The 121,896-nt window shown below is 38.8% G+C and overlaps 2 protein-coding genes across 5 annotated transcripts; one reads left to right on the top strand and one right to left on the bottom strand.

The window, feature by feature from the left end:
* Positions 1-285: 285 nt before the first annotated feature.
* Positions 286-22,875, top strand: NSG1 (neuronal vesicle trafficking associated 1). Of its 2 annotated transcripts, XM_054064565.1 has the most exons (5): positions 295-491; positions 1,265-1,415; positions 4,963-5,079; positions 16,561-16,671; positions 22,003-22,875. In XM_054064565.1, exons 2-5 carry the CDS (start codon positions 1,287-1,289, stop codon positions 22,201-22,203), a joined length of 558 nt encoding a protein of 185 aa, XP_053920540.1. In that variant the 5' UTR covers positions 295-491; positions 1,265-1,286; the 3' UTR covers positions 22,204-22,875. The 2 variants fall into 2 exon arrangements, with proteins under 2 accessions (XP_053920541.1, XP_053920540.1); XM_054064566.1 differs by lacking the exon at positions 16,561-16,671 and having other exon boundaries at positions 286-491.
* A 479-nt stretch (positions 22,876-23,354) lies between these two features.
* On the bottom strand, positions 23,355-89,628 carry STX18 (syntaxin 18). Of its 3 annotated transcripts, none has more exons than XM_054064567.1 (11): positions 89,274-89,624; positions 56,774-56,841; positions 46,288-46,403; positions 45,129-45,206; positions 44,959-45,025; positions 41,263-41,378; positions 37,082-37,170; positions 29,274-29,332; positions 28,394-28,463; positions 27,733-27,813; positions 23,355-25,163 (listed from the first exon to the last, which is right to left on the bottom strand). In XM_054064567.1, exons 1-11 carry the CDS (start codon positions 89,433-89,435, stop codon positions 25,068-25,070), a joined length of 1,002 nt encoding a protein of 333 aa, XP_053920542.1. In that variant the 5' UTR covers positions 89,436-89,624; the 3' UTR covers positions 23,355-25,067. The 3 variants fall into 3 exon arrangements, with proteins under 3 accessions (XP_053920542.1, XP_053920544.1, XP_053920543.1); XM_054064569.1 differs by lacking the exon at positions 89,274-89,624 and adding an exon at positions 79,859-79,946; XM_054064568.1 differs by lacking the exon at positions 45,129-45,206 and having other exon boundaries at positions 89,274-89,628.
* Between the last annotated feature and the right edge of the window lie 32,268 nt (positions 89,629-121,896).

Raw genomic sequence — 121,896 nt, 5'->3', positions numbered from 1 at the left:
GTTGGACTCGATGATCTCAGCGATCTTTTCCAACCTAGTGATACCACGATTCCATGTCCTCTCTCCCTCGGGCTGCAGAGCCCTGCAATACGCATTTCCCTCCAAGCGCCGCGAGCACCGGCTCCAGTATTTGCATTCTCCCCGTTTTGCACACAGGACACCCGCTCTCCCCCGTCCTGGGGCCCTCTCGCCTTTTCCCCGCAGGAACCAAGAGACGCGCTAAGGACGAACCCACCCTCTTCCCCCCCGACCCGCACCGGGCGCGGCGGCTCCGCCCCCCGCTCCTCCCGCCGCCGCTGGGGGGAGCCACCGCCTCCTCGCCGCGGGCCCCTTTGTGCTGCCGCCTCACAGCTGCCCTCAGCCCGGCGGCGGCTGCGTCACGGCCCCGGCCGCCCAGAGGGGACCCCCGCCGGCCTCGCCTCCCCCCTCCGCCATCGCCGCGGAGGAACGACGCCTCGCCGCCCCCCGAGGAAGGGCCGGGAGCCGCGGCGGTGAGTGATGCCTCCGCCCCGCCACTCGCCCTCCCTGCGGAACGGCAGGCGGGGGTCGCGGGGGGCACGGCAGCGCGGTGAGGGGGGGGCGAGGGGAGCCAGACAGGATGCGCGGGGCGCGGCGGGCACAGCATTGAGGCGGGGGGGCGAGGGGAGCGCCGGGGGGGAGGGTGGGCACAGCCCTGAGGCGGCGGGAGGGGGGCACGCGGCGGGCACAGCCCCGTGGTGGGAAGGGGCGGGGGGCGAGGGGAGCGCCTTTGGGGGGGCTGCGGCCTGAGGGGGACGCGCGGCTGTCACGGCACCTCGGCGGGGAGAGGGGCGCGGCGGGAGGGGCACAACGCGGTGGGCACAGCCCCGCTGGGAGATTGGGGGGGGGGGATTGGGGGGGGGCGCGGCGGGAGGGGGGCACGCAGCGGGCACAGCCCTTCTCAGGGGTTGGAGGGCGGCGGGAGCCGGGCGGGGGGTTCAGAGCATCCCGCTGCCGCCCCGGGAAACCCTCGCTCGGTTCAGGCTGACGCGGGGGGGTTTGGGGTGCTCTGGGTTGTTTGGGTTTTTTTTTTGGTCTTTTGGGGTTTTGTTTTTCTTTGTCTTTGACAATAGCGTGCTGGCTCCCGTTCTTGCTTCCCAAAATGTAACGGAGTCGCAGCACCCAGCACGGAATTTTGGTGGTTTTATATTTTTTTGCCCTAAGATATTTCGAGTTCCCCCGAGGGAAAGATCTGGTGCATCCTGAGTTTCTGACATTTTGCGTTTCTGTGCGTGTGTGCCTGCAGAAAGTCCCTCGATCCTGGAAGAATGGTGAAACTGGGGAATAATTTCAGCGAGAAGAGCACAAAGCAACCCCTTTTGGAGGATGGTTTTGACACCATCCCCCTGATCACACCCCTGGATGTCAATCAGCTCCAGTTCCCACCTCCTGATAAGGTAACAGTAGGCTTTGGTTTCCACCCTGGAGAATCACACCCAAATCCCAGGCAAACAACAAAAGAATAGGTTGCATGCGACAAGCGGCGTAGAAATGTCAGGAAATACGGAGTGTTTTAAGGCATACTGGTTCCCTCTGGTGAAGAAAATATCAGTTAAGCTAATGAAAATCCAGTAGTAGTGATTTGCATTGAAAAGGAGTGGGAAATGTTAGCCGTAAGCATGTATAGATTTCAGTGCAGCTGTATGAAATGTATAAATGTACAAATGGAAGCTTCTTGGTGCTGTATTACTGTAGCCCTTCCTATTCTGTATCTTTCAGTTTTGTGTCTGAAAGGTACTGTGTATTGTTTGAACAGTGTGGATTTTCTCTGTCCAGAAAAAAACCTCCTGATGGGGGGATAAAGCACTGCTTTATGTCTGCGCAAGATGTACGTGGGCAGACTCGCCACAAAGAGAAAGAACTTCCATGTTCCTTTTGTGCTTCGGTAGGAAATGAATGCTAGCCTCAGAAAAGCTGCAAAAACGAGGTGGGAATAGGCCACTGAGTCTTCTGCTTGGCAACTTACTTGGTTCAAACCCCTCCAAATAGGTGATGCAGATGTTCTGTAGCTGAAAGGGAGCAGTCCAACATGGTTGGAAGGGAAATGTGCATCCTGGATTCTTCATTACATGGCTTAGTTACTAAGGATTTAATTTTAAATATTTAAGAAGGTGGTGTGATAGCCTGTAGATATGTTTATTCTCCTCATCATAAAGAATTCAATTCAGTGTTTCTACAGGTAAGGCATGCAGTAGTGGGATACTTTTTCAGATATTTCAGTGTTCTGTCTTTCAGTGTCCTATGTTAGTAGGATACTTACGTGCGTGTTTCTCAAATATGCATCTGGTAAAAAAGCATTGTGGTCTTTGAAAAATGAAAAAAATTTAACTGGGAAATGGTCAGTAATATCTTCATGATGATTTTTGGCATTGTTTCCTCCACAAGCTTGATTCCACTTCTGGATAAACTGATATGCATTTGTCACACTAAAGAAAAAAAATAATGACATAATCTTTTCTTGGGGTAAAGACTTTTAGCTTGTCCAGTTTGCCTTGGTGGAGTGTTGCTTGTAGGCAATACAAATAAATTTGACCTCCATTTTAATTGCTATCAACATCATTTTCTGTTGTGTGTGGTGACCATTTGGCAGGCATAAATGCAATAAGCTGTAACAGCTGTTAGAAAGCCTGAGGGTCCATTTTCTGCCCTCTGTTACATGGGTGTAAATCTTGTAACTGAGGACAAAAATTGCACCCTAAGGCTTTAATACGAGTTAAGTCTTAAGAGTGCCTGGTAGGTGTGCCAACTGGTGACTGGATATAACTGATTACCGATAACCAGCATCCAAAGGAACCTGTTGTGTTACTGCACTGCTAAGCAGAAATTTGAACTGGTAACCTGCATGGTAATAGGTTTAATCTGAGTGTAGCTTTCGTAGTGATTGCAGTAGGTTCTGTACCAGTCTGTCTGCTCCTGCTGCAATGGGGTGGAATTCCTCCCACCTTTACATTTGCCTTGAACGAAAGCAAATGTAGAGCTAGGCTGGAAGCTTAACTAAAGAAATATTTGATTGGCTCTTCTACTCTTTTCACTCTCTATTTGTATGTTGGCATTCTTTTACTTCCCTTTTGCAAACATAAAGGAGAAAAATAAAAACATGTTTATTGGTCCCACTGGTTTCCTTCTGTAACTGTCAGTGTGTCTCTTACTGGTTGTTGCAGCCTCAGTAACAGTAATATGGAATCATAGAATTGTTAAGCTTGGAAAAAACCTCCAAGATCATCAAGTTCAACCATCAGTAGTAGAGCAACTGATGTGAAAAAAACCCAAGCAAACCAGTATTAAGTGAAGATTGGCACAAAAATCAAATTCTGAAGTATGAAGACACTCATGTATAATGAATATGAATAGCTACTCCATATAGCTATGCTTATTATTTCCGTACAAGGCTCCAATATGGCAGTGAAGCATAACTGCTTGAACAGTAGTGACTACAACACTAAGAATTTGATGGTTTTGACAGCTTTTAAATTAAAGGGATGAACTGATCTGAATTCATATTTAGGTATGTTAAACAAAAGAAGACGTTACATAACGAAGCAGATAGAACTGTATGTTCAGTGTCAGCTGAATGTAATTGGAATTCCCAGAGATCATGCAACATAAAGGGGGAGGAAGGGAAGTAAAATGTTAAAAAGCATTCAAAAAATCTTCAGACAGTTTACTTTCATGATGCTGTTGTAAAGTTAAATGCTTATTTTTTGTCTTCTTATTAATTATATCTGAAAATAGATAAAGTAGTTTCTAAACCTATGTCCTGCACATGCATTTATAATGCTGTAAAAGTGTCTTAATAAGTTTTGTGGTCTTGAGTGTAGGTATATAGTTACACATTCTACATACCATTTCAGGGAATTGAGGAGAGGGGAACCTAAAGCTTTAATTTCAGTGCCTGGTTACCTGTAAGTGTCCCAGTCTTAATTTCAGAATAATGTAGTTGCTATTGATACCATAGGCTGCTCTAAAGGTAGAATCTGATTCTAAAAATCTAGAAGAGTCTAGATATTTATTCTTTGGAACAACAGAGGAGATTGAGCGAATCTTAGTAGTGCTGCCAGTCCGATAAGCTGCACCCTGTCTTGAGAGCGATACTTTGAAACAGATTGGTAGAAGACAAAAATGAGGCAAATAGGTTAGGTATGTGAAAGTTCTGTGCAATTACAATGCCTAGGAGAGCAATAGAGCTACAACTGACGTAATGAATATTTTGGGAATAGAGGTAAGGTGCTAAATTATGTAGCTCGGGGCAGTAGCTCATAGCAACAAATAAGCTGAAGTTCAAGAGCCTTGGGTTTCAGGAAATCTGATTAACACAAAGGTTTGTGTGTATCTTGCTCCTTGCAGCTGATAATTTAAAAGCTAGACGTTAAAAATAATAGTGTGAAGAACTGTAGTCTAGCACATAGTGAATAGTCACTAGATGGGTCGTTTAATTTCTTTTAAACTCAAAATTCTGCCATCAAACAACATAGCTACTGGTAGCATCATTATCTGCTAGATTTCTATGGGTGCTCTTCAGTAATCTTATCCTGTTGGTGTCCAGTTTGATATCCCGTTACTGGGGTCTCCTGAAGCAAATGGAGGTGGCTATTTTCAAAATATACAAGGTGGGAAGCTTCATGACTTGGGTTTGAACTGAGTAGATGCTTGCCTGTTCAGCAGCACAGTACCACAGCTGAAAAAATTGAATGTTTGTGGAGCTGTTGCATGACAAACCTTCCTGTCAGTCCATCAAAACCACTTTGAGAGATACTTTTGTTGATGATTGCTATGACAAGAAAAATAACAACTTAAGCTTCCAAAGAAGAATTACACAAAGTGAGAGGCGAAAAAAAATACTATGCTAGATGCGCTTGTCAGCAGGTAAAAGAAGGGTTAACAAATAAATAAGATTCCTGTGGCTGGTTTTAGGTGACAGCTTATTGATTTTTATTTTTTTTAAAGGTTGTGGTCAAAACAAAAACGGAATATGAACCTGATCGCAAGAAAGGGAAGTTCCGTACTCCTAAAATAGCTGAATTCACAATCAGCGTCACTGAAGGGGTTTCAGAAAGATTTAAGGTAAGCAGTGCTATCCGAAGATGTTAATGACTCGGTTGTGCTCACAGAAGTGCTTAAAATCAATTGCTGATTGTAGCCAAAGCTGTCTGTAGCTAACAGAGCGGATATTGTGGGTATAGCTGCTCATGAGAAAAATAAATGCAATTTTATAATAGTCTGGTGTTTAGCAGTTAGAAGCAAAAGCAAATCTTGCAGCATTATTGCTTGTAATCCCACTGTGGCAGGTGAATTCAGATGGTGTTTTTGTCAGCCTGTGGGTTCCATAATGTGGCTGACCAGGGTGTATGTGGTCTGCACACAGGTAGCTCTCCCAGTGTGGATAAGCCTCCTTTAGTGTTGAAGGACAAGAACCGCAAGAATTTTTGTTTTCTTTTTGGCTTATTATTTTTCACTGTGGCCAAACCATTCTCTTAAAAGCACTGTCACAGTCTGTTAACGCATTTTTTTATAGTTAAATGTATGGCTTGGCAGCTCAGGGATGTACATCAAAGCTCTTTGCAGTCAGTTTTCCTGGTCCAGTTGTATCTTACAGCTTGGTGACAACTGTTACTGACAAATGGCAGTTCAGCAAGAATCTGACTTAGATTTACTCTTTAGTATCCATACCCCTGTTACTCCATTCAGTAGTCACAGAGGGAAGCTGAGATTTTAGCTGGTGCAAGGTTGCATTACCTTTCCCCCTTCTCACTGGAGGATAGGTTTCCTCGCCCTGTGTAGGTAAAAGAAAGCAGGAAGGTTCACAGTTAAGCTTGTGCTTTTCTACCTATTCTCTTAACAAAGGAGGACTACAGCTTTTCAGTGCTGTTAATTTGGCATCTTAGCCAAGGATTTTTAAATAGTAGGTGACCACACTGTTCAGTGCACAAGTACAAATACCTTTGGAAAGCCTGATGTTTAGTATGTGGGGAAAATACAGAGTTTCACTAAAGATGTCAGTTCTCTTTATACTGCATGCTTCTGACCTCTGCTTGCATGACAGGAGTTTTAGAGCACACCCAAAGATTCTTGTTCTGTAATTTGAAGAATAAGCCACAGGAGCTGTGCCTGACCAGTGGTTCTGAAAGCTGCCCAGGCCCAGGCCTACCCTCAGAAACATACATACAGCTTTCCTGGAATTGGGGCATGCTAAAGTGAAGGCTAAGGGAGGGGTTAGATGCTTTAGGCTACATTTGCAAAGGAACTTTGCAGAGTGTTGCCAGGACAAATGTTTAAAGTGCAAGTCACCTGGTGGAGTCTTCAGCCATACAGTGAAGCGTGTGGGTTCCCCATAAGTTGTGGGGAACTACCTAATAAGAGATGTTAGGGGGCGTAGCAGGTATTTAATAAGGAGGTAAGAAACCTAGTTCCAGTTTTTCAGTTCCCTGATTTGGAGCAAGGACATCCCATCCCTGAGGGGAGATGCTACATCGTGACTATTATTAATCTCTTTCTCCTCCTGGCTCTATAGTACCAGTCCTTGAGAGTAATTCCCTTTCTCTGAGGTGAGGGTTGTGCATGCCATACTGTTAGGTAATACAGAGCTGGACAGCTCAGAACAAGGAGGACTTATGTCTTTTGTGCATGTCCTGGTTACACTAAGGTGATCTGAAAAATCTGCTACATTGTGGAAGAGAAAGGGGAGAAAGTGTTTAGTTTGAATACCCTCTAGGAGTTTGGTTCCAAGCAACTGAGAAGAACCTGTGCCTAAGGAATTTTGTACTTACCCACTAGCTGTAGGGACTAGGGGATTTATTCACTCCAGCATTAAATTGTAGACAAGGAAGGGTTTTGAATATGTTAGTTACATCTAAATGTTTTGTGCATCTCCTTGTAGATCTGAGTTCTTTCTGTCTTTGGTGGGAGAGCTGAGCAAATGAAACCTTGCTGAACCACAAATAACTAGCTTGTCCTGCTCTTGGGTGGTCTCCACTAATTTTTATAGCTGAACAAGTAGAAGAATGAGCATTTCTGCACTGCATTTTTGTATACTTTTGATTGTCATACTTAAATAAAGTGTCTTTGAGATGTTACTTTATGATGATCGCTCTGGGATTAATCTCATACTACAGGGTTGCTAGGTTTTGCTGCTAGGTAACTACTGCATCAGAGAGAGGTTTGAGTACATTTTGGTGTCTGTTGGGAATTGCAGGGTGATTCATGCTATGGCTGTAAGTCTAGGCCTCTAAAGAAGAGTGTGGGGGTTGATCAATTAGGAAAATTGTGGTTCAGTTAATTGAAAACAATAGTTTGATGCAGAACATTCAGATCCTAAAAATGTCCCTTAATCTCTATATAACAGGTTTAGAATTGAATTATGCTGCTTGCAACATTTTAAAGAGATCTGACTGGTTCTCCAGCAGGGATGATTGTCATAGTCACCACTCCCAGTAGTAAATATTACATGAATAATTGATGGAATTTCATAAATATGTAGAATGAAAGTACTGATTGTGTGAGATTTTCTCCTGGGTCTTTGTTAATTGTGAACCATCATGTTAACTGCTGCTGTTGATTCTGAGAGAGCAAAAGGATATTTGTTAGAAAATTAAATGTTTGCTATAATTATGAAATGCATTATTTAACTGGTTGGATATTGACTTTGGCTTGTGTTCACAAGAAAAGCTTCAGATGCCATTTTAATGACTTTAGCATTGTACATCACTGGTGCATAAGCTTGCCACAAGACACAGCCCAAATGTTGTGCTAAAAATAAGAAAAATCAGTCAGTCATATTTACAAATAATTCACATGTGTATTCTGAGATGTACTCCTTAAATAAGGAAGGAGCAGATTGCACTTTTGGGATTCAGCAGTGCAGATCATCTAAAGCTGTTCTTCTCGAGAAATTATACATCATAACAAATGAAGCAACTCCATCATGTGCATATGTCATGTAGATCATTTGGTGCTTTAGCAGCAGGGTGAATAACAAATGATAAAACTTATTTTCTGCATTCTGTCCACATTACCACAGTTATTACAACAGAGCTGAGGATGTTTACAAAGAAAACTGCAAGTGTAATTTTACTCTATGAAGCCACATTCTGAATTCAAATCAGAATCTGTCAGAAGAAGGTGAAGACTTCCCGATTCTGAGAGCCCTGTTGTTTTTATTTAGTTTTATGGCACTAACCCAAGGATTATATGATTTTTCACTGTAGATTATTTTTCATTGAGAAATAGAAGTCATGCTTTTTTTCTTTGAACTGTGTAGGCTAATGCTGGGAGTTGGTCCTTCACATCTGGGAAGCAACTTTGAATGAGGCAGATTTTTCTCTCCTGTAAACTCTCTGCTGTACAGAATAAAACGTGGCTGGAAATGCCTTTTTCAAAGGAGTCTTACGAAGCAGAATGTAGAAGGAAGCTGTTGCAGGAGAAAATGGATGGTGCCAGTTACCCGAAGCCAAACAGCCTCCTCCATTGACAGAGCAGCATTCTTACAAACTCCAGTTGGATTTTGTAGTGGGATGTCTGTTCTGGCACCCATTGAATTGGGCTACAATTGACATTTATGTACAGACAGACCGATTTTTAAAAAATGGAAACCTGAGCAGAGAACATTGACAAGTATTTTGAAAGCAGAACACTTACGTTTCCCAATAAATTTCAAGCCCTTAAATAAACCCAAGCTGTGGCACATCTTAAGCCATTTGGTTCTTTCCAAAGGCAATTCAGTTCTTCAGACTTTATCCTTGACAATCTCTACGTACGTCTACCTGCAGAGCCAAAGCCTCAAGCTTATTTCTGTGATAAGACCATATGGAGCAAGCCATGTACTATCAAATAGCAAGCAGCTGCTGAAATATGTGAGTGAGGTTATGGAAGAGGAATTGAGACTTCCTTTCAGAGTCAGTTCTCACAGTTTTGCCTGGTCATTTTAAAACTGAAAAAATATATGTAACGTATTTAAATATTGCTTTTTTTGATCCCCTTAAGGGGGCACAAGGAATCACACACAAGGAAAATATTTCTCTGTTGATTTCTGTGTGGTTGCTCTGTGTGTTGAGTAGCTCTTTTCCCTCACTTCAGAAGTCTGCTACGTGCATGAGATGTCAGGTGATTGCTATACAGGATGTTGTGTCCTTAAGTATATTCTGTGTCTGTCACTTAGTGCTGGAAGAGTGACAGGTACTTACTACCCTAAGTGGTTCTTTTTTCTTCAGTAGACCTATTCACAGGATTAAAGTTGCTCACAAATATAAGCATTTGGCAGGCTTTGAATTTTTCCTTTGTTGCTTCAAGCAAGAAAAATAGAACAGTTATAAATAAAGGGGATTCTCTCAATGTGACTGCTATGTAAAAATTGGTATAAGTAAAGGCACTGCATGGCAACTGTCATATTTCCACTTTTTAAAATCTTTGATAATTCCCTGATATGGTATTGACAATCCTCCTGCTAAATTTTTGGATAAAAGGATTTTTATTCAGTCAGAGCTGGAAGATTTAAGTGAAGTGGATGCATAACAGCAGCAACCCTGCTCTGAGTCAGGTGTCCTCTGCCGTTGTGTCCATCTCTTGGAGGAGAACCAGAGACACTGGTGACACAGAAGGTGTTTTGAGTCTCTCCAGATGTAACAGTTACATAGCCTTTCCTCTTCTGTAGTAATCTCCAGCTTTTTTCTCTGGCCTCAGTAATATCTTCTGCGCTTGTATGGGAAGGTAACAGGGTTCTTATTTCTGAGCCACAGGGTTTCTTGAGCTGCTTCCTTGGATCTTTGTAGTTAAGAAGCTAATACATGGTGCCATGTGACAGAGAATGAGAACACTGTCACAAACAGCTGTGTTAAGCCACAGTGCTAGACCCACAAGGCCACTGCCTCGTTAACCTGTTTTTGTCTAACAGTATCTCCCTCAGGTTTCACTAATCAACTCCCTTGCAGTCTGGTTCTGGTGTCTTGCACTGTCGCTGTTAATAAGATCAGGGTCTGTAGCTTCTTCTTAGTTATTGTCCTTCGTGAATCTATCTGCCTTCCAGTCATCTCCAGATAAGCATTCCTGCCAGTTCTATCTTCCTCTTTGTCATCTCTGTTGAAGAGAACAGTCTTTTGATTGTCCTGCTTTTTCTGTACAGTCTGCCACAAGACTGCCAACCTCTTTGAGCACAAAGATTTGATGGGAATGTTCTGATGAAGAAGTTGAGTTTATAGAGATATAGATACCGGTCATATAGGTAGACATAAGTTAGAAATTCTCGTCTGAATTGTGGCACCTTGTTTTCTTTTGAGTCACCAGTCATTTTGTGTGTGTATGTATATTCCTGGATATGGGAAATTGTACCACGGTGTTTTGTGTAATTTGGATTGCTCTATAAATGAGTACGAGTGAAATGTTGCATGTATAGATGTGAGTGTTCCTTTTTTTTCTTTCGTTCTGCCATTTACTTCAGATTGAAACATTTCTTATTCCTTATAAGTGCATTGTTTCAGATGCATCTTTCATCTAAACTTCTAAGGACAGGCCCAGGTAGTAGCAAACAAAAATAATTTTGGAAAAGCAGGAATGGTAGGGGAAGTGGAGAGCTGATTTCAGTGTTCTCTCAACAGGTAGAGGGCATTGTGCAGCAGGAGATGCAGGATTTTAATGGAGAGAGGTGAAATGGAGGTCACGGCCATTTGCAGGGAAGTCAAGAGCGATACTTTACAAATTTTAGTGTGGGGAGTGCAGCCAGGCACAATCTATTGTAATCACAGCCTGCCTGCCTAAAATTCTCTTGTAGTTTAAATTGAATAAAAATAATCTTAATTTCGGGTCCTAAATAGTTGTAGAGAGTTACTGTTTTTCATGACAGAGGGCTTTGCATTTGACTGGTGGGCTAAGCATAACTTGATTCTAAATCACCTTGGATGAAAGGTGCTTCACTCTTTTCATTTGGTGCTAGGGTGTCTGATCCTGGCACTTTACAAACAAATCAGAAATGAAAGTTGTGTTCCCAAGAGGCTACAATTGAAATAGGTAATACATAGATATAGAGCAGAGATGTCAGCAAGTGGCAGCAATTGAGCAGTGACAATTACTGCATGTCTTGCTGGTTCTACTTTAATTCCACTTCTCGTCATAACAGGAGTGTTTCTAGGTGGGTTTGTACGCTAAAAGGTGTATGATGTAAAGAAGGCCATGAAGAAAGGGGGTGCAAACCAGCACAGTATGAGTGGATTAATGAAAGAATTTTAGGCAAGAGGAGAAGGCATGATGAGAAGGCTGGAGGTGAAGACAGAGGGAAAACAGATGGCACTCAGGCTTTGGTGGGACATTGGGATACAGGCAGAATGGAAGGAGATAGAGCTAAGAGAAGCAAACAGAGCAGACTTGTGCATGCCTTGAAACATGGCTTGTAATTTGTCCAGAAGTGGACAGGAGCCCAGAAAGGGTCTGAAGAGAAGCAGGCAAAATTTAGACTAGACATTAGGAAGAATTTCTTCACCATGACAGTGGTGAGACACTGGAACAGGTTGCCAAGGGAAGTTGTGGCTGCCCCATCCTTGGAGGCGTTCAAAGCCAGGTTGGATGGGGCCTTGGACAGCCTGATCCAGTGGGATGTCCCTGCCCATGGCAGGGGAGTTGGAACTAGATGGTCTTTAAGGTCCCTTCCAACCCTAACTATTCTGTGACTCTGTGATTCTATGAAATTGGTGCAATTTATGAATTTTGCTGTAATATTCTGGCTTGATTAAAAAGGGGTCACAATAAGTATTAGTCAAGTGAGGAGGGAAGAGACTGCAGAAGCTGGGCAGAGAAAATACAACTTGCAGTGTTTTGCAGCTGTAACGAAGTAGGATGGACTGTTTGGGAAGATGTAGCAGCTCTTGATGGTTGAGGCCTTATCATGAGCTGTTCACGTGTTAGTATAGTTGTCTCAGCTGTTGAGTTTCATTTGTCTGGCTAAATGCTTACAGTCTGAAGACAGATTTTTTTTTTTTCTTTTGGTACACTTAGTTCATTCATTAGTCATCTCTCATTTCCATTACTGTAATGGCTTCTGGCTAGACGTTATCCTTCTTCTGCTCTTCACTTACAATCTATTAAAAAATCTGCCACATACATAATATCTTGTCATCTTTTCCGTTCACATAGTTTTACTGCCAGATCCCCTTAAAACCAACTTTAAAGGACAATCTTAAGATGAAAACAAAACCACACTTTTGAGTTCCTAGTTAAAAGAAACAGCTGTTTGTGCTATCTTGTGGTTATTTTGTAGAAAGTAGTTTAAAAGCTGATCAGTCATGTGGTGTGACAGGCACCTTGGAGTTCTGCAGGAGGTACATGGCAGTGAATAATCATAGTAATTCAAAAGACTCTGTTTCCCACTATGTTGTGTCCTGCACTCATCCAGCTGACTACCACAAGGAGCAGAGATTCAAGATTTCCTTCTAGAAGAGGAGGGAGTGATGCTCCTGTGTTTGTCAGCATCCTCTCCTATCTGGAGCAGAGGATGAGGTCAAATTGCTACTAGTGCTTTGGTAGGAAGAAGAGAATAACTTCCCTTTGCTTTATAGTGAGCGCAAAGTTGCTGTGGAAATAAAAAAAAAAAAAAAAACAAACAATAAAATGACAGCTTTGGTACCATTTGTGGTCTAAAGAGCAGCTTGTTGCCTTCCTTTCTATGCTTTTATTTCTGAAAGGCATCTCAGAGAAGAAGGCTCATTCAGAAGGTGGGGCAGGGAGGTGGGGTTGTGCTGCATTATTGGCGAGGGAGAGAAGATGCCTGTGAACCTGGGGATCTGACAATACTGAACCATCCATGGTAGGTTATTATGAGAAGGAAGGAGAATGACTATTAGAAGGAAAACAAGGATTTTCAGCTTATAAGGGAGAAGTGGGTTGGATTAACAGGTGGTTGTGATCACTTTGGAATCCATTGATGGATTGATTTATTTCCATCTGTGCTGTTTGCACCTCCAGCTGCCCTTTAATTAAATAGAAGTTACTTGCATCCTGAAGGATGGTAAGAGAAGGGAGTATCTCTTCTAATAAGAATACAAGCTTACTTGAGGGATTTGCAAATGGAGTGTGATTGCAAATTCTTGGAGATACCGAGAGTAAAAGTTTACATGTTAATACCAAAATTGATAACATTAGGAAATGCAGTAGGTGAGAAATGCAGGAGTCCCGAGGGCTCTTCCTTGTGGTTTACTGTATGGCAGTGGAGAACCATGCCGGATGTGAGTTGTATGAGCAGTGAGAATTCACAGCTCCATGTAGGTGGGTGAAACAGGTAAATGCTCTTCATCTCTGCAAATCAGCCCTGTGGCTCTGCAACTTGCCAGGCTCCAGCAGTCTGATCAACACTGGGCTTTTGACCTCTTTCAAAAAACAAAATTACTTTCCAGTACAGTTTCAGAGCATTAGAGAGAGGAATTCTGCAGTGATTGTGGAAATACAAGTATTGTTCTGTTGTCTAATATTTGGTCTCAACTACAGATTAGCTTGTTAGCTTTACAGTACGTTCCTGAAGCTTCCTCGGTAAGTTAAATTGGGAACTAATGCTATAATTCTACTATTCTTTGCTAGTAGGATGGCTAGGGAATATGGTTAAAATGCTTTGAGATTTGAGAATATTTTCCAAAGCATTTTAAACTGTTTACTCCTGTCTGGGGGGAAACAAATGTGAGCGCAATTGATCCATACTGTAGCAATTGTTCATCCATACTGTAGCAATTGTTCTGCATCATGTCCATGTCCTGTGTCACAAGCCTGTGCTTCTAGAGAGAGCAGCCTTTCTTAAAGGCTGTGTGGAATACATCTTGTAGGGCATGGGACACCTCAGCAATAATCCCACCTGAGTTTTATATTTTTTATGCCTGCTCTCTAGTCACTCTTTTCCGTTTCTTCTTTAAGGGAAAGAGCAGTGACTGTGAAAGCAAAAGGAACCATGTAACGTACACATGGAGTCAGTAGGGTGCGAATGACCCAAAAGGTGCAGCTTGGACTGGGCTGTGTGTGTCATCAAGCTGCTGGGCTGAGTGAGGAATGCTCCCTCCTTTCCGGTTCCTTCCTGTGCTGCTCAGCAGCAGCTGGAGCTCAGCGGGGGAAGGTGGTCTTGGGCCCATGGCCCCACAGGTGGACAGGTCTGCAGACCTGCTTTGAGGCCCCTTGGCCTGGTGGGGCAGGTGGACCCTGGGCATCTCCACACAGGCACAGGGTGACAGCAGCAGTACGTGGGACTTGGAGATACTGGCAAAAGAGGTGGGATGAGCCCGAAGTGGGAACTGTGGACCTAGGGGAGAAAGGTCAGGTTTTCTAGAGTCTGGAGTACAAGGAGAATTTTGGGGGAGAATATAGAGAATAAGGCATGTTATAGTTGTAGGGAGGGAGAAACACTGGAAGATGGGATGCAAGGCTTGGGGCAAGCCAGGGGTTGAAGGGCTTTGTATATGTGTGTGGGTGAGATAGCTGAGGAAATACAGGGAGGGCCCCAAACAACTGTAGAGGAAAAAAGGAAGAGGCCTGATGAAAAACATATGAGAAGGGCTGAGCTGGGCCACGGAGAATGACCAGAAAGGGAAATATATCTTATCTCTTGGATTCATGCAGGACTTATGGAGACATGGGACGTGAGCAGAAAATACAAGGCTAAGCAAGACAGAGTGATCTATCCGTGTTAACCTTTCCTTTTGTATGCAAATGAATAATAAACTTGGGGGAAGACTAATTGGATTTGAATATTGGTGCCAGTGTGATGTTTTTGGCAGAGGATTAAGAATATGATTTTATTTTTTTTTGTAATCCAGTGACTTGTGAGAAACTGAAGATGTTGCTATTAACCAGAAAAGTCCTTTGCTCCATGTCTTATTTCGATTGGCATTATTACATTAATATCTACATTTCTTCTGCTAAATTACTTTCTGATTCTCAGTTCTCCTCGCCTCTCCTCTGGCCCTCCTTTTTTTTTTTTTTTGCTTATAAAATCCTTGCCTTCAGCAGCACATAATGCTCTCCAACGTTGTTTCAGCCAGGAAACCTAGCACTCGCTGTTGACTGCCCATGATGAAGTTCGCTGCCCCAGCATGAGAAATTCCTGAAAGTCTCTTTTGGGCCTTCAGTTGTACCGTCCCAGTGCCACAAGCGGTTTGCAGTGTTGCAAATCCTGCTAGTGTGTGTGGCTCTCATTAAGGGAACATGCGATGTTCTTTTACCAGGAAACAAAACTATAATTTTTTTTGTTGTTTTCTCAAATACCAGATTATTCTTGTTTGCATAACTGACCGTGATGTGCCCAAGTTCTCTTTTTAGGAGGTGTATATAGCTGGCTTACTCATCTTTGTTTAGTATTTAGATCATATTATGTTTTGTTTTAATTAATCACATAATCTGGTTTGTTTCTGTTTATTAATGTTTCTTATGCTGTAGCATAGGCTGGCTTCTTTCTAACTTGCCAAAAAAAAAATGCTCAACCGCTCTTGCTGTGTAATCTCATCAAGCTACTCATTTGTCTATCAGTAGAAGCTTTGGAATAATAAAAACACATACTGGGACACTCTTGCAGGTAATGAATGCCACTTCCTTGGCTCACACCTCCCACAAAAATTAGTCTGATAGGGAGCTTTGCAGTGTAACTGCTAGGCCAAAGTCCTGTGCTTTCTTTCATCCATGGGTGAGGGAATTCTAGAGGTAGTTCTTTCTCCCGTCTCACCTACAAGGCTGTTGGTCTTCAGCTGCTTGGAAAGGGGTAGCTCGATACTGACAGTGACTGCAGATTCAATTTAAGGTGTATCTTGGATTTTCTTCCACCCCAAATTCAGGACCAGAGAGGTACTTAAGGACATGGTGAAAAGTCAGTGCTGTGTAATGCTGTCTGAAATGGCTACTGTGGTAAGGTGTGAACAGAACTCCTCAAGGCTGGTCTTGTGTGAACATGGTGTATTCCCTTATGGATATGGCAGTGAACTACTCCTGCACAGTCTCTCTGTGATGAGGAAGTAATTGCAACTTAGAAATCAGGAGCGTTGAGTAACCAAGCCTGCAAACTACTGGCCTAGCTATCCATACATTCATAGCAGGTACAACAAACTCTCATCTGAACAAGAGAGCGCAGACATTACTTTTTCCTTGCCCTGCTACAGTCCTTTGTGTTACTTGGTGACACCTGTGCTGATTTAACTGTCACCAGGCTCCATTCTTGGACAGGCAAGGGAAAATAAACATGCTGACTGGCTGACACGAACTAGACTTACATCATCCAAATACTGAAAAAGCAGCAGACCCAGTACCTCTGTGTGTCCTTCTGGCCTCGTGTTTGCACTCGACAGAAGTGCAACCAAAAAAGCCTTGCAATAGAGGGGCAGTGGGCCACTGACCGGATCATCCGCTTTTTTCTCTGAGGAGAAGGAGGTAGAATTATGTGCTGATGCCCTGTTCTCCCCAATAATTAAGAAACTGTTTTTATCTTTTGTTTGATTTTACTGTAAAGTGCAGTCACAGCTCGCTTCTGCTGCCTGCAGTAACAAACAGCAGTATAATAAGCAGTGCATTACTAACATAAGCATGTTTTATTTTTCTTTACAGGTAACTGTGCTGGTCCTTTTTGCCCTTGCATTCTTAACATGTGTTGTATTTCTGGTAGTCTACAAGGTTTACAAGTATGATCATACCTGTCCAGAAGGATTTGTTTTCAAGGTAAATTGCGTACACATTCTAGAAAAAAAGGAAAGTATGTAATATTCTCTGTTTTCAGCATAACCCTGATTAAGTCATGCTGTATTGCATAGAAATTTGTGTTTATTTTCATAGATTAGTGTCTTTCCTGCTGTTTCTTTCTGCTTAATTGAGGTTGTACTGTTGCACAGTTTTCATAATGTTTTTTTTTTAATGCTTTAAACATTGAAAATACAGCAAAGGTCTCAACACCAGTGTCCTTCAAAGCTACATCTGCACTTGTCTGGACAAAGACCTCTGTTATTCAAAGACCTTTGTTATTGGGTTATAAGGTTTAATGTCACATATTCCTCCAAATACATGTTTCTTAGTAAAGTAGAGAATGATAAAACCTGGAGGGAAAAAAAATTACTCTGGAATATGTGTCAGAGAAACAGCAGAGTGATGTTCTCATTAAGAGTTCCAGGAGTTACCTCAGGGTTATTTTTGTAGAAAGAACTCCTTGTTCGAGAACACTGACCTCCGAGCCCTGCTGCCACAGGCCAAAAGTGATGCAAAAAGAAAAAGGTAAAACACATTTACTGGGGAAAAAAGTACCAAAGGGAAGGCCGAGGCACACTTCCTTTGTGCGACATGGTGGTGCTGGCTCTTCAGCTGTGACCTGGGCTGAAAGTCAGAAAGGGAACATTGCTTTCTCAGTTGTAAATGTAGCAGTGTGGAACTTGGCTACAATTAGGTAAGAAAAGTAGCAGTGATGAAGGCATTATTCCTTCTAATTCTTTAAGAATATTTAGTCACATAACGATTCAAATGGGTACCTGGTATGATCTTTGGAAGGATTTAAGAAGGAATGGCTGCCTTAGCACTCTTTGGCAATCCTGTTCAGGATTTTTGATACTGTCACTTCAGGCACATAAATATCTTAAAAGAATCTAGTCCAGAGTCACAATCAGTGATGCTCTGACGCATCAACTTGGCTCCAAATATTCAGTTTTAGGTTACTCCTTTCCCTTGGCTCAAGGGTAAAAGATACTGTGATTAGAATATTTGGCTGTGACTCCAGAGATCCAGCTTTTGGTTCTGCTGTTGGTTTTTCTGTTGTCTCAGACAAGCACTGAAACCCTGCTGTGATTATGTTTCACGGGATGATAGCCTTTTTTTTTTTTTCTAAGCTTTCTTTTGGCTTTGAGCAATTTGGAGCATGGATTGCATGTTCCTGCCAAGCCTGTCTTGATGTGATCCTGACTTGACAGGAATGGCCAGTTATGTGCTCTTGTCATAAGTCTAGTAACAGTCTGCAGCTTCTGCTTCCTTTCATACCATGTTGTCCCTTCCTTTGAGTTCCAGCCTTCTGGCTTCTTTCGTCTTTTCTTCCTAGTGTCACAAACATTTAAGGGGAGAACAGTTTCTTAGCTACACTTCAGCTGCACTGTGAACAAAATTCAGTTGAGTTTCTCTCCTTAGAGCCCTGTGTTTGAAGCAAAGGTTGGGCAGAATGTCCCAGAGCTCATGATTTATTTCTAAGGTGCAGTGCATACACAGGGCTGCTTTACGCTCCCAGTGTTGGGTTTTATGGAGGCTGTTTCCTAGCTGCCTGACAATGTAATGCTAGGAGACACAGCATCTTTGGACATCTAACTCTTAAAGAGTTTTACAGGACAAACAGGTTGGGACATGACAGAAAGCCTGAAACTACCAGTGTTGATGTGAATTTCTATTTATTGCCTTTGTATCTTTTTGGGGAGAGTCCATAATATTCTATGGCATAGCTTGGCACAGATGTCCTTAGAGAGATGAAGTGTCACCTTGTGACCAATATCCTCATGACCAATATCTCTGCGGCCTCGCTTTGTGCTTTAGGTGGACTCAGCAACGTTCTCTGGCTGGGATGTCTCCAGGCTTTGGATGCTGATGTGATTTTCTGGTTAAGGGCAAAGGTGTCTCTTACCTCAGGAAGCCTGGTACTGTGGGAATCTCTGCATGAAGGCTGAGCTACCGCAGCTGTGATTGACTCAGCCTTCTCTGCTTAGGTGCTCTTGTATCTGGACCAGTTCCAAAGGTTTCAGTGTTTTCAGCCTTTCTGCTGCCCTGTGCATCCAGGGCTTGAAGGTGTGCTTAAAAAAGCACTTACTTTTCTTTGTATCACAGTCTTAAACCACTTGAGCCTCATTTTTGTGCTTGCTCAAGCTTTTTGACATGGCCCTAATCCTGCTGTTGTGCACATCACTCCTCTGAAGTGCTCCTTACTGTCTGTGGTTGAGACTCGCCAGTTTTCCTCAAAGACCTGAGTGCACTTACATGCTGGAGGAATTTCTCCAGGGCTTCAGTATGCTCCATACTGCATCTCTTGCCCTTCAGCTTTCCTTGCCAAGGCACCATCATTGTGTCAGTCTCATGGACAGTACGACAAAGTAATTTCAGTGTATTGAAGACAATGCCATCATCTGTTAAGTTTGGGATTACTGACCCAGTGAAGTTCGTGTGTCAGAAGATACCATTTATGACTGAATACCACTGAGGTCTTTATGTAAAAGGAACAAAAGAAGTAATCTTGTTACAGAGAGAGATAGATACAGATATAGATAGGCAACCAGGATTCTCTCTGGCATCAAATGTCATAACCCATAACTAATTTCTGAAAGAGAAGGGCTGTGAAGGAAACAAGAGACAGGCAAGTCACTCTGGAGCACCCCAGCTTCTCCCCATGGCCTTCCTTATTACTTATCTCACCTGGGAACCACAGAAACCAATAAAAAGGATGGAGAAATGTTCCGATTAACCTGAAGGTCTCAAGCAAGCAGCAGAATGAGAGTTGTCACTCATTTCCATCACTCTCAAGAGCTGCCTGGCCTGACTTATTAGGAGCTAAGGAAAGGGGGCAGTCCTTGGGCGGTACACAAGGAGCAATGAGTAAAAGGGAAGGCTTTTCTCATCTTCTAGAAGCATGAAATCCCAGGAGCAAAATCCAGTCAAGATGGGAACTGTTCTCTGTTTCTTTAGGCTCTTCTGTCAGATGTTGTGTATGTTTGTGACTACAAAAAAAAAACCATTACTGAGTCATTTTGCTTGTTACAAAGCAAATCACTTCTAAAAGCAACAAAAGATTCTGTGTCGTCTGTTTTTGAGACTGGCAGTAATCTTGGCTTGTCTTCACCACTAATAGTTACATTTGCTTGAATTTTCTTGGCAGATTTCATTAGATCAATGGATTTTATTCCTTCCCCTATTTTAAATATTTAGAACTGTGACTGCATCCCCTGACTGGGTGAAGTAATCACTACAAAGATATCTGTGTCTATGTACTTCTTACTCATTTTGGTCACATCAGAAGTAGTGTCAGTTATCCCAGATAAAGCATGGATGATGCTCCAGAAGCTGGCATGGTTGATGGAGGTGAATGTGCATATCAAATAGCTCTATTGCAGAGTTGTCCTGGATTTCTTTTTTTCAAATCTAGGTTCCAGTCTTGCAGCTGGCCTGTACGATAGTTGTGACCACAGGGAAACCTCTGTTGACTTAAACAGTGCTGAATAGGCAGAAGTAGCTGCTTAGCTGGAGATAAATCCTGAACGCTTTGTAGTGCTACTTCAAAGCAAGCTGTGAGGGAAGGTCTACCCTGGCTGCCACTTTAACAAAAGATGACAAATAAACTCAACCTGGATGGATGTAGTAACTTTGAGCACTGTTTCTGAGTCTGACACACATCGGGGCTTCTGACACAGTAGCTGTTGGAGCCGATGAGGTGTTAATGCTGTGGGAGGACTGTGAGTCTTATAACAGTGTCTTCTTTCAGCACTCAAAGCTGCCACAAGGCTGCATTCATCGGGAGCAGGAAGGTTGTAAGGCTACCTGTATTCCTGTTTTTTTTGGCAAGCTTTTTTCCTTTATGCCTTTTGATGTATTTTCACTCAGTATTTTTAGGATGCGAAATTTATATTAAGCCAAGACACTGCTGGATCATTCCCTCAATCATGTTGTGCTTTGTGATTTAAACCATTTGAAACTGTTACTGGTGCTTATTTTTGCCGCTTCTGGGTTGTTTTTTTCATTTCGACCAGAGCTAACACAAAAGTAAGCATGAACACATTTGAGATAGCATCTGGTCCTAAAACTCATGGCATTTTTGCCTGTGTTTTTGTGCTCAGGAATTTCCAACATTGTTTCGATAGCCAGGCTCTGTGAGAACAGTAGCAGTTCAGAGTTGGGTGTAGGTATTATAAATTTTTAGCTTCTGGTGCTAAAAGCAGCCGGAGCTGTCAGCCTATATCTTTTTAGAACAGTGAAGAGTAGAAATGTTTAAACTTATTTTTTGCTTAAGCTGCAGCTGCTTGTAGCTATTATTTTAGAGGATCCATTCAGTTGCCCAGATGATGCCCCAACACTTTGAGGTATCAGGCAAGACTGCCTGGACTGGCAGATACGGCAGAGGGCCTGCAGGGAGACCCGTTACCCTCTGGAGGGGTCACAGGATGTGTCCAAGTCATGTTTTCCTTCAGTGCAACTGGCTTGGCTGCTTTGCAGGCTTTTACTGCATCATCACTGGGATGATTGCTAGATGATACCTGCTGACTAATGTACTGCATATTCACTTCTGTTTCTAAGATGACAGCAAGGTTTGGATTGTACTTATTATTTAACTCAAAAAATCAGGTATTTCACTTTCAAAAATCTCTGAGCATCTATCTAGCAGCTTCTGTGTCGTGCTCTTAGAATTCTGGGAAGTTAACGAATGTAGCCCCACAGCTAAAGATAGCTTTTTAAAAGCCTGCTGTTGGCTACATCTGACAGTCAAGAGTGAAGTATTTTGTATGTGTGAACACACTTGCACATAAGCTTGGCCACCCACAGTGTCTTCCCTGTATGTCGTCTTATTTACTGGGATATAAAACTGTTCATATCTTTGCAGCAATAGATCTTTATTCATTTCTGTCCCTCAGACTGAAAACAACATATTAAAGTGCCTGAAGCCACTCTAATGGTAGGATACAGGAATCTATAAATGTAGACCAAACAGAATGAGGTGGGAAGGAAAAAGCAGCAAAACAGGGCTGGAACTAGAGATTGAGAACTGTTAATAACAATTTTAGGCAAGCATTTTTCTTTTATGTTAATTATTTTGGTATATAAGCCCAGATTGGTCTTCTTGGCAAATGTACAAGTAGTTTAAGGATTGCAGGGAAGAACGTTTTGAACACAGCAGGACAACACTGTAGTTAATTGCTCTGTGTTGCATCTTGATTCACAGAAAGCAAATGTTGGTTTAGACTAAAAGGAAAACAAAAGAAATCTAACCTACTTCAGTGCGTATGGGACTGTACCTGTAGTCTAAGTGATGGATTTTTTTCTTTTCAGAATAATCAATGCATTCCAGCTGGGTTGGAAAACTACTACTCTGAGCAAGACTCCAGTGCTCGAGGGAAATTTTACACAGTCATAAACCACTACAACCTGGCCAAACAAACCATCACACGCTCGGTGTCGCCGTGGATGACAGTACTGTCAGAAGAGAAACTGTCTGAGCAGGAGACTGAAGCCGCTGAGAAATCAGCTTAGTACGATAAGCTAATTATTAACACTATGTCATTTGAGGGTAACTAAGGGACTTTAAGGAACTTTTCATTAAATATAATTCTGGATAATTTAGAGGTTACTCATGTTTATGGTGCAATTGCTTCTGTTTGCTGATACTGCTTTGCAAACTAAAAAACAAAAAACCAAAACAAAAAAACTTGCTGCAGAGCATTCATGAGCATAAACCAAGGTGCATATCAGCATCACTTTAGAGCTCTGACACCATTTGCAATGTTAAAAGAAATGCAATGTTAGGTATGTTCTTGCAGTTTATTGGATACTGACAGATTTCTTTGCTGGATTTTCAGGGCTTGGACCTTAGATAAATCGTGTTCTGTTGTCTGAACTGATGCTTTTATTTATTAATATTTTTATTCCTTGTTATTTTGCAAACCGAAACATCTCAGCCATAACCAGAGTGATCTCTTATTTAGCTGAAAGCTATATTTAATATTTAGTTTTGTCTCGAGAAAGAATGATAGCATTGATGTCAAGGGCATAATGTAATGACTTGTATGGAAAAAGGAACTGTCAGTAGCATTTTTCTTACATTTTCTTTCCTGTTGTTTATTTGTAAGTGATAATGAAGTTCTCTGCAACAAGGCATGCTCAATGTTTTATTATTGCTGTCAACAGGATTTAACTGCATTTCCACTGTGGCTTTAGCATCTTGCTAAGGATGTGCACTGAAACACAAACTAGATAGACATTATGGAAAAACACAAGACAGTTTTAGCAATGGATGTTGAGGATAGTGTAAAAAATACACAGTTCAGGATGTTCTAGTGAGAAATGACATCTTTTGATCATACTTAAGAGGCAGAAAGCCTATTCACCGTAGATGTAGTCCACTATGTAATTTGTTGGGTATGACAGAGGGAGTAATATATTTCAATTTTCACTTTATTACATTAATATTTCCCCTTTTTATCAATAGGGAGGAACTTTCAGTTTATGTATGGTTTTCAGTTTGATACTTTTCAAAACATAGAGCATCATGGGTGAAACAGTAGCATAGTAGGTAACACAAGTGGTTGTTCAAAAGCTACCTGTGAAAAGGAGTGAAGAGCAGAACTCTTCATGTATGGCTTGGGAGAGAAAAGATGTAGGAGAACGCAGTGGTGTGGATGCACGGTAAAGTTCCATTGTAATTACAGGCTTATCTACTTTTTGTGTGAAACCATGTTTTCATTTTTATTATAAATCTTAAATATGTATTACAAAAAAGGGCAACTTATTAATTTAACAGTTAGACAAAAGTGTGTGAAGCATCGGGGCCAGAAAGTCACCCTTGCTGTTCATGTAACTTGACTGGGACAAGCTGTAGTGGACATGTCAAAAGTTCCATTTTTGTTTTTGGTAAAGACTATACAAAAATAAAGGGAAAGCATCAGTCTGAGACCTTTCTCCAGATCCAGATCCTTTCTCCAGTTGTAGCAGAACAAACATGGTCAGCTCTACTTTTTTTTCCTGCAGTAGAATTGCTTTATTATGACCAGAGTAAAAATAATTCTCCAGGCTTGATAGAAATATGCATTAACACAGTAGTATCTGTATAAGGCTTTTTAAGTCATTAGGACATGTGGAATGCATAAAAAGCAATAAATTATGTGCCAAATTTTTCTTTGCATTTAAAACTGTCAAGCTTATGTTAAGATACTCAAAATGTACCATGTTTGTATTTTCTAACAGGCACGTGTTTTATTGGATGCAATGAATTCATGGGTAACTTTTGACATTTTCACTTAGTGCAAAGTAAAGAACAAGGACAATGCTGCTTGTTGCAGACAATGTATAGAAATAGACATTTCAGAAGAGGGAGGGCAAAACACATTCCGTATCAACATATTTACAGAGGACATTCAGGTTTTATAAGATGGAAAGACTTATTCCCCAAGACTGTCCCACATAGAAATGATTCATGATACATCTCCTCCCCTTAAATCTAGGACAATAAAAGCTTTAATGCGCAAGTAAATACTGATGAGAAACAACTTCTTTCTCATAACAATAAACATTAGAAAATATTAAGGTTTACTGTCTAGGTAAAACAGTTTGCTTGTCAAAAATGGTCAAAACCATTTTTTCATCTAATTTAATAGGAGTGAGCTTGTGGATTCCGATCAACAGCTGGGGTTGAGATTTTTTTTAGTTAAAAATTGCTCCCAGTTTTAGAACTTTGAGGAGTTTGGCTTTACTCTTGCCTATCCTTTGGCTTTGTTCCAACATCCCAGAATATCTGTTTCATTGCACAATCTGTTTGTGTTGTATTCTTCCATTTCACCTAGAAGTAAAGCTCTTCAGCTGACGCTTTATCATTATTATTATTATTAAGTCAACCTGATCCGACTCTAGTTTCAAAGGATTAGAAGTAGAGGTCATACATGTGCAAAATGATCACCCTGTACTGAAGTGGTATGATTAAATAAAAGCCTGAGACAGTGTAGCTGATTTTTTGCACAGTAACAGTTTCTCTTGATCCGGTCTGCAGGCTGGGAGCTGGACCTGGACTATCACAGATGTGTGGATGACTACGATAAAACCGTTATCGTTTTCTTTTTTACTGCTGGCTATGCTCTGGCTTGTAGCTTTCTTACCAGGTCTTCAAAGGTTTTTATGTTCTTTGCAGGATTAAGTGTCCGTTTATGTTCAATAAAAGGATTTCAAGTGAGGGCTGTAAGCTCCCTCTGCAGTACCGGATATATACACATGCTTATTTATTGGAAAATATTTCCATTATGGCAGCATGAAGAAAAACGCATAAAACGTACAGGTTTGCCATAGACCCCACTCCACTGAAGAAAAGTAAAAATTTTACAAACAAAGCATGTAGACAATTTTTTTAATTAATTATCATACCAGTCCAGGAAAAGCAAAGAAAATGAACACATCACAAGGAAGAACAGGATCCATACTCTAAATCCAGCATTGTTTTTGATGGCCTGTGAGGAAAAGGTTATCTCCATTACCATCACCAGTAAACACACAGTACAGTTCCAACAGGTAACAACAACCCACGGTGACTCTAAGTGGCTTCACCCCACCCCCAGCAGGATAAAGAACAAAACTTGCCATTAATTTCAGGTGAATAAAAGTCAGGCTGTGCCTCCAATTTACCACACTTAAGCTTCTCTTAAAATCTTAAAATTTGACACTTCCAAAAAAACCCCAAGGTCCCATGGCATGGAAATAAATACATTCAAAATATTAAGAATCACAACAAAACGTACATGCTTAAAGGTTAGTTTTAAGTTCCAACAGTGAAATTCTGTGATTGGAAAGAACCAGACCTTTATCATTCTAATAAACATAATCTGACTGAAAGAAGAAAAAACAACCCCAAAGCTGACAATGATTTCTGGTGGTTGATTTAGCACCGTTGGACTGTTAGTTGAGTGTCAGTCCAGAGCAAGCACAGTTGTTCCTGGATTCTACTTCACAAAATACAGCTGGGGGCCCATTTTTATTTTTCAGATTTACACATGGAATAGATTTTTTTTATGTGAACAAGCATTAATGTAAGTGACGAAGTTTTGCATTGATAATCTTTACTGTTTCTCAATGTGGTTTAGGAAACTCTGTTCTATCTACAAATGTGAAAAATGAAGCAAAAATAACGTCAGACCATGCTCATGCCATGTTGTTGAATACTGATTTTTGATTGTGAACAGAGGGACAATCGGCTGACACCTTGCTACCCTCCAAGTGTCCTGTCTAAAGTGCTTGAAAATAATGATGTAAAGGCAGAGTAACTGTGTGTTAAGTATTAGTAAATCTATTGATTCAAGTTGTTAAAAAAAAAAAATTGTCCTTCTCACCAATTGTCACCCCACCGTGCCTACTGAAGAGAATACTCCAGATATTCTGCTTGTAGTAACATGGAAATAAGTTCCAAATCAGAAAGGTTAAACCTCTAAGTTATGCTTGCTACTGCATAGAACCATAGAAATGTTTGGTTGGAAAAGACCTTTGAGATCATCAAGTCCAACCATACCTGTCCACTACTAGACCGTATCCCTGAGCACCTTGTCTACCCGTCATTTAAATATTTCCAGAGACAGTGACTCAACCACCTCCCTGGGCAGCCTCTGCCAGTGCCTGATAATCTTTCAGTGAAGAAATTTTTCCAGATACTAATTCTGAACTTTCCCTGGGGCATTTCCTCTTGTCCTATCACTTGTAACCTGGGAGAGACCAACACCCACCTCGCTACAACCTCCTTTCAGGTAGCTGTAAGACAAGTCATAAGGCCTCCTCCCTCAGCCTCCTCTTCTCCAGGCTAAGCAATCCCACCTCTCTCAGCGGCTCCTCATAAGACTTGTTCTCCAGCCCCTTCACCAGCTTCGTTGCTCTTCTCTGGACACACTCCAGAGCCTCAACAGCCTCCTTATAGTGAGGGGCCCAAAACTGAAAACAGTGTTTGAGGTGCAGCCTCACCAGTGCAGTGTACAGGGGCACAAGCACCTTCCTGGTCCCACTGGCCACACTGTTTCTGATACAAGCCATGATGCTCTTGGCCACCTGGGCACACACTGGCTCATATTCAGTGGCTGTCAACCAACACCCCCAGGTCTTTCTCTGCCAGGCAGCTTTCCAGCCGCTCTTCCCCAAGCCTGTAGCGCTGCAAGACATTGTTGTGTACGTGCACAACCCAGCACTTAGCCCTGTTAAACCTCGTACTGCTCGTCACAAGCCCTTGATCCAGCCTATTCAGATCCCTCTGTAGAGCCTCCCTACCCTCAAGCAGATCTTGCGCTCAGCTGAAGTGCCATCTGCAAACTTACTGAGGGTACATTCAATCCCTTCATCCAGATCACTGGTAAAGATATTGAACAGAACTGGACCCAAGACTGAGCCCTGGGCAATGCCACTGGCAACCGGCCTCCAGTGCCCTTTTCAGGAGAGCAGAGCAGTAGATAACTGATCCTTGAGTTACAGTCTGTGTGTTTTCAGGAGTGAGGAAAAAAGAACTGAGCCATTTACTCAGCAGCCTAATTTAGGAACTCTGTTTTTATCAAAATCCCAGTTCCTGAGAGAAAACATCATTTCATTCTAATTAGTAAGACAATGGGATAGATTTGTTTACTAGGAGCATGAGAGATGTGTTCAGCATGGTAAAGAGGCTCTTCTGCTAATGCTCAGCTTTTAACTCCAGTTTCAACAATTTTAGCACAGTCTTTTACTCTTAGTCTGCAATTTCTCCCCTCCTGCTTCCTTTCTTTTTTTAAAAAGGCTTCTCAGGTGCTTAAGTGCACGCCAAGTGACAGCCGTGGTTAAGAAACAGTTCAGACCAGGTAGATTTCTGCAGACCTGCGCAGCTACTCCAGTCCTTGTTAGCGCAATGAGCAGTGCAAACTACCAAGACCCTCGGTTAACTTGTACAATTTTTCCTAACTCATGCCCTGCGCCCCAGCAGACGCTGCGCCTGCTGCAGGTGAGGCAGTATGGGCTGTTCAGAGCAACGCTTGGGCAAAAATGAAAGTTCAGAAAAACACAACTTAGAGACATTACCTCTCTTATGTCCTCGTTGCCTTCTTTGATATTCTCTGTTGCACCCACAACTAATTGATGGATATTGTCAATCTCAGTTTCCTGTTAAAAAAAAAAAAAAACAAAAAAAACCAAAGTGATGAATTTTAGGAAAAAAACTAATGTTGAAGGATTTGAGAAACAAGCACAACTCAAATATAAAATAAGTCTGGTTTTATTAACATCTCAGTTTCAATGATGCAAAGGTATAGAGGCAATTAAGTTGTAATTTCCTTGCCTGTGATTTTATGAGCCTGAATGGAGACGACCAAGATAACAGGAAACCTCTCATTTATCTAGAATCAAGTCTAACCTAACTTTGGCAGCTCTTTTGGAAGTGGTACCACAAATTTATTAGCATATTTTCAGCAAATTAACAGGACACTAATTCCAGGGCAGAGGGATCACACTAACACATACATTGCATTGTCCATTTTCAGTACATACCGATAAATAACAACAGTAAATATCTTGATTTTGCAATTGAAAAAGAAACAAAAATCTCTTCCATTGCATTTGCATCAAAGATTTAATAATTAATTTGCATTAATCTTATGTGTACATCTTGCACGCAACAAGATAAGAATACCCCCAAGGAAACCTTTAAGCTGTATTTACTGTTGTGACATTAAATTATACTGACCTGTTGCAAGACTTTTTCAGTGAATATCTCTTGTAACCTGGAGATTTCCACCACTTTTCCTTCAATTTGTCTTGGCAAAGAACAAAAATACTCCATTAGAAACTAGTGCAAACGTATCTTACTCCTGCAGATTTAGATTCTCCAAGCTGGTAAGCGCACACTTCTGAAGGCACAGCTGTTGTGTCAGCTGTCTCTCAGGCAGCAACAGCCTGCAGTTCGGGCTCTGACAACGTGTGGCTGGAAGATGAGCAGCCCACAGTGAAGCTCTGGGAGAGGAAGCCCCCAGAATTTCTCAGCAGCCTTCACTGTGACTCCATTCTCATGAAGAAACCACGGTGGACCCTATGTAGTTAATATTGACATATCCTTTTTATATGCTACAATGAAGTGTGGCATTCACCTTGCCAGTACTAATAATCCAAGAGTAAAGTTCTAGCTTAAGTTAAGGTGCAGGCTTTCCGCACCATAAGTACAGAGCAAATGGCACTGCTGCTCTGCCGCAAAGATTGGGCTGTGCGTGGGGGTCAGGGATCGCACCCCCCCTACTGCTCTCTGTATGTGCAGCGGACAAGGCAATATGAATGGAAAACTTAATCTTTTAAAGCTTACCTATGCGAGATAGAATGTAAACCTTCCAAATTTAAGCAGTGCTATTTTGGACAGTTTGTGTGTCACTCAGGACAATTCTTGACACCGTGGGACAGCACAACGTGTAAGTCATACAGTTCATTTCCTGAGTGCTCCTATTTCATCCTCCCTTCTTTCACCCCACTACAATTCACCCAGCCAGGTGTCCTGCACCAAATTCACTGTGTGTGGGTGTTGTCTGCCTTACAGGACCAGCACATGCAACAATCCGTCAAATAACAGAAAATTGTACCTGACTTCATCAAAGAGATTATTCATTTCTCCAACAAGTCTCTGGTTCTCCTGTTCAAACTGGAAGGTAAAAAGGAAATCACACATGAGTTCACGTGCTTGGACCCAGGGAACTTTCTTGAACGCTCACCCCTGATCAACCAACTTCCACCCTTCCTTGCAGTCTGTTTACAATATGTCTCACCTAAAAAGATCTCCAAGAATTAATAATAGTGGCCTAAATGAACAATATCGATCTGCTGAGTTGTAACCAGTCACTGTAACACTCGTCATGCTCCTCCCATTAATGAAACAAAACCCAAAATAACTTGAAGATTTTGCTTAATGTATTTTGCAGTAAGGAAGAATACAGTGGATGAAATCTGACCTTTTTTAATTTAGAAATTTGAGACGGGAAAGTTTTCATGGTTGTAAAAGCCTGTAATTCTCTTCATGACATCACTGCACTGTCATTCATATATGGCCCATGGTATAATATTACGAGCTTTTAGATTTTGCTACAACATGCAATATTTTCACATCTAGTACTTCATACTTCACAAATGTATTGGCTTTAGTTATTCCAGACCCCTTCCATTTAAAACTCATGAGTAATCAATGAAACATTTAAATATACTCTTAGCACTACATTTTTCAATGTCAAAGATGACTTTCTACAAGAAAATAAGCTCCGACTTTTCAGATGTACTTGACTGTCACATCATTTGGGATTCACTTCAGAACAAGTGATCGTGCAGCAAGTGTGATGACACGATTTGCTGAAACAGAGTCTGCACAACCTAAGTACAACTGAGAAAGGTGTCCCCTGTCATGGTGGAGCTTGTTGGAAACTGCATCATAAGGACTGTGCTTTAGAGAGAACCCTTTGGGCACACTGAGCTGGGATTTTCAAGGTGCCTGAGAGAGTTTGATCCTGCAGTCTGGCAGCCAGTCATAGCTGGCTAAAAGCCCAAGGGTCCTGGCAACCTGCCGCTCCCTGCCCCACAGCCGCTGGGCAGCACTGTGGCCGACCAAACCAAAAGGCTTCAACCATCTGCAACAGCAGAGCACCTTGTACTGCAAGTCACAACTCCCATTGTGGGGGAGGCAGAGGAAGCTTATTCACGGTATTCTGTCAATTAACTCTACATAGCCAAAGCGCTTGGTAACAGCTGGGCCTTTGTTGTATGGACAGAATTGACTAGATAGTTCCACTTTTTTCACAAAGCTGAGAAAGACCTGGTCTACGCAGCTACCCAGAAATGCACAGTGGACATACATTCCTACTGGAAACACTACCTGGCATGCGTCTCTGACAAACCTGTGCGATACATGCAGTGGTGCAAAAACCAGAAAACAGGATTCAGAATGCAAAGAATTTGGCACAGGAGCTGTGTAAGACAGCAAACCCTTTACCAGTTATCTCCTCATTTTTAACTAACCGACATAACGCACTGGGATTTAGGCATAATTCAGTCATGTTACAATTTGATTAGCAGTAAAAGTGCAGCAGTCCTCCCAGTCACCTTACAAGGTCTCGGTGTCCTTTTTAAGACAGAGCAGTGTGTGTCAAAGATGAAAATGCCAAAAGAGCAGCACTGCTTACACGTCAGGCTTGGTTTTCAGTCGCTGCCATAGGAATTGCTTGCTGAGCAAATGCCCAACACTTAAGCTTTCAAGAACAGGAGGCAGTGCTCAGAGAAGACAGTGAGTATTTGAAAACAATAATCACCTTGGGCAAAAACCAGAAAGAAGGAAGGAGGGGGAGAGATCTGAATCAGAGAGAATTACAGTAACAGTGAGAGTTGTGTTACATCAGTGAAAGGCAAATGGACATTTTGCTTTTAGAGTAGTGCTACTGAAATAGCTGAAAATTAAGCACTTGGTATTTCAAAGTAGTTTAAACAACAACGCGGTTTGTCATTAAGATGCAGCGTGAAAATTAGTGGCTATAATATGACACAGTTCATCTGACCCACAGCTTATTTGACAGAGCTAGTCTTTAGGAGTACATAAATTTAACACTATTAAACTGCCATGGCTGGTGATAATCTTGGCTCACCTCTGCAACTCCCACTCAGCCCCTCTCATGCTACCAGTGTGTCTATCCCAGGTCTTTTAAGATCTTCCTTATACACTTTGTGCAACCCCTTGCGTGCACTGCTTCAGATGTTGATGTATGACGTCCCTTGAAATGATCCAGAATGTTCATGTTTGAACATTCTTCTGCCATATCAAGTACTTTAATAATACAACACAGAGAAAAAATAAACTGTGCATACTACTTAGACTGCAGTAAAAAAGACCTCATGCAGTCACTCAGGAATTTGGCCTGCTCTTCTCTCTTCCCATATAACCAATCCTGAGCAAGGGCTGCTGCTCACTGATGTCATGGTGTGATGCTGCAGCTCACCAACCACATTTTTCTCCTGAGTTTTCTGGTAGATTAGTAAACTGAACCTCACCGCAGCCCCAAATGATAGGGCTGCCTCAATAGAGAGTAGATAGCAGGAGCTGAGCAAGACTCCTGCACTGCCACAGGGCAACAAAGAAAAGCAAGAAAACAAGAAAAAGCAAACCACCTTTCATACCTCTCTCCTTCATTCCCTCCTCCTCACACCCAATTTGTGCTCTAACACTTTTCATCTTGCTTTGGGCTCATCAGGGCCCCTGAGAAGCAGTTCCTGATTCCCTGCCAACAGCACATTGTCAACCTGCACAACTTGGGAGAAATGGCTACAGTGTTAAAAATCAGAAATGTGTGGGTTTAATATGGCAGAATTCAGTGCAAAATGACAGGTACATTTAAAGAAGGGTAACAGTGAATCCCATAGAAAAAAGGTTTAGTCTTCTAATGCAGGCAATTTATGTCATGAAGAATAATGAAAAATGATTTTTAATTTCTCTTAAAATACAAATTTATTTTTGCACAAAGGTATTCACTATCAACCTGATTGGCAAGAACAGCTTTCTCTCCTTAGTTAAAGGACTCCAGAGAGTCCAAGGTCACAAATGAGGAGGGGGATTTATTGGGCATTGTCACCTTCAGTATGGGGGAAAGGCCCTGGGGGAGAAGCCCATCTCTATAAGTCAAGAGGGAACAGAGAAGAACACACTGCACAGCTCTCTGAAGTCCCACTGGTTTCCAGCCTGAAGGTCCAATGGTTTTGTTAAATAAAAAGAAGTATCGGTGTTGCAATACATTCAAATGTCATTGCCACTACTGTCTGCAGTGTCTCTTTTTACAGAGCAACCATTTGTTAAAATATAACTGATTACTACAGTGATATTTACTTCACAGTGGCGGATGGTTAAAGGCGTTTCATCACATCACTCCTTTACCTTCACATCACTGTATGTCTCTGGTTTTAGTGTCATCACCTCAGAATAAATCCAAGGAACAGAGCCACGAGTTGTAGCGCTGAGTTGAATGGATGGTCCTTAACTGACTACATGCGGCAAACAAGCTGCAATTGTTATTCTGACTTCTGTAAGGATAAGTATTTCTGCACAAATACAAATTCTCTATTTTGCTGCCTTAGTAAAACTGAGATAACTAATTAAGAAGACAAATTTTCAATAAAGCAACAGTGAATGATTTTAATCCCTTACAAATTGCACAAATCCACTTGAGAAAGTATTCTTTAAAAGTCCCTTTTATACTTTAAGCCCTCCACTGGCAGAGGCAGCCTTTTAAACAACTAAATGGTCTTTGCAATTTGCAATTATGGGTGACGGACCACTTGACACAGACAGTGGTAAGATATGCTAAAACAGTCAATTGAACAAAAGGTTAGAGCACAGAACACATCATATACCAGTGTGTCAAAGGGATTTACACGACGGGGACATAAATCAAACTCTAGCGATCAGTATAGCTTAATGATTTAGGGTTTATTAAACTATCCCCCTTCATGACAGTGAAACATTGTGTTACCAAAGTATATCATAAAGTGATAAACTGCTTAACATATATCTAAAAATCAAATGCATAGAATAAATTACTACAATTCTTTTCTGTTATTCCATAAGAATAACATTGTATATACTGTACTCTGAATTTAAGACAAAAAAGAAAATCAGGGAAAATCAGATATTTTCACAACTGAAACAGCAGAGCCAGATCTTTTTCCCTGCTCAATACAATGCAACCACAAGACATCTGCTCGCAATAACTATAAAACCCACTGATATACCTGTACTCAGGGTCATAAACTGAAATTTATTGTGCAAATCGTACAATAGCCTGCAACCATTTTGAACAATGTAAAGCTCTCTCCTGTGGGTAAAATAATAATAGAAATTGCTGCTGTAGCAATATGATAGGGCTTTAATTCATTATTTCACCCATAGGAAGAATCATGGAACCATGACTGAGAATTGTTAAAGTATGATTTGACACAACACATTCCAATTTAAAACCAACACAGCGGTTTCTACACTGCAACCTACCCTCTCTTTGGAGAGCTGCTGGATTTTCTGAGTAACTGAAAGGCAGTCCACTCTACACAAATCAAAGGTTAAACCCACAGAAATTAACTTTGCTGTAACAGCAAATGTAACTCAGAGGAGAAATAATTAACTGTCATTTGAGTGAATAAATTAGAGCTGAGGGTTTGTTACATGTTTGTAAAGGCCCTTTGATTCCTGCATTAAAAGCACAATGAAGTCATGAAATATTGCCAGGTAGTGTGAAGGATTTGTGAGTAATGAAAAAAGCAATGTGCATTCAAATACTGAAATTTTTTCCTAGTCACACCTTGGACCCAAGTTTACCTGAAAATTAGAATAATAGATCCAGTGACTTTAAAGTCTGTTAGGAATAAAATTTTACAGTATCCAGCTTTTACCAATAAAGGCCAACTCTTAGCTATAATTCTTCTCAAAAATGTATGGAATGAGCAGTTTTGCTGCAGAATAGTCACCACGTAAGTCCTTACCCTCTGCAAATTATCTAATTATAGTGTTCATAAAATGAAAAGACACCCCAAACTCTTAAGAACAACCCAAAACACAACATGGTAGTCCACAGAACACAGCGGTGGCTTGCTCAGCTCTGAGCATCAACATACTAGTGGCAACATTTGTGTGTGAAACCCTGCTGTGCACATGCAGGTTTTACACAAATACACAATTCTGTTTACAGTCTGACAACTCAGATAATATGCAATCCAATCCAATCATTGGATCCAATGACCTTAATTGGAGCACTAACTACAAATAGAAAGAATGAGCTCCTCTCTACCTAATAACCCGTGGAGAAAGGAAAAAATGCCTGTATTGACACTGCCACAAATGCTGACTCACTTATCTTTTAAATCACAATAAATGTAGACCCCCTTCCAAGGCATAACAAGGAAGTAACTGATGCTTGCTTATTTTTAGGAGAGGTAGAAAGCAAGCCTGCATTTCTTCACAACAGCCCCAGATGCACAAACTCATAGGAAGTGTGAGAAGACGCTGAAATACAGACAGCCCCGACTACTGGTGGTCATATTGTCAGCCTGCAGAGAGGTACAACAGAAAAGCTCTGTGTGAGATCAGAACAGCAAGATTCAACAAGAGATTCAGACAGACAGCTCAGAACCAGCTTTCTGCAAAACTTAAAATAAATTATAAACATAGAGGAGGATGTTCTACCGGTACCTTCCCTTTGTATACTTTTTCCTATTCTAGTTTTCTAGTATCAGGACTAAACCACAAGTACTGAGAGTACATAAAAAAAATTTTAAATGTAAATTCAAACATGAAAAAAAAAAAAAAATCAAGAATTAACTATGACACAAGAACAGTAATAATATTCCAGTGTATTAATAGACACAGGACTTAACAAGTACTTATAGGTATATTATTTTTATTTTGGTAGCATTTTGATCTTCTGCTTCTCTAAACTACTAGCAAATTTGCCTCCTTTTGCACCAAGTCATGTGATAAACTTAAATCTGACATCCTAAGTCTCCAGCACAAGTAACTTTTCTAGGCTTAATTATGGCACTGACATCAAGGCATTGTTATATACTATGAATTTTCTTACAAACTGCAGGCAGAACTGTAGACAGTGATAAGGTGTCCCCTCAGCCTCCTTTTCTCTAGCCTAAACAATCCCAGTTCTCTCAGCTGCCTCTCATAAGACTTGTGCTCTATTTGATTTGTTCCCTGTTTAATTTGGAGCATTAGTGTTATTTTTGTACCCCTCTCACAGGAAGTGCAAGTCCTGAAAGCACAATAGATCAGTAAAACAAGCAGTAAATATTTCAAAAATATGTAGTAATAAAAAAAGCACAGCACAGGAGAGGTAATAAGGGATTTTTCTAAAAATGTCTGTTGGTTCTGCCCTAGCAAAAGCTGTCCAGATGCCTAATAAGATGCAGTTTAGGATTAAAGAGAACTTATTCCAGGGAGAAATTCAAATCCTCAGTGGGCAAGAATAGCATTTTGAGATGTTTATCTTTCTCCTCTCTTGATAACAGAAATGGAACAAAACTCACAGGCTTTAGCACCTTAATCTAACTTGTGAGGTATCTATGGCCTTATTCTATGAACTATAAAAGGATTTAACAAAAAGAAATGTATCTATTCCCAAAGTACCATGACACATGGGATGTAACATGTTTAAAACTTAATTACAGTCTGAGGCCTACAAAAAGCAAACCAGCATTTACCAGCCAGTTACTAGTAAGCCCCATCAGAGCCATTATCTGTGGCACTATTCTCCTCCTGATCTTCTGGAAGCTTATAGCAAAGGGACTAATAATACTGTGCCAAAACACTGAAGAATGAAAATACATCAAGAATTCTCTTTAAAAAGAAAACAGAAAGCAGGAATAAGACCTTATATTTCATACAGGCACTCAAGAACAATACAAGAGCGTCTCAAGCAGCCTCTGAAGAACCTTTTCTCTTTGACAAACCATATCATAATTATGTGCCATTTACTCATCTCTAACGAGAAGAGTGATTCATATTGTGTTTGGGAACATCTCTAATCACTGCCAAGGAAATTTCACATATTCATACTGCAGCAGCCTTTTGCCTTAGTAAAGCTCATCGTTTTGAAAACTGCACAACTACTGCCTAGTTTTCTCTCTTTTTATAGAGCAAGTCACTGTGTGGTAATGTGGAGGAGCTATCTAAGAATTCTGAGCCACGTTCAAAATGATAAATTTTAGGAATACAAGGGTCATACAGGTTGTCAGCAATCATGCCTATGTCAGAAATTTTGTACTGTATCAGTACAACTGTAAGCGGGACTGGATCAAACACTACATAAACATGCTGATAATGGAGAAATGCAGAAAAGGTAAACTTCTGAAGATTCTGTTGTGACAGAAAGCTCGTAGTTCTTCCTTCTAGTAAACCAATCTGATTTTGATTAAAAAAAATAAAAAGGAATAAAATGAAATATGACTTCACATATACTTACAGTCAAATAGTATAACTACTTAAGGTGTATTCTAGAAATAGTCCAGGTAAAAAATAGCCAACGCTTCACTCTTTCAGAAGTTTCATAATGTTTTCCTGATGTTGCCTTGACTTCTATCGTTTCCTGACTAAACAAACAACTAATAATTGTAATTCTAAAAACAATTTTCATTTCAATTGTTGAAAAATAGTTGTTACTCATTTCATGTCTCCATCTAACTATGTTCTAGCAACTTTAAATGTCAGCTGCTACCAGAAGAACCAGGAAGCCACATGCAAAAGATATATCTTGTTATGTCATTATTCTGCATACAATGAAAGCTGAAAATTAATTTGGGTGAATCTGCTATATTTGTGTCTGTTAAGAAAGTACAGTAAAACAGACAAGACGACATGAGATATACTTACCATTTGTATTTCTTCTGGTGACAGCTCATCCTCACCTTTGCTGTCCCCCCATAATCCAAGGTTACTTTGGGCATCAGGCAGATTTGTGTCTGCAGAAGAATGAAACGCTTAAAACAATGCAGGATACTGACTAGTGAGGTCAAAATAATTTTCCATCCTTTTCAGAAGCCAAATAACATTGTTATCTCTCATTTGTCATTAACTGTCACCCTATATTTACAGCATAAAATTTAACCTCTAAACTGGGGCAAAAGTCTATGCATGTGTTTAATTTTGTGACCTATGAGGAGTTGCACTAATATATTGATAGTAAAGGATGTAAAATAACTCAATGCCCTAAGCCTTGTTAGGGCACAAAATACTATAGCATTTGTCTTTTAACAGAAGAAAACACACAGTTCAAAATGGCAGCCCATGTGCAAAGCTATTATAGTCCAATGAGACTTGAAAGAACCTCACGCTCCTCATTCCAAAAAGTAAAACCAGAACCTCAAGACATTCTGAGCAAAGTTCACAGGACAAACTCCCTTCCCTCATGCTGCCCAAACTGCATATTGCAATGCAAATCCTCCAGCAGACTATGCAAGGGGTCTTTCTGCACGTAGCAGGAATCAGATTTGATCCCACAAGCTAACCCTTACACATCATAGCTGCTTCATTGACTTCAATAGTACTTCCCCTTTGATTAAAGCTGATCATCTGCATAAATCTTCACAGGAGTTAGGCATAAAACATTTGAGTGGCTATTTATGGGATGTTCCCTTCTGGAAAATTTATTTTTAGGCTTAATTACATATTTCTGATTATAGACGAAGAAGTTAAAATGGGAGAGAAAAGAAACTATGCTGGAGGAACCTACTGTTTCTCAAGCTGTTCTAGCATCAGTGTTTAAAATCGTAATGAAGATGCTGCACTCTTGAGAAGACCTCTCTTTCTACCACTGAGACATTTTCACAAAATCCAAGAGAGATATTTTCACCACCCCATAATGGATCAAAGCTGAATTTGCTTTGACTCATCAGATGCAGGTTACAATTTAAAATGCAGAAAAATTTAGTTTTTCATTTTCCATAGACTCCAGATTTCCTATTTATCCCAGTCAATTTTTTTTCCAGAAATTTGTAAGCATTTTCATCTGTTTTACTATAACCTTCTAAACATTTCTTTTTTTCCACTTGCATAAGCAGGACTGATGCATTATCATTCAGACACTGACTTCTCTCGAAAAGCCTGTGAAAGGATAAGTCCTATTTAAAAACAAATATATGAAAAGGATTATGAGAATTTTTTTCCCTTTATCCTTCTTCATAATATTTGCAAAAACTCTTGAAAAATAACTACTATACAAGAGTGATGCTGTGTATGACTCCATTATAAACATATATTTTCCTTCCCAACAACCAAACCAGGACGTACAATCAGCGACAGTGTTTCAAATGAGGGAAGTGGATAAAAAATACATAATAATTGAATAAAACACCATAAAAATAATAATAAAAATAATAATTTAATAAAACACCAACACCACCAAAACCCAACACTCCCCCTCCCCCCAAAATAGACCTTTTCTTTCTAAAAAGTAATAAATAAAACCAAGTATATCTTTAAAGATTGCTTAGAAAGGATTCAACTCCATGTTTTCCATGGGATATTTCAAGTCTTTCTCACAGAAAAACAAAACTTATTTGTTTAGGTAATCAATGTATTTACATTATATCAAAATTACAATTAATTATTTACTGGATTCGAAGAAAAGAAGATAATTAGTTTATGGGGCCAAGAAATAAGGTACATTTCTATGTTATCCCAGAGGAACCAATTACGTTCAGGCACTGTTAGCACTGTTAAAAAAACAGCACCTGTATCCAATGTGATTACTAATAAGTAAATACACTTATGGTAAGAGGTAAGTGAGAAACACCTATCTCCCCACGGTCCCTCCTGTTGCTGCAGTATGTTTCTGGCTACTGGGAAAGTTGTTCTGCAGCTTTCACAGAGTCGACATTAATGCAGTTCTACAATTCATCCAGCAAAAGCCAAAGTACACTTCTTTTGCAGAAAGAAGTAGATAGTGCATGATGGAGATACAAAGTAATGATCGAACCCTCTGAACCCTTTACTATGCTAAAAGGAGACAACTGCTAAGACTGTGGACTAGTTCAAAAGCTACTTGTTTTTACATTTATTTCCATAAACTAAATGTCAAATTTGTAATATGCAAATATCAGCAAAGGCTATAAGATTTAAACTAAGCTTCTTGTTTCCTAATTCTCTCTTTCATGCTATTTCCATTCTTCAACCAGCACCTACCCATGAAGTCACAAGGCTGATTTCTATAAGCAATAGCAACTGACACACTTATGCGACAAATCACAGGCTGTGTGTATCTACAAACTGTTTCACACAATTTTGATATACAAGTCTCAGTTTTCTCAAAGACTAGTCAGCAATCTCTCGTAAGTATTGCATCAGCACTGCTTATGTGATGGGACCTCTACTTTCTTATACAAAATTAAAGCATAAACTAATAAAAGTGGAAACTGGAGTAATCAAAATTAATGTGCAAGAAACAAAGCTTCATTTCTATTTATGGCAGCGGTCTGCTGTGTCCAAGGCAACCACAAAACAGTGTTTACGACCACGTGGCACAGATTTTTGGAGGTAAAAAATGCAATGACACTATGATGGGGGCGCACACTTTCAGAGACTGTGGAGATATTCACAGTAAAAAGGAAAGAGCACAGGCAGTGAAGATGCTACTACACTGCTGCTTCTCTGCTGGCACTAGCTCACAGCTGCAAAACGCTGATAATGTGTTAGGGTGAAACTCATCTACAGGCCTATGTGCCGCATCACTTAAGACATACTATAACAACATAGTAAGCACTAGAAACTACACATAATCAAAACATTTACTTCTTACAACAAATTCAGCGTTGGGGGAGGGGGAAGCATACTGATAGGGCTGCAGCAGTGCAAACTGGTTAGGAAGATAAGCAGTTCTTTATCAGAAAATGAAACCATTTACACACTGTGAGGTATTAAGAGTCTTCATCCAGAAATGGAGTACTCACTTCACACAAACCACCCTTTGTATGGCCCTGAAGTCGCCAACCAGAGGAACTTAACTCTTTTAATAAAAATCACCAAAGAAACAGTAACTGATTATCAGAATAAATATGGCCATGCAGTGAATTTCTTGGACCTTGATGAAGTTTCATCCTAATGTAATGTCACATTTCACATAGTTTGTTTCTCTCCAAAAATAATTTTCACACTGTAAATCACAGTGTACTTTAGACTCTTCTGGACAGCACAAGCAGGAGAACCTAAGCCAGGGAAAGCAACTCCAGAATAACAAGAACAAGTTTTCTCTTCAGGTATGAAGCCTGAAGCTATTTGCATAATGGTGCACTCTGAAAGGCACTCTGCAATGAAGCTCTGCCAGTGTACACATCTCAGGACAGGCTAAGAGAAGGGACTTGCCTCCCCTGGCCTCAGAAGCAGGCCACCAAAGCATCACAAGCAATGTTCACAAGTCCTGTCAGGAAGAGCACCAGCTGTAATGACGCTAAGGGTCAGATACTACTTTGGAATTCTGGTTCTCTCCTAACCACTAAAAGATGAGATGCAATCCTTCCAGCAGGGAAACTCAATGCTGTGGAGAACATACCCAACACTAGCGGATCTGGCCAGCCAGTAACCTCCCCTCTATAAACATATTCTACCTTTGAGTTCCTACTGTAGAGGTGTCCAACTCAAGGTCTCTGTGCTTAAAAACTAGAAAGTGTTCCCAGAAAACCATTGAGCTACTGTTCAATTTCTGGCCATCACAGAAAGGTATGTGGAAAAAATCAGACAGCTCTCAGAAGACACATAAGGAGATAAATATTAATAAAAATAAATAAAAAGGAAAGTGCTCATGCAGAATTTATTGAGAGGATGAGGAAATCCAGCAAGGCATAAGACTTTTTTAGGTAGTTGGAAAAAGTGTGTCAAAAAGTTTAAGACCTTGCTTCTTCAGTCTCACAGTGTGATTCACAGAAGCCTGATCTACTCAGGGGAGATGAGAATAGATGAGGTGCAAGTCACGGGAACAGGCCCTTGTAATACGAAGAAAGTACTACTGAACAGACCGGCCTTGTTGCAAAAAGTGAAATATAGCTACGTTTTAATATTACCTTTGCTTTCCTCAGCAGAAAGTTTTTCTTCAGAATCTTCTAAAGGATTCTGTGAAGATTTTTCAGGGGGAAGAGGTGATTTGGACATGTTGCTCTGCTCAGGTTCAAGTCTGGACCTAGAAGCAATAGAGACATAATTTAACTGATATTACTGAGCTGAATTTTTCTAAATATAGAGCAATCACAGATTATTAAATTTGACACCTGGGCTCTTGTAAACGTCACACTAAAGATTTACCAGCCCAGATACAAAACGTACCTTAGCTACTTTCACTTAAGTATTATTACAAAAGCAAAGAAAGCACAAATAATATTCCTGAACAAAACACACCACACTTTCAGAGTTGAGAAGAATTTTGAAGGCTGTAGCATAAAGAATAAAGACATTTTATTAAATTTCCTTTCAAAAATCCAGCATAGTAAAATATATCCACTTTTCAAAAACAAACAAATAACATTTTGGTCACATTGAAAATTCTTTAGTAGCAATAGCCAACACCACTAATTCATTTTCTTTCAAGTAATAATTAAAATTTTACTTAATATTGCCAATTATCATAAAGGAAAAGGAAAAAATTACAATAAAATTAGATTTTTCTCAAAACAAGTATTTTTATTTAACTAGCTTTAAAGAACAGTTTAACCAGGGTGAAATTTATCCTTACCTAGTCTGCGACAAAGCACAACAGATCACTTAGAAGTAAGGCACAGAAAAAACAAATGCAGTGTACAGACAGATAGTACATTTAGGCCCCTGCTATGTAATTTTATGGCAAAGGCAATGCAAAAATTGAGAACCATATTCAGTGATCAGTTATTAAGTACTTCTCAATTATGTTTCACTATGGCAGCAAGAAGAGTTTAAAATCAGTAGCAATATTTTTTTCCAGGAAACTTCAGTAGTTGATTGCTGTCTAAAATGACTTCTGTAACTGCTACATAGTAAGACAGTTAAATGCTTAGCAATTATGCTATTAGGGGAGCTAAAGAAAAAAAAACACCCACAAAACAATAGGCTGAATCATCTGCTGTGTCACCTTCAACACTTGTGCTTCCCTCAAATATAATCAACAGTTAATCTCATTATGATCTGCAATATTTCCCTGCTGCTTAACAGAAGATGTTGCATTCTGCATTCCTTTCCTTCTTTGTATTGTGTCTAAATTCTAACCTATAATGAGAAAATTCTGAGAAAAACAGAATATAGTGCATTAGTCAACACTGAGTGACTTTGTTATTTAAACAAGAAAAAAATAGTAACAGGCAACGTTTCTTAGTTCTGTAAACCTGCGAGTACCAGGCTTTCAGTAATTTTACAAAAAAAACCTCTTCTTTCATCTCCTCCCTCTGAAGTCCCAAATTTGCTTAATAGTGAGGGGAAAAAAGACTTATCTGGATGTAATGCAGTTCAAATAACAGTTCTGCTACTAATAAAGTACAAATTCCCCAAATTAAAAAAAAAAAAATCCTCATTTGAATAATTGCATATGTAATTCATGAGATATTCTAATGGAAAAAGAAGTTTAAATTTTAAGCACAATTTTGAACACCAATAAACATAAAAAATGAAAACCACAACCAAGTATCTTTACACAGAAAACTTATGTAAGAAAATATAACACTTGGGCTATTTGTTGAAGAGCTTAGGATGTTTATCAGTACAAAAAGAAACAATGAAGTATATTTCTACTGAAAATCTTTCGTTATTGTCTAATATGCACATATTTAAGTTAACTAAATTGCAGGAAAGAAGATCTGCACTAGGATCAATTTACTTTCAAAGAAATGTATTCTTTTATTGTTTGTTGCCCTTATTTTGCACGGTATGCTAATGTAGGACGTTTTCAATTAAAAAAGAACAAGATGCCTGGGATGCACTATTTAAAGAATGCCTAGTGACAGAACATGTTCTTATTATCACATAGAATGTCTGCTGAAATCCTTAGGGAAATTATGAATTAAATAGTTGAAGGCATATGAAAAGAGACCATTTTTCTTCAAGCCACCAGAAGATTGGTTTATACTCTGTGATTTACTAAAATTGAATATTAATTTAAATTACAATTTAGCCATTACATCACATCTGCAATTTAGCCGTTATATCACACTCCACCTGGTCAACACCTGTTTTCTAGTTCTTACATCTGTAAAAACAAGTAAAGAGGTATCCTCCAACTTTACATGAAAGGACTGCATCTTCTGTGTTAGTTTTAATGCCTTATTGCTCCTTAATTAAGTGGCATGCTACCTTCTGAAACAGCTCTTTCATTGCTCCATGTTTAGCATACATCAAATTGAGTTGTCTTCTCTGTTTAGTCATTTAAGGTATCTTGAACCTGGGATTTCACACAGAGACAATAATATAAGAGTACTACAAACAGAAGAGCTGGTATTTGTTAGCCAATTCTATAACCACAGGAACTATGCTACTACATTCCTTTGAAGTTCTTCAGTGTGAAGAATACCAATAAGGTTATGTACTTCTACCCACTAGAAGTATTGCAGTTTGTTTCTGTGTGTTTTTTACGAAATCTTAAGGGAGCTACAAAAATACCACTGCCTTCCTTTTCTCTCATTACCTCTTCCCAAATTTCAGGACTGGTTTGGGGTACTTTGTTTACTTGGTTTCAGCTTGTACTACGAGTTATGTCTCAGTAGGACACATTTGAGTGAATTCAGCTGTGCTTAATCATGCTGGATCACTCTGAATAAATAAAATGTACTTATGGACTTTTCAAAACATCTGTAGTTTCAATGTAAATAGCTGATCAAGCCGAACTGATAAAACACCATCAAGTCTTGGAAAAATACTGAAGAATTTATTTACTGATATGTACGTTTCAGGATTTGTTATTTTTAAATTAAATTGTGCACAACAGAACTTAAGATGAGAATTTATATAATGCAGATTGAGAAGACACAGAAACCCTTTCACATATTAAATAAACTGCAAATCTGTTCATTCTTCCTGTCATTCTAACACCTGGGAATACACAGAAAAATAAATTGAAAAAGTACTTTTTTTGACACTTAACTGGACAAAAGCAACTCAGACCAAAAAGCCAGCAAGCTATCATCTTTAACTCCTCCTACACATTTTAACTGCTGTATGGTAGCAGCCTGAATGTATGCCATAATAGGAAGCAGAAATTATTTTGTTTCAATTTGAAAGTTATATATGAGATTTTTATTTTAATCGTGTTTCTACTAGCTACGAAGAATGGCCATCTCAGGTAGCATTTATTCACAACATAATTACTTGCTTTAGCAGAAAGTGAGTGGCTTAGAGGCAAAAAGAAGGAGAATAAGAAAAAGTGAAGATCTCTCGTACCTACACAGACATCATCTTAAATAATACCTTTGAGACATATCAGCAATGTGCAGGATTTGTTTCTAAATTATTTTATGCAGAATACTACTTAACTGGTCACACACAAATATTTTGCTGCATTTGTAGAAGTCCAATACGTTTATTGAACCACACTTTACTGATTTGGTGCTTTAGTAAATGAAAAATACAACACTATGCCATTTAAAGACTTAACTTCACATGCCAGAAGACTAAAAGACCCCTGGAATACACGTGCTGACAGCAGAAGTTAAAACAAACCCCTTTGAATCTAAGCATGAATAATAGTGTTGTTGAATATGCTACATACAAAAGGCACAGTTAAACTATTTTTGGATACTACTCACAGTCTCTTCTTATCTATCACTCTCTTAACTCGGATGGCTCTTTGTTCAGAATACAGCTTACACACTCCTGTCCAAGACAGCAGCAAACAAAACTTCAGGTTAGAAGAGCATGACTTCTTTCTTGGAAAATATAACCATTAATTTTTAATGAGGCAATAAATACTAAGTACGTTTTAAGTAATCTTCAATGAAGTCCAAGACAGCTGTTCTATGCTCCTTTACCTGTGCAGACTGGACACCCTTGTGTGCTGAAATGCAAAATAAAGAAATAACACAATCTTATAATTTATACTGAATTACACACAAATCTGCGTTATCAGTTGATACACATTACATCCAACAGCCTATTAACATTTTATATATTTGCATTTATTTGAAACATAGCTATATTAAAATACAGGTTCTGTAAACAGCAAATTGTTACAACAAAGCAAAAACTGAAAACAACTAAAGTTTTACAATATTCATATCACTGATTTGTTACATATTCCATATTACGTCAATTAAATTTCTAAACAAGAACAGATGTCACTAACCTCAGCATAGCAAAACAGATCTACAGACTTATCTTGCTTCAAACATTTTAAATTCTCCAGTGTGTAGACTATGTGGAAATCTTTGGGAGTTACTGTGTGAAGCATCCTTTCAATTCACAGATATAAATATTTGTTATTTTCATACTATGAAGTTCCTATGCATGACTGACTTTCAATGATTCTGAATAACGCTACATCTATGTTCAGATGGCATTTCAAAGCTGATGGAAACCTTTTGTGTATTGATAAAACACACAGATACAGCAAGTCAACTTGAAAATGACAAAACAATTTCCCTCTACAACTTCCATAAGACAGTGTTTTAAAGGTATGACCCCACACCCAAGTTGTCAAAGTACTATTACTTTACCATCATTCTGTTAAAGTTCCTTAACTATCTCAAACTTGTAAGGTAGCTGTAACTACCTTACAGCTGGGCAAGCTAGAAAGAGACAGTCATTGAATTTAGTGAGCTTTGGTTCAGGCCTCTGTGCCACAGTGCTAAATTACTAGTCAAGGAGTAAATATTTAAGAGTATCTTTTTTACACTTGCTGTTTAGTGTATTTGAACAAATAAATAAAATTCTATGCTCTGCCTTCTCCTTCCACTAACATTAAAGAAAATTAAGTACAGTACTAATCATTCAATGAGATTACACAGATGCAAACAGAAAAGCAATAGAGTTTACCAATCTTCCTCCAAAAGCATTTCAGATTCACCATCCAATATTCAGCATTTTATTAGCCAATATCAATAAATAAGAAAAAAATACTTAAGAGTTGCTCAGTTTACCTTCTGTTCTCAGCTGATGAATGGCATCAGCACATGTCCTCATAAATATCTGAGCATCTTGATCTATCTGATCACGCTCCGTATCTGTCATCCTCACATACTCGGACATAACATGGCTAAGAAACAAGACAAACTGTCATTTAAGAAATGCCCAGCATATAATCTACAAGTACACATTTGAGACCTCCTTCCCACTCGCCATCTCCACAGAAGCTTTCCTGCAACAGTGATTTTCACAGAAAAGGTAGTAAAAAAAAATACAATAACCATCACTGATAAAAACACCAAGAGATTTTTTTATATATTTTTTTTGAATAGTAAAAGACATAAAAAGCAATATATCTTACCTCATAAATAAACAAATACTGAGCAGAGGAAGAAAATACAATTAGAAAATACATCATTTCTTTCAGTACTTACTACAATGAGGCATATTTCAATTCTAAAACCATGAAAACAAGTAGAATAAAGGGATAGCTCAAATGTTGAAAGCAGCATAAATAAATGGAACTTATTTTATGTAAATGTAGGTTTTCATTATCCTAACTGCTGAGCTTCATTTTTAAAGTAGATGTACTACGGAATCTGTGAATTCAAATCCCACTAATGAAAAATAATACACATTTTTAATATCGAGTCTATTATAAGATTTATTAAAATCTGTTCCCATTGTTTATTTTAGATGATACATTATATATGCAATATTTTCTAATAGGATTAATATAACTTTTTGTTACCAAATTAATAAAAATGGAGGCCTGTTAGTAAAATATTAACACAGGGCAGATAACCACCAGAAAAGCATATTGCATAAAGGTATTAAACACTGTTCCACAGCCATAAATGACCAGCTGATAAAACTCTGGTAAAGCAGCTTATCTTACATTCATCTTGGGTTTCCTGATGACACCGTCACCAGAGCCTATTCTATTTGCTGTTAAAAACAGAAAAGAAAACTAAATCGTACCTTTAATTTAATTTAGATTTTTATTTATATATGAAAATTTCTCCACTTGAACAAGGTATGTATAAATATGTTAATGCAGTAATACAAGTAAAAATACCCTTAGAGATCTTTTACGTACTTCACTGCACCAATGCCACATCTTCCCAGTCTGCACTGCAATTCCTGCCACAGGAATGCCTACAACCAATTCACATCACCTCATCATCTCTCATCCCATACAAATCCAACAACTCCTTCCCACACCTTCAATGTACTGCCAGCATGTCTCCCAGATCTCCATACAGTTTTATATGTACTCTAACATCCCCAAGCATTATATCGATAGGTCCTCATTCCCACCGCATGTGACTGGCTGCACATGAAAAAAAGAAGCACACACAATCATACAAGCATAGAATCATTTAGACTGGAAAAGACTTAAAGTCATCAAGTTCAACCATAAACATCGTTCACCTGGCTTGAATATTAGTTTCTGCTTATTGGCCAGCCAGTATGCCAGCACATAACAACCAGCAAACAGTAAGGCAAACAATTGTACAATATTACTTCTCATTAGACTTGTTTCCAACATTGTCATGTACTTGACATCTAAAATACCAGCATTTTTTTCCCCTTTGGTTAAAACTATTATAAATGTTATAAAATTATTTTTATAACTTATAGAAAACAGAGAAAAGCAGCCATATATAGTGTTTCCATTTATATTTTACTAGCAGACTTGTTCTCCTCTGGGCAGGACAGATGGGTTTCATAAATTCGTGGCAAAAAGCCTATCACAACTTTAATCAGTGGCCTTCTAGTCTGAAATGCTCATTTGCATTCTCTAAGAAAAGAGCTTCTGAATGATGGAAGATTTGAAATTGTCTGATTTGAAAGACATCTGCTGGAAAGGCTTTCCACAGCTCGGTTAAGATGAGATATTGACAGGTTGCAACATAAGAAAACTCCTATTGTTAAATGTATTAGGACAGACCTCTCCCCTACTCCCTTTGCACAGCTTATACAGATGGGTCTTTTTAGTACTAGTCTGTCTCATAAGCAAGTTCTTAGTATGTGTAAAGCCAGAAAAACTTTTCTTACATCCATCTCTTCAAAGGTCCAGCCAGAAAGGGACCATTAAGATCACATGGGACAGGATAACACACAACATCGTTCAGCCAGCCCTGCCTGGAGAGTTACTTGAACACATTAGGGCACACAAATTCAGATGGAAAAGGAAAATGGAGTTACAGCTTTATGATGGCCCCTTGATGATGCAAATAAATCTCCACTCTTCTATTTCAGATTACAATAATAAGTTCTGGCTGGTCTACTACTGAACAGGTATAAAGTTCTTGTCTTACATGCCTAGGTTCTTGTACCCTACCCAGCTTTGTAGTACTTGTAGAGTACTATGCTTTCCATTAACTTTTTAACATTACAGGGCAAAATAAAGATTACAAAATACAAACCAGAATTTTCTTTGACATCAGATTTAGAAATACATACCAAAAAAACCTGCTTGAGGCACCCTTTCTTTTTTACTAAGAGTGTAACCAGTAGTAACATAGTGATACATTAAGGATAATTGTAATGGGGAAACAAGTTGTTCAGTTTCTTTTCATAATTGCTAATAAAATATGGTAGATCAAATTCTTTCATAGCTTCAAAAGTAGTAAAATGCAGCCTAATCCAATAAAAAAAGAAATGAACTACTCTTCCTTTTATATCTGCTTAGAGCTTACATAGCATCTGGTACTAGCGCCTTTAACAAGAGCTGGTCAAGCCACTCAGGAGCAAGGACACCCAAACCCCAACCTCTTTGTGGAGTCACGCAATTACATCCCCTTTTGTCAAAACACATATGGCATCCACTAGTACTGACAACGTACTGAAGTCCCCATTGAGATCCCGAGTAAATCTGCACACAGACATTATACTGAAAACCCATCTAATCATCATCCTCTAGCCTCACCACGAAAAGAACAATTCATTTAAAAAGAAGAGGCCAAGGAAAAATAAAAACACACAAATACACACAAAAACACTCAACCAAATGAAAAATCCAGCAGAGTCTTGTATGTCAGAGATATAAATACTCACTCACAAGTGCAATGGCAATATCATAGTGATGGGCTGATAGGTCATTAAATCAAGAAAGGTCAAGAAAACCAGTTCTTTTAGAAACAATCAGGAGAATTAGCCAAGAGACACACTGGCTAATGCATGCAGATAAAGAATGGAGAAAGGGGGAAAGAAAACTTGGTTATTTGTTATTTTTTAAGAAGGAGGGAGAAGAGTAAGATAAATACAGTGGCCATCAAGTAGGCAGACTTGAACAGTCTAGAAAAATTAGCAGGTTAAATTGCATAGAAAATGGAAACCTAAACAGAAACTGAATAAAATTCAGGTGAACTAGTAGTTGTCATATAGAAATGACATTATGAAAACTTGCAATTCTGCCCATGACAAAAGGGAAGAATGGGCAATGCAGTTAAGAGATCAACTTAGCTAATTCATGAGTTCTTCATCGAGACACAAAAAGCAGAATACACAAAGTGCAAATTAGGTCCGATTGCTACTGACAAGTCAAAAGGAACATGTATGTAGCATGTAAGGACACAATCAGAAAAGGGTGAAGTGCAGGATGAAACACAACTGACAAGAGATGCCAATGATAACAGGTCATTACTCTGCAAATATTACTAAGAAAAACACCTAAAACAGGAAATTCATCAAATGAAAGGGTGCATCCTCCTTCACTGCCAAGAACTAGTGAAGAATAAGTGAGTCCTAAATTGATCAGACGTGTAGCAACTACCTTTAATAAACAGGGTTAAGAAAAAAATAAAGCAGAGGGCTTGTAGACCACTCAGACCAGGAAAATATAGGAACAAATAAATAAACAATTTTTAAGTGCTTAGAAAAAGATAACCAGTAGCCAAGATTTACAGTGCAACTTACTTCTGGGATGGAGTAAGAGGTCTTATGAATGGATGAAAAATAATCATGGCTATATATATATATATCTTTTCTTTGGTGTGGCTTTTGCTACCATCTTGTGTGCCATTCTCATAAACTACTGGTGAATAAATAAGGACCATATGGATATAAAATTATATGAAAAGCTGAATCTGGAGTAGTTATACACTAAAACAGGAGGATACACTCAGCTGTGTTCCATGGGGGTTTGTCCTGTGTCACACCATTTAATAATTTCATTAACAACTTGGGTAGTAGGATGGAGTATACACTTATTACATTCGCAGAGGCATACAACTAAGTGAATTAAAACCATATCGAGAGTAGAAGACATCATTTCAAAACAATACTGCCAACTTGGAGAAGTGACATGAAGAATTTGAATAAGGAATGGAAAGAAGCTCTTTGTTGCAGCAGGAACAATTATCTGAACCCACAGAGAATGAGGAACAACTGATTAGAGAACAATTCTTCAGAAAGTCATCAGGGATCATACTGGATTGTAAATCAAACATAACAACAACATGTTATTGCAAGGAAAGTCATCATTACAACGGGATGCACAAATGCAGTATAATCCCTTACAAATGAGAGGTAATCTTCCTTAACTTTGGGCAAGGCCTCAGCTGGCGATCTCTTTCATTTCAATACCTCGCCGCAGCACCAACTGGGACAGTGTCCAAAGGAGAAAAAGAAGTACAATCAAAGGTTGAAAAGACCACAAACAAAAACCCCAGTCTACCGTAATTGTTGATTCTAGAACAGACCGAAGAGAAACCAAAGTAAGTCAGTGTAAAATAAATAAAATAAAAATTCTAGTAGCATGGATAAGGAATCAGGAAAAAGCAGGAGGAGGATATAGAATCTCCACGGAAAGAAATATTTAAAAGCAAGCAAAACGTGGTGGCAGAATGACCTAGAATTCTCTTTATGAATGTGTCAGTCATGCCTATTCCAGCCTATCATTTCTATGATCCTATTCGGCTGGCAAAGTACAGGGAACCACAGTTGATGGAAGAATTGCACCAGCTTTTGCAATTAGTAACTCTTCCTGCTGGTCCATGAAATATTTCCTACTTACTGATTCAGTGAAGACACCAAATCAAGTGCAAAAACTTGATTTTTTTCCAACAGCATAGTACAACAGAAAGCAAGAAGCTGAAATAAACCAGTTCTAAAACACTGATATGTACTGTTTTAGCAGAAATACACCCAATTTACCACTTGCAGCTACTGCCTTACAAGTACATACACGTATGCTGACACATACACATAATTGTATAGGTATATGCACATATGTACATGTATGTATAAACTTAGTTGTAAAGACAACAGACATTTTTTAATATCTTCACTTTAGGGATCTGGTATGTTTTAAATTACTTCGTTTCTTATTTAAGTATGAAATTTAAACATTATTTAGTACGTTATGTGCATTTTAATTTACGGCCTTTTTCCATCCAAGTGCTGACATTAATCCCAGATGAAAACTCATCTACTCAAATGACAAAGTACTCCATAACAACATATTTAAAAGTTTAAGTCTGTTGGGAAGCTTCAGCTACTGGAACAGGCAGTACAGGCATATCTGAATTACAGCTTTGAGTTTTGCAAAATATTGCTGAGAAATTCCAGAATGCTTCTACGAACAATTACTGTTTCTAAAATGTGGTATATGAGCTTTGTACAACCCAAAAAAAAAGAAGGGAAATAATTTGAAAACAATTCCTTGGATAACAGGAAAATATTACATACTCCAGGAAGAAAGTCCCCACAGATCAGCTCCATGTTTTACTATCTTAATATAACAAATAAAGGCTTGCTTCTTGTAAAAACACAATTAAGTCAGGACAAAAAAGCAGTCTGGATTGTACGGGAGCCAGTATGACTCTCTTTTACGTTTAATGGCTACTTTTCTTTTCATTGATTAAGTCAAGAGAATATTCTACACAAAACATGGGGTTAGCATTCCATGATATTTGAAAAATCATGGCAATCAGGAGAAGCCCCTGGCGACTGGAAGAAGGTTAACATTGTGCCCATTTTTTAAAAAGTTAGAAAAGATGACCTTGGGAACTACTGACCTGTAGCCTCACCTCTGTGCCTGAGAAGATCATGGAACAGATCCTTCTAGAAGCTATGTTAAAGCACATGGAGGACAGTGGGGTGATTAATGGCAACCAGCATGGCTTCACCAGGGGCAAATCACGCATGACCAACTTAGTGGCTTTCTATGATGGGGTAACCGCAGCACTGGACACGGGTAAACCGATGGATGTGATCTATTTGGACTTCTGTAAAGCCTTTGACACCGTCCCCCACAACACCCTCCTCTCTAAACTGGAGAGATACAGATTTGATGGGTGGACAAGAAACTGTCTGGAAAAAAGTAGTCAATGGCTAAAGTCTTGATGGAGATCCGTGACAAGTGGTGTCCCTCAGGGGTCTGTACTGGGACTGGTGCTGTTTAATATCTTCACCAATGATATTGACAGTGAGATTGAGGGCACCCTCAGCAAGTTTGCAGATGACACTAAGATGAGTGGTGTAGTTGCCACAATGGAAGGATGGGATGTCATTCAGAGCAACCTTCCAGTACCTGAAAGGGGCCTACAAGAAAGCTGGAGAGGGACTATTCATAAAGGCTTGTGGTGATAGGATGAGGGGGAACAGGTATAAACTGGAGAGAGGCAGATTTAGGCTTGATATAAGGAAGAATTTCTTCACCATGAGAGTGGTGAGGCACTGGCACAGGTTGCCCAGGGAAGATGTGGATGCTCTGTCCCTGGAGGTGTTCAAGGCCAGGTCGGATGGGGCCTTGGGCAGCCTAACCTAGTGGGATGTCCCTGCCCATGGCAGGGGGGTTGGAATTAGATGATCTTTTAAGATTCCTTCCAACTCAAACTACTCTATGATTCTACGACTCCACAATTTTCTATTAGGTAGTAAATACGTAACTGATCTATTCCCGCCTTTTTTTAGCTTTACCAGGGAGAAAAACACTTCAACAATAGGCATAATTACTGGGCACCAACGTTGTTTTTAAGACTGAAAGATAATTTGTTAGGAATTATTTAAAGGTATATTATTTGCAATAAACAACATATGAAATGTTGAAACACTTAACGCTACAGAAGACCACAGAAGCATGTAAAGAAGATGTCAGGAGCCACCCATTCAGCCTTTCCCATGGAAAAGGCATCATTTCTACTCAGAACCAACCCGTCACACCTGAGAATTGCCATGGAAACTGGTTAAAAGAGAGTTTACAAAAAGAACATTAAAACCTTTTAGAATCCAAAATAGTTTGGACAGATTTTTACTCCTATAACCACTTCAGTTTTTTGCACATTATCGATAATAAAATACAAATAGGACCCAAAATTTAACACTGACTGTTAGCTTTTACTGCAGTTATCTGCAGTTTCTCACTTTATGCATTCATGTGAAGCTTTCACACAGTAGAGTGATTTCAGTACTGAGTGATTTCAGTACTAAATTGGTAGCTCCACCTAGTGTTGTTCATGACCTATTCCAACAGAAAACGAAAAGCAGAGAGCTAGTAATAACACACAGCTGTGCACTACTGCATGCTGCTAGGGGAAACAGTCCATATACTGCCTGAGGAGAAGGACCTGGGGGTGTTGGCTGACAGCCGACTGAACATGAGCCAGCAGTGTGCCCAGGTGGCCAAGATGGCCAATGGCATCTTGGCTTGTATCAGAAACGGCGTGACCAGCAGGTCCAGGGAGGTTACTCTCCCTCTGTACTCGGCACTGGTGAGACCCGCACCTCAAATCCTGCGTTCAGTTCTGGGTTCCTCGCTACAAGAAGGATGTTGAGGCTCTGGAGAGTGTCCAGAGAAGAGCAATGAAGCTGGTGAGGGGGCTGGAGAAAAGTCTTATGAGGAGCGGCTGAGAGAGCTGGTGTTGTTTAGCCTGGAGAAGAGGAGGCTGAGGGGAGACCTTATTGCTCTCTACAACTACCTGAAAGGAGGTTGTGGAGAGGAGGGTGCTGGCATCTTCTCCCAAGTGACACGGGAGCGGACAAGGGGGAATGGCCTCAAGCTCTGCCAGGGGAGGTTCAGGCTGGACATCAGGAATAAAATTTTCATGGAAAGGGTCACTGGGCACTGGCAGAGGCTGCCTGGGGAGGTGGTGGAGTCATCTTCCCTGGAGGTGTTTAAAGGACAGGTGGATGAGGTGCTGAGAGGCATGGTTTAGGGATTGTTAGGAATGGTTGGACTCAATGATCCAGTAGGTCCATTCCAACCCAGAGATTCTATGATTCTATACCTTAAACACAGAATTGACAACCACACTTGTGAGCTTCATTTTCACTGGCACTGATTTTAAATATCTCTCAAGGCCTTAAACTTATAAAACATGCCAAAATAAATCCTTTTTTGTTTCATTTTTGAAACCACAAAATACTGCTTTTAAAAATTTCAGGGAAACAAAAGTATTCTGGTAACTTACTTAGGGATGCATTTTGACACCACTGATTGTATGGTGTTGCTAATGCTGTGTCAGCCTAGGAAAGTTGTTTCTCAGAAGCACCGTTCCTCCAGCGTGGACAGAGCCTAAGGAATAGCATGTAGCTTATCTGTTCTTGTTGTGTTCCTGGGGAATGGAATCTGTCTGGATAATGCTCCTGTATTTGGTACCTGTGGAGCCCTCTGGAGAAAGGTATTAAATTGACTTGCGACTCAGTATCTTCAGCACAAGATGACTTTAGAATATGTTTTCTCTACCTTGATTGCAGCAACAGCTTAGTTTTTGTCAGGGTTGTGGCAGAATTGGAATGCAGACAGAGCTGACTCACCCCATGCGATACTGCAGTTACGCTGAGAGACTGGAGAAATGCAACACAGGAAACTGTGACATTTCCATCTTTAAAATGGAAAGATTACCTAAACTGTTTCATTCGGATATACCCTTGCCTATCCCAGATCCTCAACCAAATGGGTTGTGCGCATCTCAGATTACTGCGAAAAAAAGACGACATTCACTTGTTCTAAATGATATCACTCTCATTCGACTCAAGAGGGGGACTGCTGCAATAATCCACTTTTATCACCTCAAAACAGCTTGCTGACATTCTCTTTAAAGCGGTTGCACCCTACAATCTGGAAACTTCACTCGGTAGAAATTTACCGACTTCTTTATAAAGGGTGAATCCCAGTTCTTCAATGCATTTCAGTTTGGATGGATTAATTCTGCATTGCACCTACAGTACATTTTTCAATTTTACATATAGTTGGGATTTTAAAAGTTTTGATTTTGAACCACCATCTCAAAATAAAATGGATTCCCAGAACCCTGGAGAACACTTTTCCCTATGCATAACCAGCGTGGTAGATCATACCAATTTAAACTATAGCGTGATGAAGCTATGGCAATTTAGTGAGTGTTTCCTAATGACTGACGAGAGTCAAAAGTTTCTCTGCACAAAAATAACTACATGAAGTAGTTTAGAAGTCTAAAGCTTTTGTTACAGAAAAGTAAAAATCCCGTGCTGCTGTCCCCTGACACCATGTTCTCAATGGTGTCTTTCATCTGGAATTCGCACTCCAGTGTCTGAATATTTCACACTGTTCTCTTCCAGTATCTGCTGATGCTACTGATTGTATATGATGTCTGACAAAAACATAAGACTAAACCTAAAGCTCGAGAACCAAGAGTGGGAGAGACAAATAGACGATTACAGAACATGTTCTAACTTGTGTTAAAAGGTGCAACTCTATCATTTCACTAACGAGAAGTAGACACATGTTCAAATATAGACATTTTCTTACCATTGGTTGGAAAATGCAGGTATGCAAGATTGAACAGTAAGTTAACATCAAGTTTCTTGTGAAACTGAAGAAATTCATGGCAGAAACTTTTCAATTATTGACTGAGACTTACACTAAAGAGATCCCAAAGATCAAGCTGGTGCTCAAAGGAATCCATTTTTTGTCAGCAGATGATGTGAAAGCAAAAACAACAGAGATCCTCAGCAGCCTTTCAGAAAATAATCTACAGAATTGCTTTGAATGTTGGCACCATTGTATGCAGCTGTGCGTCAACTCAAAAGGAACTATTTTGAAGGTGATTGTAGCCGATTATCTTAATTTGCTAAGCAAAAATAGTTACAGGCACAGTCTCGGGTTTGGGTTTTTTTTGTTGGACCTTCTACTTAGTGCTAACAGGCAGGTCTAGTGTCACAGAATGAAAAGGAAATCTGGGTCACTGAATCTAGTCTGCTCTGCTGTCTCAGGAACCACTTCAGAAATCTACTCTTTAGGATCTTAAAAGGTGTTGGACTTGGACCGCCAGGTTGTTTTGTTTTAGAACTCACTCCTAAGAACCAAAAATCATCAAATTCTGAGCCCTGTTTTATTTAGTACCCTTTTCTTCTTGTGACAGCACTATTCTTCATCTGAAGTAGCATATAGTAACCGAACTAATAAGTAATCTACGTTTTGTTTCTAGTCATTACATCTATAGATTTCCAAGCAGTTCACTTTATAAAATTTGAAAACCAATAAATCTATTAAACACAATGCACACTTACCTGTAAGCATTAATGTAATCCTTTCTGTGTTGCAGAAGAAAATCTTTCAGCTTTCCAATATGAGAAATCTAAATGAATAGAGATCACAATTACACTTCAATCACATAACTGATTACTTTTGTTTAAAGTTCAGTATTCCACACAACCAACATGAATTAGTAATATTATTTATTCTGTAATTAAACAGAATTATAAAATATACTCTTTTATAGTAGAATTTTCACATCTTGCAAGCAGTGAATACCTAAATATCACCTAAAAAAGATGTTTTATGAGAGCAGAACTCAGAAAGAAGTAGCAAAAATACATCTTCTGTCCAAATGCCATGAAGTAAATACTACTAAATACTAAATATAAATAAAATACTAAATATTAAAAATATTAATTATGCAGATAACAACACAAAACATTATCTAAACTGGGAACCAAGAGTAGCGTACGTTTTAGAAAAAATCATTTGCAAAGATAATGCAAGAAAGTTTTAAACATTATATGAGGTATGATACAAAAAGGCATCAGAAGCTGTTCGAGTCTTAAATCCTACTTTCATGCAAATGTTCCTTGTAATTAAACAAACAAAAAACTCAAAGAAGACAGAATAGTTTGGATAAATAGAAGATTAATTTCCTCTATTATTTTTATTCAAAAGATCAGCAGCTCTTTGAAAAAAGTAAGAGGAGAAAACATATACTTAGTAAGACCACAGTGATTTGTACAACTAAAAATAGGTGCTTCCTTGTGCAAATAAACACACACACATTTCCTTATTATTATTTGCTCTGCCCCATTTTTACTACAACTCATTGTATTGGAAAACAACTTTCCCAGTTTTCATGCATAATGTTTTCCATGTGGTTAACAGCACAGGAAATTTCACTCCATTTATAGCAAACAGTTCTGTTAGTACCTCCAGTAGATGCGGAGTTTCCTAAAGCTTGTTAGCATCATCATGAGCAGTAAGGGAAACACTGAATTCACTACAAGATCAACGAGGCACAAAGAATAAGCTAAACCATTCTACAGATGTTCATTCTCATTGTCACTGAAAGTTATTTTTTGTGTACTAATCTCTTTCTCAGCTCAGACTCGGTATATCATGAAATTTGCTGAATAGGTAAATTAGCCTTGACTATGAAAACAAAACATTTAAAACAGTCATACAGTGTTTCAGTAGAACAATAATGCTTAACAGGCAGAAAGAAAGTACCACAGGGGACAAAGAGTAGAAATGTAAAATAAGAAACACGTTTCAAAACATTCACATTAATGAGAACAAACACTAAACTAGATAAGACGTTAGCAAAATTTTTATAAGCAATAGATCTTAATATTATTGCAATAGCTACAATTTAGGAGTGATTAACAAGCAGAAAGAATCAGAATGACAAGCAAGAACACTGTCTTACAGTAATTAATTCATCTAGTCACAAAGAGCATTCTATTTAGGCTAAAATTGTCATCGTGTGTTTGAATTGCACTGACCCCACTTTGCCTCTCCTTCATTTGTAAAGCTATTTCCATGAATTTAGAATGACACCATTATGCCTACACTCACATCAAGCTCTTAGTTCCCAAGATTTGCATCAGAAGTGAGACTTCTTGTTCTACTTTCCCTCAAATACTAACAGCATCTTCTGTAATCCTGAACTGCTGCTATGTCTCTTTTGCCTCTTCTCACCATGTACTATTGGCACAGTTTTGAATTTAATTTGTCATTACCATATCAATAAAAATTAAACAATTTTTAAGAAAAAGTTCTCACTGCCATTAAAGAGAAAGAGAATTTTATATAAAGAAAAAAAAAAAAAGATTTTTTTGTTCTGGTACAATGCTTACACTTCCACAGCCACAGTCTCCCCAGTTATACAAACATAAATCTTGAAGATACCACCAGGGTCATCAACCTACAATTATTCTGGGTTTATCAGAGGCACACCGTACACTCTTTACAAGCTATGAAGCTCAAGCCTAAAGGTAATAAAGCACCTCTCTATTCCAAATGAATGGCTTTATTAGAATCCCACTGCTCTTACTGTGAATAAGAGCCAACAAATTTCCAGATCTACTGATTACCAACTTGTATCCATCTGTTCTTGCTTCAAAACGGCCTCTTCCCTTAAAAGCTTTGCTTCCCTGCCTGCATCCAAGTTTACCATCAATAATCCTATCTGTCTCTAAAATTCTGTAGCCCCAGACAAATGACACCAAGCTTTTGCTTTCTTCTTACAAGACAGTTCTGAAGTTGCCTAACCCATAACTTCCCTTTGCATTTCCTCCAGGTTCCAATCCATCCTTTTTTCCAATGCAGGTGATTAGAAGGGCATTTACTGCCATTAGTTACTTTGTAACTAAGCTGGAAATATACTTTCTTCCACCATTTTCATTGACTAATTTCTCCCTCGATCTTTGTTTCAGTCTCTTATTCTACTGCTGAATTTCTTTCTTCTCCCCACAAGTCATTCAGAAGTTGCTATAACATATCATGATGCTCCCTCTCCTTCCTCTCATCAGTAAATTTCACTGATTCACTTTACTTTCTCCTTTCCCCAAAATCAGAACAGTACTAAATAAGAAGGGTTTTAAAATCAATCCCAGAGTAATCCCAATATTAACCTCCCTTCAAGTCCAACACTTCTTTCAGCATAGACGCATTGCTGCTTCTCATTAATCTTATTCAGTTAATATTTTCTCTGCTAATCCCCTCCAGACTTCTATCAGCACTTAATCAGCCACTACCATCACACATTAGGTCTTCTTAATGAAGGAAAGGAAGATTTTCTTAAAGCATTAAATGGGTTGGGCACATCCTATTTTAGCAAGATGATGATACTGCATTGTATCTTTTGTTCTATTTATCTTTTTCTCCTTAAAATCTTTTCTGAAGCCTGGACCAATTCCACATTTGGCCATGCTGATGCCACCACCACTTTCCCTCTGCTGACTTAATTATAGGCATTAAATTTGTTGTCCTCTGATCAAATGGTACAATCTTCAATTCAATGTACTTTCATTAAAAATAGCTGCTTTCAGAACTTGGGATTTCTCAAATACATGGTGTCTGAACTCAGCCCAGAGATTATTTAAATAACACAAACTGACTGCATTAAAGTGCTAAGATTTCACACAATTTCCAGTTCCATGCTCTAGTTCCTACTACATTTCTTGCTTTTACCCTGCTGGTCCATGGCAATTTACTTACTAATTTAGCCTGGAGGCCATGCTTAAACTAGTCCTAATCTACATTCCGGCTGCATGACAAATCACGTTTTTGTTAATTCTTTTTTTATTTACATAGCTAAAGAACATTTTTAATTTTAGGCGGATTTAATATCATTAGTTAACTTATTGTGAATTTTGCCAAACTTGACTTTACCTCTATAAATCCTTCCTTTCTGGAACAGTTTTCTTGGCCAGTCAGTGTTTTCGTCTTTCCTCTCCTGCTTCATATTGCTCCTGGGATAATTTGTTGTATCTTTTCTAATTAATCTTTCAAGCAGACCTAGAACAATTCTAAATCCCACTGCATTTCAGCATATCCATTTTTTTCCACTCCATTTACCCATCTGTCATAACTGCAACTTCCAATTTGCTGTATATGCCCATTTTCAAAACATTTATACCACCAGTCAACACAGCCATCAAAAGGCCAGATGAAAGCAATTTGAAGACAAAGCAAAATCACATCTGAGCATTGGCCTCTTGTCATGGTTCCCATTCTCTGCCTCTGGAAACTAGCTTTCTCTTTCTCTGAAAGCCTGGAGGAGAGAAATAAGCCTCTTCTCCAATCCTGAAATAACAAAATTATTTCCTTTATTCCCAGAAGGGATAGGAGGACTTAGAGAAATGCTCTTCATCGTTGCAGCACTCTTGCACTAAAATAGGACTAAATCTACCTTAGGGAGAAGGGCACCACTGAATTTCCAGATATAACTGACATGTTTATGAGAATCATGGGGAAAAAAACCCAAAACATAAAGCCAAACATTTCCTCCCAATTTTGCAAACATCAGTTACGTTGCTATACTAAAACATGTTCTGGAGCTTCTGTTCACTACCAGAATACGGCAGGTTACATTCTTTCTGACAAAGACTGCTTATGAAACTCCAGGCTCTCCCTCCTCTCTTCCTATTCCCACTGGCACTCCCTTGAGGGTCAATATCACGCCCCAAAACACTGACATGGCTTTTCTAAATAAAAAATACTCCTCTGGAAATAGGGGTTAATAAAACTTAAGACCAAATATAAATAATTCATTTCTTTCAGCTCTACAAATACAAGGGAGAGCAGAAGCTGGATGGTACCAGTAGGGAACTTCCCAAAAGAAGCACCTGACATGAAATGAGGTATATTTAGTTGCAACTCAACATGATAACCTCCTAAACTCAGGCACCAAAGCTGGAGACTCTAGATGTTATTTAAAAACTCCCAGCTGTAGTTCAGATCATAAAAAATCCAACTGATTCTCTACAGTGAAGCAGCAGCAGTTTTCCATGGGGTTGCAACAAAAGCGTCAGCATCACAGAAGTAAAAAATACCCCAGAAATTCACACTAAAGGCTGTAACATTGTTTTTTATATTACTTTAGGTTCCAGTTTGCACTTTCAAAAGTTTAGCTTCTTTGCAAACTACCTTTTTAATGCATAGATCTGCGTTCTGTTGCCACTGTAGATTTTTTTCAACAACTCTTATTAAAACACAAAAGCAAATATTGCATGTAATGCAGATCCAACACAAAAGGAAGCTGTGAATGACTGCCATCTGCTACCACAGGTGGCATGCAGAGCTCTGTTTATACTTAGGGCCTTCGCTAGAAACGTAGTTATCCCTCTATTTAGAGATTTATCTTATAATCTCAGAGCAGGCTGTATTTTTAAATCAGGAGAGAAACAGGAAAGCATTCCCTCCAAAGCAACATCTTCACAAAACGCACATACTTTAGAACGAAGACGCTGACTGTGCTTCCTTCAGTATCTTAGCAATACATACACTTCTTTCCACTCCCAACAAAGAATTGATCATTCATGAAACAGTAGGTTCCAATTTGCATACGTTTAACCCACTGCAAGGAGCAGCAGCATTGTTTACGATTAAAATGATTGCAGTAGGTTCCCGTGACATATTGTAGAGAATTCAACAGCACTGAATAGTCATTTTCATTGAACAAACATAGTGTCTTACCAAGTTTACTCTTCCATCAGAACAAGCAACCGTTTGCTAACATACAGAACTGACAATTTGCAGTATGCTGTCCCTCTGAATTTTTACTAATGTACTTGTTAAAGGAAACTTTAAAAATGCTTAAAACTGAAACATAATAGAAAGACTTGCAAAAGTCATAAGCAAGACAGCATTTACTGCTGATTCAGCAGCACTGACAAGCACTTCTGACAGAAGTGTCTTATTAACCATTAAAGTAAATAATAATAATAATAATAATAGAGTTTTGCACCTAATTTTTCAGTGTCCAGAAAACCTGATCTTCAAATGTCTTACCTAAACAGATTCCATGTATAGATTCATGAAAAGGCGCCTACATTCTATAGTCCCCTCTGCAAAGAGCAGAAAATTTAAGATTGCTGTAATATTAATATCTAAACAACTATTATGTTTCCCATTCCAAACATACCCACTGCCTATTTCAGAAGAAATTAAGAATTTCAGGAAGACATTAGGCAATGCGTACGGACTGCGTGTTTCCAACAACCAAAAAAAAAGTACTGCCCTAGTACTACGAGGACATGCAGCAATCGATGAGAGAAAATAAATTTGTTTTTATAACAAAAAAAATGTTTCCCCATGTCTAAACCATAATAAAACGGGGAGGGGGACATTCCCTGCTTAGTTCATGTAATAAAGACAAGCATTTTCAGAAATTTGAAATAAACCCGAATTTATATTAAATACATTTTACAATCAAGAGCTTGGGCTCGTACCTAAACCATCACGGTTGGGAAAGACTAGTTAGGAAAGTTTTGATGCAGATATTACTCCTATGGAGAAATTTTCCACTACAAACTAGCTTTGAATAGACAGTTATGAACTTTTGAAAAATAGAATGCACGGAAGGCCAGGTCCCACACAGTTTCCTTCTAGGTTATATTTTAAGCACTATCAGCCCACTGAATTCACACAGGCTCCTGCAGGATATTGCTTAAGAACACACAAAATTTTGGTTTTAAACCAGTATTACCAATATTAACCAGTATTAAACCAGTATTATTTCTGCATTTCAGAAACTGGAAACTTCAAAAGATTAAATAATTCCCTGATACAGTGACAAGTAGCAAAGACTAAACCAATTAAATTAAACCAAAGATTAAATTCTGCTCTGAATACACTAGTGTGAAACCTGCTAGGTAAAGGGGCTCGGGTGGTGACTGATCAGAAGGCCATGAGGTGGTGCTGTCCTACCAGAATCTGCCGCAGAGCAGCCCTGGCTGCCTCCAAACCTCAACTGGCCGGTTTTCAGCTGATCTGTCTCTTGAGGGGATACATTTGGTTTCAGTTTCCCCAGCAATCGTTAAAGTTTCTAAAATAGGTCACGCAGATCAATTGCTCTCGAAATCTGAAACCCAAAAGAGTAAATAATATCTAAACTGTGGCATGGGGGTGGCCCGGCGATGAGAGCGGGGAGCAGGAGGCGAGGAGACAGCCAGCCTGGCTACTGCTAATCTCAGGGAAATGGTGACTTTGTCCCAGTTTCTGCTTTCCATCAGCACGTGTGGAACAGCACCAGCAACGGGCAGGGCAACACACTAATTCCATTTTTTTTAGTAGTCTTGCATTCAGAGCAAAGGCATTAATGCAACCAAGAGTGGGGATGCATTGTAATAACAGAATGCATGGTACATGGGATAAGAACACTGAATTAAATTAATTAAAAGCCATGAAAATGCGGAGACTGAGACATTTTGCCTCTTCAAAGGCAAAGACAGTACAAAACTTTTTAAAAAATATACATATATATCAGTATATATCAATATCTGTAGTTCTCTAATCAAAAATAGCACAACAAGGAGGAGTAGGGGATAAAACCAAATGAAAGTTTTAGGAAAACACTGCAAAAATGTGCATTAGCCATTACGGGATGTTGGAAGATTAAAATGCGTTAGCAGAATACCACGGGCACTATTCTCTGATCATTAACAAACTGATTAAGAAACCTCTGAACTGCAAAGGTCTGAGGCAAAGACAATTTCCTAATGTCTCCTCTGGCACAGAAAATGCTTCCTTTTGCTTAATATTAAACAGGCCAAAAGTAAGAGTGAAAAAGCATTGCCTTGCACATCAAACCCAGCTTGTTTTAAAGGAAATAATTTTTGTATCTTAATTCCTGTGATACTTAGAATATATTTCTAAATACATCCTATGATTCAAAAATTGTCACTGATTTTTGGTACTGTCAGTTCACATTTGAAATACTTTGACTCTAAAGTGCACTGTAGGTCTGCACTTGATTATTTTGATTTTTTTTTATTCATTGTTTATTATACAAATGGGAAATTTGGGTAGTATAGAACTCGCTATCAGCCTAAAAGCCTCAAATTTCATATTAACATGCTTTCCTTAAAAATAATCCAGATTTGGTATACGATTTGATCAAGCACATGTTGGAGAGACTGGTTTTGAAATTTCCTAGCACAACTGCAAACCATTTTTTGTGAAAGACTTCTCTAGTAACAGTATAGCAAAATTAAGACTTAAGAGCTCAAAAACCTCCAGTTCCCACTGACCATAATGAAGACTCGAAGTACCCAGTATTATGACTGAGTTTAGGGTTCACTGGGGTGTTATTTGGGGGTGGGATTGCTGCATTTTTTAAAAATGCTTTTGGCACCTACGACAAACTCCAGCTGTATAGAAAAGTAATTTCAAAGCTATTCAATTTTTTGTTTAGACTGAAGTTTTCCTAATGTATATTACATATTCTTAAAACCTTTTTAATACTTTATTTCATATATTTATAAATAAAGGGGAAAAAAATCTTATTTTATACAATAACTACTTATAACCACTAAATTTAATGTCTGAATCAGAAAACTTCAATACATGTAGAATGTAAGATACAGAAGTCACTATTTTCTTAAGTTTCATGGGAACACACTGGTTTGATACCTGCACGTACAGAAGCACATCTAAACATTTTGAAAATGATCTATAGAGGTTCAACAGGAACATAATGTGACCTCCAAAAAAAATTAACAGCAGGCTTTCTGAAACATAACATCGTGCTAAATGTTTCTATTTTCTTCAATTACTCTCTGTGGCAACAAATACTTTAACAAAAAAAAAAAAAAAAGCAGCATCTGATTTTAATAAAGCCTACTATTTCCCTTTTCTTGTTTATTGTCCAACTAGAATCATAACTTTCTTTAACACTTATATTTTTACACAATCATCCAAAACCTCATTGACTAGAACATAAACCCCACAACAATTGTGGGGAATGTTTTGGTTGAGAGAGAAAAGTAAATTGGTCAAAATACATATTTGCAATAATTGGCCTTTACCACTGCTGTTCAAAATGCTCCATTTACAAGCTTTCAGTAACTGCATTCGACTTTGCTCATGGCATTCTGTAAGCGATATTTTTCTTGTCCCTTGTTCTCACAGTCTGAGCTCATTTAGTGCTATGTTTTCTTGACTCAAAGTTGTTTTCAATATAAAAAATTTCCAATCTCATTTAACAGAATAATGAAAGGTTACTCTGTCTGATCATCATTATGAAACTCAGAATCCATCTTTTCGCAGTGCAGTACAGAGAGAATGCACATGCATTGCATGTGCATGTGCTTTACTTTGGGACCATACTGAACCCACTCCAGTGGACGCCATCACCAGGCACCAAAGCACTGAAGCCCACAGCATTCGCTGTGCCACTGGGCTCTCTGCAGAAGCTGCAGCTGGATCAGAGCCCACCTTGTGTGCGCCACAGTCTCATGCTTCTCTGCCAGGCCCTTTTCATTCAAAGCTCTATATTTTCGCCGTATTCACACTAATACACCTATACACCCATGCAGCACAAACTGACACAGCACCCACTGTCTTAAAATCCTACCACTTTGTCAAATATGATTTCGGGGGCAAGTATCATTCTGCTTCAGTACTCAAGTATTTTTCTGCATTTTCACCATTGGTACAATAGTGTTCTTAGTGCAAAAATCCTTTCATTATGTTTCTACACCTTCATTTGCATTTTGCAGATGAAATGTTACTTTACATACTCTAGCACTTACACCAAATTAGTTTCTCCTCCACTAAAACACCGGATTGAACCACAAAATTTACGATTCTTTATGTAAAGAACATGTATAGATCAGACACAAAAGAAAATAAATTAATATACTGGAAAGAAGGCAATTCTGTACACATTAAGATTTTCACCCAAGTGCTTTATGGTCTCAGCAGAAAAATTAAGACAAGGGGCTCTTCCCCAGCCCCCCTTCACGTAACAGGAAACCCCAAGACCTGGATCATCTGCCCTCAACTGAAGGAAATTCCTGGGCCCTGGTTACTGCACTCCCTGCACAGCTGATGTGGAGTGATGGACTTATAGAGGCTATTCACATCTTTGATAAATCTAGACAAAGTTTCTCCATCAGGCACACAGATCTCTTCCATGGTGCCCCACTTCAAATGTGCTGCCTTCCTGCACTTTCTGAGCAAGCTCCTATTCCTCTGTCATAGGACCTAGAAAGCAGAACCACACAAAAAATCCCTCCTCTATGCCTGGGGAAAATAACCCTTCTCCACTAGTCCTTCTATCAGCAAAAGTTTTGGCTAAACTTTGATGAAGACAACAACAGTAGCAAAAAAGGGATAACCCTTTTAACTCGGACTGGACAGGGTTACTAACAGAGTCAGTCTGAAATCCAGTCTGCTAATACCATCTTGCTCCCTCCACCCTGCCCCTTTCTAAGAAACAGAAGTGTCTTATAAAATGGTAATAAGGATAACCATGACAGGTTCCCAACTCTACAGTAAGGACTGTAAGTCTATTAGAACACAAGCTGGCCTAAAAACATCACTGAGAACAAAGGCACCTTACTTCGTCCCCACTCAAGAATCTTCCAACACAACTGAAGTCCAGCTGTAATGCCTGAAAAAAATTCCTTCCTTTAGAGTAAATCACTCTGTCATGTTGCTATTAACTACCAAACGATACGTACAATGTGGCATGAAGGAGTGCCTCTGGACCTCTGCATTTGTGCACCACAAAACGCTGTTGATGCTGGTTTTCATCTACCTAGGGGTATCTGCCAACCAGTCTGGCCTATGAAAAAACGGTTCCGCTCCAACCACGAGGGAGAATAGTTTCTAATTGAAAAAAATCCAGTAGAAAATCATGTAGAAATTTCTCCTGAGAAAGTGCTTGCAGAATTTGGGAGCAGCAAGCTTTAACTGTAATTAAAAGGGAAATCAGTGCTATTCTTCTTGCATCTGAGTAAAGCTGACAATTCCAAAGCCATCAGTGAAAGCAGAAACTCCTGACAAGAAGTTGTGAAGTAAGGCACTTTTCCTTTCTCACTTTTTCTCAGCCATGAATCTCAGTAAGATTTTTTTTAAATGTCCATTTCCTGTAATTTTGGTAATTTTAGAGTACAATTATTTTTACATTTTTATGATGCCTTTGGGGTATCATTACAAATATTTTTAAGCATTTAAACTTAGGAAAATATAATTAAGTAACAGCTTCTCTTAAGGAGAGACTGTCAGCCCTGTTCTGAATAAACAATCCCTTTTAAAAGCAATCTAGAGATTTATATCCCCTGTAACCATAGAAATTAATCTTGAGTTTAAACAAAATAGAGTAAAACATAATTATTTAATGAAAATCAGAACACTGCTATTGCAAATTAAAGCTGGGTTTCTGATTTTTTAACTCTGACAGCTTTGTATGCAGTCGTAAGATTTTACTTGATGGGCTACTTCTTACAACTTAATCATATTCATTTAACCAACTTGAATAAAGCATTCAGATTTCCGAGTATTTTAATTTTACTTGAGACAGACGTCAATCAGGAAGCAAAATGTTAGGCTTTTCAGATTAAAGAAGTGGAAGTTAAATGTAAGAAACATAATTATTGATAAGAGCAATCATGAGAAACTGCGATGACATTGTGAGGCCAACAAGAAGGCAGTACAAAAATTTTTTATTAGTTTTTCATACAAAAAGTTCGGGAACAGCAGAGAACAAAAAAAAGGCACAAACCAGGAAACATTTTTGTATGTAGCTAAAAAAAAATTGCATTATGTTCAAAAAAGAGTGTTTCCTACAGACTATGAGTATCTATAAGGTTGCATGAAATATTCCAGCATACAGACCCTCAAAAAACTGATAATGTATGAAGAACTTCAAGATTAAAATAATTAAATATTTGTGGCTAAGTAAGACCTAAATGTGTATCAGCATTTGCTGTATTTTCAAAAGGCAAGGAAAAGAATTTGAAGTTCACATAAGGTAACACTGATATGTTTCACAATATAACATCAAAACAAGAAATCATAACCCAAAACCTAGAAAATTTTTCACATCACAAATGACATACTTTCATTCTGTGAGGAAACTGATAACAGCCACATAGATTTAACAGTTGTGAAAAATATACATGTATAGAGTAGAAGAAATCCTTATCAAAAGAAATACAACCCAACAGATTACCATAATCCACGCAGGATTAGAGAAATTGACTACTACGTGGCACTTCTAGCTGTTACATTAGCTGTATAAAACCACTTTCTCAGCCTCCCTCAAACATATCAATAGGAAATTATCAGACTGCATCAGAAAAAAAAAAATCAGCTTTATTTACAACTAGAAAGCTAGACTCTAAAACCAAGTGCAGTACTTATCGTACAATGACAGACACATAACTGAAGAAGAAAAAGAAAGCAAGTTAAGCTGCTTAGATGCCAGAAGTTTCTAAAAAGACAGCAACAGTTCATAAGCAACAGCAACAGCTCTGAAGTCCTTAGGAAGCCCCTGTACACAGGGTGGACTCAGTGTCTTGCTTTGCAATTTGAAAATCAGCAAGCTGCTATGATACTTGCAGCTGAAAAACAGTGTTTACCATAATTCAAAACTTTATGACAAAATTAATTTTTTTTCTTGCTGTCTATAATAGAGATGAGTTTCTGGAATTGCATTACCCCGACCTCCTTGACTGAGGGACTTTCAAAGAAGGAAACAAACAGCTGAAAAAGCAACTCTTACAAAAACACTGATTTGCAAGAGCAGGTTTTTGTTGTCAGTGCATTAAATGATGACATTTTCTACTCCAACATATAAACAGTTCTAGGATACCCCTATCAATCCAACCAGACTAGAACCTGCAGCGTTACCGGTTTACCTCAAGTAGTTTTGTCCATAGATCCCCTGTAAAACCTCATTACAGCAACACCTTAACCTGGCTCTTCCTTCACATCAAAAAGTAACAAGTGTTACTTAAAACAGCTTTAACTTCTACCATAAAGAACACAAAGGTAACACAACGGCACACTGACAACACCTTAGTATGGGCTTGCTCCAAAATCATCTCTCAAACACAGAACGCAGGAGACTTTTCCAAGCAAAGTAACCTACTCCTCTCTTGCAGAAAAGGCAAATTGTGTACTCTTCTCACCCTCCCCCAGTCCCTCCTTCACACACGTGCACTCTCCCAGGAAAAATGTCTAATTCTTTCAGGTGGACGCAAAGCCCAATGACAATGAACTTACTGTCCATTCCTCTTACCAGAACCTTACAGAGGTTTTCAAAGATCTCTCTTTATCTAGCAATGCTCCTTAGCAGCCACGGCAGAAATATGTCAAAATCGCACATAGGACCTGGAACATACTGGCCCAAATTGATGCCTTCTCTTGCAACATCACCATTACTGGTCAGCAAAAGAATAAACTTGGATGTGATTAGGGTGAGCTAAGCAACTGTGTAATAAGAGACATGAATATGCATCATCCTAAACTATGCTAACATGCAAGATGTAAGCTTCTAGTCCATCCCCAAGTCCATAAAGGAGAACCATCTAGCAGACTCAGCCAAACTCAAGGCTGACAGGGACATAAGAAAGCTTGGCTTGCAAGACAAAGTGAAAAGAGACTCGGTGAAGTGAACTTCTCAAGGCCATACAAGACAGTTGAAAATACAACAGCCCGTTCCTGTCTCCCAGCTGACTCAGCTATTTACTGAAATAGGCTCCCCCTCCTGGCAAGGTATTACTTAATTCTGAAAGCATCATCTGTACCTCTACAAAGCTTCAAACTCATAGAAACCCACAAGTTAACACAGTAGGTAGCTTTTTGATCCTATGGATTCACAGAAAATAAAATACACAATGTACAAAGAGGGAGAGAAAACAGTAACAACCCTCCAAAAACTAAAGCAAAAACTTAGCATGGAGACACAAGGAAAGGGGAGAAAAGGGTTGGCTGAAATAAAAAGAAATAGCATCTGCCCTGAGACACAGCACCACCAAACATTACCTTGCTGAGCTGACTTTTCAGTCAGGAGTGAACTCCAAAGGGCCTCCAAGAAGAAAGGGCTGTAAATTACAGAGTTATCTTCATGGCTGCTCAGGAAAGCAACAGTCTCCATTCCAAAATTTCTGAAGTGACAACAAATACAACTGAGCACCCACTGAGCTGTGAGACAATTTTAGGAAGCAGTCTGGGGATACGCACACCAACATATCACATATTTGATGACATATTTATGTTTACAAGTACATTGTGGTGAGGACACACTTCAGTTATCCAGCACCCTAAGTATGGCGAGATAAGTGTATGTTAACTCCCAGTGGTAGAAAAAGGAGTATCTAATGTAAGATGGACACTGCTTCATATACAATTTTTGCTCAAGATCAGAACAAAATGCTACTGCATTTTGCCATGCCAATGTTTCACAGCTCTTATATGAATACTGGGGACACTCGTGTGTGTCAAGGACAGAGGCGATACTACATTTTCCAGCTTTTATTTATCTGGTATTTCACAAACACCTGATTTGCAGATGTCACACCACTGCTTCACAGTTCAGCTCTTCACTACGGATGACCAGTATTACTGAAACACATTTCATCAGTATTTCAGTATTCTGCCCATACACAGGCAGGATGTACTTAGTAAGAGAGAAAGGTAAACATGAAGTACCTCTCCACTGGGGAGCTATCTCACTAGCTATTTGAATACAAAAATTTTAAGGCTACAAATCAGAACTGCAATATGAAAGCTGAACAGTAGGAGGAGAATTTAACATAGGGAAACTTGTCAAGATTGTGTGGCAAATGTCAAGCACATACATGATTACAAGTAGACGGAGCAGGAGCTGATAAACTACTGTGGCGCAGAGATGAAATGTAAGACCAATACTGAAAAGTTAAAGAAGGGAAGAATTGAAAGGAAGATGGAAACGAGATTAAAAAACAACGGCAGAAGACCACTGTCTGAGGAAAAGAAAAAAAGAAAAGCAACTAAAAACCAAAACATAAACCCAAATCTTGTCTAAAGCAATAATTATATTTTCAGTGTGAAGGTGAGACAGATAGCGGAGACACAAGAGCTAGCACGTACTCAGCAGAATGGGACCCTTATGTAGGGTAATAAAGCAAAATTCCTCCATAAGATGGGGAAGAAACAAAATCCCAAAACAAATAATGAAATCTATTAGGACGTAAAATATTCTGTTTGAAACAGTACTAAATAAACTAAACAAAATACTGCATACAATATACATATATGCTAGGAGAGCTAGGGTTAACTTGACCTTTTAATAACACGTTTTAATCTTTGGCACATCAGCATTAGAACACAGCACTCAAAATTATCACTTCTACTCACAGAAACACAACAGCTTCAAATGCCTGCAGCTCTAATATTATACTAACGGAAAAGCATACTGTTGAATGCACTGTCTAACTGCACAGCAGCAGCACAGGTACTGAAAGCCATGGTGTCAAAACCAGTTTGAAGTTACCTGTTTGGGCCTGAATGTTGTTTAGTCTCCTTCATAATGTTTCAAACACTGTTTCTGCAATAAGCAACTCAATTGTCTGCCCACGACTATAGCATTAATAAGCATGGAGGAGAGAGACAAAAACGACTAATGAGAAAAAACAGAAAGACAATAAAACAGCCTTGGCTAAACAGAAAGTTTTACCAATGTAACTCTGTTGCATTATATTTAGTTGCTGTATCAAATTAGCTGATTAGTGACTCCCTATGAAATTTAGGTAACTCAACGTAGTTTTGTTTTTATTTAAACTGATTTGACGAATCTGCACTTTAGAAAATAAAAAAGTATAGCTTTAATAACTGAATGTTTTCATTGCTTAATTACTGACATTATTAAAACCAATTAGTGATATCAATGCATTCAATGAAAGGAAAATGTGCAAAAGCAGGAGCTGGACAAGAAAGAAAAAATGACAATAGAAAACCAAATAAGACTACTGTGATGATTACAGTAATAAATAGACCAGAACTTCACACAGACTGCCCTTTTCCTTCTAAGGTCTTTGTTTTATAAGACAAATCTGATGGGGGGTGGGGGGAAGAAAACCCAAACAAAAAGCCTGAATTCTGTCGCAGAAAAAAAGTAAAACATCTGGCTAGATATCTGTGGGCAACCCATTTATCCTTCCTGCAGCTAAAATTTTAAATAAAAAATCTACTACCAGTAATCCTGCAATATGTGCTGGTAGGAAATCATGAAAGAAATACAGTAACAAAGGAACCAAATGGACTGCAAACAATGAAGAAAATTCCAACAAGAAGAAATGGGTGACACAAATTCTGAGAGACAGATTTCAACAGAATTATGATGAAATACAACACACAGATCCAGAAATAAAAGCACTCATTATCAAAAAAATGTAAGAGTTGGAAGTAACAAATAAGGGCAAAAGAAAGCTACTCCTCTTTCTAAATGAGTGAAACAGGAAAAAATGAGGTGACTGCTGAAGAGTCACTATTTTTTGCTGGAATCAAGTCCAGGGACTTGATAAAGTTTATATTCCCTTTAGATTTAAAAAAGATCCTACATGGAAAAATCAAATGCATTTACTTGAACAGAGGCAGTTATCAGACGAGCTCTCCACCCAGTTCTGAGTGTGGGCTCCAAGGCACAGGATGAACATGCAATCGTAAGAGCTGACTTAAGAAATCTGGTTTGAAAACAGGCAATATAAAAATAGCCACTGAAGCACAAAGGACAAATACTTTTCCTTTTAAAAGTTCCATTTCCATTAGACTGGGGGAAAAAAAAAAAAGCTTTTTTAAAAAAGAATAACACTGTTTTTTCTCCTACATTACACAGGGCAGAAAATCCATTAGGCCATGTTAGTCAAATGTGACTTCCTAAATGAAATTCAGTATTTTCTTGCAACAGCCAGAAAACCAAACAAATTCCTTTTGCTAATGAGCAAAGAGGTGGAACTGTACCAACCAACACTCACTTGAGACAAACTGAGTTGATAAAGTCATGAAAAAGCTTGAGAGACTATGAAACAGTAATCTTTCCATGTTTACTGTAACACAATTTTTGTCTGTTGTAGCAGGCGTTACTCTTTTAATAATTAGTAGCCTCAACATTTAAGGTGGAAAGGAGGATTGCTAAATCTTAGAATTAAAATTACCTAGCAGTGTAAAACCTAGACAATCTTAGGTGACTTTCAGGCCACCTACAGACTAAAGGTGTTACCATAGTTTACTCTCAAGAATATACTTGCTTTAGCGGTCTAAAACGCTTTTGCTTCTGAAATGCTGTGCAACACTGAAGCCCTATAAAATGAAATGGAGCACAAGTAACAAATTCCGCATTCTGGATGTAGTAGGCTTTTTCTAACTCCTACGAAGCTATAACAAAATTTTATTACATAAATTAAAAGTTCAGAAATATGTATCAGCTGTGCTTGCTTTCACTTAAAGCCTGGTGTAATGCTGAATGGCAGCCTAAACTTCACCAGAATTTTCAGATTAATTGTTTATTTACTGGCAGATCTCACTGGTTTTAGATAGCCTATGGTCCTATCTTCTATGATAAACTTATTTATACTAATATGATTGTACAACAGATTATGACATTCACCATTAGCAACAACTGAAAGATCTTAGCTCCTGACACGGCAGAGAGGAAACATGAAGTTCTCAGTACTTTTGTAAATTGAATTTTGATGAAGGACTGAAACTGAAGACTGGATTTCCTGACTTCTGAGTGCATGACTGTCCTTCCCTGAAAGAAGAAAACCCAGACTTATGTTATATACCAAAACCTACTATGTTTCCTCATCACACACCATTACAAGTTTTGCTTTAAAATTGCAATTACACAAAGAATTTATTTCCATATTGCCTCCTTTTCAGAATATTATCACTCATCCAGAAAACCACTACAGACTACAAAAAAAGAAAAGACGACCAGTATTAAGAGAAATTTTCCCATACTTATAAAATAGAGAGACAAAATATATTAAAAATAATCCATGCAATCTCTTGAACTTACAGTTAAGCAACTTTTGTTAGATTTTTTTTCCTCGAGCATTACAAGGAAAACCAACTAAACATCAAAAGATTCCTGCTTGTCACATGGAATTTACTACTCATTGGAACAGCATGCCTTACTCACTAAATACGTGTTGACTTGGAAGTCATCATGAACCACATTCTTAACTAATTACAGCAACTGCTACAAAATACTGATTGCTATTAAGAATCAGTAAATTGAAACTAAACGCATCAATTACCATAGCCTTCACTTGCCAAGAGACGCCATTTCATCAAAAGCACACTGCACAATTAAAAGTTAAAAACAGTGTTTATTCTGTCCTTAATCATTGCTCCTCCACTTCTACCCAAGAGATAGGAAATATACTAGTGTAACAACAAAAGTCTTGCACACTACGACTGATTTCTGCAAACGAGACACATCTTTATTGCCAAGAACCCTTTTCAAGTGAAGACTGCACAGAAACCATCATATAAGGAATGATGTTCTCATTTTAGCAATCTTATGTCAGACAACAAACGGCACAGGACACTTCTCAGTAATGTGTTTTTTAAAGTTTGTTTCACTTGTGGAATGATATCAAAAGGTGCCTGGGCTTCAACTTGGTGGTCAAAGGGATAACTTGTATGAGCTGCTACAACTCGTAGCGGTATATGTACTTTTCCACTGTCCATACAGCTGAATGGATAGTCTCTTTGCTCTAACTGAAATACATCGATAAAACAATCAAAAATCTATTTGCAGCAGTGTCTCATCTGTGTCCACTACTGGCAACACTGCAGTCAAACAGGTCTGGTGCTCATTTCTATAAAGAGCAAAAACCAAAATGGTTTTTGATTTTTTTTTAATCTGAACATTACACATATGACTACAGCACAGAGAATAAATTACATAATTTTGTTCAGATTCATCCATCATGTCACTGTAGCAATATTAAAGTCTCAAAAGAGCTGGTTAACCCACTTTTGTTACATTTAAATTATTTATCCAGTAAATTCTTAGAACTTGGTGTCATTTCATTAACTTTACTGGGATAAAAATGTAGCTGTAAACACTAGCTTAAGAAGTAAAAATTTTCATGATCTGGCAACTAGGTAGCAAAACAAATCTCTTAAAAGCTATCAAATGAAGCTAAAAATAGAATTGGGTATAAATTCAAGTTTTAGACTGTGGTCAATTGAGGTCTAGACAAAACCCTATGTTTGTTCACTACCTAGTCTCCAGTCTGCTCCAAGCTTGAAAAGGTAATTGAACTCAGTCTATAATTACTGGATTAGATACAGATGGGCTCAGTACATTTCAGGGGAGGAAAGAACTGTTTTGATTCATTTTATGATTGCCTGTAAGGTCAAACTTTTCAAAATGTACTTTCATCTGTTAAATGGTTTCTCAAAGTCCCAAGGGACACCTTCAATAACTGATGTTTTAAGCAATTTGGGTCTATCAGATCCAGTCTTTGAATGTAATACGCTGTTCATTTTCTAGAATTATGAATGTTCATGTAGGTTAATTGCTACAACTCATACATATTTTTAAAACTACACTATTTTGAAAACTTGCAAGTTTTAACCAACAACTCTTATGTATAAATATTTGTAGAATTATTTTGGTTTAGTGTAGAGAATATCTTTGGAAATATGAATGAGCAACACAAATTAGAAATGTCCTTAGTCATAATTCCATCCCATTTGTCAGAAGTTTCTGACAATGCTCTTTTAGGACACAATTCAATAACGTATGAATAGACCAAATGAATTCAGTTCATTTCTTACAAACTAAAAAAATCAGGAACGAAACCTAATAAAAAAAAAAATTTCTAAAAAGCACTCGATAAGACTTCTTTTTTAGTATTCTCTTATTTTGAGCCTTCAACCTCACTGTCATTCACAAGATCAAATGTGGAATAAACGACAAGCATTAAAACTTTCACTTTGATAAGAATTTTTTGCAAAATCTTTTCCTCAATTACATCAACTGTAACTCTGCAGCTTGTTTCAGTACAACCAAGATTTCATCTTGCATCTTTAAATGTCTGGCTTAGTTAAAAGTTCAAATGCTCCACAAAGGCTATCTAGCTCTGCTCTCAGTCAGGAACTCACAGAGCTACTGTAACAGCAATTTGAAGCAAAAAAACACATTATGCAATCAGATGGCATTATAATAATCCAGTTTATAGTCTTAAAAGAGGTAGGAAACTTAACTCCAAGCAACTTACTCTTCAAGAGTTTCAGTTTATTTGCATTACAACAATCTTTTTGCTTATAAAAGTCCAATAAGAAAATATTTTTGTTACAATGTATATTTGTGTTCAATCAACCGTATCTTGGTGACAACAGTCTCACTCAGTTATCTTTGTAGGATCAGATACACATAGAATTTTTCTGCCAGAGATTTAGTATTTAAGCACTGGCAACTAAGATAATAGGAAATACGTTACTATAATTTCCTTCTGTCTCCAAGCGTGCCAATGAAAGAGGTTTAAGAGTATAGCAAGTTATCTCATATGATTTCCATGATCAATGTTTTATTTATACTGTTTTAAAGTCCTTCACTTCCATGTAAGGGACAAAACCTGAAGTCAGAACCAACCATGTCAAAGCTCCAGCAGAAAGATACATGATAGTAACAGTTAGCCATACACCTGATCATGCTGTGATCATACACCATCATCAGGCTGTGCAGAATCCCCACTACAAGTCTTACTGAAGAAGAAACTTCTTCCACTGTATTTTAACAAATGATGAGTTTTCGTAATAGTAGCTCTTTTTTAAATGTAAAAGCATCAGTAACAACCACATATAAAAAACTAAAAGAAGTCTGTAATTAAATTATTGATTCTAATTAGTGTCAAACATGAAAATTCATTCAAAAGATAATCTCCACATAGTATTTATATTATCTTCCTTCCCATATCTCTAATGGATGCTTCTAAATACATATCTTTAAAATTAGAACAATGCTCAGATTAGAATTTATATAGGGTGAATACACTTAATTCAATAAAGTAAGAATCTATCTGTTTAAGAGCTATATAGAAAAGGCTTCTTTTCATTCATTGGAAGTTTCCTTCATTTTATAGGGAAAAAAATTCATGTACATTTTTGAAGTTATAATAATTATTTCAAGTATGTTGCGTGAATCTAAAAAACACTCCTGAAACTACTGTAATTTTTCAGACAGTAAATTGTGAAGAAATCATAAAGTAACAGACTACAGCACTGTATGGCATAACACAGAAGAAAATAAATATGATATGAGAAGTTACTTTTTAGACTAGCTAATCAACTCTGATATTATTTTCCTTTTTTCTTCTCCTTCACATTTTGATTATCCCTAAAAAATATTCACTTGTATTTGCTGTGCACTCCTTTATATTGTATTAAAAAAATATAAGAAACAGTATCTAAGCTCTCATAAGTATTCCCCATTTATACTTTAATGGACTTCACAGTGAGCGAAAAATCTTAGATACTGGAAACAACAACAAGAGAAATAAAGTGTATTCTTACAATAAGCTGGTCTTGCTTACATTATGGTATATCGCTATGTCTTTACAGAAATCTTTAAAAAACAAAGAAGGGAGATATCCCTCTGGTATATATGAAATTCCGTCAGTATGCAGACTACAGCAATGTAGTATTATTTAATCAACAGAAACCTCATATTCCCTAATGACTCCGTTCCTTAAAAAAAAAAAACCAAACAAACAACAAATAGACACTTAACTGTCTTTGTACCTTCACACATCCCCTGAAATTTGTGAGGAACAAATCAGGAAAACCACTTCATTAAGAAGCGGTTGCTTACTTTGCAGTAAGTAAGTAGACTAAGTATCCTGCTAAGCCTAATATGGCAATTTTATTTTACAAATACTTTAACATATTGTTCCCAGTAAGTTCATGTATTATTAGAAAATAAATACAGAACATTCATACATTCACACAGTCTAAGGCCAAACTGATCAGAGTCATAGGTCACTGGAGCAGTAGTCTTGGATTTGGAAAACCAGTATTCAATACTTTGCTTTGGTACGAAGCAGTGTCCCATATATAAAAAGGAATTCTTGAGCCATTCCAAAGCATTAACTCCTGCATTACTTGCTAAGTGCCATATGTATTTTGGAATATATGCGTTTAACTTAGAGATTTCAAGTGCCGCAGAATCTACCAAATCAAGGATCCAGAAATAAGGTCTACCTTTTTTCAGCACTACATCCTACTTTTGATTTTTCACAAGATCCATAAACAATTCAGAGACTTTTTTTCTTGTGATCATATCTCCTAACAAAACAGGATGAAAAAATTTCTCATCACAAAGTAGATTTTTCAGACCTTAGATGTTTTTGTAGCTCTTTTTCATACAAAAATCCAAATCAAAGCAATCTACCACCACCGTATTTCTGAAAAAGATTGACAACAGAACTGGACATAACATTTTGTTATTTTAGCAGTGCTATATGCTTCTTCTTAAACTGATAATTCCCCTCTGTGTTTCATTACACTTACATATTTTTTAAAAACTTAAGTTTCTTTATTTTGGTATTGGCTCCTACATGCAGTATTTACCAGGAGCCACAGAGGCCAAATTATGCCCTACCATATCCACAACCAGAATCAAAACATGCCCTACTTACATACGCAAGGGTAATACCATGCCCAAGAATCTTTGCATATATATATAATATTTTTTCTACATAGTTGAATGAACCGTGCCTCAATTTAAGCCTACATAAAGGAATACTTCCCCTTGAATCTCACAGCAGAGACTAAAGTATGCATCACACCATCCAGCTGAACTGACGCAAAGAAAACAATATATAACAAAACCAACTGAAGAAAGGAGAATTTCAAATTAATCAAAAATTTGTAGCTGTCACTGGAAAATAGGAATGCAACAAGGTTCTGAAAGAAGAATATCCCAAGAACACACACATCTGTTTAATATTACAAGCCAACTGTCAACATTCTAAGTGAAGTTTTAATTTAATATTTTTTCTTTCTTGATGTTTTACTCTCATGAGGCATTGACTAAAGGTATCAGCTTTCTATAAGAAACTGTTAAATATAAAGAAATGTTATTGTAGCATGTTTATAAAATCATAGTTCGAGAACTTTTTATTTTTTTAAAGCCTGACCACAACTTAATTATCTGCAGGACATTCCAAGCTCACAATTGCAAGCTCCAGTTCCCAAGCAATTTTAAATAATATCTACTGTACGGGACACACAGTATCGCAAATACCACAACATGGTAGTGTTTCCAAAAGTCAGCATTAGAGCCTTTAGACGTGGTTTTTATTTTCAATAAATATTTGCTTCCTTACTAATCATTAGATGGTTTTCATCACCATTACATGTTTGTCTTTCAAATGTCAGTTTGCTATCACCATTTATTTTTAATATAGGGAAACTAGTTGTAAAAAAAGACAGCTATACTGTATCACATGCTTTATATTACACATGAATTGTCATAACTAAGTTTGCTGCTTTTCAGGAAAGCGCAAAAGCAAAAAGCCACCCACCCCCTTGTGAAACTGAGGGTAAAGCAGGGGTGGAAATTGAGACTATTAGCTCAGCCAAAAACTCACAGGAAAGCTGGAACTTCTTTAAGAAAGAGAAATCTCAAAATCCCGGGAATTCAAATTTGTTTCTAATTTGTAAGAACATCCAAACCACCTGAAAATAGGCAAGAAAAAAAAATGTGATGCAATTATATCTTTGTATATACAAATACAAATATATATATATATATATATTTGTATTTTACAAATCAATTTGAAAATCAGCAGACAATACAAAACTTCTAGAGGAACTCAGAACTCGAAAAGTACATTTTCCTCCTCAAAAAACACCAATACTCTGTAAAACACCTTGGTTTCAAAACACTGCTGACAAACTGCCCTTTCTTCCTCCCCCTTTAATCAACTTTTCCCTTCTCTGGAGATAGTTTGAGGACTCTGGCTACTCTGCACACCCTGGCATGCTGCCACCGTGGAGCCACTGTGAGGAGTTCTCATAACACTCATAGTGGGCTGCCATACAACCTGGTGCTCTGTTCTCCGCTCCTCTTTTTCCTGCCAGGCCACAGGTATCTACTTTATTCCATACATATTTACCTATTTTATTTAACCCCCCCCAAGTCCTGCAACGAGATTATCTCTGGTCTTCTAAATTTAGTGATATTTTACCTTCACATGTGCTGAAGATTTGAGGACTTACCTTTTTTCCATAAAAAATGATATCATTGAATAACCATATTAGACTTCTAATTCGAAAATTATTCCACATTAGCGCTCTATTAAACTTAGGAGGCAAACCAAGACCCCTTTGCTTATTTTCAGCCATAGAGCAACATAACATTTAAGAGCTTCTGCACATCCTCACAGAACCTCCACTGACATTCACTTGAAATTAATTTCATGCTTGCTATCCAACAGAGACATGGAGGGATGGGAAACTCCATCTGCATCTTAGACTACAGAAATGAAATATTCAATTTAGAATCAGTGAGATTACATCCACATTCAAAACTGTTTAAAAGCCAACCAAAAAAAAGGAAATATCCAGTGGGAAATGTCAAGCAATATATTAATAGTGGAAAAGTAAATACAGAAAGGAAGCTGGAGTACATTTAATAGTATCTGTTTTTTGCTTTGTTTGTTTGTTTTTCAAATGTTGCACGATACCTACGGAAATGGAATAGATTTAAATTTGAGCAGATGCAGTACTGCTTTTTCATTGCTCTCACCATGCTTCATCAAATGGAAAAGCAGAGTCAGAATGAGAGGGCAAAAAGGGACAATGAATACCTCAAGGCTGGTACCTGATCACTACAAAATGTCATTTTTAGGCAGACAGAAAGCTTTGACACACCACCCTGGAGTCAGGAAACTTACGTTTTCAAAAAAGTATCCATCATTTAAAATACTGTGCAATTATATAACAGTAATATTTTCAACACTGAAAAACACTTTCCCAAAATTACTGGAAATGATTCATACCTCCAATTTTCACCCTTTAATTGCTTCCACTGCTGAAGCTATCGTACAAAGTTTTATTATTTGCCAGTCTAAAAAATATTTTCAAGAATAGTCGTCTGAAGCTTCAAAGAGAGTATATAATTACATCACCTTTTGCTGAAAAATATACATCCTTTTTTCTACAGTGAAACATGCAAAAACTTAATCCACTTATTAAACTTTTTTTGCTGATCGCCTGTGTTAGGCATAGGTAGCATCCTAACTTACACTATCTCCCCATTTTATTAGTATTTTTATAAATCTCAAAGCAATTGACATGTGTGATAACTCAGAAATTCTGCTCACTGTCACAGAAAAACACTGCGTAGTTCGAGGCTAGAAGTAGCAGAAGCTAACAAAAGTAGTGCTTTTCAAATGTCCAAGAACACCCCTCTCTACCTAACTTTATAAGAAGGATACACTATGCACACAGAAAATGAGAACTGTGGCATGCTGGGAAGAGTTAGGGCTAAGTTCTTTTCTGCTATGCACCAAACTTGCCCTATTTTCAAGCAGACGAAGAGGAAGAGAAGAATCAGAGCCTTTAAGTTACTAACGTCCAGAGAAATTAGCTTTATTTTGACCTCACTGCCAATACCTGGAAAAATAAATCCCAACAGTTAACCTCTAACAAATCACACTGACATTCTTTTGAGTCTGCTTATTTTTAAGTTCATTTCTGTCCCAAACATGAGACTATATTTTATAAAATATAAATACAGAGCCTAAAGCTTCTAGCAGTGCATCAAAGTACTCAAAATAATGAGCTGTTCTTGCTCAAGAAATCTTTGCTAAAGAACTCAGAGAAACAGTAAAAACCATAAACACATCTATTAAATTCACTAACCTGTAAGTATTAAGCTTCATTCTCACTCCTACTTCTTCCACTTCCCTTCTTTTCTTTCCTATTCAGATGTATTCCATCATAACCTTCATATAATTTCTTGGTATTCGTTCTTTTTATTATTCTTTTTTAATTTTTTTTTTACCTAGATTTCTACCCCTCATGTTAGACTGTCTTTTCTCCAACCCATGTCATTTTATTTTCTTCTTGCTAAGCCTGCTCACAGTCTGTTGTCTTTCTCTTCCATTATACCACTTCAGCTTTTCAGATGCCACAGGACTCACGAGCCTGTCCCCAGTCTGCCTGTATAATTCTTTGGATGTCATGCTGATGCAACCTATGTTTGAGAAAGGAAGGAGGCTACATATCATAAACCTCAGCTTTCTTCCACTTCCATACAGACTACAAACTCCCATAAATTTTACCCTTATTTGTGCAAAATGACAAACCAAGAAATCACAGGAGGGGTCAGTGTAATGGACGACCTTAATCAAGAAAGAATCTGTAGTGACCAGCTACACGTATGTCAAGAACAAACCTCCCACAACTAACCTGGAAGGAGGTGGAGTGCGGATGAAGGCACCGAACTCAAAATGAGGAATGCAGCCTTTGATATTTTTGGGCTCAGATCCACGTGAGGTCCAGTTAATCAAAACAAAACTAATAGACGACTAAGGAAAGTTGTCTCCCAAACCAACTTTCAATCCTTTTCAGTTATGTTCAGAAAATAATTCCCACAGAGTTAAGAATATACTTTAAAACAAACAAACAAAGCAGGAGGGGACAATGACAGACATTTCCCAAAATATAACAGTTCATAACTCTCTCCCCCCCACCCCAAAGGCACGCTTATACCCTCACCCCTGTTACTGATGTGAGTTTTGCTAAAACCAGAAGCATCACATGGGGAACATTAGTGATTTGGCATTTAATTCTATTGCATTAAGCAAGGTCAGCACTTCAATCCTCTCAAAAAAATATTAAAAAAAAAATAAAAATCTTTCCTCTGCTATTTCCTTAACCAGCTTTTTATGTGTTTCTAATTCAGTAATTAAAATTATCAACTTCTCTCCCTGCCATCTCTCAGGCTAAATTTCTTCTCTAACAAGGATGAAGGAAATTGAGAGGTAAAACCAACAAATGCACATAATAAAAAACTAATATTAACACTAATTACCAGAGGGAAAGAGATAAATCTGAAATATTAGAAACACTAACTCCCCATTTGAAAAAGTATAATTTAGAATGGTATTTTCTGCCTAGAAAATGGGGGAGGTAAAACTATCTGCATGTAAGTGGGTAGAAAATGCAGCACCGTCAGCGAACTTCGGGAAGTGACTGTTAATAACCGTACATGGGAGAAGTCTGAATTAATTCTAATGACCCCAGCTACGGGCCAAATTGATTAGAAATTACCTCTCGTTAAAAGTTAAGAATTGAACTAAAATACCACTCGCTGTCCAAAATTTGGCATGGTCATTTATTTCTAACAACAACTATAATTTGCTCTACCATGAGCAGTATATATTTCCCTTGCATCCAAATGTTCACTCATGGGAATTATTCTTACGTAATGATTAGGCTCAAAACGGTCACATAAACTAACAGTAAACCAGGTTAGAATTGTTCGGTTTGATTATTAAAAAAAAAAATAAAAATTAAAAGTACCATTGAAGTACCATTTCAATCATTTTTGGCCACTTCCCTCATAGAACTGGTCAGTATCAATTATCATAGTAGTTCATTATGTGACCAGGAAGTCTTTCACTCCCTGCCTGTGTTCTGGCATGAACCTTAGTGGTACCACTCTCTGATATGGAACTTTTCAGGATTAAGCCTCATTCAGATCTATTCTAGACTGACATTTTTATTTTCATACACCTTTTACTTTTAGAACAGGGATGGTGTTACTCCCTGCATCAATAGATTGCTACCTGCCTAAACCAAAGCTACTACATACATACATATATATATATATATACACATGAAAGTAGGAAATGGAAAAGCCTGTGGACCTCCCAGTCTGCAAGTAAACTCATTTTTTTTTCTTTATGATACTAAAATTGTGTTAAGCACAAGGAATCCTTTTTTAGAAATCTAGATCTAATCATCTACTAATGTTTTTCAAACTTTTTTTGATCTCTAAACCCCTAGAAACTTACGAGGGCGTGTGCAGACTTGTCTCTCTCTTTTAGCACTGTGTATTGGCTACTGATTATATACTGTAACCAGACCCATTACACAATTTACTATCTTCTATCAATCCTGAATAGTCTGAAATGGATTGGAAAGTATATACGCTTAAAAACACTCACTTGTAATTATGCCACGTCAATAATTATGTCATGCTATTCAAGGTGGTCCCATATGGTCAGTTTGAGGGACCACTTGCTGGTTTTGGCATTCCCCATGGGTTTTTAGGTTGTATTAATGCAAAGACAATGGCAAAGATGAAACCATTGTAAACACTGTATACAAATGCCCCTACCCCTTTTTTCTCTTATGAGGATGCTCTAAATACCGAAATGTGCAAAGATGTACATGAAGATTCCATGTTTGGGACCCAGGACAAAATATCAATGTTCCATCTTTTCTAACATAAATGCTCTTTCAAATTATTTCATGGGCTGCATCCAAACAATGAGATATGTTCGACTTACACAGGTATGCATGAAAAGCTGTTTTGCTCAGAGTATGTAAAATTAAAAAGAAAAATACCCCACCAAACAAAAAAGCCACCACTAACTTATGTGTAGCCAGAGTAGTACAGTAGGAAAGTCAGATGGCCTTGTAAATAAAGATTTGCTCAAAATTTATATTCACCATCATTTGTTCTGTTTTTTTTCTGGAGACAAGTTTTATGTAGGGATTTTTCCTCCTCATTATGTAGTTGTACAGAGCAGCCAAATATATTTTTGATGTCAATATTGGCCTATCATACCTATTTTTTAAAAAAATCAGTTAATCATCCTACAGAATCCATGCACAGAAATTATACGAATAGCAGATGTTGTAGCCTTACGGATCTGGCATCCTTATGCGTCGAACAGCTTCTAACAGACATTTGATCATTCTGAAATTTTGCATTTAAAGACTTAGAAACATTTAACCTTTCAAATTTTCCATTCTCAAATATACATTTTCAGACATGTATGGTATTGGTTTTTGAAGAATTCATACTCAGCACTTCATTTTTCAGCTTTTTCACAAAAGCTTAAAGAAGATAATCTCCCTAGCAAAACACAAAATTTCATTTATGGCTACAATCAAGTTCACCGTGAAATTCCGCTTGACCATTAATTTATCTTTATTTCTATTAATAGGCTGTATCAGCCCCAAATACATTTCTTAAACTCCTATTGAACAGTCAGCAGTGATAAAAAGTTCTCATTCCTTCAATATTTTCAAACAGCTAAGCAAGAAGCACATTTCACAGGTGACATTCCTATGCCATAAAAAAGTAACAGGAAAGTCTTAAATAGTCATATTTCCTACAATTGTCCTAAGACAGCAGTTCCAATGCCAAATACCTTCCAAAACTGATTATCTTTTAAAATATCCAAAACTGTAGATTTAAGACCATGCTAAAGCTGTGACTAGGTGCCACATAAACTAGGCCTATGCTATATCTGAACTGCTGATGTTTGTCACTGACATCAAGCACAGCTTTTGTTATTCAAATACTTCTGCTCTAATTCTTAAATTTCTCCAATCACTGGATATTAACTCAGCTTAATCTCAAATCTGATATCATACCAAGGAACTAATGCATTGGAGTTTTGCGGCCAGCTTTTGGTGGCAGCGGGGCTACATAGGTAGCTTCTGTGAGAAGCTGCTAGAAGCTGCTTTACTGGATGTCCGGTAGAGGCAGTGCCAGACAGCTCCAAGACAGACCCACCACCAGCCAAGGCTGAGCCCATCGGTCACAATGGTAAAACAGCCAGAGCGGCATGAGAATACAAGAGAGAAACAGCCCTGCAGACATCAGATCTGTGGTTTCAATACAGGATGGGAGATACCGTGATTGAGAGCAGCCCTGCAGAAAAGGACTTGAGGGTGCTGATTGACGAGAATCTTGGCATGAGCTGGCAATGAACCTTGGCAGCCCAGAAGACCAACCATATCCTGGGCTGCATCAAAAGAAGCGTGGCCAGCAGGTCAAGGGAGGAGATTCTGCCCTTCTATTCCTCTCTTTTGAGACCCCATCTGGAGTACTATGTCCAGTTCTGGAACCCTCAACATAAGAAGGACATGGAGGAGGGCTACAAAGATGATCAGAGGGCTGGAGCACATCCCATGCAAGGACAGGCTGAGACAGCTAGGGTTGTTCAGCCTGGAGAACAGAAGGCTGAGGAGACCTTATAGCGGCCTTCCAGTACCTGAATGGGGCTACAGGAAAGGTGGAGAGGGACTTTTTATAAAGGCACGTAGTGATAGGACTAGGGGGAATGGATATAAACTGGAGAGGGGAAGATTTAGACTAGACATAAGGATGAATTTCTTCGTGATGAGAGTGGTGAGGCACTGGCACAGGCTGTCCAGAGAAGTTGTGGATGTCCCATCCCTGGAGGTATTCAAGGCCAAGTTGGATGGGGCCTTGGGCAGCCTGATCCAGTGGGAGGTGTCCCTGCCCATGGCAGGGGCGCTAGAAGTAGATGATCGTTAAGGTCCCTTCCAACTCAAACCATTCTGCGATAGGAGGGTGGAGGAGCTGCTCCAGGCACCAGCGCAGATTCCTCTGCAGCTCTCCCTGGGACGGGCTAAGAAGAACTCTGATCCCACAGACATGCAGCTGCCCTAGGTAGGGTTGTGCACCTGTCCAGCCCCACACTTCAGCTGCGCTGCCGCATGTTTGGACCAGGGCCAGGTGCCACTCCTGCAGCCTGAAGCACAAGTGAAGTCAGCACAGCTCCACTTGCAAAAAGCTAGGCAAACCCACCCAGAACATTTCCTTGACTTGAAACTCTTGTAATGCAACAAGAAACTTTTATCCACATCTTTATCCTTCTTCTATTGTTGGGACAGGGCCTCAAGAAAACACAGAAGGATAAGTCGCTCAGAGAGAAGACTAGGGCCAGCAAGAAACAGTAGCTGTGAATAGGGGGACACAAAAGACTAAGGCAAGAGGAAAAGGACACAGCTATAGCACATCATCACCACACAGGACTAAGGCAATGAGAAGATGAAGCTGAGGCTAGGCCTGAGTAAAAACAGAACTTCAGAAAGAAAACCAAAACTGGGAAGAAGCAAAAGCAAGGGAGCATTGGTGGTAGGAAGGAAAGAGGAAGTTTAGAAGGAAGGAAGAAGTGGGTGTGAGCCTAGTCTGAAGCTATAAATTATCTGGACTACTGACACTGAAATTGAAAAGGAAGAACAGAAATGCAGAAGAGACAGTACTGCAGGTAATGGGGAAGAAAGTAAAAAGCTTTGGAGAGAATGAACAGAAGTCTGTGGCTATGAGTATCTAGAACGGGACCTAAAAGCCTCAGACTTCTTGCTTCCTCTGCTACCACAAGCAACTATGAAACACTTTAGTCAGGTATCTAAACACCTGAATGGGCTTTTTTTAACTTCAGTTAAAATCAGGAGATTTTAAAATCAGGGAAAAAAGTTAGATCTCCTGGACAAAGACCTTGAACACAGTTTTATGGACTGGTCTGACCACTGCAGATAAACCCCTACCACAGAATTCACAGTTTAGAAGTAATTTAAAACAACTTTTTGTAATGGTTAAGAACACTTTAACACGTACTCAACTCAACACTCTTTGCATAGACCTCAAAGCAATGACCGAGCTACTGCATATCAAACATCAAGCGTTATAGAACACAATTTTCATAGAATCATAGAATGGTTTGGGTTGACAGGGACCTTAAAAACTGTCCAGTTCCAACTCTCCTGCCATGAGAAGGGACACCTCCCACTAGACCAAGCTGCTCAAAGCCTCATACAGCCTTGCCCTGAACACCTCCAAGGATAGAGCATCTCATTTCTCTCAGAACTGAGAAAAGTACAATGAGCACAGAAATGCGATGTTAATATCTATGTTTGAAAACGAAGTTACTCCTAAGTTAGAAAATGACTGCACAGGGTTCCTTGTGCATTCTTTGTATAGATCTAAACTGCCATATGCATTCTGTAAGCCCCTCCTCAGAGAGTGCACTGAGAAGTCTTTTTCTTTTAGTTTTTCAAAGTACAGTCCAGAACCCTATTAAACAACTGTTATTCAACAGTTTTGTTGAATACAGCAGTATTCCCTGCTTTGAGATCAGATTTTTTTCCCTCGCCTTCCACTCAGTACAAAGAAAAATAATGTTCAAGAAAATTGTTCTTACATCACGACTGTGGACCGAGTACTATTATAAGCAGCATCAGCTCTGTAATTCATAGAACGGTTTGGGTTGGAAGGGACCATGAAGGTCATCTAGTCCAACCGCCCTGCAGTGAGCAGGGACACCTCCCACCGCATCAGGTTGCTCAAAGCCCCATCCAACCTGGCCTAGAACATCTCCAGGGATAGGGCATCCACTAACTCTCTGGGCAACCTCAACAAAACACATTTCTTATAAAGATCTAGTCTAAACTTCTCGTTTTTTAGTTTGGAACCATTATCCTTTATCCTATTTGCTACAGGCATTGCTACAAAGTTTTTAGCAACTCCTTAAGCTCTCCCTGATTGCCTTGTCAAGTTTTAAAGTGTTCCCATTCCCTTTTCACGTGTAATTTGTATAAATAGGCACTTCACAGACATACTATGTCTGTAAGATAACACAGCCGAAGTCAGCACATACGGTGCAACTCTCCAGGGGCGTGTACTCGTATTGGCTCTGGAAGCGTCCTCTTACGTGGCAGCTCGCAGGACCGCGGCACAGACCGAGGGGCAGCCGGTTCCCCACGACCACAAGCGCCAGCCCCGGCTGGAGGGGACGGAGCCCGCAGAGCCCCCAGGAGGACCCTGCGCGCCCCCGCCGCGGGGAGGGGAACGCGGGGCCGAGCTCCCACGCCCGTGTGGGAAAAAGCTGCCCGGGGCTCGCCTGCGGGCGGCTCCGGAGCCTCTGGGGAGAGCTGGAGGCGGCTCCAGCGGGTCGAAGGGCCGGGGAGCCGCCGCCGCGCCTGCCCGCCCCGGGTGCCCGCACTCACCACCTCGCGGGCGCGGCCGGTGAAGTCGCTCTTGGAGCGGGCGCCGCCTCGCTTGAGCAGCTCATCCCTAGCGCCGTCCCCCGCCGCCACCCCCAGCGCCTTGTTGCGCGTCTTCACTGTCTTCACGCTGGCCTTGAAGAGCAGGGTGATGTCCACCGCCATGGCGGCGCGCACCGCCCCCTCACGGTGCCTCCGACAACTCGGACCCGCGCAACGCGGCGCCGCGACACGCGTTCCGCCCCGCGGCACCGAAAGTGCCGGGAAATCACCTCCCTAGGACTGGTTTTGGAGGTTTAGAAAGCGAACATCCTTTATCAGGCCTGGGCAGCACGAGGGAGCGATCCCCACCAGTCGTGTGCAGCCAGACCAGGGCTGGGACAGAATAGATTTCCCACTTATATGTATAAATTTTCCCAGAAATCTTACGCAGATTCTATTTATTTCCAAGGACTAATTTTAATGTTATTATGAAACTTGGCAACACTCAAAACTCATGCTAATTTAGAACTGGGTCCAGCTCTGCCTGACCTTGCCTTTGAAATAGGAATAAACTCCAAACAGAGGTGATTGTAGAACACACAGTGCAGATCACAACAGAAGATGTTACTATCTTCAAAGAATGAACAGGGTCTGGGAAAACACCATTTTACAGAAAACATGGTATCTGAGAAGGAAAACATGGTTTCAAAGGGACATTCTAACTTTCAAAGAACATAATTACTTTGATAAAACTTTAGCTTAAATCGAAATCATAGAATCATAGAAACATGGAATCATGGAATAGTTTGGGTTGAAAGGGACCTTAAAGATCATCCAGTTCCAACCTTGCTGCCATATGTCCCATGGCAGGGACACATCCCACTAGATCAGGCTGCCCAAGGCCCCATTCCACTTTTTGTAATAGTAACTACTTCTCGTATCACCAGTTTAATCCATCACGGCTGTCTGGCTGCCATGGGGGCACTGGAGTCTGGGAGAGGTGCTCACCTCCTGCCAGCACAGCTCCCCTCCCATCGGCCAGTCATATTGGTACTAGAAGTAGTTACTATTACATAAAAGTGGAATATTTTTAACTTAAGCTAAAGTAGAGTTAAGTTTTTTTGGAAAGTTAGATAGAATGTCCCTCTGATACCATGTTTTCTTTCATAAAGTGTTTTTTTCCAGACACTGTTCATTCTTTGGAAATGATAACATCTTGTGTGAAGTGTGATCTGTGCTGAACAGATGTGCCTTCTGTAATCACCACTGTTTGGAGTCTCTCCCTATCTCAAAGGCAAGGTCAGGCAGAGCTAGACCCAGCTCCAAATTAGCAAGAGGTTCGACTGTTGTGAAGTTCATAATAACATTAAAATTAGACTTTGGAAATGAATAGAATATGCATAAGATTTCTGCGAAAATGTATACATGTGCATGTAATCGGGAAATGTATCCTGTCCCCAGCTTTTGTCTCATTGCGTGTGATTGATGGAGATCACTCCCTCACGTTGCCCAGGTCTGATAAAGCATGCTTGCTTGCTAAAGCTCCAAAACGTGTCTTAGAGGGTTTATTTGCTGCCATTTTCGGTATCAGTATTCCAACCAAACCTTGACGGCTGGAGCACCCTGCTGTGGCGTCGTGGCAGGTGTCGCCAGGTGGTGCTGTTCTACCTGACTCCCTGGTTCTTCACTTGGCAACTTAGTCACAGAAAGACAGGTTAATTAGAACTGATTAATACGTGTTGGCAGATCTGCATAGCGGTCTGGGATTGGTGCAGGTGTAGGATTCCCCTAGGAAACAGTCACAGGTGTGTATCCGCTGATGACATTTTCCTGCGCTGCACAGGCAGAGCAACCTTGTTCCACCTGGAATGTGCAGCAATGACTGCTTTTCTGCCAGGATGCTGACATCCGAGGCCCTCCGATCTGCTGCCATCCAGCATTGGGACAGTAGTGTACCTGGAAGACGTGTCACACAGTCAGCTGCAGCACAACACTGTTTGTGATCTGATACTGAAGAAACCTTTGTTATTGAGGCCACTTTATCACCATGTTCTGTGCAATAGAGCAGTTGTGTATGGTTGTGTGGCACAGAGGGGAAAACTTTTGACCATATAACCAGTGATGATGTTGTGTAAAGCCATAGAATCTTTAAGATTGGAAAAGACCTCTGAGATCATCAAGTTCAACCATCACCCCAACACCACCATGCCTACTACACCATGTCCCGAATTGCCACATCTACATGTTTTTTTAACGCCTCCAGGGGATGGTGACTCCACCCCTTCCCTCGACAGTCCATTCCAATACTTTACCACTCTTTCAGTAAAGAAATACCTCCTAATATCCAATCTAAACCTCCCCTGCTGCAACTTGAGTCCATTTCCTCTTGTCCTATCGCCAGTTACTTGGGAGAAGAGAATATCACTCTACAACCTCCTTTCAGGCAGTTGTAGGCACTGATAATGTCTTCCCACAGCCTCTTTCTCTCCATGTATACATATATTTTATATGTGTGTGTGTTATATATATATGCCATATGATACTCTGGGATCTACTAGATACCCTGTAGTTTTTAACTGTGCTCTCACTGACTAGAAGAATGTTCCCTGAGACAGTCTCCAAAGACACAATTTCAAAATCCTGTCTCTCCCTAGCAGACAGGAACTTAATCTACCACAACTATTTCTCCTTTCTACTCCAAAGTACCAGGCTTTTTTCCCTTGTTGATTACTGCTGTACTTTAAGTTCAGTTCTCATCAATTCAGCCTTAGCTAGAGATTAGTGGTTCCCTCATAGTTATACCGTATTCATTCATACATTGCTATTATTGTTCTATTTTAAAATGTGCTTTTGTTGTGGTATGGGTACATTTTTTTAATTAAAAAACAGACTGTTTTAAGTCCCTGTCCTCGGTGCTGGATTTACAATGGAAATATATTTAAAGTATTAAAAAGTGGACAAAAAAGGGAGCTAAATTTTTCATTCCAGGAATGCCAGCAATATTTGATTGAACCTTGAACCAAATGCCTTTTCTCTTTCAAGATTAGGAAACTCAGTATAAAGATATTTTAGCAAAGGATATGTTTAATAAAGCTGTGAGGAATTTACACACAGTAAATCAAATACTTTCAGGTATGTTTCCTTAAATTAGCTGTTTTCATTTTCTTTGCATTGCCAAAACCAAACTAAGCACACTTCATAAAATTCCAGGAATGTCTTGATTGGACTGACACCCTCAGTCTGAAACTCCTTGAAGATGCTTCTGAGCCATGTTCACCACTACTATGTGTTAGGGTAGTTCTCATATGCTGTGGTTCTGCCGTCCTTACAGTAAATAATGCCTCACTTCACAGGTGGTTGCACCGGTAACTTCTTGCCAATAGAAATAAGAAATTCACAGCTTGGCCCATGGTAGAATGCTCCTGAGAATGTAGGTGATAGAATTAACCTCAGGTTTTGTGCTATATAGCTTTTTCCAACATTTAATGAATCTAACACTTGCATTCCCTTGAAGTATTCCTGTTTAGGTGGGCATTGGATAAGAATCTATGGAGTTTTGGTGCGAGTGCTGCTTTTTTTACATTTAAACTGTAAGAATATTAAAGTTATTGTGAAATGGTGGACTTCACCTTCCTTTTCTGCTTTCAGAAAATAACAACATATATAGATGTCTATGTCATGTTACAGTTCACTCATTTTCTAATGAAATTTATGTACTTTAAAATAACTAGAATACTCTGTATGTTAACAGACATACTACAGATTACCCCCCTAACTTTGCAAAGATTTGTGCACATACTAGAACACTGTGAATATAGTCAATGCTCTCACTGAAATCAATGGAACCACACATGGTACATACAGCTAGGCACATAACGCTTTTGCCAGATCAGGACCTTATCTGGAAATTCTTTGTGAACAAGATTATGTCTTCATTTCTAGTTTTACTTATTTATTTGTATTTTATGTATGTGACCAACAGTTGCTGAAAAACACTCCAAAACAGTAATAATAATATTACACAGCCAATTTTGAACTTCAAGAGTCTTAAAACTTCTTTTGGGGCACAAGGAAATAAACAGAGACACATTTTAGAAGGGCCATAGTATTAAAATTCCATATAACTGATCTCATCTGTCAGAAATGGACTGAACAGTTAATCTGACAAAGGAAAAAGTTAAAGGACCTTTTTAATGAGAAAGAAAGTTGCTCAAATGGTCTAACTCATTAGGTATATAATACCCCAGGCCTCTGCTGTAGAGATAAATAGATAGCTTTGAAGATTACAGCTGCTTTAAAATCAGTTGCTAAGAACTGGTGCCCAGAGCTTTTATTTGAACTTGATCCTAGCTTCCTGTATACAGTAACTACATCTACTCGGTAGTCATTTGCACTTCCACAGCTGCCTTGTTTTGAAAGTTTAAAGCTTACTTTGGAACAGATAGGTTTCAATAGTACATGCTAGATCTTCCTGTAATTACTAAAAAGATTAACCTTGAAATTTAAGATTTTAAAGTTGGAGTAAAATTCCAAAATGCACACAAAGGGCTACAGTCCTACCGCAAGCAATGCAGTAAATTTGTAAGAACATATGCACAGTGCAGTCAGTCCTGCCTCAGCAGAAGTATGTCTGGAAGAGGAGGAATTAGAAGCTCGCAAACTACAGCAGTTTTGTGTGCAGTGTGAGGACAGCATGCTGATGATCAGGTCTTGGTGTACCTGCTTAATGGGCATGTCCAGTAAAATGTCAGGGGCAAACCTGCCAGTGAAAAGGTAGTATTTCCTTTGGTTATCTATCAATGTGCCTTTTAAAGATGGGCCAGTGGTGTTCATCTCCACTCACAGACAGGAAACCCCTTGCCTTTTAAGTTCCTTTTGTGTGACAGGGGAATGAAAGAGATAAAGCTCCTCAACACCATCCCTTCTAATGCTCTGCAGCTACAAGCATCCTAATTTGGCGTGAACAATAGAAAACTCACTGCAGTGCATTTTAGACATTTTATTTTCTTTCTGGCATAAAATTTTCTTTATGTGATGACAGTGTTACAAACTGAAGAAAATATCAAAAGGAAGGCAATTTGCTTATAGTGCACATTTGTAAATGAGGTAAATCAGAAGAGGAGAATCTAGCACGAACAGTTATTGGCTTAAACTCAAAGTAAATTCAACAACTTTGTGAGTGTGTAAAGAAATCTTTGAAGTTTGAAAGTAGCATTGTAAGACAGTACAACCTGTACAAAGGAACTATCATCACTGTGTACAATGAAACAGTATTTTGTAGAAATAATGGGTATGAACTGCATAGCCATAAACGACTTATATTGTCTGTGGCAACAAATATTGACCACTGGAAACCATTCAGTTTGCAGTAACATGAAGGTTCTGTTATTCCTCTTGAAACAAGACCATCACATCAAAATCTACACAAAAAATAATTAAAAAATAGAAACTTCTCATGTAAAATATATTTCTGCCTTAAAATATGTCTGTTTATATTATGTCTAACAATAGAAATTCAGGGAAAAAATGATAACTTGATTTTCCAGTTGTTCAAAGGCATGTTTAATTATCAGAGATGTTATGTATAAAATGATTCTTTAGTTGTAATGTGATAACATTACATGACATGTGCCATCCAAACTACATCATCAAAGAAGTGTGTGTGTGTCCAATGCAATTAAGCTTGAGCTATGGAAATGTTGAAAAGCTGGCTTCTGCATACAAGAATAATTCTCAGAAGTGCTGATTCTTCCTCACATAAACGGAAACACTGTCCCTGTGTTGGACATTGTATACAAAAAGCAGGTGAAATTCCAAGTGAGGAAGAAAATTGTAGGTCTTAATCAGGAAAAAATGGCCTTACAGACAAGGCTTTATTAAAAAAAAGATTTACTTGGGTTATATACTTATGCACTGAAATAAATGTTATTTTCCAAAGCAACAGACTTCAGAGGGTAAAGTTCTTTGCTCACAACATCTTCACAACAGAAGATGATCTGTGCTTCTCCTACAAAACTTTGAATCTTATAGTACTGTGTATATTTTTTTTGCCTCATTATCACTGCTGCCTCTTGACTGATCCAACAGCAGCAGTACTTAAAGCAAATGTATTTGTGCAACTAATGACTCTGTTTGCTGCTAGTGTTTTAAGCAGATTATCATCTAACTTGGATAGCACCTGACTAGTGGATCCAAAGAAAAAGTAGCTAAAAGGAAGCCTAGAGCCAAATCCTTGGGTCAGATTCCCCAAAGGTAGTTAGGAGCCTAACTACTAAGGAGACTGGAATCCCATTCAAAATATTTTTATACCACTTGATTTCAGTGAGTTTTGGGTGTCAGGGCTCACCAACAGCCTTGACTGACCCTGACCAGCTCCTCTTGGCCTTATAACCTCCTTACTGTCAGGGAGCTGCCTGATGCCCTGGACTGGAAGTGAACCTGGCTGCCCCGCTGCTCTCCGTCCGGGGCAGCAGGACAGGCTCCAGGTGGCCAGGCTGTGCTCTGCTGGCTGTGGTGCTGCAATCAGTTCCCCGTCCCAGCTGGTCCTCGCTCTGCCTATGTGTTGGGCACCTAAATATCATTATTACAACTGCCATAATTAGAACAAATAAGGCCTGGAAGAAGTCAATAGAGACAGTGTTCTTTGTCTTAAATTTTGCTGAAACGATTTTAGCTCTTTCAAAGTCTCTATCCTTTGAGAATTTCCATACCCTCCTAAATGCTTGCAAACTGGATGGTTTCTTCTATGAAGCTCTGCAGGAAAAGAATACGGCTGGCGCTTACACAGAGAAATTCCATCTAACACAGCAGAAGCTCCCAAAGCCAAACTGTTCTTTCTCAGTTCTTCAACAACATCGGTCAACATCTGTCTAAGCTGTTGAAAAGGAAGTTTGGCCTCCACATATATGAACATGGCCATGCGTTGTCTACTAGGAAAAAAGAAGAAGCAATAAAAATGCAGATGTTTTTTCAATAGCAGAAACAGACATGCAACAGCCACAGGCATTGTTTCAAAAGTGCTTGGATAATTTTAGCAGATAGTTGGTAAAACAGATGGATAGCCTTCTAATTTTCATCCTTGGAAGCATTTTGAGAGCAGCCAGTAAAATACGAGCAAGAAAATACAGGAAGGCTTGCACTGTTACTAGTCCTAGATGGATTTTTTTTTTTTCACTTGCCTTGAAAACATTATACTTTAGCCTCCAGGGGTAGCATATATATTACATATAATTTTAAGAAAAACATTTCATGAATGAAGAATATATTCAGACCTTCCAAAACCATTGAATCTGAAAAAATAGTTGAGCATACACTCAGATCAATTTTCTCCTGCATATACAAGAATCCCATGTCTCCACTGCTAGACCTGCAACATTTGCAGACTTGCATATTCCATAGTTTAAAATACTGCTACCTGAAGAGATTCTTCACTTGGCAAATGAAGGCAGTTAGAAGAATGGGAATTCAAGAATAAGAAAAGAAATATAATGACCTTAAAGGAAAGATGAAAAGATGGAAAGTGGAAGAAGAGATACAGGTAAGGTCTACATCAATACAAATCTTACAATGAATTCAATCTGGGAGAAAAAGGTAGTGTGAAGAAAAATCAAGTGATTGTAAAACAAGTCTTGGGGCAGGGCACAGACAAATTCATGTAGCTGAATTTTAAGAATTATGAAAATATATGTGGCAAAAACACATTTGAAGTGAGTTCTTTGAACACTCTCTAAATGGCCCTGATGACCGCTAAGAAGAAGCTTTGGTTAAACACAGGAATGTCCAAATGTTTCAGTGAGAGCTTGATTTAACGCCTAGTACATTTACAACCCAGTTTGCTGTTCACAAGCTTCCTCGAGTCAATGAAGCCTTATAAATTGAGCAGCAGCCATCACAAAGCAATTTCAATGCAGGGTTCTTACAAGTATAATTTAATATAGGCAGTGAAGAGAATGAATATCCTTAACAACTACATACTTGGCTGTCAGTCTGTAGGGCCTTAGAAATGGGATAAACCCACTGTATTGGATGCAAGAGGATTTGGCTTGAGAATACATATGCAATAAATATTATGTATGTGGGATGCTTACATTGTACCACAGGCTCTGAGTTACTGGCAGTAAGTAGAGCTGAAAGTATATATACAAGAGATCCTTTAGAATTTCCCCAAGAAAAATAATGTTGATATGCCCCCTGTGAAAAGTGGAGAAGAGATGTTGCAAAGAAATGCTTTTCAGGATTCTTCCTACTATAAAGACTGAAAAGCGGTGTAGACACAGCAGTTCCCTATAGCACAGTCCAAAGTCAGTTTATTTCTCAAGATTCATGGACTTAGGAGTGAAACCAACCTAGACACTGTCTGAAATTCCAACCCCTTAATAAAAATGGAGAAGAAAAAAATCAGTTATATAATATTAAGATGAACCTCAGTCATGGAACACAGTACAGAGCACACTGTTTACTCATATTAAAGAGGAACTGTATTTCGATGTGATCTTCCATTGATTCCATGTTAACAACATACAGAAATGATAGTGAGGTGGCGCTTACAAGAGGATGACTAGAGCAAAAATGCAAAAAGGGCAGAGAAATTAAAATGTAAAAAGAATATATTTAAATAATTATTTTAAAGGAGAAGAGAGGAAAAGGGAAGAGTTCCTCTGAAGTTATTTCTAGACAATGGCATGAGAAAGGGAATTGGGAAATATGGACCATTTTTGTTCAATTTTCTCATAAGAAACTCAAATCCTGGTATGTACATAACAAATCATGATGTTTGGACAGGCATTGGATTTATATTATTACGAATGCTTTACAAGTAAAAGAGGAAAAATAAAACTGGGATTTTTATTTTGTTTCATTTTATGTTACCGCCAATGTTAACTCCAATGGCCAACTGGTATGTCAGAGAAACAATATCTTTCTTAATGCCTGAGTGCTCCACTCATTTATAGGGTCAGAAATAACAATAAGCCAAATCAAAGACATTTCTGTTGTTGGGATTTGAATCAGGCCCAGCGTACATCACCAGAGATCCTACAAAGTCTTTGCCAAACCCACAAAAGACTGGAGTAACTCCATAGTTCCCCTCTGACATTTCTGAGGTTGGGCAATGGCTCACTATCTGCTGAATATCATGCAGATTAGCAGTAAAGTGGCTTGTCATAGTGGCTTGCAGAATAAATAAAGCACCAGTAAAGACACAAAATTAATTGATGTTGCAGTGCTCAAAATTATGTTCTTTTTAGTTCTATTGTTTATGACTTTAAGCTTATGTATGTTCTCACAATATTTGCCTAGCTGTGTTACAGCTAAGCTCTCCACATTTTTTCATGGCCCAGTTGCACCAAGCAGTAGTGTGGGTACAAGGGAAGAGAGGAAAAAACAGCTTGGGGAAGAATGGGTAGAAAGGGACTGCAAAAGCCCCAGCTTGTATTGGTTTATTCTGTCAGTGAACAGGCCCAAAAAACAAGCCAGCAGAAATAAACCAGGCAGACTAGCTTTATAGAGAATAATTTTATTCTCATTTGTATTAGCTCAATTTAGTAATTCCACACAGCCAGTGGAAAAGGCGTAGAAAATAAAGTGTCTGACTATTCTTGCTTATCTCGGTAGAAGCAGGAGTTAAACTTGATGTAAAGAGGTGTCAGAGCACTTGTAGTATGTTTACAGCCTGCATAGCAGCACAGTGTAGAAATCCCTGAGCTGGCTCCAAGCAGGCTAGCATGTCCACAGCATATGGGATTCAGTGTTCTGAATGTTTCTGCCAGGGTGTAACCGTATCCCCTTAGCCTTTCAGCTTAGACTTGTATAAAGACATCATTATTGCTATACAGAATGTACCTTAACTGATAGGGTCTTAGGGACAACTTGTTCTTTTTTGTTCATTTTGTTCATTTTGATGACTGAGAGTCAGTGTCCAGGTTTTCCCGGTCGTCTCTCTGTCCCAGCTGATGAACCTACAGTTTAGAGCAGAAATTGTTCTTGATAGCTCTTAAGGGGTGAAGAAGGAAAGAACTGATGTTCCTTAACTCTAAATAATCTCAAAATTGGTAGGCAGTCTCAGCTCATTCTCTAACCACCTCTACACCCAGTAGTTTTTTGGCAAGGTGTGGCATTTATTCTAAGGGGCGTCTAAGAATGAGATGCATCCCCTTGCAATGCCTATCTTCAGAGTCTAGTTTAGACTAGAATGTCATCTTATATTAGGCATCTAGTTTCAAGGAAAATTATTTAGGTTAGATGAACGCAGTCTTTCTTATCATGGCACTCTATATGATAAAAATAGAATATATCAAAATGAAATGATTCAATACTTCCCTGAGAACACTGGAGGGAGCTCACAGAAAGAGACAAAAGAGGAACAAAAAAGAAAAGGCAAGAAAGAAAAGTTGCCCTAGTTATGTGAAAATATTCCCTAGTTATGGGAATATTTACACCTATAAATTGTGTATCGTTTCAATCCATGTACAAATGTAGGGAAAAGGCATTTTTGTTTATATTAAACACTGGCAATTTTTCATATCCCGTATTTGTATCCTGGCATCATTGTAGCTATTTATTTTGAGCATATATATTTAGAATGCACACGCAATTGGCCTTTTCTTTTTCATTTAAATTGATGTTTATTTGAGTTCTCTTTTTTCTGTTCACTTGGCTTCATGCTCTGCAGTCTGATATTTAATCTAAAATGAGAGAGAGGGACTTTGGCAAACTGTAGTTATACATCCCCTAGGAAAATACCATCATCTTCAATGAACACGATATAATGAGGAGGTGTCCTATTACATAATTGAGGAGGCATTGTCTTTTATATGCATTCTGGTTCACTTTTCACACTAAATTAATCTTAATAAGCATCTGCTTTGAGTAAAGAGAGTTTTGTGATATTTCAACCATGACCTCTCTGGATGTCCAAATGATTTCATTTTATGTTTCAGACTGGAGTATTCTTTTGAAATGTTTCCCTTTACTATATGATAATCAGTGTGTTAAAATGAGCTGATTAATCCCATCAGACTAACACTGATACCATGACTCTTGTGCCCTTTCCTCAGTAATCTCATTGCTGCAAAATCACTGGCTTCAGGGAAATATTACAGATTATATTATACAGGAGGTCAAACTTGATGATCACAGTGGTCCCCTCTGGCGTATAATCTATGAATCTGTATCTCAGACTGGGAAAATACAAATAACAGCACAATAGCTGTAACTGAAGAAATGAAACTCACTGCTTTTAAGATAGAGCTTGATAAATTTATGAGAAAGATTATATGAACTCGTTGCCTGCAATAGCTGGAGCATGGGCTTTGTGGCCCTGCAGTCACTTTCTGGTCTGTTTTACTGTGTTTCAGTTGCTCTTCAGCTTGCTCTCATTTTTTATATTTATTTCAAGAAAGTTTTTAATACTGTTACTGGGATAACAAATTAAAGATGGATTTTAGCTTTGTAAAGAAAGGCTCTCTTTCATTTCAGATGACAGACTGAATTGAGGCCTATGAATAATGCTTGTGTTGATGTGCCAGAATATGTCTTAGCAGCAATGAATTCTCAAATACCCTGGATGACCTTATTCATTTTGAAGTCAATGGGAGGGAAGGCAATACAGCCCAGTGCTTCTGAATCAGGCTGCATTTTAACATATCAGCAATCGTATACAGTCTTCGCTTTAAAATATAGGGAAAGACTTTGCAAAAGCCACGTTTGATTTTGTAAGTGTGACTTTTGCTATATCGTTCATCTGCTTGAAACTATGCTACCATACAGCATGTGTTAAAGAAAATATTCAAAATTTGCTGCAGAGTTTTACATTTATAGTTCTCTCCTGCCTTAGTAGTTTGCATTTTGACAGAGCTGCAGCTCAGAGAAGAGTTGGACTGGATGAATATGGGAAATAGAGACGTTTCCAAGAAAAGTAGGAAGTGTGTTTGGTAAATTTTTGAGTACTTAAGGATCACTAAGGATCTGGTCCAAGTAAAATAATTGGTAGAATTTACACTGGCTCAGAGGGAATAAGTACAGGGCCAACCATTTTAAAAGCAAGCTGCTTACTTGCACTGGGAGATACGTCTCATATGAGAGAAAAAGAGAGTGTGTTCCTCTTTGTCATTACCAGTTTCATGGCACTTTTTAATAGGACTGAGATTGGGAACAGGATTTTACACTGTCATGTCTTGGTCAAATTTAATCTCCAGTAACTATTTTTAACCACCTTAATTTCTTCCTGTGGTTTCTATTATTTATGGTGTTGCTAGGTTTTACTGCTCCTGCTGTGCTTTCCTCAAGATGTTCTTGCTTTCCACGGGCAGGTGACTGGCAGGTATATTTTGCTGCCTCATGGAAAGTTTTATGGAATTCTATAGTTGTGAAACACTCGGAGCTCCTTATTTGTAAAAGAGCTTGGAGATGCTGGTTTAAACTCATTATTGCTATAAATCTCAACATGTAATTCAAAAGTTTAAAGCAAGAGCATATTTTGTTTGCATTCTTTTGTAAGTTTTCCAGTCTTTTTCTCTTCCGTTCTTCCCTCACTCTAATATGAAGTTAAAGTATTTCTTTTATTAAAGGTTAATACTTATTGTATTGTTTGTACTTCTTTGTTTGCTTATTGGCAAACCACCAGCAGTTTGCTTGCATTGTATGAGAAACAAATGCACACAGGCTCGGGGTGCAGTTACATAGTCTCTTAAGTTAATGCGAGTTCACTCTGACGCTGAAAGACCTATTCTGCCTGTTGCTGGCCCTGGCAGCCCAAGCCCACGTGCTGTCATTACCACTTGGGTGGCTGCCCAGTCAACCGGTTTACCTTGCATTTTCTGTAAGCTTATATTTCCATCAGATTGGCTTGCTCATGACCATGAGTGCCAGCGTATTTAAGGCAGCGAGATTGCATAACCAGAGGCAACTAGGAGGTTAGGATTCCCTTCTTCAGTGATGACCTCCGTGTAAGAATGACATGAACTGATGGAGAAAGCACATCTGTGATTTTTAAAGATCACTAGTGTTTGTGGTTGCCTCTGTTTCTGGGTATCTAATTTAAGATATTTTTAGAGTGTGTGAAGTTCAACATCCTTTGATAATCAGATCTCTTGTAAGGGCTGAAATTGAACTCATTCAAAACTGAAATAATTTCTGAAAATCATAGCTATAATTTTCTTTCTTAGAACTTTATATCTAGGGAAATTGTTCAGACATGGATTACTTGGTTGGTATCTGTATAGAGCTTAGTGTCAAAAAAAGCCTTCTTTAAGACTATGAGATACAATAGTACAGACAGGAGATATCAAAATCATAGTAAACTCATATCCTAAGGTTAAAATCAACTGAGCAGATTTCAAAAGCATCCTGTTTGCTTTGTTTAAAAAAAATTTAATAAATTCTTTGCAGTGACTCATGTCATGTGGATCTTAACATCTCCACCTGCAGACCAAATTTTGAATCAAGATCACCTGAGTGGGTATCAGCTATCATGCATCACCAAACCCATTTATTCAATACCTTGTCCTCTTTCATTTCCCACCCGTAGTTGTCTGCAACATACATGCTTAAACTTGCAACTGTAATTCATATGTCAACACATTTCCATTAACTAATCACAAATTATCAACTACAGTTCTATAGGTCTGACCACAGGTAATTTTTCCCTTTGTCCAACACACTTTAGAGCTCAGATGGATATTTTGAATGTGATTATAAGTGATAAGATATACAATGACAGCAATATTTTGTGCTTGAAAGGAGATATTTGAACATGCATGCTTGTGAATACATTTGTCTTAAACTAGATTTAGCGTGAACCTATGGTCTGCATATAGTCCAATGCATAAGCATATGGAGTTATTCAGCGATTTAAAAAAATATTTAGTAGCTTTATTACTTAAAAATTAACTTGAACCATATGAGCTATAAATGTCTAAGTTAAGAGGACTTTAATAGAGTATTATCTGTGGGAGGAATATAACTGTGGCTTAGAATTTGTCTTGGAGAAGAATATTATTTTAGTATGGCTGGGGTGGTCTTTTGTAGCTCTTTCCTCAGGTAAGAAAGAAGGTGAAGTGCCTTCGTTCACAAAAGTTCTGTGGTAGCATAGTTAGAGAAGTCTGGTTCTCTGCAGTGCTTTGTGGGCAGAGACAAAGGGGCAGAAGTCAATTTGCAGGGAACAAGTCCCCAGTCACAATGCATGGAAAACTCTTGTGTCATTCCCAGCTGCCACTGAGGGAACTCAGCAGAGCTGAGTAAGCTTGGCTACCACAAGGAAAGCAGAGCACTGGCAGACAGTCATATGTGTTTTCAGCTTTGTGAATTTGGGAACCTCAGGTATCCTGTGTGACCTCTGGCAGACTATGACCACTCATGGACACGTGTCTCTGGAGCCCACTTAGGAATTCAGTAAAGCATCTTCTTTGTTATGTTATTTACCAAAAGAACTAAACTAACTCCTTATTGTGAATTTAGTCTCAGATAGTATTAGATTGAGCTAATTACTTATACTAATTATAGCAGAGAGATAAAAGACATAGGCTTCTGTACGAATATACAGAAAGTATTACTCGACATCACTTATTAGAGAACCGTGCCTCAAAATGGAAAACCCAATACAATCAGACAGCTCTATAACCTTTTAAAAAAGAAAAGAGGCTGTTTTTTCTGTCCATTTATACCCTAAAGATCACACTTTTCTTGCTGACTTAAAGATAGGAAGCAAGGCAGTTGTAAGGACGGTAAAAATATTTAAATATGATTGGTTTTATCTGAAAGAGGCCTTGTTCTGTAGTGTTTAAAAAGCAGCAATAATCTTGCTTTTCATTTCAAAGAGTTGGTTTGCTTTTATGACAATTTCTGTTTCTCATTTGATTTACTGCAATAATTCCTTACTTACATGACAGGTTTTACAAGCAAAGTAGTTTACAAAATATTAAAACCACTGACAGCTTCTTATTAAAGCAGTGTCAACTTCTGAACCCACTTGTCAAACTTTTTCACCACCTTTCTCTCCCTGATTTACAGTGGATCACTGAAAACTGGTGCTAAGAAAGTGAATACGGATTTTAACATTTGTCCCAAAAATAGTTTTAAACTGTAACATCCAAATAGCTAAACATGTTAAATAGTGCATGTATACACATTTATATAGTTCATTTATGCTTTGAAGTCAAATTGATGTCATCTTACAGATTCTCAGAGGTTCTGTGAGATGATTTTGAAGGCATGTCCACAGCCAGCTATTGTCAAAATTTAGCTAAATTGGTAAAGGATTATTAAATCAAAACGACCCTTTTATATTGACGGTCGTATTAGCACGAACATGGTCATAGCCTGTTTGTTCACGCTTGACTGAAGTTATGACAGCTTAACTACTTTGAAAATAAAATGTCTATGGTAACAGAACTGCATTCAGGCTAAGGGATTATAAGAATTTAATTTGTCTTTTAGTTTGTTTGTTTGTTGCTGGCGTTTTTCAAATTATTGATTTGGTCGAAGTGTTGGGTGCAAAACCGGAGTGTAGATCAGGGCTCAGATCATGCTCTTATTAGCAAACCAAACACTGGTTTTGTTTTTGTTGCTGACGTTGTTTGTTTTCATTGCTGTCTGAATGAGCCTTTTATGGTCTCTGTCTTTGCCTGGCTGACTGCACCCGATTGTATTTAATTACATTTACTGAGTAGTTTTAGCCGGGATCCCCGGCCACTACCTATCAAGTCCAATCACTATTATTTAAATCCAACGACTCAGAATCAGAGAATTTATCTTTTACACAGTTATTGCCTAAACATCCAGCATAAACATGCAGAGATCTGGAGGACTTGCTCTGACTGTGCTGATTAAAGGCAAAGAGCAAGATGGATGGAGCCAGTTGTGATCAGCAGGCTGCAGCGTCCTGCTGCGCCCCAGTCTCTGCCATTGTGCTGGGCTCTGGGTACCAGACTTGCCATGGTCCTCTCAGCTCTAAAAGGAAAGCTGGCTTTGTTTGCCTGTAAGCATCTGCAAACTGTTCTGACACATGATCTACCCTCTCAGCAAGGCCACTCATTAGGCTGATTATCACTTCAAAGTTTGTATTATCATCCATCTCTAAAGGCAATTAGGAATGGGTGGCTTTGAGTATCAGACACTGGGTGACACTAAGTGACTCATCTTTATTGATTCTTTTGTGAGCAGAGACAGTGATTGAGATGATAGGATTGCAGCCTACCTGCCCCTTTGACTGGTAAATACTGAAGAAAAACGGTGTGTAATTAACTGACAGTTAATATAGGTTCTGTTTAGTGTTCAGAAAGCACAATAGTGGAAGCTGCCCAAAAGGAACAAAGTAATGAAACTCCTTTGACAAGTTAAACTCTAAAGCCAACTGTGTAATTATCTGACAGTTAAAGAGGGGGAGGGGAGGGCTTGGTTTAGTATTTATGAGACCAAAGGAATTCCTACTCCTGAACAATGGGGACAGTTACTGACAATAATCATAACAGCTACACAAAATATTTGTTTGTGCAAGTCTGGCTTTCAAGTGAATAATGGTTGGTTTCAGGGTCAGAGGAAGACTTGCAGTTTGGTCCTGCGGTGCTCGGGCTGTGACTCCAGCGAAGGGCAGGGAGCCGTCCTCTGGGGGCTGTGTTCTGCACTGGTGGGGCTGGAGTCCAGAACTTACTAACCTAACTGCTGGGGAGAGAGTCAGGCTTGCGCAAAAGGGCTACAGCCTCAGCTGCGAGAAGAGATGTATTGCCAAAACTTGATCCACCCTGCCTATCATTCACATGTCATGTTGTGCTACTAACAAACCCTTCACTTTTCCAGCACAGTTATAAATATTACTTTTCATATAGCGATACAAACCTTCTGCCGGAGAGAGTCGATCAACATCGAGGCAGTTCAGAGGCACGCTTACTGGTCCTCCACCACAACACACCCAACTGTTCTCCCAGTACACACTCTCCCACGATGCAGTATTCCCTGTAGCAACAGCCTGCCTGGCAGCATCTTGAAATCGTCTGCACAAGGGTCACAGTAAAAAAGGAAGAAAATGTCAAATTGGTGTTCCGATGTGAACTATGCTATTTTGAAAAAGTATGTACTCTGTCATCTTCTCTTGGAAGGTGCTAAGGAGGGAGATACTGGCTTTTAAAGTTTACAAAGGAGCGTTACTACTGGAATGAACTTTCTGGTAGGTACTGAAGTGCAAAATAAACGAACAGGGCATGCTGTCAGAAATGTCAAGCTGCTAACTATCATGGAGTTTCAGAGGAGGTCCTTGCAGAGTATTTGGGGTGGCATTTTGTGGACTGAGGGCTGGTTAATATCACTTCTGATTTCATCACCCCGAGAGAGGAGGGGTTCTTTTCTTAATTTTGTATGACTTGTCAATGAGTAAGTAGTGCTTTGAGTTTCTTTGTGAACCAAGGATCTCGAAGCCCATGACAGATTGAATAAGCCAGAGAATGTTGTCATGAGATGGGCAGAGAAATGGAAGCAGATCAGCCCTGCAAATTATAAAAGGTATATCATATACAGCACATAAAAGTAGACTAGGTATCTTGTTGAAGAATACTGCTACAGGTTTTCCTTTCCTCTTCTCTTCTGTTGACTTCCCCTTGACCCTTTCCATACAACAGAGAAAGGGTTTGGGGACACATAGCAATGATGGCCAGAACCTGTCATTTTGAGTTTTCTCTGACAGAAATAATTTCCCTTCTGCTAGCAAGGATCACACCTTATTGGACCTACAACAAGGATGAAAGATTATCTGTGCAGTTTGTGGGATTCAGTAGAGACCCATGCAGGGAAAGAATTAGGATGACTTAAGGAGCTGTGAGGTTAAGCATTAGCACCCAAAGCTAAGTGGGTGGAGGTGGGGATTAACTTAAATAGGGTGGTTGGATCAGGAAAAAATATCAGTATTTTGTGGCAGTGGGAGAACAGCTAGACTGTGTGGACAGTGGTCTAAGGTATGTACAGGTTATCTGCTTTTAGTCACCATGATAAATAATGAACTGAATTATGGCATGACTGGAAGATCTCTGGATGTATCAGCAGAGGAATAGCCAAACACAAAGAAAATTTTACAACTGTACATGGTCTTTCTGAAACCGCTGCAGAAGCAGAATGTTGTGCCAAGTTTGGATACTCATTGTCCCAAAAGAAAATACTGACAAGGTAGAAGTACTGAAAAGAGTGATAAAGACCTATATGAAAGACTAAAAATCCTCATCTATTTAATTTGTCTAAAAGAAGCTTAAGACCACTAAAACTTGTCCATCTAGTTGTGGGTTTTTAGTCTATCAGGCAAATACTTAACAAGGCTCAACATCTGGAAACTGAAACCTAAGAAATTAAAAGTAAAAATAAGTCATATGTTTTAGAAAATGAGAGCTATTAACCATTGGAAGAGGTTACGTAAAGATGCGAGGTTACATAAGGGTGCTGTGGCTTTCTTTCTGGTTCTAAATCAACAAGTCTCTCTCAATTTAAAAGTAGACTAGAAAGAATGGAAGAAGGTCATCATCATAAAATTATCCAGCTTGTAGAACGAAGGAGCATTGAACAGATAACTGTATTTTTCCCTCTGGATTTGTATCCATGAGGCGGTGAAGTAAAGGGCAGCTGAAGGGAGAGTGAGAAAAGGGAAAGATGCCTATACTAGCAGCTTGCAGATGCTCCTGAAGCACAGGAGCATCCTTTGACTACCTTATCTACTTGAAATAAAGTCATAAGAGAGTGCTGCTTCTGAAGATAACAGAGTCCAAATCTCAGGTACAGGTATTATTGCAATACAAAACCAGAACAAGAACAAAGGACTTTAGCATTGTTAGCTTCTTCCTTCCAAATCACGTTCTAGTTGGGCCTCTGAATCTTGTGAGAAATGTAGGATCAATTTCACAGACTTGCGCTGATACCACAGTTAAAATGAATCAGTATGAGTAATGCATAGTAGAACAGAAAGTAATAGCAGCCACTGGAAGAACTGTCAGCAGGCAACAGTGTGACAAAGGGAGCTGACTATGTTAACTTCAATTGTGTTAGATCCTTTTATTCTTCCCAAGACATTCTCTTACGTTATAATAATGAAACATTTCGAATTCACATGATCTAAAGCATTTCCATTGGACATGCTCTTATAGCTGCCCTCTTCCTGAAAATACACAGAAAAGTCACACAAGAGGGAGGGAAAACTTCAAGCATGTTTTCTAATTCATTTTGACCTCCACTACTCAGTTGTAAGGTCTATTCTACTTTCTCGGTCTCTCACTTTTACTTTCTTTCCAATTTAATCTGATCCAAACAAATTATACATGAACAGTCATTTTCATTTGGGTCTTGTTCACTGAGATACACAGCAAACAAGCAACTGATGAACAAGATAAGGACAACAGAAGAAAGATAAGCTTTTGTTTAGATAGTGGAATCACAGATAAAGACTTAAACAGGCCTGCACAAACTCAAGAACCAGTGATACTATCTTTCAAGCTATGGCACAGGGGTTGCTTCCGTTATATATCTTTGCTACCCATAATTTGAAAGTAATTTTTAATTTACACTATCTGAATTTTTTTTCTTCTGCTTTTGGTTGAAATTGAGGAATTCTGAAAAGCATATTATTTGCTTTTGAAGTGTTGCAATTTTAGACTGGAAAAAGTAAAGTGAAAAACTAAAGTTCAAAAGATAATCACCAGCACTGACAGGAAAACAGGAAACAGGAAAGAAAAAAAGTTAAAGTTACAACATGAGAGCCACTCTTTATAAGAACTTTGTTTTATTAATGGTGTCAGACAGCTGGTACCATGACTATAAATGTAGTACCAGTTCTGTGGATAAAAGCACCACTGCAAGAGGCAGGCATTGCTTTCAAGTCAAGTATTTCAAGGCACTTTATAAATATTAGCAAAATAAGCCTCACAGCCTTCCTGCAGAGCCAGTAGGAAATATTAAGCCCTCTTCTTCGTCTTGGATGGGCAAACAGAGTTACAAAGTGATCGGGTGACTGGCCTGAGGTGAAGCAGCAGGTCCAGCAGGGTGGGTAATGAAACCTGACCTCTTGACACATACCTCTATTCCCTAACCACAGAACCTGTGCAGCTGATGTAAAGTACCTACATGAAACCCTTAGAAAACAGCAGTTTCTGAAGATATTTATATGACACCTTTCACTAGCTACATCATTATTTTTTAAAAGTATGATCCTGTATTCAAAATACACTGAAAATGACAGTTTTTCATTTATTCTGTGAGAGAAGACGTGTACGATTAGAATGCAACCAAATAGTTAACTTGATGAGACTCAAACATTTAATTTTATGAATGTGAACTTTACTAGCAAGTTTTCCTGAGAAGATATATTTAAATGTTGTTCTGCTGAATATATACACAATATGTATTTGCATAAAATATTGTTGAAATAGTTGTGCCTATATAAATATAGTCTCAGATCGTATTTAAATATGGACCTAAGGATTTTTTCAAAATGTAAGGAACTTAGAATTTAAGTGTGCAGTTTCTCTGTGCCAGAGAATAGGCTTTTTGTGATTTTTTGTTGTGATGGCATTTTTGTCTGAGGAAACATTTCTTTCCTTCAGTTTGTGTCATAGAGAAGCTCTAAACCACCAGGTATACAGTCATCACTGTGCAATGAGAAAACTAAAATTTCCTACAGACAATCTGAAGTGGATATATATACCAAGGACTTCACTGATTGAAGCCTTATGCTGACTGTAGACACTTAATAATCGCTGGGACATTCCCAGCTAAGGTACTGTTTGAGAACACAGGTGTTTAAACGCTTTAAAAACTGTGAAAAGCGGTGTTGTGTTTGTCTGCTCTTATACCTGCTCAGAAGATCAAAACGGAAGACAAGAAATTCCCATTGTCTTATGCAACAGAACTCAAGAATAGTAATGTGAAATATGGCTGCTGGGAAACAGATTGTTTTAATGGATCAATATAAGACAAAAACAGAGGAGCAAAGGAAAAGAGAAATTTGAGGCATCATGAGGGCAGTGAGGTGTGAGTTTCATGTAGTGGAATGAGGGTATCTACTGAAAGGATTCAAGGTGCTTGTAAAGAATATCATGGTCAATACAGTAGATAACAACCACAGCAGCAGCATTTTGAATGGGCAGATGTTATGTAGAACAGACTGGCACAGCTGGAGATGGAAAAGAGGAGAAGAAGAAGCAAATGAATGTTAGAAAAGCCATATATCAACCTTAAAAGTGAAGGGAAATGTAGGCCACCAGAAAAAGTCATGCTGTGGAAACACTAGGGAAAAAGCAGTAATGATTATAGCTGTAGTTTGGATATTTGGAATGAAGGACAGGGATGAGCTGAGGAAGAAATGAAATTTCAAAGGAGAGAAAATAACTCTTAAATCAGATCTAGATCTGGCTCCAGTTTTCAAACATCCTCTAGTCTGGAGTTTTGGCTCAGGTCACAAAGGGAGGAGACATTCAAGATCGGGTTCAGATTTCAGTCACACTAAAGATGCAAGGTTTTTTAACACCATCTTAAAAGAAAACCTCATATAAACCAGCTTGGAGTTAGGTCTATATAGAGGACAAAATATAGAGTATTATGGTGATTGATATTTGTTTGGGAGTCAAATTTGTTCTGCATGAAAAAGCCAGGGAAAGGGTTCCTCTTCTCTGATTCACTGAACAGAAGGTAATTGAAAGATCTCTTTATGGCAGGATTTACGACCCAAGAGCCTCAGTCGTTTTGAGCTAAGTAATAATGCATTTGCATCCTAAGTGTATCTAATTTGAATTTCGCTTCCTGCCTAAACACTTTGAAAAGATGCATGCCTTGAGGTGTCTGCCTGAATAAAATTCCTGTGGAATTGAGGCTAACAAATAAAGTATGTCGTGGTGTGTTAGAATTTGCTCTGCCCTGGAGAATAGCTCCCCTGATAAACTGTCTGATTTATAATGACAACTGCTCCCACTGTTGTATACAAGTATACCTTACAGTAATGGGGAATTAAAGAGGCTTTCATGTGAACCAAATATTTAGCTTTGAAGTCAGTGGGAGCTGAGAGGGACCAGCACCTCACAGGATTAGTCCCTTGGGAATTAACCTTTTCACCTTATTATAGAGGGAGGATGAAATTTTTAGAAGGATTTTAATGGTGTGAGTGTACTGAGTAATAGGAAGGATGAGAATTCATAAGTGAGTTACCTTCTACTTCAACCAACACTGTGATCGTTCTATAAGACTACATGACTTTCTCAGCACTTTATCCCCTCTATGACTTACACAGAATTTGTTTTCACAGAGAATGTAGCCTGTGGTCTTTTGTCATAAGCTTGATCTTATAATATAAAAGCTTCAGGAAGGGACTTCGTGGTTTAAGTTGCTGTGTTAAGTAGCCCATCAGTACTATGTAAATTGTGCAAAACCAGTAACAGTTTTATATTTTCCTGAGAGAGACTTTCCATCTGATTTTTGCCTTCTGTTCACTGTTTAAGTTAACAAAAATGACCATGGAAATCCAATGCATTCTATAATTTCTTGGTTAAAATTGACCACATTTTTCCAGGTAATCTTTTGTTGGTGATGATATTAAAAGTGACTTTTAAATTGGCTGTGGTGAAACAAACAGAATCTGCCACTGAGGGAAAAGACAAACTGCTTATAATTAGTTTTGGCAGCTGGAGGATGGCACTCCTGCTGTTTCTGCTGCTGGCACTGTAAAGTACATCATGTCACAATGCATGAATTATCTGAGGTCAGCTCTTCAACACACCCAAATTGTTACCAATTATTAATTAATTAGTATAATTATGGGACAGCCTTAAAGGCCTTGTTGATCCTCTTGAAGTAAATAAAGTGACTAAGAAAGAAAAGGAGGTATAAGTGTTTAGTGATGAGCAAAAAGGTAATTGTAAGGACAACATCATATGGGACTAATCTTGCAAGATACCTAATGGTTTCCAACTGATCTCAAATGCTTTCCTCATGATCTCCAAATGCATTTGTATTGCATGGGAATATAAATCACCTGTTGCATGTTAACATATTTTGCATGACTAAAATTTTACTGTTTAAACATTACTGTCCAATTTTATTGTTTTTATTATCTTTCTTCACCTGCTTTTCCTCTGAAGGCTTCATCTACAATGCGCTAGAACCTACATCTCAGAAGACGCGTACTTATAATTCTAAATAATGCTATATCTAACGTTTTGTCATCTGCCCTCTGAAATTAGCTGAAGAACTGAATACTTCAAAACTTCTAATGCAATTCGAAAGTTAAATTACTTAGAATGTGGTTTAAAAGAACAAAAGCAATGAGAAGGGAAGAAAGATGCAGTTTATCAACTGGTGGTTAGAGGTTAAGAATGAATGAGACAGTCTCTAATTCTACCTAAGCGCCACTTTAGGAGCCTAAGTCCTTATATATGGAAAAACAACACCATTAGCATATACTGCACTCATTGTAAATGTGTGCATATAAATACATACCGATGCACACGCCTTCTGCAGGAACATATTGTTGTGTAGAATAAAGACTGTGCAAAGTCTGTCAGATTGTGATAGCTTAGTATCATTCGAGTTTCCAGAAGTCTTCAGTCATTGTAAAGTGCTAATTGATGTAGAATAAAGAAGAGGAAAACAGCATTGATTGATAGATGTTTATAAGGAATCATTAGACAGTTCTTCAGTTCAAGTAAGAGGCAAATAGATTTTTAGGGGATAAACACCTGCATTTTGTCCTGAAAGTATTTTGCAGTCTAAGCCACTGGAAAGAGGCACTTGTAACTCTTGTATTTTTCTAGATCATTCATCACTGGAATATTAGAGGACCAGAGTTTCTGAAAAGCTCAGCACCCACCTAGACAGAAATGTGAAACTTCTATTTCAAAGGTGCTTGACATGCAGCAGATGCTAGGGTGGAGCTTAGAATAGAATCATAGACTCATGGAATTATTGAGGTTGGAAAAGATGTCCAGGAACATAGGGTCCAACTGTCAAGCCAACACTAGCATGCCTACTAAACCATGTCGTGAAGCACCACACCTGCATGCTTTTTGAACACCTCCAGGGGTGGAGACTCAGCCATTTCCCTGTGGTGTTGGGGAGCTTATGGAAAAGGATTTTCTCCTGTCAAGTGGTGCTGAAGTCTTGAAATTCAGCCACCTACTACTTCGGCACAAAAAGAGTTCGTGTCTTCCTAAAGCATTTCCTAAGGACCTCAGTTTTACATGTGGGAATGAGTAAAGAAAACAGAGCAATCCAGTAGATGACTGCAATCACTGTTTTTGAGTTTGCTTCTTGCATGTTTTGCAACAAAACTTCAATGGTAAGTCTATGCTATTATGCCTTAAGTATACTCCAGAAACCTTTCTTGGAAATAGGGGGGACATAAATAAGGCAAAAGATATAATCTCAGTCATAAGTGGTCTAAACCATGGGTGTTCGTTATTGCTTCAAAACAGCTGGCTTAGAGAGGCTTTTAAAAATATATTGCCACTATTACATGTACTTGCTGTAATTGCATTTTAGGCCTATAACCAAGTGAGGAGGATTATCAACACATTGTCTTTCTCCAAATGCATTGCAGTCATGATGAGGATAGTCATAAGCAAATAAGGCCAAAAGAGGAAAGGAGGTCAGAGTTCTGGTGAGAATAACAAAAAAGGGAGATTTCCAAGTGAGAAAAATGCATTCCCTTTGTGGATTCCACTTCCCTGAAAACTGGGTTGCTTTGTTAGGTACTTACAAAATGTGCCTCTTCTCATGCATCCAGTACTGAAAAAAGCACAACTTATCCCCCCATCTCCGTATTCACCTCCTGTGCTGATATATCATTTAATTATTACTTTTAAACTTCAATGATGTTTTTGCTTAGAAAGGGTAATAAGAATTGAATAAGGACGTCAGTATATGGCCTGTTGAAGACAGGAAATGAAAGGGCTTATTGTATAATTTTGCCATTCTTCTCAATATGCTGGTTTTGCTTTTCCAGTTTTCAATTTAGTTGCTATGCAGTCATGGTTGTGTTTTAGATGCCTTTCCAGGGAGCAGTTAGACTTCCAAATGTGTAGTTTGACCAGACTATTAAGAATAGTCTGAGACATTTCATTACAGAGAAGTGTCCGAGTGGTTGTAGATACAGTCAGATGCAGTCTTAAGAAGCAATATCTTTTCTTCAACAAAGATGTTATTTTAATGAAGATTCGTTAATTAATGTAAAGAACATATATTTTCTGTCCTGAATTTTGACTTCTTCTGAAACATATGTATGAGCAGTTCAGAAGTGGTATCTTCAGTCAGCAAAACTGCACTGACATTGGTTCATATGCACATATTGGACAAAAAAGAGGAGATGTCTCTGATGAATGGTGACATCAGGCTTTAAACTGCAGTGTCAGCAGTCTTCCAAATAACCGCCACAAACTGGCATGGCTTTCCACCCATGAGCTTTAACTGATCTCCAATGTGCTGATGTGAATCCAAAGCTACTTTTCCTAATACTTCATAAGTTAAATGAAAGAATGCAATCTTCTGTGAGGTTACCCACGATACAAAGTTGTTTTCTACAAGAACCTGTTGTCCAAAGCAGTCTGAAAGAGATCTTCACTATGTTGTCACAAACTCCACTAGGGAGTAGGGAAATTTTTGTGGTTTTTCTAGGCTTTGGACTTTCATAATGAACTGTTCTGAAGAAGATTATTATCAGTGCCTTGTGTTCTAACGCCTTGCACTTAGAGTGTGAACAATTGCATTACTCCATTTCCCATGGATGATGATTCCTCTGCCTGAGGTCCGCATTATCTAGCTGTCTGCACAAACCATCTAATCTTTACGCCCACTTCTGGGAGATGTTTCCAGAACAGCCTTCGACACTAGTGTGATGCAGTATGTGCCAAAATACATGTCAAGGTGACAATGTTTGGATAGGCACACTCAAGGCACTGGGATTTATAGCCAATTCCATCAGACAAATGTAGATTAAGGGAAAAGCCTTATGACACTCCTATGGTTCTGATGTGTTGTGTCAGACATGCTTTATCTTCTCAAGGACTGTGTACATTGTACTACAAGTAACAGAACCAGGTGTGAGACGTAACATGCAACTCATATGATTGATTTCAGAGAAGACAAAGGAAGAGCCACAAAAGGAAACATACTTCAAGTGCTGTTTTTTTTTCTCTGCATTGGACACAGTGAAGTTAACACATTATTCCTTAGCAGAACCAATATAAGGTCTGCCTTTTTCTTCAAGGAAACAACTTTCACCACAACCCCCTTCAGCTGAGTGGAAATTAAAAAGATGAGAGACCTTTCATAAATAATAACTACATAAGTAAAAGAACATTTTTTTTGGATTTTCTTTTGCCATTACAAGGGCTGTGCCATGTGGTTTAGGGCCTCAAATTAGCTTTCCTGAAGTTGGTTTTTGAAAGACAGTAGGAATGGAAATATTGCCATGATCTGTGCTCATTATAAAGAGAAATGTTTTACATTTGAACATTCCCTTCCAGTGTTGAGTCCAGCTAACACTCTGGGAGTGCCTGAGAACTAGACTATGAACCTAGCCAGAAAAAAGCTATAAAAACAAGTAACATGGACAACTCTCTTTTCCATTTGCATTTAACTCAAGTGGAAGGTAATAATAAGAAAATTGGATTAAAAAAAATGCTTTGGACTCAGTTCTGTATGGCGTTTATGCCTCCTTGTACAGGCATATGCTAAATTGTACCTTCTGCAAAATCTTCAGAGAGACCACAGTTACTCTACTGAAGCTCATGAAACAATTTTCATGTGCAGACTAGGAGCCAGAAATATGCACTTTATGGTGTGTAGGCCTTGTTTGTCACAGCTCTATCGATTCTTGACGTGGGCTGGCAATGTGCACTCATAGCCCAGAAGGCCAACCCTATCCCGGGCTGCATCAAAAGAATCATAGCTAGCAGGTCGAGGGAGGTGATTCTGCTCCTCAACTCCTCTCTGGTGAGACCTCACCTGGAGTATTTTGTCCAGTTCTGGAATCCTCAACATAAGAAAGATATGGGACTGTTGGAATGAGTCCAGAGGAGGGCTACAAAGATGATCAGAGGGCTGGAGGACCTTCCATACAAGGACAGGCTGAGAGAGTTGGAGTTGTTGAGCCTGGAGAAGAGAAGGCTCAGAGATCTTATAGCGATCTTTCAGTACCTGAAGAGGGCTATAAGAAAGCTGAGGAGGGACTTTTTCCGAAGGCATGTAGTGATAGGACCTGGGCAAATCACTATAAATTGGAAAGGGGAAGGTTTAGACTAGACATTAGGAGGAAATTCTTCACAATGAGAGTGGTGAAGCACTGGCACAGGTTTCCCAGGGAAGTTGTGTCTGCCCCATCCCTGGAGATGTTCAAGGCCAGGTTGGATGAGGCCTTGGGCAGCCTGGTCTAGTGGGAGGTGTCCTGTCCCATGGCAGGGGGTTGGAATTAGATGATCTTTAAGGTCCCTTCCAACTCAAACCATTCTATGATTCTATGATTATACATTGGAGTGACTTGTGCTCCTGGAGGAGCCTGTGCATGGCCTCATGAGACAGACAGTTATCCCTACTTTTGCTTTTGTCAGCTGTGCTTGATGAGCTCAGCACTCTTATAGATAAGACCTAAAATGGCACATTGAGAGCTGTGGCTTCAATTCCTCATAGCTTTTTGTGCTCATATAAGGATGTCTAGAGATCAAGAGATTAATACAAAGGGTCTGCAGCTGTGCCCCAACTACTGCACAGAGACTGAAACATCTGTGTTCTTTTCTGTCCTTCACATTAACAAGGTTAATGTGGAAGGAAAACCATGGAGTCCAGAAATATCTCTCACGTAGTTATGAAGATCGAAGGAGTTATTAATAGAATTGGCTCATTTTTTACCACAAAGTGTCTTCCTGACAGAAAGTGTAATTTTGTTGTTCAAACATGTTTTTTCATGAGAAAATGATTGATTGAAAGTTTTTAATAAGAAAAATATGAGGACAATATATTTAATTCAAACATAAAATCCATTTTTTTTTGTATTTCTATTAGAAATGTTATACATTTCCTCTTAGAAAAAAACTAAAACGTAATGTTTTTCCCTGAAAAAAATATATTTCTAGTTACTGGACATGTAGAGACTTTTTTTCCCCTGTAAATACATGAATGCTATGTTGACAACCTCTCTGTTAATATATGTCCTTTTCGTACTTACAATGTCACACAAAAGTATTGGGACTGACAGCTCTAAATCTGAAAAGGGGTCAACAATGCAGTCTCAGATACATTTCTGAAATGCCAAGAAGACAAAATATGACCGCATCCTGTTGAATATCTCTGGGTAGTAATGACACTGTGCCAAACTTTGAGAGGATGTGTCCCAACTAATTAACCTCTTTGACCAGCTTCCTTTTGTTTGGTGCCAGTTGCCATATGGAACCTTTAAGCCCTTCTGTTGCCATGGGGTGAGAATATGTTATGTATGCTGTCATTATCTATCTCAAAGGTAAATCTTAATTTTTTTCCAAAAGATTCTTTCGGGTCCTACTTGTTAACAAAATGCATTTTTCAGACCTTAAGTTCAAAATAATTAAATATTGACAATGAAATGTAATGAATTTTACTGACGCAGGTGAACCAGAATAATCAGAATAAGAATAAATCTGGTTTTTTTTTCCACAAAGCCCAAACTGAATCAACTATTTTCTTAAGAAAATAAATACATAATAATCATGTGCCACCAGAGGTTTTGTTAAAGCATTTTTAAAGTCCTTGGCATTTTCACTTGTCCCATGTCTTCCTGACTGGAGATTTATTTGCAGATGAGTCTTCTGTCAGTCTTGTTCCCACCTCAGCCAAAAGGCAAAAAAAATCCATAAGCCACAGAAGAGCAAACCTGTTTGAGCCTTAGGATCTGATCTCCTCACTGCTGATCAGCCTGCTAGTTGATTTCAAAGGGAGCTGGATGAAGTCCCAGTATCAGATATAACAGGAGAGTTTTTCAAGGATACGGTCTGGATAAGCGGCTAAACATTTGATTAATTATCTGAACTCAATTGAATTGCCAATGCAGAAGGTTCATCCATCATTTCTTTCTGCTTTCCAAATTCAGAGCTCAGGGATTTATCTGCTCCTCTTTCATCAGTGAATCACATTACTAGCATGATTATTTAAAGCAATGCAGCAGCAGAGCTCTCCCCAGCGCCTTTAGAGAAGTCACTTGCGATAGAGTAGATGGAGGATACTACTGAACAAATACCAAGCACCTCTGACATAAAAGGATCCATTGACTCTTTCCTCTGGTTTAGTTGAACAGAGCCTGTGCTGTCTAATATCACCTCAGCATTCTTGGCTGAGTATTTAAGCAAGGGACTTCAGACAGTCTCTAGCCGGAATACTTCAGAGTCTGGAAAAGTTCAGACCAGTAGCTCGTAAGTTTTTACTCCAGGTTTCAGCATTTATACATGATAATTTTTCTAACAGTGGAAATTCTGAAGCATATTGCCCCATCTTTAGTAGTTAGATGAAGGAAAGACTAAGTTTAAACGACACACCTAAAACTGTATTTTCTATGAAATATTTGTAATTTCTGATTGACATCTATGTTCTGCTAGTGATCCAATATTTTAAAGAGCTTTATGAGTTTAATGCACTTTCTATCATCTTTAACTACAACTGCATAACACACCAGGATGCTGTTTCAACTACAGAGATCAAGGGTCTTCAGAGACTGGGGACTTTTAGCTGGGCAAACCAACAGTCAAGTGAGGCCACAGTCCCCAGCCCGTGCCACCTTGCCTTCAAAGCGTCTGTGGGTGCTTTCACACTGTAATAATTTCCTCCTCCATAATCTGACAATGACAGTATAGCAATGGGACTTTTATTTTCTCTCTTTTCTTACCGTGTTCTTGATGCCTCTTTCAGCTTTAAGGCTGCTACACATTCGTCAGAAGTCTGGCTTCAATGGTCTGAAGGGAGACAGATACTGATAAATTTCCTTTTGATCTCTGCTCTGCAAAACCACTCAGTCAGAAAAAAATAGGAGTCTGTGTGCATAGGGGTTGGAGGATGTGAAAGGCAAAAAGTACCCACACATGTCAGAGCGAGTATAACTCACACTTCACATTAGATCTGAAAGAGGAATATAAAGAGTTTTGTATATATTTTGCAAATCAAGACAATGCACTGTGAGAAAATGAAGCCAATGAGTAAAATGGGGGTAATGATACTGATCTCCTCTCTAAAGTGCTCCGAGATCAGTTGATGAAAAGGACTGTACAAGAGCTAGGTATTATTATGGTGAGATCATTGCAATTGCTTCTCTCAAAACCCTTATCTTTTCGTTGCATATTCATCAGGATCAGTGTTGAAAGGTTACAGTTTATAACAACTACTTTGTTATACTCTAAATAAGACTGAAAAGAACTTTTGTTTTCATGGGGCTACAGAAATCTGCAAATACCATTTGAGGATGCATATAAACAGCTCTAACAGGTGTCTTCCACTCAACCTACTGTACCTGCCCTGATCTAAGGCTGAAGGAAGACAATATGCCAGCAATCTGAACACTGTCAAATGAAGAACACAATATTTAAAATACGAAATGTTAGCTTTGATTATGCATAGAGAAACAGTCATGAGCTTGGTGGGCACAAGTCATGAACAATCCAGGATCCATACAACTGTGTTAAGTATTTGCAAAACACTATACTGCCTCTCAGCAAATTTGACTAGCTGAGGCACCACGTTGCACTAACAGAGCCTATCAGCTTTCTGACTAGACCAGGCTTGTCAGCAACCGTATCAATAGCAGGGCAAGGCTCACTCACATCTGTTGTGTCTATGAAGGCATATTTGTACCTTCCTTTACTCAATGAATCTCAGCATTGGTAGAACCAACTCCAATTTGTCAGAACTAGCAAAAGTGGGAAACTTAGAGGGAAATAAAAAAGCTGAAATTATGATGCTTTGCTTAGCTTGCATATGCATGGATATGTGTGTAGGTGTGTCGAAGAGTCTTCTAATTGAGCAGTGGAGCAAAGCTCAGAAAAAAATTGAAGATGTAAAAGAACCAGTACTAGTATACGCCCTAGGAGAAGTCTACTCAGTGTATTAGTGACTGGGTACTGACTGGGGGATGTATTATTTTTGGTAGTTTGAATCCTCATGGTTTCAAGAAAATAGGAATTTATTTATTGGAAATAAACCTTCTCAAAAAATAAACAGAAATAAACCTTCACATAAATAAACAGAAATAAACATTAAAGAAAATGTACCCCATCAATTTCTCCATCCAATGAGAAAAACTGATGAGATCTTGAAATATGGCTAGTTGCTCAGATCAAAAAGAGTAACCATATGTTTCTCACTATTGTTAATTACAAAGAAGAGTAAATTACTGAAAAAGACCTTACATTTAAACCATTCCAATAAAAATAAATCTGGTTCATTAACAATTATGTGCATTTAGACACAGCTGAAATTTGGTTATCCTTTTAAGCTATGACTGTTATTCCTGAAGTGAAGTGGTGCCTCAGTCATGGTTTGAGACACCACTGTAGGTAGAGTTCTATGAAGAATGGATAAAAAATGCAGTCTTGCCTCAAAAATAATCTAAAGATAAAACAAAGGAACGTTCAAACAAATAAGTACAAGGAAATTAGTCAATGACGGATTAATTTAGCAAAAGTAGTGATAAGTAAAGGTGTCTGCAGGCCAGTAATCTAGCAACCGTCTGATTATCCACAGACATCAAAGAAAGAGGAGATTGTGAAGAAGCTGCATCCTGTTGACTTTTGTGGATAGTTCCTCCCAAGCATAATGGACAAAGTGGACAAAGGAATGAAGGCAGTTGTTTTGAAATTTCTTATGTGCCTGTAAACTAGTGAGAGGACCGTTAGGTGCCTGTGAACTAATATTTGAAAATGAGTGAGAGAGACTAAGCGGGATAAAGATGTGTGGTCTACAGGTTTGGGAATACTTTTGCAATCATTATTTTGGTAGGATACAGAAAGTATTGGCTAGAACATTCTGTGATGGAATAGAGGAGAGAAAATTTTTCATTCAGTGAATTTGTAAAGTAAAAACTAAATAGGGTAAATGCTGGAAAGACAAGGGTGGGGAGGTGACTGTGGGATAGACTGAAGCAGGATTGTGCTGAAAGGGGAAAGTGACAAAAGCTACAGGAAAATAAAATGAAAGAGGGTGATCAAGTGATGGGATGGGGCTGCTGGAGAAAGCAGAGCTCTGAGAGGAAGAGAGTCACTATAGCATCTCTGCCTTTAGGGAAAAGGAGAGAAAGCTGAGGAGGAGAAGAGAAAGCAAGACAAAGCAGAACCCTTTGCTGATTCCCTCTCAAAAAACGTCAGTGAGATGCCATTTGAGGAAGGAGAGAAATAGATAGAAGAGGATGGAAAGCTTAAGGAGTGAGTCAGAGATGTGGAAGGAGTGAGTCAGAGATGTGGAAGAAGTTACTGAGGTTAAATAGATTTATTCTGAATAACGTTACTGAGGGAAATGGCAAAACTGGTGGAGAAAACACATCTATGGTGCAGGGAAAGCATTTAGGTGACCAAGTCATACTGTGCTGTTCAAGATCAGGAGTAAAGGGAGTTCTGCTGTCAGAGAATGGATGAAAACAGAATGAAGAGCTGAGGACAGGGAATTACAGAGGAAGAGATTATTAAATCAG

The sequence above is a fragment of the Cuculus canorus genome, chromosome 4 (genome assembly GCF_017976375.1).
Source record: "Cuculus canorus isolate bCucCan1 chromosome 4, bCucCan1.pri, whole genome shotgun sequence".
Classification (NCBI taxonomy): domain Eukaryota; kingdom Metazoa; phylum Chordata; class Aves; order Cuculiformes; family Cuculidae; genus Cuculus; species Cuculus canorus.
Note: the sequence above shows the minus strand (reverse complement) of the source record. Positions and strands in the feature narration are given on the sequence as shown.

Coding starts and splice junctions, on each gene's coding strand:
- NSG1 (XM_054064565.1), top strand. CDS start 1,287: ATGGTGAAACTGGGGAATAATTTCAGCGAGAAGAGCACAAAGCAACCC. Junction 5,080..16,560: donor GGGTTTCAGAAAGATTTAAG/GTAAGCAGTGCT, acceptor TTTTCTTTACAG/GTAACTGTGCTGGTCCTTTT. Junction 16,672..22,002: donor CAGAAGGATTTGTTTTCAAG/GTAAATTGCGTA, acceptor TTTTCTTTTCAG/AATAATCAATGCATTCCAGC.
- STX18 (XM_054064567.1), bottom strand. CDS start 89,435: ATGGCGGTGGACATCACCCTGCTCTTCAAGGCCAGCGTGAAGACAGTG. Junction 45,026..45,128: donor CATTGAAGATTACTTAAAAC/GTACTTAGTATT, acceptor TGTCTTGGACAG/GAGTGTGTAAGCTGTATTCT. Junction 37,171..41,262: donor TTCTGCTGAGGAAAGCAAAG/GTAATATTAAAA, acceptor ATTCTTCTGCAG/ACACAAATCTGCCTGATGCC.